This window comes from Entelurus aequoreus, linkage group LG05, assembly GCF_033978785.1.
Source record: "Entelurus aequoreus isolate RoL-2023_Sb linkage group LG05, RoL_Eaeq_v1.1, whole genome shotgun sequence".
Lineage (NCBI taxonomy): Eukaryota > Metazoa > Chordata > Actinopteri > Syngnathiformes > Syngnathidae > Entelurus > Entelurus aequoreus.
This window is the reverse complement of record NC_084735.1, coordinates 85,542,118-85,668,786: the sequence shown is the minus strand read 5'-3', so window position 1 is coordinate 85,668,786 and position 126,669 is coordinate 85,542,118. Positions and strand designations below refer to the sequence as shown.

At 39.0% G+C, this 126,669-nt stretch overlaps 4 protein-coding genes across 10 annotated transcripts in view; all 4 read left to right on the top strand.

Moving 5' to 3' along the window:
• Positions 1–22,336: 22,336 nt before the first annotated feature.
• On the top strand, positions 22,337–44,858 carry LOC133651185 (clathrin interactor 1-like). The gene is made up of 12 exons (XM_062049184.1): positions 22,337–22,469; positions 23,089–23,193; positions 30,113–30,209; positions 30,295–30,403; positions 30,474–30,647; positions 32,483–32,651; positions 32,723–32,939; positions 33,017–33,098; positions 33,159–33,218; positions 33,294–33,589; positions 41,715–41,901; positions 41,997–44,858. The coding sequence occupies exons 1-12, from the start codon at positions 22,429–22,431 to the stop codon at positions 42,278–42,280; spliced, it is 1,821 nt and encodes a 606-aa protein (XP_061905168.1). The 5' UTR covers positions 22,337–22,428; the 3' UTR covers positions 42,281–44,858.
• Positions 42,323–83,740, top strand: LOC133651183 (transcription elongation regulator 1-like). 6 transcript variants are annotated; one of them, XM_062049182.1, is made up of 21 exons: positions 48,399–48,510; positions 59,453–59,705; positions 59,795–59,947; positions 60,036–60,327; positions 60,400–60,642; positions 63,911–63,970; positions 64,447–64,647; positions 66,601–66,707; positions 66,779–66,867; positions 66,954–67,114; positions 67,193–67,274; positions 70,641–70,776; positions 70,869–70,958; positions 71,033–71,151; positions 75,772–75,922; positions 75,980–76,144; positions 77,527–77,709; positions 77,770–77,949; positions 78,011–78,094; positions 82,976–83,076; positions 83,145–83,740. In XM_062049182.1, the coding sequence occupies exons 1-21, from the start codon at positions 48,464–48,466 to the stop codon at positions 83,344–83,346; spliced, it is 3,099 nt and encodes a 1,032-aa protein (XP_061905166.1). In that variant the 5' UTR covers positions 48,399–48,463; the 3' UTR covers positions 83,347–83,740. The 6 variants fall into 6 exon arrangements, with proteins under 6 accessions (XP_061905162.1, XP_061905166.1, XP_061905167.1 ...); XM_062049178.1 differs by lacking the exon at positions 48,399–48,510 and adding an exon at positions 42,323–42,455 and having other exon boundaries at positions 66,954–67,274; XM_062049183.1 differs by lacking the exon at positions 63,911–63,970.
• A 2,487-nt stretch (positions 83,741–86,227) lies between these two features.
• On the top strand, positions 86,228–98,621 carry LOC133651182 (prenylcysteine oxidase-like). Of its 2 annotated transcripts, none has more exons than XM_062049176.1 (7): positions 86,228–86,485; positions 93,751–93,957; positions 94,047–94,221; positions 94,284–94,495; positions 94,566–94,706; positions 96,034–96,445; positions 96,515–98,621. In XM_062049176.1, exons 1-7 carry the CDS (start codon positions 86,389–86,391, stop codon positions 96,762–96,764), a joined length of 1,494 nt encoding a protein of 497 aa, XP_061905160.1. In that variant the 5' UTR covers positions 86,228–86,388; the 3' UTR covers positions 96,765–98,621. The 2 variants fall into 2 exon arrangements, with proteins under 2 accessions (XP_061905160.1, XP_061905159.1); XM_062049175.1 differs by having other exon boundaries at positions 96,031–96,445.
• An 11,754-nt stretch (positions 98,622–110,375) lies between these two features.
• The window catches only part of LOC133649892 (CREB3 regulatory factor-like), a 36,654-nt gene continuing 20,360 nt past the window's right edge, over positions 110,376–126,669 (top strand). Inside the window, exon 1 of the mRNA XM_062046580.1 lies at positions 110,376–110,568. The gene's annotated coding sequence lies outside the window, so the exon portion shown is untranslated. The remainder of the gene's footprint in view (positions 110,569–126,669) is intronic.

The window sequence follows — 126,669 nt, the reverse complement described above, 5'->3', positions numbered from 1 at the left end:
GGGAATTTTTTTTTTTTTGAATTATTGAAGTAGAGCACACAATTCCTGAACAGGCTGAACATTTTGAAGTTGGAAGAGTTTGAATCAGATGACAAATGTGGGAATTGTGGAACTTTGAAGAATGTCCCATTCATTTCAATGGGAATTTCATGAAAATTTGGGAATTCTGGGAAAAGAGGGATTTTTTTAGAAAATGGTATAAAAAAAAAACTCGAATGTTGTGAATGAGTTGAAATGGTTGGTGTTGGAATTTTTCAAAACGGTCGAGAAATGTTGAAGTAGTAACAATTTTTAATTGAGAATTTCCTGGAATTTCGGGAAAACCGGGAATTTTTTTAGTTCCTTAACCAACTTGTTTTTTGTCCTGAATATGAGGAGTGTTTTGACGGTGGAACGGTTGAAATGGGTTGAAAAATGTGAAAGGAGTAGTGAAACTTAAGAAGGGTGGAAAATAGTTTACCAAAAAACGTGAATTCCTGGAAATTTTTTGAATGTGGAAAAATGGTAGTTTGAATGTCCAGGATGAGTTGAATGTGTTGAAGGTGGAATTGTTTGAATGGGTTGAAGAATGTGGGAATTGTGGAAGTTTGAAAAAGGGGCAATTGATTTTGAACGGGAAAATGCAAAAAAAAAAAAAAAGGAATTATGGGAAATCCGGGAATTTTTTTTATTTATTATTGAAGTAGAGCACACAATTCCTGAACAGGCTGAACATTTTGAAGTTGTAAGGGTTTGAATCAGATGAAAAATGTGGGAATTGTGGAACTTTGAAGAATGTCCCATTCATTTCAATGGGAATTTAGAAAAAATTGGGAAAGCGGGAATTTTTTTGAAAACGGTAAAAACAACTTGAATGTTCTGAAGGAGTTGAAATGGTTGGTGTTGGAATTTTTCAAAACGGTCGAGAAATGTTGAAGTAATAACATTTTTAATTGAGAAATGGTGTTACAGAATTCCTGGAATCTCAGGAAAACCGGGAATTTTTCCAGTTCAAAAAACAACTTCGTTTTTTGTCCTGATTAAGAGGAATGTTTTGACGGTGGAACGGTTGAAGTGTGTTGAAAAATGTGGGAGGAGTAGTCGACAGAAAAAAGGGTGAAAATAGGATTTGGAATTCTAGGAATTACTAGAATTTTTTTTAACTTGGAATTAGTTTGAATTTCCAGGATGAGTGGAATGTGTTGAAGGTGGAATGGTTTGAATCGGTTGAAAAATGTGGAAATGGTGAAAGTTTGAAAATTGTCCTGGAAAACCTGGAATTCCGAGAAAGCTGGGAATTTTTGGAATTTCTCCCGAATAGGCTGAACTTTGAAGTTAGAACGGTTTGAATTGGGTGAAAAATGTGGAAGGTAGAGCGCGCCAAAATCTAGAGAAGAAGAAGAAGATGCTGAAGTTGAACTGAAATCCTGGAATTTGTTTTATAATTGTTGAAGTAGAGCACACCATTCCCAAACACGCTGAACATTTTGAAGTTGGAACAGTTTGAATCAGATGAAAAATGTGGGAGTTGTGGAACTTTGAAGAATGTTCCCAAAAATTTGGGAATTTTGGGAAAAGCGGGAATTTTTTTTTAAATGGTAAAAGACTTGAATGGTCTGAATGAGTTTTTTGTCCTGATTAAGAGGAATGTTTTGACGGTGGAATGATTGAAATGCGTTGAAAAAGGTGAAAGGAGTAGTCGCCAGAAAAAAGGGTGGAAATAGGGCTTTGGAAAACAAGGAATCCTGGAATTTTTTTGAACTTGGAAAAAAGGTAGTGGATCAGGGGTCAGCAACCTTTTTGAAAGCAAGAGCTACTTCTTGGGTAGTGATTAATGCGAAGGGCTACCAGTTTGATACACACTTCAATAAATTGCCAGAAATAGCCAATTTGCTCCATTTACCTTTAACTCTATGTTATTATTAATAATTAATGATATTTACACTTAATTGAACGGTTTAAAAGAGGAGAAAACACGAAAAAAAATGACAATTAAATTTTGAAACATAGTTTATCTTCAATTTCGACTCTTTAAAATTCAAAATTCAACCTAAAAAAAGAAGAGAAAAACTAGCTAATTCGAATCTTTTTGAAAAAATTTAAAAAATAATTTATTGAACATCATTAGTCATTTTTCCTGATTAAGATTAATTTTAGAATTTTGATGACATGTTTTAAATAGGTTAAAATCCAATCTACACTTTGTTAGAATATATAACAAATTGTACCAAGCTATATTTATAACAAAGACAAATCATTATTTCTTCTAGATTTTCCAGAACAAAAATTTTAAAAGAAATTCAAAAGACTTTGGAATAAGATTTAAATTGGATTCTACAGATTTTCTAGATTTGCCAGAATAATTTTTTTGAATTTTAATCATAATAAGTTCGAAGAAATATTTCACAAATATTATTGTCGAAAAAACAAATTAAAATGTATTTATTATTCTTTACAATAAAAAAAATAAATGTACTTGAACATTGATTTAAATTGTCAGGAAAGAAGAGGAAGGAATTTAAAAGGTAAAAAGGTATATGTGTTTAAAAATCTTAAAATCATTTTTAAGGTTGTATTTTTTCTCTAAAATTGTCTTTCTGAAAGTTATAAGAAGCAAAGTAAAAAAAAAAAAAGAATTTATTTAAACAAGTGAAGACCAAGTCTTTAAAATATTTTCTTGGATTTTCAAATTCTATTTGAGTTTTGTCTCTCTTAGAATTAAAAATGTCGGGCAAAGCGAGACCAGCTTGCTAGTAAATAAATACAATTTAAAAAATAGAGGCAGCTCACTGGTAAGTGCTGCTATTTGAGCTATTTTTAGAACAGGCCAGCGGGCTACTCATCTGGTCCTTACGGGCTACCTGGTGCCCGCGGACACCGCGTTGGTGACCCCTGCTTTGGAGCATTCACACAATAAACATTTTCAAAACAGGTTACAAGTTTTAAAAAAACTCACCCTGGTTGCAAGAAAATGGCCGAAAAACGTATTTTTTAAAAAATTGATTCTTATTTTTAAAAAAATTAAAACACTTTTTTTTTTGGTGGTGATTCCATTTAGAATCGATTTGCATTTCAACACGATTCTCGATTCTAACCGATTCTCGCAATGTGTTACTCACAGCCTTAATCTCCATGCAGCCAGAGAGCTTTTAGAACATGTTCAGAAAAAGTTTAATTATAATTATTACACCATATAATACATCACCAGAATTGTGTTTGACTTTTTCTTCTACTGTTACCAAATAGCATTATTTTAGTTTGACTGAGATTCAAAGATAGTCTGTTTCTGTCAAACCATCTTTCTAATTTGTTCATTTTTTCTGTGAATATTTGTATTAGCTTTTGTGTGTTTTCTCCTGAACAAAACGCAGTGTTTCATCTCCAAATAATACTAACTTTAAGTCCTTTGTAACTTTACAAATGTCGTTTATATAGAAATTGAACAATTTTAGTCAATGGAAACTCCGTGACCTCAATCCCTGCTCTGCCTCTGCTCTGCTCGGTCCTGCCTTGCCTTGCCTCGTTTAGTACATTTATGTTAGCTTTCTTTTTTGTTTAGGATACTTTCTTTCGGTTAACCTCACTTTTGTGCACTTTTATCTTCAGTTTCCACTCCCTTTTGACATTGCGGCCCTGAGCCAGCCGTAACAAGTGGGGGCTTGTCCGGGATTGGAATCAACATAGGCAGGATCGGAAACTCTGGGACACTGTCGGGTGAAGTATTTGTTAACGGGAGGAAACTAGCGAGAGAGGAGTACCAGGATTGTTTCTCTTACGTGCTGCAGGTAATGCATAATCGGTTTGAATCGAGATTCCTGACGAATTGATTCGGAGTCGAATCGTCAGCCCAGGAATCTGAATCAGATCGAATCGTTAATTGTCCAAAGATTCACACACCCTGATATGTTTGTGAGCGCAACATCCGGGTACTGACAGAACCGCCATTCTTATTCATTCCGATTCTAAATCGATTCCTAATTTTTGGAAAATCCATGATTCGAATCGGATGAAATAGTTCGACTCCCAAAGAACAGCCACGCACTCAGATGCCTCCTCTAAGCGGGGCGTATGCGGGCGTGCGGTCACATTGCGACCATGTGAATAAACGTGGACGTATGGCGCGTGAAGGCGTGTGCACGGCTGGCGTGCACGGAGCATGAGAATGTGCAGCGAGGAGGGGGCGGGGTTGGGTGGTGGTGGGGGGGCGGGGTTGGGTGGGGGGGGTGGGGTTCGATGTCAAGGCCGCACAGGAAATGCCTGTACTGATGGAACGCTAATGTGCACACACTAACAACTGTACACAGGAAACGGCCTACACTGCAGCTGTGCGTGTGTGTGTGTGTGTGTGTGTGTGTGTGTGTGTGTGTGTGTGTGTGTGTGTGTGTGTGTGTGTGTGTGTGTGTGTGTGTGTGTGTGTGTGTGTGTGTGTGTGTGTGTGTGTGTGTGTGTGTGTGTGTGTGTGTGTGTGTGTGTGTGTTGTCCATCCGCAGCAGTGTGTGAGTTTGTTTTTATACCCTAGTGGGGTCCAGGACCTGAGACAGCACTCACTCCGTGGGGTCCAATCTTCCCCGTGGGGACTGAAGCGGGCAATCAATGAAGGAGGACTTCCTGATGGGTGTGGTAAAGTTATTTTTTAATTTTTAATTTAAGTTTTTTTTTTAAGTTTTTTTGTTTTGTTTTTTTGTTTTTCGGGTCAATGCGCTGTGTGAAAACAACCTAGTGAAGACCTTTTCCTGACAAATCAATGAAGGAGGACTTCCTGATGGGCGTGGTAAAGTTTTTAATTTATTTTTTATTTTATTTTTTTTAAATGTATTTATTTTTTTATTTTTTTTTGGGTCAATGCGCTGTGTGAAAACAACCTAGTGAAGACCTTTTCCTGACAAAGTGTGTGTGTGTGTGTGTGTGTGTGTGTGTGTGTGTGTGTGTGTGTGTGTGTGTGTGTGTTGTCCATCCGCAGCAGAGACACACTACTGACACAATTATAGTTAATAAAAATGACATCACACACACACCTGATCAGCCTCAATCAATGCTTTGACCTGTGTGTGTGTGTGTGTGTGTGTGTGTGTGTGTGCGAGTTTGTTTTATGTCCTAGTGGGGTCCAGGACCTGAGACAGCACTCACTCCGTGGGGTCCAATCTTGAATCTGAAGCGGGCAATCAATAAAGGAGGACTTCCTGATGGGCGTGTTAAAGTTATTTTATTTGTATTTTTTTTATTTTTTGGGGGGGGGTCATTGAAAACTACCTAGTGAAGACCTTTCCCTGACAAAGTGTGTGTGTGTGTGTGTGTGTGTGTGTGTGTGTGTGTGTGTGTGTGTGTGTGTGTGTGTGTGTGTGTGTGTGTGTGTGTCTGCGCCTCCTGCACTACGTCATTGACACAATTATAGTCAATAAAAATGACATCACACACACACCGGACGAGCCTCCATCAATGCTTTGACCTGTGTGTGTGTATGTGTGTGTGTGTGTGTGTGTGTGTGTGTGTGTGTGTGTGTGTGTGTGTGTGTGTGTGTGTGTGTGTGTGTGTGTGTGTGTGTGTGTGTGTGTGTGTGTGTGTGTGTGTGTGTGTGTGTGTGTGTGTGTGTGTGTGTGTGTGTGTGTGAGTTTGTTTTTATACCCTAGTGCAGTGTTTTTCAACCACTGTGCCGCGGCACACTAGTGTGCCGTGAGATATTGTCTGGTGTGCCGTGGGAAATGACGAAACTTCACTAATTGGTCCAAAAAGTATTTTTTGCAAATGAATAATTCTAATCTGCAAGTAATGTGCCGCTGCTTAGTGTCTGTGCTGTGTAGAACTCAGCAGGGTAACCGCGTAATACTCCATGTCAGAAGGTGACAGCAGGTAGTTAATTGCTTTGTAAAAGTCGAAATGTGCGGGGTGAGACGAGGATGGTTTGTTGTGATCCCAATATGTAGACCACGGCGTGCAGGTAAAAAGGTATGTAACGCTTAAACCAAAAATGAACAAAAGGGAAAGGAAAAGGTATGTAAAACGAAAGTAAAACTGAACAGGCTACAAAGTAAACAGAAACAGAATGCTGGACGACAGCAAAAACTTACGGCGTCCGCAAAGTGACATGACGTGACAATCAACAATGTCCACACAAAGAAGGGTAGCAACAACTTCAATAGCCTTGCTTGCTAGCACAGAGCAGGTGCGGGGGAATACCGCTCAAAGGAAGACATGAAACTGCTACAGGAAATCACCAACAAAACAGGAAGGGCCACCAAAATAACAGCGCAAGACAAGAACTAAAGCACAGGAAAACACCAACAAACTCAAAAGGGAAAGGAAAAGGTATGCAAAACGAAAGTAAAACTGAACAGGCCACAAAGTAAACAGAAACAGAATGCTGGACGACAGCAAAAACTTACGGCGTCCGCAAAGTACATCCGCACATGACGTGACAATCAACAATGTCCACACAAAGAAGGGTAGCAACAACTTCAATAGCCTTGCTTGCTAACACTCTTGCTAGCGCTCAAAGGAAGACATGAAACTGCTACAGGAAATCACCAACAAAACAAGAAGGGCCACCAAAATAACAGCGCAAGACAAGAACTAAAGCACAGGAAAACACCAACAAACTCAAAATAAGGCACGACGACCTGGTGGAGTATCATTTTTTTAACTTTTCTGCTGGTGGTGTGCCTCCGTATTCTTAAATGACAAAAAACGTGCCTTGCCTCAAAAAAGGTTGAAAAACACTGGTCTAGAGCTCGGCAGAGTAACCGTGTAATACTCTTCCATATCAGTAGGTGGCAGCCGGTAGCTAATTGCTTTGTAGATGTGGGGAACAGCGGGAGGCATTGTACAGGTAAAAAGGTGTCTAATGCTTAAACCAAAAAGTGAGTGCCCCCTAAGAAAAGGCATTGAAGCTTAGGGAAGGCTATGCAGAACGAGACTAAAACTGAACTGGCTACAAAGTAAACAAAAACAGAATGCTGGACGACAGCAAAGACTTACTGCGGAGCAAAGACAATGTACATCCGAACATGACGTGACAATCAACAATGTCCCCGCAAAGAAGGATAAAAACAATGGAAATATTCTTGATTGCTGAAACAAAGTAGATGCGGGAAATATCGCTCAAAGGAAGACATGAAACCGCTACAGGAAAATACCCCCCAAAAAAGAAAAGCCACCAAAATAGGAGCGCAAGACAAGAACTAAAACACCAGGGGCCGTACTTATCAAGCTTCTTAGAATGACTCCTAAGAAGTCTGCTAAGAGTTGACTTAAGAGTAAATAAATTCTTCGCTGAAAGCTGCACTTAAAAGTTAGTTACCAAGCGTCTTACTCACACTTTCAGCGAAGTGTAGGACTGAATCTTAAGTGTCACACTCAGAGCTGAATTACGACATTACTATGTGCCGTAAACGCAATTTTAGGTGACGTCATTTCTGTGTCCATAGAAATGACCAATCACGGAAGGGAATCCGTTGTCTAAGAATAAAGAAATATCTTGGAAATATTTAAGTGGACAATGGGAGTGTATATTTTGACAATAAACTACAAAATAATACAAAACAAACTAGTCCCCGCCGGCACTCACGCTACCGCTCCCTCTCTTCTCTCGCCCACACACTCACTGACGTCACTCACCTCACGGCCACACACATACGCTACTGTCATAACATTTTCTTTCCAATTCATTAATTAGGCAACTAATTTGAAACTGGTGTGGGTGGCTCTATATATACTAGCCCACTGCAGCCACATGCAGAAATCAACAAGGAATCGAAAAGTATTAAATCTGTGACAAAAATAATATCCGCTCTGTCTAAACGATACCGTTTGATCAGCTGCTCGTCATCAAAAAAAACCAAACATTGTTCCGTTCCCTGAACGTTGGCGCACGTCTCTCTCGCCTCAGTGCCATCCCCTGCTGGCTACTCCTAACCACTTAAGACACCTCAGAAGGTCTCTTAAATATCGTGGAGAGTAGGAGTGATTCTTAGACTTAAGAACGTTGATAAAAAGCTTTTATTCTTAAGTTTGAGAGTAGGACTAAATTTCGCAAATTCTCAGGACTTAAGTGTAAAATGGCACTCTAAGAAGCTTGATAAGTACGGCCCCTGAGCTATAGTGATGCATGCTTGGTTATGCTTTAAAGCGGTGGACCCCAACCACCGGGCCGCACAAGAAATTATTATTATTTTTTTTTTTTTTATTTATTTTTTTTTTTTTTTTAATGAAATCAACATAAAAAACACAATATATACATTATATATCAATATAGATCAATACAGTCTGCAGGGATACAGTCCGTAAGCACACATGATTGTATTTATTTATGTAAAAAAAATAAAAATAAAAAAATAATAATAATAATTAAATACCCCCCCCCCACTCACCGGTCCGTGGGACAAATTTTCAAGCGTTGACCGGTCCGCAGCTACAAAAAGGTTGGGGACCACTGCTTTAAAGTCATATCCAACAGTTGCGACGACGACTTTTTACTGAGTTTCGTTTTTTTTAATGATTTCTGCTGGTGGTGTGCCTCCGCATTTTTTCAATGCAAAAAATGTGCCTTGGCTCAAAAAAGGTTGAAAAACACTGCCCTAGTGGGGTCCAGGACCTGAGACAGCACTCATCCCGTGGGGTCCAATCTTCCCTGAAGTGGGCACAAGCATTGCAATCAATAGAGGAGGACTTCCTGATCGGCTTGGTACAGTTTTTTATTTTTATTTATCACTTTTTTTGGGTCAATGACGCTATTGCAGTGTGTGAAAACAACCTGGTGGGTACCTTTTTCCTGACAAAGTGTGTGAGCGTGTGTGTGTGTGTGTGTGTGTTCATCACTATTCATGATGTCATCTGCATATTTCTCCAACAGGGATGTACATTAGCATGAGACACAAAGAATCACTTGAATTTTTAACAAGATGATAAGAAGGCGACACAGAGACGCTCCTGCTGAATCAGCGAGAAGTGTGTGTGCGTGTGTGTGTGTGTGTGTGTGTGTGTGTGTGTGTGTGGTGTGCGTGTGTGTGGTGGGTGTGTGTGTGTGTGTGTGTGGTGGGTAGGGATGATACTCGAAACCGGTTTTCCCGGTTGTTTGATAAGAAAAGAACCGAGTCCTCGGACTCGAATCCCTTTTTGAGAACCGGTACCCGTTATCGAGACCACTATAGTAAAGGAAAAGAGTTGATTCTTTATTCCAGGGGTCACCAACGCGGTGCCCGCGGGCACCAGGTAGCCCGTAAGGACCAGATGAGTAGCCCGCTGGCCTGTTCTAAAAATAGCTCAAATAGCAGCACTTACCAGTGAGCTGCCTCTATTTTTTAAATTGTATTTATTTACTAGCAAGCTGGTCTCGCTTTGCCCGACATTTTTAATTCTAAGAGAGACAAAATTCAAATAGAATTTGAAAATCCAAGAAAATATTTGAAAGACTTGGTCTTCACTTGTTTAAATAAATTCATTAATTTTTTTACTTTGCTTCTCATAACTTTCAGAAAGACAATTTTAGAGAAAAAATACAAACACATATACCTTTTTACTTTTTAAATTCCTTCCTCTTCTTTCCTGACAATTTAAATCAATGTTCAAGTAAAAAAAATGTCTTTATTGTAAAGAATAATAAATACATTTTAATTTAATTTTTCATTTTAGCTTCTGTTTTTTCGACGAAGAATATTTGTGAAATATTTCTTCAAACTTATTATGATTAAAATTCAAAACAATTATTCTGGCAAATCTAGAAAATCTGTAGAATCAAATTTAAATCTTAGTTCAAAGTCTTTTGAATTTCTTTTAAAATTTTTGTTCTGGAAAATCTAGAAGAAATAATGATTTGTCTTTGTTAGAAATATAGCTTGGTCCAATTTGTTATATATTCTAACAAAGTGCAGATTGGATTTTAACCTATTTAAAACATGTCATCAAAATTCTAAAATTAATCTTAATCAGGAAAAATGACTAATGATGTTCCATAAAACGATTCGAATTAGCTAGATTTTCTCCTTTTTTTCGGTTGAATTTTGAATTTTAAAGAGTCGAAATTGAAAATAAACTGTTTAAAAATTTAATTGTCATTTTTTTTCGTGTTTTCTCCTCTTTTAAACCGTTCAATTAAGTGTAAATATCATTCATTATTAATAATAACAGAGTTAAAGGTGAATTGAGCAAATTGGCTATTTGTGGCAATTTATGTATCAACTGGTAGCCCTTCGCATTAATCACTACCCAAGAAGTAGCTCTTGCTTTCAAAAAGGTTGGTGACCCCTGCTCTAGCTCATAACATTTTTCCCCTATAAAGAAATAATGTTAACTCAATAAAGTGTATTTCTTTTTTTAGCTTTAACTTTTCATTTATTAGCATTGTAACCACATTTGCAAACAACTTTTCTCTTCATAGAATGTTCTTTCAATAAAGAAATAAAGTGCAAAAATGTCAAAGCATCATAACAAACAGTTATGTTCCAATAGCAGCAGAAGTGCACTTTTTGGAGAGCTGTATTATTTTCAGTTTTGTGCCCAAGGGACTGATTTTATTTAACACTATATTATTATTTATACACCTATAGTGATCACAGAGACAGGTTGTTTTTGTGTTACTGTATATATTTGTTTCTTTGAAAAATCCCACTTAATATACTTTGGGTAACAACAGTCAATATTTATTTATTTTATTTTATTTTTTTAGGTGGGTAACAGTCAATATTTATTTATTTATTAGATTTTATTTTTTTACTATATAATAAAAGTGAGCTTTTGTTAAACGAAATATTGTGTGTTTTTTTCCACATACAACAACCTATCTGGACTCCATAAGAGAATCGATAAGGAATCGGTTCGATAAGAGGATTCCATAATAGGCTCCAACTCGATAATTCCTTATCAAACATCATCCCTAGTGGTGGGTGGCAGCATACTCCACACTGACAGGTAAACACAAACAATGGAGGAGGGCATCGACATTATGCTCTCCATCTTCAATCAGGCTTTAAGGACGTCCCTGATGGTCCGGGGGGGTCTTTTGTCTCTTCCCGCCTGTCCCTCGGGGCTCCTCGGTGTGGGCCTCTCGGGGGCCCCCGTGTAGTACCACTCCTAAAGTGTCAAGGCCGGGGTCTGGATGGCGTCCCTCTGGGGCGGAAGGGTGTGGGTTCCGGTGTTAAGTGCTCGATTAACGACCATTTGTGTGGATGCGCCATTAAGGCGAGTGCCGCCGGGGGAGGGGCGCATGGGTCGGGGTGGATGGGTCGGGGCGGATGGGTCGGGGTGGATGGGAGGGGTGGATGGGTCGGGGTGGATGGGTCGGGGTGTGAGCACGCGCACGTGTGAGTTTGACAGAGAAGTGAAAGCGTTGGAAATAGCGCTCAACTGTTGTGTCTTTTTATAAACTGCGGCTGGTGTTTGTGCGCCTGACAACGTCTCTCTACTTTTAGAATGGAACAACAACACACACACACACACACACACACACACACACACCTCCGCTAGGCCACAAGCGGTCTTTCCATTGTTGCGCAATAGCTATGGCAACAACAACAACAACTGTTAGCATGATGAGAATAGACCAGTGGCATGAGGATGAAGAGGGTATTCAGGCTAGGGCACAGGTGTCAAACTCAAGGCCCGGGGGCCAAACGTGGCCCGCCACTTCATTTTATTTGGCCTTCGAAAGCCTGGGAAAAAAATATGTATCAATAAAGTACTGTAACTTTTCTTATTAAATGTATTATTTCTTTCTATTTTGGGAGAAGAAGAAAAAAAAAAACGCACTCCATGTAATCGCAAATTGTGTTAACTTAAATATTGTCTAATAGAGATGCCGATATATGCGTTAAAATGTAATATCGGAAATTATCGGTATCGTTTTTTTTATTATCGGTATGGTTTTTTTTTGTTTTTTTTTGTTTTTTTTGTTTTTTTAATTAAATCAACATCAAAAACACAAGAAACACTTACAATTAGTGCACCAACCCAAAAAACCTCCCTCCCCCATTTACACTCATTCACACAAAAGGGTTGTTTCTTTCTGTTATTAATATTCTGGTTCCTACATTATATATCAATATATATCAATACAGTCTGCAAGGGATACAGTCCGTAAGCACACATGATTGTGCGTGCTGCTGGTCCAGTAATAGTACTAACCTTTAACAGTTAATTTTACTCATTTTCATTAATTACTAGTTTCTATGTAACTGTTTTTATATTGTTTTACTTTCTTTTTTATTCAAGAAAATGTTTTTAATTTATTTATCTTATTTTACTAATTTTTTTAAAAAGTACCTTATCTTCACCATACCTGGTTGTCCAAATTAGGCATAATAATGTGTTAATTCCACGACTGCATATATCGGTTGATATCGGTATCGGTTGATATCGGTATCTGTAATTAAAGAGTTGGACAATATCGGATATCGGCAAAAAGCCATTATCGGACATCCCTATTGTCTAATTATGCAAAAATGCATTATCGAACATTCAAACCATTTTTTAAATAGAAATAAATACCAATAATAAGGATTTCAAAGCAAGTTATCCATCAAATTGTGCAATGTAAAAGTAGCAATAGATTTCATGGTGAAATTGTGAAATTTACTGTGGTTTTTACAGCATTTTTCTCGAAATGAAAATGTCCGATAATGGCTTTTTTGCCGGTATTCCGATATTGTCCAACTCTTAATTACGATACCGATATCAACTGATACCGATATATACAGTCGTGGAATTAACACATTATTATGCCTAATTTGGACAACCAGGTATGGTGAAGATAAGGTCCTTTTTTTTTTTTTTAATTATAAAATAAGATAAATAAATTAAAAACATTTTCTTGAATAAAAAAGAAAGTAAAACAATATAAAAACAGTTACATAGAAACTAGTAATTAATGAAAATCAGTAAAATTAGTTTTTTTTGGGTTGGTGCACTAATTGTAAGTGTATTTTGTGTTTTTTATGTTGATTTAATAAAAAAAATAAAAAAAATAAAAACAACGATACCGATAATAAAAAAAACGATACCAATAATTTCCGATATTATATTTTAAAGCAGTGGTCCCCAACCTTTTTGTAGCTGCGGACCGGTCATCGCTTGAAAATTTGTCCCACGGACCGGGGGGGGATGTATTTTAAAAAAAAAAAAAGTTTTTTTAGTTTTTTTATTTTTATTTTTTAAATTTCTTGTGCGGCCTGGTACCAATCGGTCCGCGGACCGGTACCGGGCCGCGGCCCGGTGGTTGGGGACCACTGTTTTAAAGCATTTATCGGCCGATAACATCTTTAAAAAACTGTGCTTTTTTTTTTTACTGTAATAAACTGTCATTTGTAAAAAAATAAATAAAAAAAAAACGGTAAAGACAAACAAACAAACTGACAGCGCAGGTGCCGTAAATTTTACTGTAATTTTTTTTAATTTACAGTAAAAGAACAAATGTAAATTTTGTAGTAAAATTCTGGCAACTGAGCTGCCTTTATTTTTTTTTTATACCATAAAAACAGCAGTACTGTTTTTCCATTTACAGTAATATACACTCAATTTTAAGGTGAAATTATTGCAACTTACTGTCATGTCTGTGTGATCATGTTTTGTTTTAGTCATGTTCGGTTTTGTTTTTGGACTCCTTGTGCACTTTTGTTTGTGTTGTCACCATAGTAACCCAGTGGTCCCCAACCACCGGGCCGCACAAGAAATTTAAAAATATATATATATATATATATATATATATATATATATATATATATATATATATATATATATATATATATATATATATATTATTTTTTTTTTTTTTTTTTAATGAAATCAACATAAAAAACACAATATATACATTATATATCAATATAGATCAATACAGTCTGCAGGGATACAGTCCGTAAGCACACATGATTGTATTTATTTATGTTTTGAATACACCCACCCCCCCACCGGTCCGTGGGACAAATTTTCAAGCGTTGACCGGTCCGCAGCTACAAAAAGGTTGGGGACCACTGTAGTAACCCATTAGTTTTCACCTGTCATGTCACGCACCTGTTTTCACTGATCATGTCACTATTTAAGCCTGTCTGTTTCTGTTGTTCGTCCTGGTGACATCCGCTATCATTTCATACCATGCTTCATCTAGCCATCCATGCTACTGCTACCCACGAGATTAATGTTTATTATAGTTTATTCTTCATGCCATGCCAAGTAAGTTTTTGTTATTGTTCATAGTTTTTTGCCTTTGTGCATGTCTTTTGTTTTCATAGTCAAGTTTTGTACTTCCGCCATTGTGCATGCCTTTTGTTTATTCTTTTTTTGAGTGTTAATATTAAATCATGTATCTAAATTCACGTCTTGCCCGCGCCAACTTTCCGTTGCCTTCTGGAAAAACAAATCCCAAGGACCAAGTCCTGACACTTACCATATTTTTTTTACATTTTAGTTTTTAAAATGTCCCCTGAGGGACAGAATTTTTGTCACGCCCTCCCCCCTCCGAAAATGTATTTTTTTTTATTTTTTTTTTACCATAAAAACAGCAGTACTGTTATTCTATTTACAGTAATGTACACTCAATTTTAAGGTGAAATTATTGCAACTTACCACATTTTTTTTACATTTCAGTTTTTAAAATGTCCCCTGAGGGGACAATTTTTCCACGCCCTCCCCCCTCGGAAAATTAATTTTAGTTATTTTTATTATTTTTTGTACCATAAAAAGAGCAGTATTGTTTTTCCATTTACTGTAATATACACACAATTTTAAGGTGAAACTATTGCAACTTACCATATTTTTCTTACATTTTAGTTTTTAAAATGTCCCTTGAGGGGACAGAATTTTTGTCACGCCCTCCCCCCTCCGAAAATAAATTTTATTTTTTTTGTTTTTTTTTAAAAAAGTGCTATATAAATATAATTCACTTCACAATTTTATTTTGTTTGTTTTAATCTGCCCCTTAAATCATCCAGCTGCTATAAAATTACAAAATATTTTTGCTAAATAGACCCACCTGCTCCTAGTGCCACCCACACTGGTTTAAACTAGGGATGTCCGATAATGGCTTTTTGCCGACATCCGATATTCCGATATTGTCCAACTCTTTAATTACCGATACCGATATCAACCGATACCGATATCAACCGATATATGCAGTCGTGGAATTAACACATTATTATGCCTAATTTGGACAACCAGGTATGGTGAAGATAAGGTACTTTTTAAAAAAAATAATAAAATAAGATAAATAAATTAAAAACATTTTCTTGAATAAAAAAGAAAGTAAAACAATATAAAAACAGTTACATAGAAACTAGTAATTAATGAAAATGAGTAAAATTAACTGTTAAAGGTTAGTACTATTAGTGGAGCAGCAGCACGCACAATCATGTGTGCTTACGGACTGTATTCCTTGCAGACTGTATTGATATATATTGATATATAATGTAGGAACCAGAATATTGATAACAGAAAGAAATGGGGGGAGGGAGGTTTTTTGGGTTGGTGCACTAATTGTAAGTGTATCTTGTGTTTTTTATGTGGATTTAATAAATAAAAAAATAAATAAAAATATTTTTTTAAAAACGATACAGATAATAAAAAAAACCGATACCGATAATTTCCGATATTACATTTTAACGCATTTATCATCCGATAATATCGGCAGGCCGATATTATCGGACATCCCTAGTTTAAACAAACCTTAAAAATGTATATAATGGGTTTCACTACGTAAAGTGCGCTAAGTCTCTATAGAAAAGCGCTATATAAAAATAATTCACTTCAAATTTTTCTTTTATTTGTTTTAATCTGCCCCTTAGGTCATCCAGCTGATATAAAAGTATAAAATATTTTTGCTAAATAGACCCACCTGCTCCCGGTGCCACCCACACTGGTTTAAACATAGCTTAAAAATGTAGATAATGGGTTTCACTACATAAAGTGCGCTAAGTCTCTATAGAAAAGTGCTGTATAAATATAATTAACTTCACATTTTTATTTTATTTGTTTTAATCTGCCCATTAAGTCATCCAGTTGCTATACAATTATAAAATAATATTGCTGAATAGACCCACCTGCTCCCAGTGCCACCCACACTGGTTTAAAGGCCGCTTAAAAATGTAAATAATGGGTTTCACAATGTAAAGTGCGCTAAGTCTCTATAGAAAAGCGCTATATAAAAATAATTCACTTCAAATTTTTCTTTTATTTGTTTTAATCTGCCCCTTAAATCATCCAGCTGCTATAAAATTATAAAATAATATTGCTGAATAGGCCAACCTGCTCCCGGTGCCACCCACACTGGTTTAAACGTCGCTTAAAAATGTAAATAATGGGTTTCACTACATAAAGTGCGCTAAGTCTCTATAGAAAAGCGCTATATAAAAATAATTCACTTCACATTTTTCTTTTATTTGTTTTAATCTGCCCCTTAAATCATCCAGCTGCTATAAAATGATAAATGATATAAATGATATGCTGAATAGACCAACCTGCTCCCAGTGCCACCCACACTGGTTTAAACGTCGCTTAAAAATCTAAATAATGGGTTTCACAACATAAAGTGTGTTAAGTCTCTATAGAAAAGTGCTATATAAATATAATTCAAGTCACATTTTTAATTCGGACGGTCCATATATGTTGACAAGCACACGCAGGACGGCGCACGATCCCCCGACTTTGCACATGTTTCCGGCGTGCTAAATGAGGCCCGCAGAACAGTTTGTGTATTGGTAGATCACACTCCGCTCGCTGACTAATCATATTTGCGTCTTCTCCTCCCAGTATCGCGGGCGTTCTGATGATGTGTTCACATGGATCGCAACCCTCCGCTCACAAGTTTAGCGGATCAAGTTTGCTCGTTTTTTCCAGGTGCGCAACATGGCGGCCCGACAAAAGCACGTCGGACTTGGATTGCGGGTGAAAAGTCAGCGCTTGGTGGTTACAGGAAGTGACCCCAGCACCGAAGGTCACGACACAGCTTGGCGGAGGTAATAAACGCAGTTTTGTGATTTAGTTTTTTTTCCCCATCGGAGTGGAGCATCTGCATGTCATCAGCCTCTCCCCTCCTTCACCTCCTTCACCTCCTTCCCTTCCGTCTCCCACTCACTCACTTCCTGTCTTCGCTGCCCTGCTGTTCTTGACGCGCACAAACACGCGCGCACCGCACAGGTGTGCGCCGCTGTCAGTCACGTGATGAAGCCACGCAAATGTTGACGGGGCTGGGGCCTTGTCTGTCCATGGACCTTCTCTTCCCAGGCCTCGCCGCCCTGCATCATCGTCATGGTCACGCCGCCCACGTCCACGGGGCGAGATGACAAACACAAAACCAAGACACTCCCGCCATTGTTCCCTGTCAACATGTGCTTCCAATCATCGCCGTGTGAATGTTTTTATTTGCCCCTCATAGTCTTTGTGTCCGTGTCTTAGGCCCCGCCCCCCTCCCATGTCCGCGCCATGTCCCGTCCTGCACTATATCAGTCTTGCTGTTCTTGGCGGGAAGTCAGACCTCAGGCGGGTCCAGAGGTCTCTTTCCCAAGACATGTGCACCATGAACACACACGCACACACACACGCGCGCGCATATGATCTCTAAGCCCCGCCCACCTCTACACGCTCCGCCCCCGTTGCTGAAGAAACGTCCCAATGGGTCCAGCAGAGCTATGGCGTCATCTAGTGGCCAGTTGGCGATCACTGCAAATAATACCGTGTGGTCGGCAACCCAAAATGTTGAAAGAGCCATATTGGACCACACATACAAAAAAGTACCGGTAATCGGTCTGGAGCCACAAAAAATCAAAAGTCTTATATAAGTGTTATAATGAAGACAACACATGATGTAAGTGTCTATATTAGCTATGTTAGCCTACTATCAAAATGACTTTAAAAGTCTTACATAAGTGATGAAGACAACACGTGATGTAAGTGTCTATATTAGCTATATTAGCCTACTATCAAAATGACTTTAAAAGTCTTATATAAGTGTTATAATGAAGACAACACATGATGTAAGTGTCTATATTAGCTATGTTAGCCTACTATCAAAATGACTTTAAAAGTCTTATATAAGTGTTATAATAAAGACAACACATGATGTGTCTATATTAGCTATGTTAGCCTACTATCAAAATGACTTTAAAAGTCTTATATAAGTGTTATAATGAAGACAACACATGATGTAAGTGGCTATATTAGCTATATTAGCCTACTATCAAAATGACTTTAAAAGTCTTATATAAGTGTTATAATGAAGGCAACACATGATGTAAGTGTCTATATTAGCTATATTAGCCTACTATCAAAATGACTTTAAAAGTCTTATATAAGTGTTATAATGAAGACAACACATGATGTAAGTGTCTATATTAGCTATATTAGCCTACTATCAAAATGACTTTAAAAGTCTTATATAAGTGTTATAATGAAGGCAACACATGATGTAAGTGTCTATATTAGCTATATTAGCCTACTATCAAAATGACTTTAAAAGTCTTATATAAGTGTTATAATGAAGACAACACATGATGTAAGTGTCTATATTAGCTATATTAGCCTACTATCAAAATGACTTTAAAAGTCTTATATAAGTGTTATAATGAAGGCAACACATGATGTAAGTGTCTATTACGGGTGTGGGGAAAAATAGATTCGAATTCGAATCGCGATTCTCACATTGTGCGATTCAGAATCGATTCTCATTTTTAAAAAATCTATATTGTCTGTCAGGTGCCCAGGGAAGAAAAAAGAGAAAAGAAGAGGAGAAACGAGAAAAAGACAGAGGTAGCAGGTAGGTAACGTTAGCCTACATGAAATTATTTGTCTGTTACAGAATGTGATAGTAACCTGGCTTTTTAGCATTAAGCTAATGTTACATGATTCGGCAATTGCTAATCAATAAATAGCTAGTTCTGTTTTAACGTCGGGTTAATATTGTGGAGGGGGCTAAATTGTTATGGAAAATAATAATGTAACGTTAGGTAATTACAGTACTCCCACCTTACATTCCTCAGGGACATTTGTATTCGATCTTTTATGCAGGTGTTTTTTGTTGACATTGTTATTGCCTTCTGGTTAGCTAATGTTTGCCCTGCAGGTAATAGTCACTTTTCCACCCCTTTATATATTAGGTATAGTTGTAAGCCTAGTTGTTAAAGTGCACATCATTAATGTTAATTAAGCAATATCACATGAGAGGGAATGCTGTTTTTTAATTTGAGCACTGCTGTGATTCGGTTAAAGATAATCATAACATAACATTCTCATTGGACTTTCACAATGTTATGTCAGACCCACTCGACATCCATTGCTTTCGGTCTCCCCTAGAGGGGGGGGGGGGGTGTTACCCACATATGCGGTCCTCTCCAAGGTTTCTCATAGTCATTCACATTGACGTCCCACTGGGGTGAGTTTTCCTTGCCCGTATGTGGGCTCTGTACCGAGGATGTCGTTGTGGCTTGTACAGCCCTTTGAGACACTTGTGATTTAGGGCTATATAAATAAACATTGATTGATTGATTGATTGATATAATATGTTAATTTGCTTTCTTTAAGTAAAAAAAAAGGTCAAAGACAAAGCTATTCGGTTTCTTGTGAGTATATACACTTCACTGCCGATGTGGGGGGGGCGCCACCTAAAATCTTGCCTAGGGTGCCAGATTGGTTAGGGCCAGGCCTGATACAACAACACCTCATTTACATCATCACACAAAGACAATACATGCTCTTTTTCACATCTGTCATCATTTGTAAAAACAACCATGATTTTAACACACACACCTCACAATTTACAACTAAAATGCTCTCATGGATAAATATAATACACATTAAGTTGACATGTCAATCATAGTGGCCACCTTAGTGACCGTGTGAGCAGCTTTGATTGCTCCAAAGCCACTTTTTAACTTCAATTGTGAATGAAGAGTCATCTGTTAGACTTTTCAAGTTTGTTGTGAGGTCTTTCCATTTCTTTATGGCTTTACATGAAAAGGCTGATCGTGCAAAAGATGTTTTGCATCTGGGTACGCTACACCGCCCCCTGGTGGAGGCTCGTGTGTTTCTAGTTGTCACAGCAGATGTAAACTGGACAAAGTGCTTAAGTGGCGCTGGTGCAGTGTTATTTAGGATTCGATGGGCCATTCGTATTGATGCTAATCTTTGAATGTTAGCTACATTTAACAATCTTTATTTTCGGAGAACTAAACAGTGATGGTGGTGTTGTGGTTTTCGGTCAAGGATTTTGAGCGATTGTTTGTGCAAAGTTTCCAATGGCCTCAGTTCAAGTTCATATGTGAGTTAAAGGCCTACTGAAAGCCACTACTACCGACCACGCAGTCTGATAGTTTATATATCAATGATGAAATCTTAACATTGCAACACATGCCAATACGGCCGGGTTAACTTATAAAGTGACATTTTAAATTTCCCGCGAAACTTCCGGTTGAAAACGTCTATGTATGATGACGTATGCGCGTGATGTCAATGGTTGAAACGGAAGTATTGGGACACATTGTATCCAATACAAAAAGCTCTGTTTTCATCGCAAAATTCCACAGTATTCTGGACATCTGTGTTGGTGAATCTTTTGCAATTTGTTTAATGAACAATGAAGACTGCAAAGAAGAAAGCTTTAGGTGGGATCGGTGTATTAGCGGCCGGCTGCAGCAACACAACCAGGAGGACTTTGACTTGGATAGCAGACGCGCTATCCGACGCTAGCCGCCGACCGCATCGATGATCGGGTGAAGTCCTTCGTCGCTCTGTCAATCGCTGGAATGCAGGTGAGCACGGGTGTTGACGAGCAGATGAGGGCTGGCTGGCGTAGGTGGATAGCTAATGTTTTTAGCATAGCTCTGTGAGGTCCCGTAGCTAAGTTAGCTTCAATGGCATCGTTAGCAACAGCATTGTTAAGCTTCGCCAGGCTGGAAAGCATTAACCGTGTATTTACAGGTCCATGGTTTAATAGTATTGTTGATTTTCTGTCTATCCTTCCAGTCAGGGGTTTATTTATTTTGTTTCTATCTGCATTCAAGCACGATGCTATTGTAGTGGAAAGTCCAGGTTGTCAATGAGAACCAAAGTAGATTTAACACAAGAGTTTTATTTTACTCATAATCAAATGGTACAATGGTTGGGTTGAGTTGTCTAGCACACAGAAAGTTCCCCCCCCCGGGCGCGCCCGTCACCATGACAAAGAAAATGGTGCTCAAAACATTCTCTTCGTTTGGCTTTATCCCTTTCTTATCTCTCTTGTTAGTGCGTCAATGTCTTATTTTGTTTTCCCTATCTGTTCCATAGCAACTCGAATCTTTTAGACAGTCAACACATTTACTAGACAGGTTGGCACGACTTAAAGTTCACTTTTGTCCCACAGAAGAGGAAGAGAAATCAAAATGAGCATACATTTTTGACAGACATGAATTATAGGTCAAAGGTCAGAAATTCTACTACACTATCACGTTAGCTCCGAAGCTAAAGTGCTTCGCCGATGTATTGTCGTGGTGATAAAAGTCACTGTGAATGTCCATTTCGCGTTCTCGACTCTCATTTTCAAGAGGATATAGTATCCGAGGTGGTTTAAAATACAAATCCGTGATCCACAATAGAAAAAGGAGAAAGTGTGGAATCCAATGAGCCCTTTTACCTAAGTTACGGTCAGAGGGAAAAAAGATACGTCCTGCACTGCACTCTAGTCCTTCACTCTCAAGTTCCTCATCCACAAATCTTTCATCCTCGCTCAAATTAATGGGGTAATCGTCGCTTTCTTGGTCTGAATCGCTCTCGCTGCTGGTGTAAACAATGGGGAGATGTGAGGAGCCTTTCAACCTGCGACGTCACGCTACTTCCGGTACAGGCAAGGCTTTTTTTTATCAGCGACCAAAAGTTGCGAACTTTATCGTCGATGTTCTCTACTAAATCCTTTCAGCAAAAATATGGCAATATCACGAAATGATCAAGTATGACACATAGAATGGATCTGCAATCCCCGTTTAAATAAATACAATTCATTTCAGTAGGCCTCTAAGGCAGGTGGCCAAATACTTTTGAAAGTGGTAAAAATGCCCCTGTGACAACTGTTTTGTAATGTGTTGCTGCCATTAAATTCTAAGTTAATGATTATTTGCAAAAAAAAAAAAAAGTTTCTCAGTTGGAACATTAAGTCTCTTGTCTTTGCAGTCTATTTAATATTGAATATAAGTTGAAAAAGATTTGCAAATCATTGTATGCAGCTGTGAGATAGGCTCCAGCACCCCCCGCGACCCCAAAAAGGACAAGCGGTAGAAAATGGATGGATTGTATTCTGTTTTTATTTACGAATTGCACAACGTGCAAACTTCACTGGTTTGGGGTTTCGTACAACGCGGGAGGCATACGTCGCGGTGACGTCACGTTGACGTTCCCGTAGCAACTGGGCCGTGGTGGAGGTGGGGGGGAGAAAAAAAAGCTGGGCGAGCGTGTGTGCGTGTGCGTGTGCGTGTGCGGGCGGACGCGTCGTGGAGCTTCCATGAGGAGAAGATGCTGAACATGTGGAAAGTTCGAGAGCTGGTGGACAAGGCGTGAGTAGTCGAGGCGGAGCTATGCTAAGCTAACCGGCTAGGTTGCTGCGTGACGTCATAGCCGCCGTTAGCTTTTAAAAAAAATTATTATTATAACCTTGCTGTAAAACGTGCCACTTTTTAGTGAACAGCGCGTCTTTAAATGATTCAAATGTCACAATGTCGCATACTAGTGCCATATAATGTGGCTTAGCTGGCTTGAAATGCTTTTTGTCCTTTTTAGTCACAGCTAGCCAGGTAGCTAACGGTGCTAGCATAGCTTAGCATAGCATAGCATAAACCGTTATCTGCAGCATCACGCCCATGTTTGCACCCGCAGGGCATGCATGGAAATATGTTTGTGGAAACATGCGAACATTCACAAAGTGTGCATTTTTGCGTGTTCTCCATAACGTCCTCACTAATCCTTGACGCTCCAAACAAGGCCCTCTCTTCCCCCCATCACACAAAAGAGCTTATAGTTAGCAAACAAAACCAACAGGACTTTAGCAGGCTCACATTCCTTGCAGAGAACACTAATATAACAATGTGGATGAAGTGTGTGTGCAGGCATACGCTTTTAAATGGTTTCCCTTGCAGACATTTAATTGTGTTTATGTGTGTGTGTGTGCACCACCAGCACCAATGTGGTGATGAACTACTCTGATATCGAGTCCAAGGTGAGAGAGGCCACCAATGACGACCCTTGGGGACCTTCTGGTCAGCTGATGGGAGACATAGCCAGGTGCGTGCGGTCCATTTACGAACTTTGTTGGCTCTTGAACGTGTTTCTTAAATCGAAAAGTTTCGTACAGAGTAGCAAATCTCTCAATCGAAACAATGTACATATGTAGGGCTGCAACTAACAATTAATTTGGTAATCGATTAATCTGTTGATTATTACTTCGATTAATCGATTAATAATCGGATAAAAGAGACAAACTACATTTCTATCCTTTCCAGTATTTTATTGGAAAAAAACAGCATACTGGCACCATGTTGTGGACATTGGGGGTGCAGCATACACCAATAATAACACAGAAATGTAACTCATCAGATCAGAACTGAATCAGATATTGTACACGTTTCTGTTGTGAATAATAAAGGATTCATATTTTAGGCTGCCTCTGAATAATAGCATGAAATATTCCAGCACCTTCATAACGTTTAGTTATACTAAAGCGTCACTCAAATCTAAATATATTTATATAGCTTTATCGGGCCCGGCTACATTGATCCATTATGAAACCAACCCGAGATATTTCTGTCCGTTACGTTTATTTCGAAATTGGTAACCGTGCGTTTTCTCTCTCAAAACGGAGTCAAATGTGCCGGAGACACATTATCAGCCCCGCGTTGCAACAAAGGCATAACGTTAACGTTACTCACAAAAAAGCTGAACTCGTGAATAGGGATGATGTTTGATAAGGAATTATCGAGTTGGAGCCTATTATAGAATCCTCTTATCGAACCGATTCCTTATCGATTCTCTTATCGAGTCCAGATAGGTTGTTGTATATGGAAAAAAACACACAATATTTGGTTGAACAAAAGCTCACTTTTATTATATAATAAAAAAATAAAATCTAATAAATAAATAAATATTGACTGTTACCCACCTAAAAAAATACAATAAAATAAATAAATATTGACTGTTGTTACCCAAAGTATATTAAGTGGGATTTTTCAGAGAAACAAATATATACAGGAACACAAAAACAAGCTGTCTCTGTGATCACTATAGGTGTATAAATAATAATATAGTGTTAAATAAAATCAGTCCCTTGTGCACAAAACTGGAAATAATACAGCTCTCCAAAAAGTGCACTTCTGCTGCTATTTGACATAACTGTTATGATGCTTTGACATTTTTGCACTTTATTTCTTTATTGAAAGAAAATTATATGAATAGAAAAGTTGTTTGCAAATGTGGTTACAATGCTAATAAATGAAAAGTTAAAGCTAAAAAAAGAAATACACTTTATTGAGTTAACATTATTTCTTTATGGGGGAAACATGTTATGAGCGAGAGAATATAACAACTACACTACCCAGCATGCAACGGGAGTTACGAGCATGCGCGGTAGCCCCGAAAAGTGTTGCATGTTGCCACGCTGTGAAAGTAAACGTGAAGAACTCAGCCAACACGCCTCGTCTGCATTATTTATAATTAGACAAACAACACATATACAGTGTGATTTTGTAACGTTTACAAGGAAAGAAAAACAAAAGTTAAAAAAGGGAGATATGTTGTATATATATGTATGTGCTGCGGTTGTTTTAAGAACGTTGCGACAGCTGCCGTAAAGGAGGTGCGTTGCTATGTTTCCGGTTGGTAGTAAAAGTGTTGGTCATGTGTTTTACCCTGCTCAAATCTCTCAGTAAAGTTATTCGATGGATTATAGCTTTTGTTTTGAACTTTATTACACCTTGGAGCGCTTTTTCCCGTCCATTGTTTTCCTGCTTTCGCTATCTGCGCCTAATGACTGAGCTACGTGACGTCATTTATTGTGATGTCCCACGGAGCATTTCTGGTCGGGACGGGATTCGAATAACGAATCAACTCTTTTCCTTTACTATAGTGGTCTCGATAACGGGTACCGGTTCTCAAAAAGGGATTCGAGTCCGAGGACTCGGTTCTTTTCTTATCAAACAACCGGGAAAACCGGTTTCGAGTATCATCCCTACTCATGAATGCATGTTGCCACTATGGACTTAAAAAGTTACGTAGCGTGAGTTGTTCCCTTCATCCATGGCTCCAACATGTTTCCTTTTCAGGTGCTCCTGAAGCAATGTTGTACTTCCGTGCCATTTTGCAGGAAACGGTCTTCTTTGAAGTCTTTAAAGTAAAGTGTTCCCACACTTTTGACGACTTAGGTCGTACACTTTTCTCCATTGAAGCAATAACCTCGAGATATTTCTCCGCTAAACTATCCGTACTGTTTTCCTGCGCCATTTTTTGAATGTTTCCAGCAAAGGAGGCGGCGTCGTCACGTGAGCTGCACATGACACATTATTGGCTAGCTTACGCCACCTCATGAGACGTAGCCTCAGCGCCGCCCTCGCGCTGTTTTGTACTGTTTTTTGTACTTATTTTGATTATTGTTTCTCAGCTGTTTGTAAATGTTGCAGTTTATAAATAAAGGTTTATAAAACAAAAAAACCCAACAACAAAAAAATAACAAAACAAAAAAAAGCCTACGCGCATAGCATAGTTCCAACGAATCGATGACTAAATTAATCGCCAACTATTTTGATAATCGATTTTAATCGATTAGTTGTTGCAGTCCTATACATATGATTATCGGGTTCCAACTAGGGTTGGGCGATATGGCCTTTTATTAACATTACAATATTTTTAGGCCATGTCACGATACACGATATATAGGGATGATGTTTGATAAGAAATTATCGAGTTCGAGCCCATTATCGAATCCTCTTATCGAACCGATTCCTTATCGATTCTCTTATCGAATCCAGATAGGTTGTTGTATATGGAAACAAAACACAATATTTGGTTTAACAAAAGCTCACTTTTATTTTATAAGAAAAAAAAATAAAAGTAAATAAATATTGACTGTTGTTACACCCCTAAAAAAATAAAATAAAATAAATAAATATTGACTGTTGTTACCCATGGTATGGTATTTTTATTTTTTTTTGTCATACAAAAATACAATCATGTGTGCTTACGGACTGTATCCCTTGCAGACTGTATTGATAGATATTGATATATAATGTAGGAACCAGAAATATTAATAACAGAAAGAAACAACACTTTTGTGCGAATGAGTGTGAATGAGTATAAATGGGGGAGGGAAGTTTTGTGGGTTGGTGCACTAATTGTAAGTGTATCTTGTGTTTATTATGTTGACTTAATTAAAAAAAAAAATAATAATAATAATTTTTTCTTGTGCGCCCGGTACCAATCGATCCACGGACCGGTACCGGGCCGCGGACCTGTGGTTGGGGACCACTGGTGTAGGCTACAAGATAACGTTAACGTTATCAGACACATACAAAAAGGCTAATGTTACCGTTAGCTACTGGCTATGCTTAGGTAACGTTAGTCTAGCTAACATTACTGCAATCCTGGATTGACATACGAGGTAGCGTTATTTTAGCCTAAAGGCTACGAGTGAGCAGATATGGAAATTAACCGGCAACAGTTAACGTTAGTTACTCACCAGCACTATCACTGGAATTGGCGCTGCAGGTTGAAGAGGGGCGTGCTTCGTCGCTGCTTCTCCACGACACCTTTCTCTAACCTTCGGGTTATGTGCAGCCTGAACATGTTTCAACATGCTTGTTTTACTTCCCCCCCTTAGATGAGAGCGAAGCCTGGCAATAATTGCAGATAGCCGTTTCCTCGTCGTATTTTTTTGTAAAATGAAGCCATGCCTTGAGGCGTTTTTTTCCGGTCCATTGTTGCTGCTTTCTGTATCTGCCGCCTAATGACTGAGCTACGTCTATTCCTGGGACGTGCCACAGGGCATTTCCTAGTATAAAAAAAGGGATTCATTCCCAGGGATTCGAATAAAGAACAAACTCTTTTTCTTTACTATAGTGGCCTCGATAACGGGACCCAGTTCTCAAAAAGGGATTTGAGTCAATGGAATCGGTTCTTTTCTTATCGAACAACCGGGAGAACTGGTTTCGAACATCATCCCTAACGATATATTAGGGGTGTAACGGTACACAAAAATTTCGGTTCGGTACGTACCTCGGTTTAGAGGTCACGGTTCGGTTCATTTTCGGTACAGTAAGAAAACAACAAAATATAAATTTTTTGGTTATTTATTTATCAAATTTGTAAACAATGGCATAACATACATATACACACAGGGTCCATTGCCAGGGTTAATGTGGTCAACATATATAAAATCAAATCTAAATAAGATAAGGCTCAGAATGGTTTCTTAACAAAACCTTTCTACATATAAAGTGCTTTTTTTGATTGATTGATTGAGACTTTTATTAGTAGATTGCACAGTACAGTACATATTCCGTGCAATTGACCACTAAATGGTAACACCCCAATAAGTTTTTCAACTTTTCTAAGTCGGGGTCCACGTTAATCGACATAAAACTGCCTCAAGTTGTTGCTCAGATTGAATAAAATCACAAAAGTTGTCTTCTACATATAAAAAGTGCAACATTAAACAGTTTCAAGTCAACTCAGCCTCAGATTAACTTTTATTCCCCCCCCCCCCAGCCTGGCTAACTTGGCAGCAAGAGGATATATGGGCTCATTTTTCTTCCACCATAGAAGTGGCTCAAAATCTAGTTTTTAAAACAACACGGTCTTAAATCTGCTGCTATAAAATTTTTTTTTATTGCTTTAGCCCTGCCTGACTCGCCGAGGAGAGGCTGCTTGAATGCGGTGGGAGCTGTTTGCTCGTCTTTATCTTCGTTAAAGCGACGTTCACTTGGGGGTGGTGACGCTTCAAATGGGTTAGCATGTTTGACGTGTTGGCAGAAGCATGCCTTACCGCTGCTGAACTATGTCGGCAAACCTCCGTCCTCCATTGTTGTATCGCACCGCGCAGCCAAAGTGTTCCCAAACGGGAGATCTTAACGAGGCAGGAGGGTCTTCCAGCTCTGGCTTCTATATGTTGTCGTAGCCCGGTCGTTGCTAACATGCCGTGTGTTGTGCCTCGGTATGCATTGTTTACACAACGTGCGGTGTGCTACTTAATATGTCCGTGTGGAAACTCGTTCGGTACACCTCCGAACCGAACCGAAAACCCCGTACCGAAACGGTTCAATACAAATACACGTACTGTTGCATCCCTACGATATATATCTCGATATTTTGCCTTAGCCTTGAATGAACACTTGATGCATATAATCACAGCAGTATGAGGATTCTATGTGTCTACATTAAAACATTCTTCTTCATACTGCATTAATATATGCTCATTATAAACATTCATGCAGAGAGGGAAATCACAACTAAGTCAATTTAAACAAAAGTGTATTTATTAAACAGTTATTAAGCAGTGGCACAAACATTCATGTCATTTCCAAAACAGAAAGTGCAAGATTGTCAGAGACATTTTAAAACAAGCTATAAGTGCACTTTTGTGAATGATGTCACCAAGATGACGTATCAAAACAACCCTAAATTAAAGTGCACTTTTTGTACAGAACGCCACTACAATAGTTTAAAACATATAAAGGGCACTTTTGTGCATGATGTCACTAAGATGACGTATCAAAACAACCCTAAATTAAAGTGCACTTTTTGTACAGAACGCCACTACAATAGTTTAAAACATATAAAGTGCACTTTTGTGCATGATGTCACTAAGATGACGTATCAAAACAACACTAAATTAAAGTGCACTTTTTGTACAGAACGCCACTACAATAGTTTAAAACATATAAAGTGCACTTTTGTGCATGATGTCATTAAGATGACGTATCAAAACAACCCTAAATTAAAGTGCACTTTTTGTACAGAACGCCACTACAATAGTTTAAAACATATAAAGTGCACTTTTGTGCATGATGTCACTAAGATGACGTATCAAAACAACCCTAAATTAAAGTGCACTTTTTGTACAGAACGCCACTACAATAGTTTAAAACATATAAAGTGCACTTTTGTGCATGATGTATTTCAATAACTGTTAAATAAAAATGAGCTGCATAATAGGAAATCAAATAGTGTTCGTCCTTCGCTATGTGGTAGGTTCCTGCGGACGTTATCTCCTTCTGTTGACTATTTTTTTCATACGGTGCTGATGTGGAAATGGTTGCCTCGGCATTTTGTTGGTGTGGCACCAAACGGAGATGTTGACATGCAGAGTTTCAAGCACTCTTCATTCTCTAGCAGGCGACTTTTCAAATGATGCTACATAAGTAGAGCTGCTACTTTTTGTACGCTTTTGCCGCATACTTGACATATTACGGTTGTCTGTTCGACGTCTTCCCGCTTGAAGCCAAACCACCGCCAGACGATGTTTTTCTTGGGAATTAATTCTTCCTTCATTTGTTACTAGATTCGCACCTTCTTTCTCTCGTATTACCACTCGCACCGCAGCTAACGTTACTCATGCCGCTACCTCTCTGCTCCTGTGGGCGTATATGACGTTCTATGTGACGTATGTAAGAAGGCGCGCTTGTTTTACGTCTCTGTGAGAAGGAGAGACAAGAAAGAGTGAGAAGAGCCTGCAGTGTAATGCCCGCAGCTAAAAGCAACTGCGTGAGAACGTATACTCGAATATCACGATATAGTCATTTTCTATATCGCACAGAGACAAACCCGCAATATATCGAGTATATCGACATATCGCCCAGCCCTATCCCAAACCATAGACATGGTGTCGTTATTCAGTCACCGAGGGAGCTCGCTTGTTAGCCACGGCTACAGCACCGGCAACAACACACTCTTGTTGTTGTTATGCTGCGCTCGCGGCGGTTTGATGAGGTCATCAAGAGTCGCCAGTAAACCTCTCATGCTGCAGTTGTGCTGCAACTCCTGTGTTGTGTGTGGGAGAGGGGAGAGGGGAGACGCAACGTCCGCGTTTTACCGGACATCTCTAGTTTTGGGACAACCCTCGTGAAAACACACACAGACACTAACACACTTTCACTGCAACTTCACAAATGATGATACGTTTAAAAAAAAAGTGTCCATGTCACCTGAATGTGAGCAGATCCACCTTCATGTACGAGCAGTTCCCCGAGGTGATGAACATGCTGTGGACGAGGATGCTGAAAGACAACAAGAAGAACTGGAGGCGCGTCTACAAGGTGCGGCCATTTCATTAGGAACGCCGCCCGATGAGATCCGGTAGCTGGATGACGGGGACCGTTTTGCTCTGTTGTGACGTGCCAGGCGTTGCTGCTGCTGGCCTACCTGATCAGGAACGGGTCCGAGAGAGTGGTGACCAGCGCGAGAGAACACATCTACGACCTGAGGTCTTTGGAGAACTACCACTTCCTCGGTGAGTCTCGGCCAGATTCTCGTCGGGAGGGAACACTGGCAGGAAACCGCTCACTCCAAGCTGTGCACAGACGAGAACGGTAAAGACCAAGGCGTCAACGTGCGGCAGAAGGTGAAGGAGATGGTGGAGTTCGTCCAGGACGACGACCGACTCCGGGAGGAGCGGAAGAAGGCCAAGAAGAACAAGGACAAATACATCGGCGTGTCCTCCAACAGCATGGGAGGAGGAGGAAGCTTCAAGAACTGTGAGTATGCAGGGTTTCCCACACATTCATTTATTTGTGGCGGCCCGCCACGAAAGAATTACGTCCGCCACAAATAAAAATAAATAAATAAATAATAATTTATTTTATTTATTTTTTGTCCTGTCCAGCTTCTCAGGCAAATCATATAGTTGATGTAGATGCCCATATAGGCTGTTCAGATTTACTTTACAAAAGAGAAGTGTAGGATACTTCTCTTGTTGCCTTATTTGTATTTGACTTTATTAAATGTATTTATATTAGAAACACAACATGTGTATATAACAAAGGGTGCAAAGTCTGCAGGCAGTAGGAAACACATGGTTAAGTGTAGGGAGTAAAACTGATGGCAGTCTAAAGTTCAAGATTTTTGGAGCTCTTTGTTCAGTGGATCAGGGGCCGTACTTATCAAGCTTCTCAGAATTACTCCTAAGAAGTCTGCTAAGAGTTGACTTAAGAGTAAATAAATTCTTCGCTGAAAGCTGCACTTAAAAGTTGGTTACCAAGCGTCTTACTCACACTTTCAGCGAAGTGTAGGACTGAAACTTAAGTGTCACACTCAGAGCTGAATTACGACATTACTATGTGCCGTAAACGGAATTTTAGGTGACGTCATTTCTGTGTCCATAGAAATGACCAATCACGGAAGGGAATCCGTTGTCTAAGAATAAAGAAATATCTTGGAAATATTTAAGTGGACAATGGGAGTGTATATTTTGACAATAAACTACAAAATAATACAAAACAAACTAGTCCCCGCCGGCACTCACGCTACCGCTCCCTCTCTTCTCTTCTCTCGCCCACACACTCACTGACGTCACTCACCTCACGGCCACACACATACGCTACTGTCATAACATTTTCTTTCCAATTCATTAATTAGGCAACTAATTTGAAACTGGTGTGGGTGGCTCTATATATACTAGTCCACTGCAGCCACATGCAGAAATCAACATGGAATCGAAAAGTATTAAATCTGTGACAAAAATAATACCCGCTCTGTCTAAACGATACCGTTTGATCAGCTGCTCGTCATCAAACAAATCCAGGACATCGTTCCGCTCCCTGAACGTTGGCGCACGTCTCTCTCGCCTCAGTGCCATCCCCTGCTGGCAACTCCTAACCACTTAAGACACCTCTGAAGGTCTCTTAAATATCGTGGAGAGTAGGAGTGATTCTTAGACTTAAGAACGTTGATAAAAAGCTTTTATTCTTAAGTTTGAGAGTAGGACTAAATTTCGCAAATTCTCAGGACTTAAGTGTAAAATGGCACTCTAAGAAGCTTGATAAGTACGGCCCCAGATGTTTGATGAAGCTTTGTGTCTATCTACCACCACTACTGTTTTCTGTTTATTTGTTACTGACTGTGGCAGGACACCTCTGCCTCTGTTTCACTTTATGTTGCTGGTAAATAATATGGTTGTAGTAGTAGGCTAAAGTTAAATTATTTAGTATGCACTAATTAAAGGGGCAGAGCTTTGAGACATTTTAGCATTTATATTTTATAAGATATCATTTTTGTAAGAACCACAATTAATAAATATATTTCAGTGAATAACTTATTGTGTTGTAATTATATTGTAAAATGGATGGATGGATGGACGTTTAAAACAAAACTGTTATTATTAATTAGTAAGTATACATTTTTTTAGCCTTTTTAGAGAAAATCAAATCATTGTAGTAAATTATGCAAATTACTCGATGTCACGGTGACCACGCCCATAGCCACGCCCCCACCGCCACAGGTATCTTGGCAGTTTATGGGAAACACTGGTGTGCGTCTCCTCCATCGCCCATCGCCGCCTCATCACGTCTCCTCGCGTGTCCCCTCCCCACAGCCACCGAGCTGGAGCGCAGCAAGTGGGACGAGGACTGGGACAAGAGCCGGGCGGCGTTCCCCTTCAGCGAGAAGCTGGGTGAGATCAGCGAGAAGATCGGCAGCACCATCGACGACACGCTCAGCAAGTTCCGCAAGAAGGAGCGAGACGAGTCCCCCGACAGGATCAGGTAAGCGCATTCCTCCCGCGCGGCTCCTTCCGGCGCCGAGTCCTACGTGTCGCTTCCTGTGGTTGCCGTAGCGACAACGAGGAGGACAGGGCGTCCAGAAACGGTCGCCAGGACGCCCTGGAGTTTAAAGACGAGGAGGAGACGGTGACGACCAAGAGCATCCAGATCACGCAGGCCACGGAGACCACCACAACTACCACACGCAAGCGCAGCGGCGGCACCGGCACCAAGACTTTGGACCTTGGCGCGGCCGCCCACTACACCGGAGACAGGAGCGCTGAGGAAGAGGTGCTCGCCGCACGCTCGCTCTTTTCCCTTCCCCTCAATCGCCTTTAACCCCGCCCTCTCTCTGGTCCTTCCTCAAGTCATCCGCGAGGAAGTCGCCCGGCGGCGGTCTGGCCGACCTGCTGGTCATCGATCCGTCGTCCAATCAGGGCTCTGCAGCAGGTAACAACACAAAGAGAGTGTCTTCCGGCGAAGTGTGTGACCGTGTGCACGCGTCGCCAGGTGGAAGCTCCGACCTCATCGACGCCTTCGCCGACTTCTCCTCGCCAGCGGCGTCGGCCAGTAAAGACTTTTCTTGACTCGTATGATTCTTTAACGTAACTTTTCACCAACTCCTGACGTCTGTCACGTGACTAGCTGCGGCGCCGGCCAATGGCAACGCTGAATTTGGAGACTGGAGCACCTTCTCCAACCCCCCGCCTTCATCAAGCTCCGCCTCCTCCCAGCCGGTCGCCAACCTGTTTGGCAGCATCCAGTCGGCACCTGGCTCCAACCCTGCCCCTGTCCCTCCCTCGGCTGAGCTCTTTGACCTGATGGGCGGAGTCAACCCGCCGCTGAGCAACGCCGCGCTGAGCGCCTCTCAGAGTTTGACCTTCTCTGTGGGCGGGGCATCTGTTGCTATGTCGACCATGCCGCTCTCTCGTTCCCAGCAGGTGAGTCCTCTCGTGTTTCAACTTCTATGCCAGTGGTGTCCATTTGACTATGTAAGGAAAAAGATTTAAAAAATAGGAATATAACGACAAAAAGCTAACATTTTCAAAGTAATAATATTATTATACTTGGTTACTTACAACACAAAGTTGTCTTTAAATATTTACATCTGTTTTTAGCTTCTTCTTTTTATCAAAATGGCCCCCTTGGAAAAAAAAAAAGCCAAAATTGAAAATGTAGGTAAAGTAAATTTTATTTATATTGCTCTTCTCACAGAGCGAGCTCGCAAAGTGCTTCACAACAGAGACATTGCAAATAAAATTATAAAAATATTTATATGAACTAAAAGGAAAATGGAATATTACAGGAATGAGAAAACGCTCAAACGTTCAAATTAATATTATACTAATATTAGTATATTTTTTATATATATATATACATATATATATATATATTTTATATATATATATCTATATATATATATCTATAACACAGAGTTGATGCTCAGTTTTGTCTTTAAATATATACTGTATATATAACTTTTTTTTCTTTTATTTTTTTTACAAAATAAAAAATATCAAAATGGTCCCAACATACTTCGACTTTTCGACTTGGTAGAAATAGGTTCAGACGCCTCTAATCTAAAATATTAGAAGCTTTCAAAATTAACATTAAATTGATTAAAAATATAACAAAGTTTAGTTAATTAAAAAATATAAATAATACTGTTACCGTATTTCCTTGAATTGGCGCAGGGAATATAGTATTCGCACGTCTAGAATTACTGCCGGGTCAAACTCGTTTCTCAAAATAATTAACGCATGCTTGGCCTTATCGCCGGTTTATTATTGAAGCCGGATCAAATTCGTTTCGCAAAATATTAATTTTATTATCGCATGTCTATAATTTTCACCGGGTCAAACTCGTTTCGCAAAATATTTAGCATATGGCTAGAACTTCCACCGGGTCAAATTCGTTACGTCACGAGTGACGCATCTGTCCTCATTTTCAAAATGGAGGAAGCTGCTTTCAGTAGTTTACAATCGCACAAAGGAAAAAAGATAAAGAGCTTTTCAGTAGGATTTAAGGTCCAAGCTATTGAATACCGGTACAGTATGCTAAAGAGAACAGTAAGCAGCTATGTTTTATTAATATACCGTAGCTGCGTGTGTGAAATACTGTATAAGTCATTAAATGACTCCCGCCTCCTGGTGGTAGAGGGCGCTGCCGCGCTAGTGATCCTTCTTGCGACTTCCGGTACTGCAGAAGAAGTGAACACACGCAGCAAGAGATTTTTTTTCTTCCTTCTAACATGGAGGATTACATACCAGTATCTAAAATAAAACAGTTTTCTAAACTGGACTTTCAATGGAAGCAGGAGGTAATAATTAAAGGAATATCTCCATCGAGACAGAGACTTTTAAAACGGAAAAAAGAAAATAATGAAGACTTCTATAAACAAGTTATCGATGCTTTTGGTCAGAAGGAGCTGCAAATGGACTCCATTTATAAGTACAGGTAAGACCATAATAACGTTTTTTTTAATTAAATGTGCTTTTCATGATGGTATGCTTACATCACACTCAAAGCGCATGTCTAAATTTTATGGATTCTTCTTGGTAAACGCCGGAGTGAGAAGAGGTTTTAAAATAATTACCGCATGCACGGCCATCCCGCCGGTTTCCGGTAAACGCAGGTGTGACAGGAGGTTTTAAATTAATTAACGCCCCTGCGGCTATTCAACGAAATACGGTATGTTAACAGTATGTTAATTAGTTTGAAAAATTACAACAAAAATAAACACTGTTAAATGTGTAACTGAACTAGGGCTGCAACTAACGATTCATTTGATTGTCGATTATTACTTCGATTAATCGATTAATAATCAGATAAAAGAGGCAAACTACATTTCTATCCTTTCCAGTATTTTATTGGGAAAAAAAACCAGCATACTGGCACCATACTTATTTTGATTATTGTTTCTCAGCTGTTTGTACATGTTGCAGCTTATAAATAAAGGTTTATTAAAAAAACATAAAAAATAAAAATGGCCCATGCGCATAGCATAGATCCAACGAATCGATGACTAGATTAATCGCCAACTATTTTTATAATCGATTTAATCGATTAGTTGTTGCAGCCCTAAAGGCAAGGCAAGGCAAGGCAACTTTATTTGTATAGCGCTTTTCATACACAAGGCAGACTCAAAGTGCTTCACAGACAACAAAGTGAAATGAAAGAAAATAAAAGCAAAATTAAAATGCAGACAATAAAAATAAAAACAGTGCAGACGTTAAAAGTTAAAAGATTAAAAGATTTAGCTGAAAGCTAAGGTGAACATAAAAGTCTTCAGTCTAGTTTTAAAAGTAGTGAGAGTTGGGGAGAGTCTGACATCTTCAGGAAGTTTATTCCAGCTATGTGTTGCATAGTGACTGAATGATGATCTCCCTTGATTTGAGTTTACTCTTGGAACCGCTAACAGATTGGTCTCAGAAGATCTTAGTGATCTAGAGGGCGTATATAGTGGGAGCATATCAGTGATATACTTGGGCCCTAGACCATGTAGTGATTTATATGTGAGCAGGAGGATTTTGAAATCTATTCTCTGATGTACAGGGAGCCAATGTAAGGATTTAAGAATTGGTGTAATGTGCTCACATTTTTTGGTCTTTGTTAGAACTCTAGCAGCAGCGTTCTGAACAAGCTGTAGCTGCCTGACAGTTTTTTTGGGAAGACCTGCAAGGAGACCATTACAATAGTCTAGCCTACTGGTAATAAAGGCATGTACAAGTTTTTCTAAGTCTTGAGCTGACATGAGCCCTCTAAGTCTTTTTACATTTTTGAGGTGATAGTAGGCCGATTTTGTTACTGATTTGATGTGACTGTTGAAATGTAAATCAGAATCTAAAATAACCCCAAGATTTCTGGCTTTATTTGAGGTTTTCAGGGACAGTGATTTAAGGTGTTGGATGACTTTAAACCTTTCTTTTTTAGCACCAAAAACAATTATCTCAGTTTTATCTTCATTTAGTTGTAGGAAATTTTGGCACATCCAGTGTTTGACTTGCTCAATGCACTGGCACAGAAGATCTATGGGGCGATAGTCATTTGGTGATAGCGCTACATAGATTTGGGTGTCATCGGCATAGCAATGATGGTCAATGTTATTATTTTGCATGATTTGTCCTAGTGGGAGCATATAGATGTTAAATAAAGTCGGCCCCAAGATTGAACCTTGGGGGACTCCACACGTTACGTTGGTTGGTTCTGATACAAAGTCACCAATGGAAACAAAATAGTTCCTATCTTGTAGATATGACTTGAACCAGCTTAAAACTGTGCCTGAGATCCCCACCCAGTTTTCCAACCTGTCCAAAAGTATTGAGTGGTCGACAGTGTCAAATGCAGCACTGAGGTCCAAAAGCATTAATACTGAAGTTTTGCCAGAGTCTGTGTTTAGACGGATGTCATTTATAACTTTAAGAAGGGCCGTCTCTGTGCTATGAAGAGGTCGAAATCCTGACTGGAAGTTGTTGTGGCAGCCAGTAGAAGCCAAGAAGTGATTTAGTTGTTGGAGGACAACTTTCTCAATTATTTTACTTATGAATGGTAGATTTGAAATTGGTCTGTAGTTGTTGATAACAGAGGCATCTAGGCTCTGCTTTTTTAGAAGAGGTTTAATGACTGCAGTTTTGAAAGCCTTCGGGAAATTGCCCGATTTAATAGAATTATTAATTATTTGCAAGATGTCTGTTGATAGGCAGTCAAAAACATTCTTAAAGAAGTTGGTAGGTAAAACATCAAGGCAGCAGGTGGATGACTTTAGAGCTGTCACCGTTTCCACTAGAGTTTTAGAGTCTATGGCATTAAAGCTTGCCATCATTGCTGTGTTACTTTTGCCTAAATGGGGTGGTGATCCAACTTTTTTACTTGAGATATTGATGGTGCGTCTGATGCCTTCAATTTTATCAGTATAAAAGAATGCAAAGTCATTGCATTTCTGCGTGGAATGGAGTTCGGCTGGTATTTGTGTTGGGGGTTTAGTCAGTCTGTCAACGATTGTGAATAGGGTTTTGGCCTTATTTGTGTTGCTGTTTATGATATTGGAGAAGAATGTTTCTCTAGCACTTTTTAAGACTAAATTGTAGGCCTGGAGGCTCTCTTTATAGATGTCATGGTGAATATGAAGTTTTGTATTCCGCCAGATTCGTTCAGCCTTCCTGCACTCTCTTCTCTGGGCTGTTACAGCAGCAGATTTTCTCCAGGGTGCCTTTTGCTTGCCAGAAATCGTTTTAACTGTAACAGGTGCAATGATATCTATGATATTCACAATTTTGGAATTAAAGTTGCTTACAAGATCATCAGCATGACATGGGTTTAGAGGTGGTAGTGAGGAGATGGCGTTTTTAAAGAGGACATTAGCATGTTCATTTATGTACCGCTTTTTGACATTCTTTGATTCTGTTTGTGTGTCCGGAATTACAGAAATATTAAAGAAAACACAGAAATGATCAGACAATGAAGGATCAATCACAAGAACATCAGAAACATTGAGACCTTTTGTGATAATCAGGTCCAGGGTGTGTCCCTTATAATGTGTAGCCTCTTTCACATGTTGAGACAGTTCAAATGTGTCTAAAATAGTAAAAAGTTCTTTTGCGCCCTTGTCATTTAAATCGTCAATATGAAAATTAAAATCACCAGTTATAACCAGGCAGTCAAAGTCAGTGGAGATGCTAGACAATAGTTCAGTAAAATCATCAAAAAAATTTGCAGAATATTTAGGTGGCCTGTAGATAATTAACAAGAGAATTTTGGGAGAGCATTTCAACACAGCACACAGGTATTCAAATGATGTAAACTCACCGAGTGACATCTGTTTCCCCTGAAACATGTTTTTAAATATAGCAGCAACCCCTCCACCTCTTTTCCCCGATCTACATATATCAATGAAGTTATAGTTGGGGGGTGCTGTCTCGATCAGAATGCTTGCACTGTTATTTTGTTCCAGCCATGTTTCAGTTAAAAACATAAAGTCAAGTTTAGAAGTGCTAATAAAATCATTGACTAAAAATGATTTGCTATTCAGAGACCTGACATTGAGCAGACCCATCCTGATGGTGTTATTGACAGGCTTCGATGTTGGCTTTGATTTGGAGATAATAGGAATGAGATTGTTTAGGTTAGCAGGGTGGCTAAGTTTCCCAATGTTTACTCTCTTGGTAGTCACAACAGGGATGTAGAAGGTGCCATGATTTGATGTAGGCAACCTTGGGCCCAGCTGATAATGTGGTCTACTGCTGAACCCTTTTCTGTATCAGAAATATTCAGGACTGCTGTCAGGGCGAGGCGGGGTTTGCCGTAAGGGGGAGGGGGAGTGAGCAGCGTCAGAGCTGGGACGAACTACTGAAGGTGGACGTTGAGGGCGTGTAAGGGGTTGGCGTGAGAAAGGTGAAGTATGGCTGGGGGGTTGTGGAGCACGCCTTCGTGGAGGGGGTGGTGGAGGTGAGCGATGATCTAGGGGGGTAAAAATCTGAGTAGGGTGGGGCGTGAGTGGGGGTAGCTCCCGGAACTCCAAGGGGGAGAAGGGGGGAGAAAGGTCTACTTGAGGGAGGGAGAAAGATGGAGACGTGGATGGCTTGGGGGATGTGGGGGAGGGATCTTCACATGCATTCAGAATGGAGGGAGGGGCGGTAGAGGAGGATAGACACCTCTCCTCTTTGCTCTGGTGTATCTCATGGTCGACGTTCTCCTTTTGCGGTGGCGGTCCTCCTTCGACGTTCCTGATAGGCTGTGTTGTGTCTTCCTTCCTCGGTGGCTCCTCTTGTCTCTTGTCCTTGGCAGTGATGATAGATGCAAGATGCAGGAAGTGAAACATGTTGTTCATGAATAGCTTTACTCCCATCTTATTCAGGCAAAGTCCGTCTGCCTTAAAAAGATGCCTGCGGTCCCAGAAAAAGCTAAAATTGTCAATAAAATGCATTGAACGAGCAAGAAGTGCACTTGATAGCCACTCATTCAGCGAGTAAAGTCTACTGAATCTCTCAGCTCCTCTCCTGATTGGGGGTAGAGGACCACTGATAAAAACGTCAGCATTCACAGCGCTGACTGTTTCAAAGAGTTTATTGAAGTGCTCTTTCAGCTCTCTTGATTGTTGTTTTACAATGTCATTAAAACCAATGTGCAGGATGATATTTTTCACATTTGGGTGTGCAGCGACAATTTCCAGGATTCTTTTTTCCATGTCAGATACCATATCCTTCGGAAAGCAGAGTACTTTGGTGTTATTATTGCTTTTCATATCTTTTACAGAAAAGTCCCCCACAATCAGATTTTCAGGAGCTCTCGTTAGCTTTCTCTGTGGTGTAAAGTTAGCAGGTCTTACCCTTCTGCGTGGTGATGGTGGGTTATTCAGGCAATCAGAGGGGGATCCATTGTCCATCAACAGTGGGGCAAACCTGTTCTTTAGTTGGACACTTGCTTGCTGGGGAGGTTTATTGGTAGTTCTCCTCTTCTCAGCTGTCCGCTGCTGTGTCCTACGTGGCAGTGGAGTTGATGACGCAGTATGCCTGGCTGAAGATGGTAGCGCAGGCCAGCCGGTCAGATCAGAGATATCGGGGCGCTGGGTCCTGCCAGATATCCATTCTCCCTTGTCGCAGGGAGGTGGTCTTCTCTTTGGCTTTGCACCAAGTGTGTTCCAGGGAGGATTTTCACTGGTAGATTTATTACCCTCTACAGGGACCTCCCGTTTCTTCGTAGCTTCATTGTTGCTAGTTAGCTGGGTTGTAGCATGGTGCTGTCCAGTGTTTTCAGTCGACAGGAGTGCTAGAGTGGTGTTGTAGCCACATTGTCCATTCACTTCTAAATTCACTTCCAACCGATTCATTTTTATTTCCAACAGTAAAATCTTCTTTAGCAGTTTGTGGTAATCTTCCGTAGAGAAAGGAGGCATCTTATGCTGATTACCTTTAGCACTGTAGCACAGGCTCGGGCTCAGGCTTATCTTGAATGGTAGGCCTCCTCGCGTAGTGTTGAGGACGTCGTAAACTGAACTGAACATTAATATTTTTGGACAGACAAAATTGTACTATTATTTTTATTGCTATTATTATTTTGACAGTAGGGGCCCGCAGCATATTTTAGGGAACAAATAACAGTAAAAATGTAAAAAATAAAAATTAAAAAAAAAGAGCAAAAGATCTGACTGTAAATCAAGTAAATTTGTATTCGTATTATACTTCTCACAGAGAGAGTGCTTCACATGGTTAAAATATAAACGCCACAATTAAAACGAGCATACAGCATGATGCAACAAGAGCGAAAATGATAAATATGATGAAAATATTTATATGAAATAAAAGGAAAGTGGAATATTACAGGAATGAGAAAAAGCTGAAATGTTCCAATTAATAATAATATACTTGGTCACCTACAACAGTGGTCCCCAACCTTTTTGTAGCTGGGGACCGGTCAACGCTTGAAAATTTGTCCCACGGACCGGGGGGGGGGTATTAATTTTTTTTATTAATTTTTTTTTCATAAAGAAATACAATCATGTGTTCTTACGGACTGTATCCTTGCAGACTGTATTGATCTATATTGATATATAATGTATATATTGTGTTTTTTATGTTGATTTAATTTTTTTAAAAAAAATTATTATTATTTTTTTTCTTTTTTTAATTAAATTTCTTGCGAGGCCCGGTACCAATCGGTACCGGGCCACGGCCCGGTGGTTGGGGACCACTGGCATATAGCACTCGACATCCATTGCTTTCGGTCTCCCCTAGAGGGGGGGGGGGGGGGGGGTTACCCACATATGCGGTCCTCTCCAAGGTTTCTCATAGTCATTCACATTGACGTCCCACTGGGGTGAGTTTTCCTTGCCCGTATGTGGGCTCTGTACCGAGGATGTCGTTGTGGCTTGTGCAGCCCTTTGAGACACTTGTGATTTAGGGCTATATAAATAAACATTGATTGATTGATTGATTTATGTATTTTTCTTACAAAATTGAAAAATATCGAAATGGCCCCTGCATACTTTGACTTTTCAAAATGCGGCCATTGGTGGAAAAAGTTTGGACACCCCTGTTCTATGCTGTAAAACTTCAACGTGTTTCCCCTCAGAGTTTGGGAGGTCTCGTGTGTCAGCAGCTGCCCGCCGGGCTTAAGCAACAGGTCGGGATGGCGGGTCCGGGGTCTTTGGGGTCCACCTGGTCCGACCCGTCGGTCAACATCAGCCTGGACTTCTTATCATCCAGCCACCTTCCCACAAAGTCCCAGGCCACGCTCAACAACATCCTCCAGCCACAAGGTAACGTGTCCCGGGTGTTGCTAGGCAACCAGCTGCTAGCTTCTAGGCCTCCAGCAGAGTGGCGACTCCTCCCATCCCGTTGTGCGTCTTTGCAGGAGCGCCTCCCGTCGCCCTGATGGCCCAGAACTTTGGGGGACTCAACCTCAGCTCGCCGCCGCCGCACGCCACCCCCGTCGGACCTCTGGCCGGTCACGTGACCTCGGGTCCCGTCGGAATGGGCACGTTTCCGGTTAACGCCGGCATGATGGGAATGAACATGAGCATGAATATGGGCGTGTCTGCTCCCGCCATGATGGGCGGGATGAACGGCGTGGGAACGCCGGGCGTTGTTCCAGCCAAACAAGATGCCTTTTCTAGCTTTGGCAATTTCGGAAAATGAACAAGTGTGTGTGTGTGCAGTCAGGACTTGCATGTATCTCTGGTGGGGGTCCCGGGGCGTCCAGCGGACCAGAATGGTGGGTACCGGTCCGTGTTCCAGAACCACATTTGACTCCACACCGCTCAGGAGGACTTCACCAACATGAACTTCAAATGCCGCTCCATCATGAACACGTGTGAGTATTTTCCCACTCGGACGTGTTCAGACTTTGCTACAAACACTTTGCCGGTTTCCCTCCTCACTGTGGACTCGGCAGAACCACACAGACAAGGAAAGACCGTGGACATCATGATGTGGATCAGCGACTAGGGGTGGGAATCTTTGGGCCACTAACGAGTCGATCCGATTCCTGGAGTAATGTTCCAATTCAGATTCGGGTCTCAATTTAACGCATATTTGGATTATTTTCTTTATTTGAATTTAGGGCTGCAACAACTAATCGATTATAAAAATAGTTGGCGATTAATTTAGTCATCGATTCGTTGGATCTAGCAGAGGCTTTTTTTTTTTTTTTTTTTTTTTAAATAAATAAACCTTTATTTATAAACTGCAACATGTACAAACAGCTGAGAAACAATAATCAAAATAAGTATGGTGCCAGTATGCTGGGTTTTTTTCAATAAAATACTGGAAAGGATAGAAATGTAGTTTGTCTCTTTTATCCGATTATTAATCGAAGTAATAATTGACAGATTAATCGATTATCAAATTAGTTGTTAGTTGCAGCCCTATTTGAATTAGATTTTGGATTATTTTCTTTATTTGAATTTAGGGCTGCAACAACTAATCGATTATAAAAATAGTTGGCGATTAATTTAGTCATCGATTCGTTGGATCTATGCTATGCGCATGCGCAGAGGCTCTTTTTTTTTTATTTCTTTTTTTAAATAAACCTTTATTTATAAACTGCAACATTTACAAACAGCTGAGAAACAATAATCAAAATAAGTATGGTGCCAGTATGCTGTGTTTTTTTCAATAAAATACTGGAAAGGATAGAAATGTAGTTTGTCTCTTTTATCCGATTATTAATCGAAGTAATAATTGACAGATTAATCGATTATCAAATTAGTTGTTAGTTGCAGCCCTATTTGAATGAGATTTTTGAAAATATTAAATGGATTTAGGATCGAGATGAATAAGAATCGCGATTCGGATGGGAATTATTTTTTTTTGTGTGCACAAGATGTTGCACTCAAAAACATCGACATTAAGGGTGTGGATCTTTGGGCACCTAACAAGCGGGTGATGATTTGATTCCGAGTCGATTCTCGATTCAACATGATTTTCAATTTAATGGAAAAAAAACAAAACTTCTTTATTTGGATTTGATTTTTGAAAATAACATTGATTTAGGATCGCGATGCCTAAGAATCGCGATTCGTACGGGAATTGATTATTTAATTTTTTTTGTGCGCCTCCTACTGTCAGTACCCGGATGTTGCACTGAAAAACATAGACATTAAGGGTGTGAATCTGTGGGCACCCAACAAGTCGGTCCGTTTTTTCGGAGGTGATGATTTGATCCAGAGTCGATTCTCCATTTAATCCGATTTTCAATTGAATAAAAAAAAAGTGTTTCTTTGTTGGAATTCGATTTTTCTAAATAATAAATTGATTTAGAATCGTGATGAATAAGAATTGCGATTTGGATGGGAGTCAATTTTTGATTTTGATTTTTTTTTTGTGCCCCCCTACTGTCAGTACCCGGATGTTGCACTCAAAAACATAGACTTTAGGCCTGGGAATCTTTAGGCACCTAACGTTACGATTCCATTCCTGGGGTTCCGATTTGATTCAGAATCGATTTCAATTTAACATGGTTTTCAATATATATTTTTGTATTTTTCAAAATGATTTCTTATTAATTTAATTAGATTTTTAAAAGTAGTACATTTATTTAGAATCAGGATAAATAACAATCGTGATTTTTTTTTGTGCACCCCTATTGTCATTGCACTCAAAAACAGACAATAGGGGTGTGACTCTTTTGGGCATCTAACGATTCGATCCGATTCCCATTTCTGGGGTGACTATTTGATTGAGAATTGATTCGCAATTCAACACGATTCTCGATTTAAATAGATTTTTGCAATGTATTATTTAATATAATTAGGAGGAAACTTTTTCAAAACGGGCTAAAAATGCTCCTTCCGGTTGCATAGAGATGGCCTTTTTTAATCGATTTTTGAAAATGACAAATGGATTTAGAATCGGGATGAATTAAGAATCGTGATTCGGATGTAAATCGATTTTTTGGAGAGATGGACCCAAAGGAGATTGGTGTGTGCTGTAAGAGTGCAAGAGTGTGTGTATTAAAGTGTATGTGTGTAGTCACAACTAAGCAGAGCTTGTTGTCACTCTTGAGACAATGTGCTCCAAAATGACCAAATCTTTATTTTGTTACTCTCAAAAAAAAATTACTCCATAGATTTTAGTTTCGTATTAATTTACTTCTCTTCATACAGGAGCGCTACCGATTACATTGTTCAGTTGACGCAAATCATGTTTTTGTTTTTCTTTATTGTATATTTTCTGTAGTTTGTCCCTCCGTTGTATTAAATTATAACAATAAGAAGTCAGTATTGTTTATTGGTGGATCATGAATGAAAAGAGAGAAAAAAGGTAAACAGTGACTAAACCAGGGGTCGGCAACCCAAAATGTTGAAAGAGCCATATTGGACCACAAATACAAAAAAGTTAATCAGTCTGGAGCTGCAAAAAATTAAAAGACTTATATAAGTGTTATAATGATAGCAACAAGTGGCTAATTAGCTATATTAGCCTACTATCAAAATCACTATGTGTCGCAGGCTGACACAAATCTTCGTTGACAGAAATGTTGAAATTTAATATTTATTCTACACATTTTTACAACATTGGAAAACATTAGTAAAACTTCTCAGAGGCTGAGATAACTCCTGGAAATCACTGTCTTAAAATGGCCAAAGGTATAGATGTTTTTGTCCAAGTTAAAGGAAACGACAGGCCGTCTTCTTCTAATGGATTTATTACAATCTTTGCAAGATGGGTAAAGTTTGCTGTGGTCTGGAACAACATCAGTGTTTCCCACACATTCATTTATTTGTTGCGGCCCGCCACGAAAGAATTAAGGCCGCCACAAAATTTTTTTTTTTTTTTCAAATTTTTTTTATTTATTTATTTATTTATTTTTGTCCTGTCCAGCTTCTCAGGCAAATCATATAGTTGATGTAGACGCCCATATCGGCTGTTCAGATTTACTTTACAAAAGAGAAGAGTAGGATAGAGATTTTTGGAGCTCTTTGTTCAGTGGATCAGATGTTGGATGAAGCTTTGTGTCTATCTACCACCACTACTGTTTTCTGTTTATTTGTTACTGACTGTGGCAGGACACCTCTGCCTCTGTTTCACTTTATGTTGCTGGTAAATAATATGCTTGTAGTAGTAGGCTAAAGTTACATTATTTAGTATGCACTAATTAAAGGGGCAGAGCTTTAAGAGACATTTTAGCTTTTATATTTTATAATATATATTTTTTGTAAGAACCACAATTAATATATTTCAGTGAATAACTTATTGTTCAAATCTGTACATAAATATGTACATAAAGTGTTATAATTATATTGTAAAATGGATGGATGGATGTTTAAAACAAAACTGTTATTATTAATTAGTAAGTATACATTTTTTTAGCCTTTTTAGAGAAAATCATATCATTGTAGTAAATTATGCAAATTACTCGATGATGTCATGGTGACCACGCCCATAGCCACGCCCCCACCGCCACAGGTATCTTGGCAGTTTATGGGAAACACTGAACATGGCACACAAACAGAAATGCAGCCAATATTACATACATATACAGTAATGTGTCATGAAACATGGAAAAATAAATGAAATACACAGAGGACATAAATAAAGGAAATTAAATGAGCTCAAATATACCTACAAACGAGGCATAATGATGCAAAATGTACATACAGCTTGCCTAAATAGCATGTTAGCATCTGTTAGCTTGCATTCATGCCTGATTAGCACTCCCAACAAGTCAATAACGTCAACAAAGCTCCCCTTTGTGCATTCACGCACAGCATAAAACGTTTGATGGACAAAATGAGACCAAGAAGGAGTGGCATAAAACACGTCTTTCTGTGGCAGCATCGGAGAAAGTTATACACATAAAACTGTTGAGTCACAGTCCACACATCGGTGAGTTCAAGGGCTGCTGAAATTAGTAAGACAAAACAGCGCTCGCCAAATACTCTCATCTGTGAAGCATGAACACAAAACATACAAACCCCGTTTCCATATGAGTTGGGAAATTGTGTTAGATGTAAATATAAACGGAATACAATGATTTGCAAATCATTTTCAACCCATATTCAGTTGAATATGCTACAAAGACAACATATTTGATGTTCAAACTGATAAACTTTATTTTTTTTGCAAATAATCATTAACTTTAGAATTTGATGCCAGCAACACGTGAAAAAGAAGTTGGGAAAGGTGGCAATAAATACTGATAAAGTTGAGGAATGCTCATCAAACACTTATTTGGAACATCCCACAGGTGAACGGGCTAATTGGGAACAGGTGGGTGCCATGATTGGGTATAAAAGTCATTCACAAACAAGGATGGGGCGAGGGTCACCACTTTGTCAACAAATGCGTGAGCAAATTGTTGAACAGTTTAAGAAAAAACTTTCTCAAGCAGCTATTGCAAGGAATTTAGGGATTTCACCATCTACGCTCCGTAATATCATCAAAGGGTTCAGAGAATCTGGAGAAATCACTGCACGTAAGCAGCTAAGCCCGTGAACTTCCATCCCTCAGGCTGTACTGCATCAACAAGCAACATCAGTGTGTAAAGGATATCACCACATGGGCTCAAGAACACTTCAGAAACCCACTGTCAGTAACTACAGTTGGTCGCTACATCTGTAAGTGCAAGTTAAAACTCTCCTATGCAAGGCGAAAACTGTTTATCAACAACACCCAGAAACGCAGTCGGCTTCGCTGGGCCTGAGCTCATCTAAGATGGACTGATACAAAGTGGAAAAGTGTTCTATGGTTTGACGAGTCCACATTTCAAATTGTTTTTGGAAACTGTGGACGTCGTGTCCTCCGGACAAAAGAGGAAAAGAACCATCCGGATTGTTCTAGGCACAAAGTGGAAAAGCCAGCATGTGTGATGGTATGGGGGTGTATTAGTGGCCAAGACATGGGTAACTAACACATCTGTGAAGGCACCGTTAATGCTGAAAGGTACATACAGGTTTTGGAGCAACATATGTTGCCATCCAAGCAACGTTACCATGGACGCCCCTGCTTATTTCAGCAAGACAATGCCAAGCCACGTGTTACATCAACGTGGCTTCATAGTAAAAGAGTGCGGGTACTAGACTGGCCTGCCTGTAGTCCAGGACTGTCTCCCATTGAAAATGTGTGGCGCATTATGAAGCCTAAAATAGTACAAGGGAGACCCCCGGACTGTTGAACAACTTAAGCTGTACACCAAGCAAGAATGGGAAAGAATTCCACCTGAGAAGCTTCAAAAATGTGTCTCTTCAGTTCCTAAACGTTTACTGAGTGTTGTTAAAAGGAAAGGCCATGTAACACAGTGGTGAACATGCCCTTTCCCAACTACTTTGGCACGTGTTGCAGCCATGAAATTCTAAGTTAATTATTATTTGCAAAAAAAAAATAAAGCTAATGAGTTTGAACTTCATATATGTTGTCTTTGTAGTGCATTCAACTGAATATGGCTTGAAAAGGATTTGCAAATCATTGTATTCTGTTTATATTTACATCTAACACAATTTCCCAACTCATATGGAAACGGGGTTCGTATTAAACAGTGGGCTTTCTAACAATTAGGAAGGTGTGTGTCGTTTTTGTCCTTCTACAGAAACCATATTGCAACAAAAAACATTTGTCACCCCATTTTTTTTGTCCAATTCCATTCATTTTTGAAAAAGCTCCATGGAGCCACTAGGGCGGCGCTAAAGAGCCGCGGGTTGGTGACCCCTGGACTAAACAAAGACGCCGTGACACGTTTGAGCCAATGTTCAACCGCATAGGACTCCGCCGACCAATCAGCGCTCCCACTGCACGTGATTGACAGTGTGTTCACCCAATAGAAAAACTTGACAACCATTTAGGGGCGTTTCCAGGAAGAGACGCCTTTTACATGATCTTGTAATGGCGGACCAGGCGGAGACTGAAGGAATCGGCTTCAGCGATAACAGGTCAGAAAATGATGAATTAAGTGGTTTTAGGAAAACTAGCTCATTGTTATACATGGGAAACGCCGGCGTCCCGGAAACTTACCCACCAGACGGCGCTTGGAGCGAGAGTTTAATAAACAAAGGCACTATTTATGTTTTGTAGCCACGGAAGCTAGTGTGCTTTTAGCTCGCTAGCTAGTATCGGCTAGCAGCCCTCGTCACACGCGGTAAACATCAATAGTCAAATTATTGCCTCTAAATTAAGGAAATGTTAACATTATTAGAGCCTCCGTGACCTTATTTTGTGTCCATCCAGGCTGGACTGCCTCCGTTTTTAAGCCCACTAGCTTCAGTATGCTACTCACGTTTGTTAGCAGAGGCAATGTTTTGAATGGGAAGACCTGCTAAGTGTTAGCCTGCTTGAAATCGGTCCAATTATGCTGCTAAATCACGGATTTACTAACAAATAAACCCGCCCGTAACTAGTAAAGGCTTGCAGCTAAATTGTGACGATTCCTAGAATTTTAAAAAAATAAGTTTATTGTCAAGAACCTCACGGTACGATGTGTACCACGATACAACGCGGTAATGCGATATTGGGATAATTTACGATTAGGCCTGAGCGATAAGGCTGAAAACTGGGTCGATATTGGTGATTATTGATGTTTTTTTATGACCAGGAGAAACATATTAAATGTAAAACACTTTAGTTTCAAATGTAACCTTCCTCTGATTATGATCCCCTCTGCTATCAAGGCAGGAAAGAAAGGAAATGTTAACACAACAATGGAAAAACACACAATATGAACAAAGTTTTACAATCACAACAAACACTTAACAATAACCTCTTAAAATGAAGGTGCAAAATAGAGTACCGTATTTTTCGGATTATAAGTCGCAGTTTTTTTCATAGTTTGGCCGTGGGTGCGACATATACTCCGGAGCGACATATGTGTGAAATTATTAACACATTACCGTAAAATATCAAATAATATTATTTAGCTCATTCACGGAAGAGACGAAGCAAATGTCACACACACGTCAACCAATAACAATTCGGTGAGGGAGGGTCATTGTGGGTCATGGGATGCTAACTGCTATATGCTACTGCCGAAGCTATTAAAATTGATTATTTCATCATTGGCGGTAACTTATAAAAACTGAGAAGGGCTGAACAAAAATGGCACCAAAAAATAAATCATATACTGCAGATTACAAGCTGGACGTAGTGAAATATGCTGCAGAGAACAGCAATCGAGCAGCAGAAAGAAAGGACGCTAGCGGGGCGCATACCAGAGGCGACACAGAGGAAGAAGATTTCATCGGATTTAGCGATCGGGAGTGACAGGTTGTTTGGTAAATGTATAGCATGTTCTATATGTTATAGTTATTTGAATGACTCTTACCATAATATGTTACATTTTGATTGATTGATTGATTGAGACTTTTATTAGTAGGTTGCACAGTGAAGTACATATTCCGTACAATTGACCACTAAATGGTAACACCCGAATAAGTTTTTCAACTTGTTTAAGTCGGGGTCCACTTAAATTGATTCATGATACAGATATATACTATCATATATACTATCATCATAATACAGTCATCACACAAGATAATCACATTGAATTATTTACATTATTTACAATCAGGGGTGTGGAGGGGGAGGGGGGGGCGTAGGATATGGACAGCAAGTAGTGGACATATATAGAGAGAGAGAGAGAAAGAGAGCGAGAGAGAGAGAGAGAGATCAGAAGGCATAAGAAAAAGTATCTGCATTTGATTGTTTACATTTGATGATTAGCAATCCGGGGAGGGTGTTAGTTTAGGGTTGTAGCTGCCTGGGGGTGAACTTTTAGTGCGGTTTTGAAGGAGGATAGAGATGCCCTTTCTTTTATACCTGTTGGGAGCGCATTCCACATTGATGTGGCATAGAAAGAGAATGAGTTAAGACCTTTGTTAGTTCGGAATCTGGGTTTAACGTGGTTAGTGGAGCTCCCCCTGGTGTTGTGGTTATGGCGGTCATTTACGTTAAGGAAGTAGTTTGACATGTACTTCGGTATCAGGGAGGTGTAGCGGATTTTATAGACTAGGCTCAGTGCAAGTTGTTTTACTCTGTCCTCCACCCTTAGCCAGCCCACTTTGAAGAAGTGGGTAGGAGTGAGGTGTGATCTGGGGTTGAGGTCTAGAAGTAATCTGACTAGATTTGAGGGTTTTGGAGGTGCTAGGGTACCAGGAGGTGCATGCGTAATCGAAAAAGGGTTGAACGAGAGTTCCCGCCAGAATCCTCAAGGTGCTTTTGTTGACCAGAGAGGAGATTCTATAGAGAAATCTCGTTCGTTGGTTGACCTTTTTGATTACCTTCGTTGCCATTTTTCACAGGAAAGATTAGCCTCTAGTATGGAACCTAGGTAGGTGACCTCATCTTTCCTGGTGATAACAATGTCACCCACTTTTATAGTGAAGTCGTTGATGTGGATACAACGCGGTAATGCGATATTGGGATATTTTACGATTAGGCCTGAGCGATAAGGCTGAAAACTGGGTCGATATTGATCATTATTGATATTTTTTATGACCAGGAGAAACATATTAAATGTAAACACTTTAGTTTCAAATGTAACCTTCCTCTGATTGTAATCCCCTCTGCTATCAAGGCAGGAAAGAAAGGAAATGTTAACACAACCGTGGAAAAACACACAATATGAACAAAGTTTTACAATCACAACAAACACTTAACAATAACCTCTTAAAATTAAAGTGCAAAATAGAGTATGTAAAAAAAACAACCTTAAAGTGCAACAAAATATTGCAAAGTTTGAAAATGTCACTATTTTTTGCAGGTTTAGTGTCAGAAAGTTACAGTGTTGTAACTTTTAATTTGGTCTGTTATTATTTAAGTATGTAAATGAATATATTTATTACAGTAATTATTATTTAACCCTTGTGTGGTGTTCGGGTCTGTGGGACCCGTTTTCGATTTTTATTAAAAGAAAAATTATACAATTAATTAATTTTTCAAACTGAGACTCACTGGCTTTGGCTTATTTTCTGTAAAGAACATATATAAGAATACATATTTAATGAACACACTCCATACACCCCCCCTACACATTTCTATTACATATAAGATGTCCGGGGTCCACTGGACCCGAGGCTAATAGAAGTGTGGAAATTGATTTTTTGTGTACCACACGCCACACACACACACACACACACACACACACACACACACACACACACACACACACACACACACACACACACACACACACACACACACACAGAAGGCCTAGACGGGGAGGACAGAGTGTAGCTACACAGAACATCAGAGGGATAAATGTGCGACAAAATGAGCGCAGACAGTGTTGACAAACAATGTTGCAACCTTGTGTGAGAACCGCAGGTGCAGAAACACAAAAGAAAAATCCCTGTGGGATGCAGAAACTGGCAGAGAAATTTCCATGCAACGTTCATATTGTTGTTACTCAGCCAGTGTTTGTGGGTCTTAGACTTAGACTTACTTTTTATTGTCGTTCAAATTTGAACTTTACAGTACAGATAAAAACGAAATTTCGTTGCATTAGCTGGTTGGCAGTGCAGGATAAAAAAGCAATAAGGTGTAGATATAAATAAATAGATAACTGTAAAAATAAATATATTGCACTTTTGCATATGCATCTACGTTTATGGATGAATGTTATATTGTCTTTATATTCCCGCGAGTTCATCCATTTTTGGGGGGAATTGAGGGGATTATTATAATGCGTTCAGGAGTCTTACGGCCTGAGGGAAGAAGCTGTTACAGAACCTGGAGGTTCTGCTACGGAGGCTGCGGACCTCTTTCTAGAGTCCAGCAGTGAAAACAGTCCTTGGTGGGGTTGGGAGGAGTCTCTGCAGATTTTCTGAGCCCTGGTCAGGCAGCGGATTTTTGCGATCTTCTGGATAGGAGGAAGAGGAGTCCTGATGATCTTTTCCGCCGTCCTCACCACTCTCTGCAGAGACTTCCAGTCTGAGGCACTGCAGGCTCCAGTCCAGACAGAGATGCAATTGGTCAGTAGGCTCTCTATAGTGCCTCTGTAGAATGGGGGGAGGGAGCTGTGCTCTTTTCATCCCACGCAAAAAGTGCATGCTCTGCTGAGCTCTTTTTACAATAGCTCCGGTGTGTAGGGACCAGGTCATATTGTCAGTTACCTGCACCCCCAGGAACTTGGTGCTGCTTACCATCTCCACCGCTGTGCCGTTGATGAAGAGTGGAGCGTGGCTGGACTGGTGCTTCCTGAAGTCGACAATGATCTCCTTGGTCTTGTCGACGTTCAGGACCAGGTTGTTGGTTCTGCACCAGTCAACCAGATGTTTCACCTCCTCCCTGTAGTCCATTTCGTTGTTGTCACGGATGAGGCCCACTACTGTCGTGTACTTCACAATGTGGTTAGTAGTGGACCTGGCGCAGCAGTCACGAGTCATCAACGTGAACAGCAGTGGACTCAGGATGCCGCCCTGGGGGGAGCCGGTGCTCAGGGAGATGGCACTGGAGGTGTTGTTGCCCACTCTCACAGACTGGGGTCTGTCTGTGAAGAAGTCAGGCAGCCAGTTGCATAGGGGGGTACTGAATCCAAGGGGGGCCAGTTTGCTCACCAAGTGCTGCGGGACGATGGTGTTGAATGCCGAGTTGAAGTCCAGAAACAACATCCGCACGTGTGTGTCCTTTCCTTCCAGATGTGCTAAGCTCAGGTGGAGTGCAGAGGAGATGGCGTCCTCTGTGGAGCGGTTAGGGCGACAAGCAAACTGGTATGGGTCGAATGTGGGGGGAAGTCTGGAGACAATGTATTCCTTTACCAGCCTCTCGAAGCACTTCATTACAAATGTTTTTTGGGATAAGTCAGTATTTTAACATAAAAGTGTTTGATTGTGAGGCATTAGAAGCCACAAAATGCAACGGGTCCATCAGACCCACAAACACTGGCTGAGTAACAACAATATGAACACCACACAGGGGTATAATAACCTAGTCTGTGAGTGTGAATGCTTGTCTGTCTGCGTTGGCCCTGAGATGAGGTGGCGACTTGCCCAGCGTGTACCCTGCCTTCCGCCCGAGTGCAGCTGGGATAGGCTCCAGCACAATATGAACAAAGTTTTACAATCACAACAAACACTTAACAATAACCTCTTAAAATTAAGGTGCTAAATAGAGTATGTAAAAAAACAACCTTAAAGTGCAACAAAATATTGCACAGTTTGAAAATTTAACTATTTTTTTGCAGGTTTAGTGTCAGAAAGTTAGTGTTGTAACTTTTAATTTGGTCTGTTATTATTTAAAGGCCTACTGAAAGCCACTACTAGCGACCACGCAGTCTGATAGTTTATATATAAATGATGAAATCTTAACATTGCAACACATGCCAATACGGCCGGGTTAACTTATAAAGTGACATTTTAAATTTCCCGGCAAACTTCCGGCTGAAAACGTTTCGATATGATGACGTTTGCGCCTGACGTCAACAATTGAAGCGGAAGTATTCGGAGCCCATTGAATACAATACAAAAAGCTCTGTTTTCATCTCAAAATTCCACAGTATTCTGGACGTCTGTGTTGGTGAATCTTTTGCAATTTGTTTAATGAACAATGGAGACTGCAAAGAAGAAAGTTGTAGGTGGGATCGGTGTATTAGCGGCTGGCTGTAGCAACACAACCAGGAGGACTTACTTGGATAGCAGACACGCTAGCCGCCGACCTCACGGATGATCGGGTGAAGTCCTTCGTCCTTCCGTCGATTGCTGGAACGCAGGTGAGCACGGGTGTTGATGAGCAGATGAGGGCTGGCTGGCGTAGGTGGAGCGCTAATGTTTTTATCATAGTTTTGTGAGGTCCCGTTGCTAAGTTAGCTTCAATGGCGTCGTTAGCAACAGCATTGTTAATCTTCGCCAAGCTGGAAAGCATTAACCGTGTATTTACATGTCCATGGTTTAATAGTATTGTTGATCTTCTGTCTATCGTTCCAGTCAGGGATTTATTTATTTATTCCAGCCTACCCGCAACACCGGTAGGGACAAGTTAAAAAAATGGATGGGTGGAAATTACTATTATTTTTGTAGCACCTTTGTTATGTATTTTAATTCATTTTATTCATACAGTCCTTCACATTAGTTCCTGCCTGGTTTTGTGTACCCGATTAGATAACGAACAAAGTTAGAAAATTAATTAGGTGAGTGCGGTACCCACAGTCCATTTTAAACAAAAAAACAACTGGCATATTGTCAAAGTGTCTTTTCCTGTTTTATTGACAAGTTCTTCACTCTCTGCAGCACTCGTTTTAGTTTCTCTTCTTACTCCATGCAAAGAATCAACAGCAATATGGCGCCACCAAACATGATACTGTTACGTGATTGGCTGTTAGCTTGTCCCTCCCATTGCTCAGTGATCACTTCCTGTTTTGCTAGGTTACCAGAGCGCGAGTTTCTTTGTTCATGCAACCAACCTTGCTTCTATAATAAAAAATAACAAGTTTATTGGCAAGAACCTCACGGTACGATATGTATCACAATACAACACAGTAATGCGATATTGGGATGTATTGCGATTAGGCCTGAGCGATAAGGCTGAAAACTGTATCACGATATAAGCGTTTAATATAGGGCGATATTGATAATTATGGATATTTTTTATGACAGATTGTTAATAAGGACAAGGAGAAACATATTAAATGTAAACATTTATGTTTCAAATGTAACCTTCCTTTGATTGTAATCCCCTCTGCTATCAAGGCAGAAAAAAAAGGAAATGTCAACAGAACCGTGGAAAAAACACAATATGAACAACATTTTACACTCACATCCAACACTTAAAAATAACCTCTTGAAATTACGGTGCAAAATAGAGTACCGTATTTTTCGGAGTATAAGTCGCTCCGGAGTATAACTCACATTTTTTGGGGAAATTTATTTGATAAAACCCAACACCAAGAATAGACATTTTAAAGGCAATTTAAAATAAATTAAAGCTGCAAGCAGCGTTGGTCGGGTCCGCATTTTGGTTGGTGCTAGTCCTAGGTGTCCCAATACTTTTGTCCAGTGGTAGTCCTGTGTGAGACCTACATAGAGGTTTTTGTTTCGTGTCTCTACGATATTCGTACTGGGAGTTAGAGGAAGTTGTGTCTGTGTTTTTTTCCTAGGTGTTGCGGCACAGTGGTTGTTTTCTTTGAAGGCGCGTGAAATCACAGCAGCGGAGCAGCTTTAGTGCTGCGGGTCTTTGAAGGCTCGTAAAATCAAAACGCCGTCGTCAACTTTTAATCAGAAGGGTTCAATCTCTCTCCTGTAGTAGTTTGAAGCCGAAACGACAAACGCGCTCAGAGGAGATAACGTTTGATGTTTGGTGACCGGTTGTAACAAAAATTTAGTTTTGAAGGAGGAATAGCAAACTTCCTGTTGATTTTTGCTGAAGGATGTCAATCTATGAAATGTAGGTCTAGGTGAGACCTACGTAGAGGTTTTTGTTTCATGTCTCTAAGACGTTCCTACCGGAAGTTACAAGCAGTTTTGTCTGTGTTTTCCTCTGAGGAGCAGTTGTGTCTCTGTTATAATCAAAAATTGCGCTAGAGCGCAATTTTGAGTTTTGGGGTTCGTTTTTTTTTTTAGATGGCAATTTCCACCAGTCCCGATGTGTGTGAGAATTTTGGTGAGTTTTGAAGTATTTTAAGGGGGTCAAATTACAGCTCAAATAGGCAAAAATGAGTGTTTTTAGTAATTTTTTGTCTTGAAGGGGAAATTGCCAACTTCCTGTTGATTTATGCCCGAAGAAATTAATTAATAAAAAGTAGGTCTAAGTGAGACCTACATAGAGGTTTTTGTTTCATGTCTCTACGACTATCCTAGTGGGAGTTACAGGCAGTTTTCTTCCTACGGGGCGCTAGAGCGCAATTTTGATTTTTGAGGTTAGGTTTTTTTACTAAAGTTTTTGGGTCACTTTTTTCTATTTGTGTGTCAAATTTGGTGAGTTTTGAAGCATGTTAAGGGGGGCAAAGTAGTGCGCAAAGCTGCGGAATAATAATAATTAAAGCTGCAAGCAGCGTTGGTCGGGTCCGCATTTTGGCTGGTGCTAGTCCTAGGTGTCCCAATACTTTTGTCCAGTGGTAGTCCTGAGTGAGACCTACATAGAGGTTTTTGTTTCCTGTCTCTACGATATTCATACTGGGAGTTAGAGGAAGTTGTGTCTGTGTTTTTTTCCTAGGTGCTGCGGCACAGTGGTTCTTTTCTTTGAAGGCTCGTAAAATCAAAACCGTAGCACTTATTAAAACGCTTTCGCCAACTTTTAATCAGAAGAGTTCAATCTCTCTCCTGTAGTAGTTTGAAGCCAAAACGACAAACGCGCTCAGAGGAGATAATGTTTGATGTTTGGTGACCGCTTTTAAAAAAAAAATTGTTTTGAAGTGGGGATATCAAACTTCATGTTGATTTTTGCTGAAGGATTTCAATCTATGAAATGTAGGTATAAGTGAGACCTACGTAGAGGTTTTTGTTTCATGTCTCTAAAACGTTCCTACCGGAAGTTACAAGCAGTTTTGTCTGTGTTTTCCTCTGAGAAGCAGTTTTGTCTCTGTTGTATTCAAAAATTGCGCTACAGCGCAATTTTGAGTTTTGGGGTTTGGTTTTTTTTTTAGATCGCAATGTCCACCAGTCCCAATGTGTGTAAACATTTTGGTGAGTTTTGAAGTATTTTAAGGGGGTCAAATTACAACTCAAAGAGGCAAAAATGAGTGTTTTTAGTAATTTTTTGTGTTGAAGGGGAAATTGCCAACTTCCTGTTGGTTTTTGCCCGAGGATGTGAAATTATGAATTGTAGGTCTAAGTGAGACCTACATACAGGTTTTTGTTTCATGTCTCTACGACCTTCCTAGTGGGAGTTACAGGCAGTTTGTTTTTGTTTTTTTCCTATGGGGCGCTGGAGCGCAATTTTGATTTTTGGGGTTTGGTTTTTTTACAAAAGTGTGCTGTCCCAGTTTTTCTATGTGTGTATAAAATTTGGTGAGTTTTGAAGCATGTTAAGGGGGGCAAAGTAGTGCGCAAAGCTGCGGAATAATAATTAGGGTTCGCATGTACCCTGTGTTACAATTTCAATAGGTTCCTTTGTACCTGTACAAAGGACTCCCTGTGGGAGTCCTTTATACAGGGTACATGCGAACCCTAATAAAACCTTACAAATTCAATAGTGTCCTTTCGTCCCTTTGCAAAAGGACTCCCTTTGGGATTCCTTTGACAATGGTCCTGTGCGGACCCTAATAAAGAATAGGGAACAACAGGCTGAATAAGTGTACATTATATGACGCATAAATAAACAACTGAGAACGTGCCTGGTATGTTAACGTAACATATTATGGTAAGAGTCATTCAAATAACTATAACATATAGAACATGCTATACGTTTACCAAACAATCTGTCACTCCTAATCGCTAAATCCCATGAAATCTTATACGTCTAGTCTCTAACGTGAATGAGCTAAATAATATTTGATATTTTACGGTAATGTGTTAATAATTTCACACATAAGTCGCTCCTGAATATAAGTCGCACCCCCGGCCAAACTATGAAAAAAAACTGCGACTTATAGTCTGAAAAATACGGTATGTAAAAAAAAAAAAAAAGAAGAAGCTTAAAGTGTAACAAAATATTGCAAAGTTTGAAAATGTAAACTTGGAGAACCCCGAGAACTATTTTTTGCAGGTTTAGTGCCAGAAAGTGATTGCATTAGGGTTGTCTCGATTCCAATATTTTGGTACCGGTACCAAAATGTATTTCGATACTTTTCTAAATAAAGGGGACCACAAAAAATGGCAATATTGGCTTTATTTTAACACAAAATCTTAGAGTACATTAAACATATGTTTCTTATTGCAATCGAAGAACAATTTTGTCCTTAAATAAAATAGTGAACATACTAGACAACTTGTCTTTTAGTAGTAAGTAAACAAACAAAGGCTCCTAATTAGTCTGCTGACGTATGCAGTAACATATTGTGTCATTTCTCATTCTATTATTTTGTCTAAATTATGAAGAACAAGGCTGGATGGATGGATGGACGTTTAAAACAAAACTGTTATTATTAATGAGTAAGTATACATTTTTTGAGCCTTTTTAGAGAAAATCATATTGTAGTAAATTATGCAAATTGCTCGATGATGTCATGGTGACCACGCCCATGGCCACGCCCATAGTCACGCCCCCACCGCCACAGGTATCTTGGCAGTTTATGGGAAACACTGAATGCAATATTTTTTGTGATTAATCACATGAGTTAACTTGTTAATTTTGGCAGCCCCAATTGTGATGTATTGTCGTATCGATATTTTTTTTCACACGCAGTTTCTTTTATCGTTAGCCCTATTATTTTTAAGGTTATTAAAAAAAATCGAGTTATTCGCTGTTATTATGTGACGATTTTTGATCAAAAAAAAATAATTATAACTCGATGTATTTTTTTTGTATTTTTATTTTTTTTCACTAAGGCAATTAATATTGTTGACAAAGATGCCCATATCTGCTGTACAGATTTAATTTAAGAAAGAGAAGTGTGGGATACTTCTCTTGTTGGCTTATTTGTTTTTGAGTTTATTAAATGTTTTTGGGTTTTTTTTTTAAACACAACCAGTTTTATTTTAAGTAATATAGAAATGTATTAGAGCTGTTTGTCTATTTTATGGAGGAGTGCAGTTAATCATACAACTGGCACCCAATGTTATTAAAAAAATATTGATTTTAAATCGAGAATGGTTTTGAATCAAGACTTGATTCTGAATCAAATCGTGTGGTGCCCAAAGATTCACGGCCATAAATATTTGCGTTGTTTAATGGTTTGTTACTGCACATTTCTTGCATATCAATACTTAAAAAGACGCACTTGACCATTTGATTGTTGATGTTGGGCCGTTCACATTTATGAATGATACCGGTTTGATTCCTGTGTTGCAGAATGGCACAGCAGGCCGTGCGCTTTCGCGGCCCTGCGCCTGCCCCCGCGCCCTCTGTAGTGCCTGCTCCTGCTCAGACTCCCGTGTTACGCGGCCCGCCGCCTCTACTTAGGCCGCCGCCGCCGCCTTTTGGTATGATGAGGGGGCCCCCGCCGCCTCGTCCCCCATTTGCACGTCCACCCTTTGACCCCAACATGCCACCCATCCCACCGCCAGGAGGCATGCCACCCCCTATTGGACCTCCCCACCTGCAGGTGACCCCTTCATTCATCAAAGTCAAATTAGGGGATTTTTTTTTTTAGATTCACTTATTAAATTAAAGCCTCTGTTCTCTTTATTGCAGAGACCTCCATTTCTTCCCCCTCCTATCGGCAACCTCCCGCCCCCTCCAGGGATGCTCTTTCCCCCTGGTATGCCCCCAGTTTCTGCAGCTAGTAGCCCCGCCATCAACCCTGCTGAGGAGATCTGGGTGGAGAACAAGACACCTGAGGGCAAGGTAATATTCTAATGCACTTGGTGCTTCCATGCTTCCTCTCGTACAACATTACCGCACAATTGTAAGTTGCTACATCCCTGCTCCCCAGGCGTATTACTACAACGCTCGCACCAGACAGTCGGCGTGGACCAAACCAGAAAACGTCAAAATCATCCAGCAGGCTGAGCTCAACCCTCTACTTGTGGCGGGGGCCGCCACTGCAGCAGCGAGCACCGGTGTGGGCGTGGTGGCGGCGGCTGTCACCTCAAGCGGCATCAACACGACAGCTAGCACAGCGGTTGATGCCATGCCCACTCCTGCCCCCAGCAGCACGCTGTCGTGCACGCTCACCTCCAGCCCTGCCACCATCACTACAATGTCCCCCTCCGTGACCAATGCAGGTGTGAACACACACACACACACACACAGTAAATACTCACACTAAACACAAATATCTCCCTGTGTCCCAAAAGCCAATGTTGTAGCAGACCTCTCCCCCGTTGTCACGGTGACATCATCGGTTGCCGTGTCTCCAGTCACCGTGGTGACGGTGTCCACGATGCCATCACAGGTCACAGCGGTGCAGACCGTCCCGCTCTTGCCCGCCGCCCTGCCTCACAGTGTGGCCCAGCCCACCGCAACCATCTCTGCCTTCCCCCCTGTCATGGTACCGCCTTTCAGGGTGCCCTTACCGGGCATGCACATCCCCCTGCCAGGTGAGACCATCGTCCAAAGCGCTACGAATGGCCAAGTATGCACACACATTTACTCGCAAATACAAACCCCGTTTCCATACGAGTTGGGAAATTGTGTTAGATGTAAATATAAACGGAATACAATGATTTGCAAATCCTTTTCAAGCCATATTCAGTTGAATATCCTACAAAGACAACATATTTGATGTTCAATTTGATAAACATTCATTTTTTTGCAAATAATCATTAACTTTAGAATTTGATGGCAGCAACACGTGACAACGAAGTTGGGAAAGGTGGCAATAAATACTGATCAAGTTGAGGAATGCTCATCAAACACTTATTTGGAACATCCCACGGGTGAACAGGCAAATTGGGAACAGGTGGGTGCCATGATTGGGTATAAAAGTAGATCCCATGAAGTGCTCAGTCATTCACAAACAAGGACGGGGCGAGGGTCACCACTTTGTCAACAAATGCGTGAGCAAATTGTTGAACAGTTTAAGAACAACATTTCTCAACCAGCTATTGCAAGGAATTTAGGGATTTCACCATCTACGGTCTGTAATATCATCAAAGGTTTCAGAGAAATCCCTGCACGTAAGCAGCTGAGCCCGTGACCTTCGATCCCTCAGGCTGTACTGCATCAACAAGCAACATCAGTGTGTAAAGGATATCACCACATGGGCTCAGGAACACTTCAGAAACCCACTGTCAGTAACTACAGTTGGTCGCTACATCTGTAAGTGCAAGTTAAAACTCTCCTATGCAAGGCGAAAACCCTTTATCAACAACACCCAGAAACGCCTTCAGCTTTGCTGGGCCTGAGCTCATCTAAGAGGGACTGATACAAAGTGGAAAAGTGTTCTGTGGTCTGACGAGTCCACATTTCAAATTGTTTTTGGAAACTGTGGACGTCGTGTCCTCCGGACGAAAGAGGAAAAGAACCATCCGGATTGTTATAGGCGCAAAGTTGAAAAGCCAGCATGTGTGATAGTATGGGGGTGTATTAGTGCCCAAGACATGGGTAACTTACACATCTGTGAAGGCACCATTAATGCTGAAAGGTACATACAGCTTTTGGAGCAACATATGTTGCCATCCAAGCAACGTTACCATGGACGCCCCTGCTTATGTTAGCAAGACAATGCCAAGCCACGTGTTACATCAACGTGGCTTCGTAGTAAAAGAGTGCGGGTACTAGACTGGCCTGCCTGTAGTCCAGAACTGTCTCCCATTGGAAATGTGTGGCGCATTATGAAGCCTAAAATAGCACAAGGTAGACCCCCGGACTGTTGAACAACTTAAGCTGTACATCAAGCAAGAATGGGAAAGAATTCCACCTGAGAAGCTTCAAAAATGTGTCTCCTCAGTTCCCAAACGTTTACGGAGTGTTGTTAAAAGGAAAGGCCATGTAACACAGTGGTGAACATGCCCTTTCCCAACTACTTTGGCACGCGTTGCAGCCATGAAATTCTAAGTTAATTATTATTTGCAATAAAAAAATAAAGTTTATGAGTTTGAACATCAAATATCTTGTCTTTGTAGTGCATTCAACTGAATATGGGTTGAAAAGGATTTGCAAATCATTGTATTCCGTTTATATTTACATCTAACACCATTTCCCAACTCATATGGAAACGGGGTTTGTAGATACAAGTTGGAGTCCATAAATACTGATGTCTTGCATTTAAAAACAACGTATCTTGGAACCCACTTAAGTAGTTTCCATAAAGGCTGATAACCCATCTATGTCCACCAACATTGCCTTATTACTAAAAAGTGCCCACTTTAAGGGGAACTGCAGTTTTTTTTAAAATTTTGTCTATCATTCACAATCCTTATGTAACACAAGAAAAAATATGTTTTTCTTTTGTTTATGCATTTTAACTAGGGATGTCCGATAATATCGGGCTGCCGATATTATCGTCCGATAAATGCTTTAAAATGTAATATCGGAAATTATCAGTATTGGTTTCATAATTATCGGTATCGGTTTCAAAAAGTAAAATGTATGACTTTTTAAAACGCCGCTGTGTACACGGACGTAGGGAGAAGTACAGAGCGCCAATAAACCTTAAAGGCACTTCCTTTGCGTGCTGGCCCAGTCACACAAAATCTATGGCTTTTCACACACACACAACTGAATGCAAGGCATACTTGGTCAACAGCCATACAGGTCACACTGAGGGTGGCCGTATTAACAACTTTAACACTGTTACAAATATGCGCCACACTGTGAACCCACACCAAACAAGAATGACAAACACATTTTGGGAGAACATCCGCACCGTAACACAACATAAACACAACAGTACAAATACCCAGAACCCCTTGCAGCACTAACTCTTCCGGACGGTACAATATACACCCCCCGCTACCCAACAAGCTGTGATCTCTTTTGACAGAGGGATTTGTACTCAAGAATACGAGAGGGAGGTGTTTTTAAGGTGCGTTCAAGGACCGCTGAACAGATTAGGTCGCCACAACGCCCAACAGAAATAATAATAATAATAAATAATAACAATTAATGTTTTTTTGTTGCACACTTTTAATTCAAATATATTTAATAGTGCATGCATGCAATGCAAAATCAATATTTAGCCTATAAAAAATATAAAACATTAAGACTAAAACACTATCAGTGAAGCATAAGAAACACAAAACAGTGGCTTTTCTTACCGAGTTTCTATTTTAGTTATTTAAAAAAAAAAAAAGTACTTAGTCAAAAGATTTCAGTGTGTACTCGTACTTTTTGAGCACATTCAACAATACCACAATAATAATGATAACCGTCATCATTTTTGTCACGATAACTGTGATATGAAATTGTCATATCGTTACGTCTCAGGCGCAAGTAAATGTGCAAGCGATGGCTATTTACAGATTCGGTTACACTCTCGTGTGTCAGTCAGTCTTAGGGGCGTCAAGCTGTCAACATTAACAGGTTCCACTGTTGCATCAGAATAAATCTGAAGGTGTGTACTGTGTAGATGAAATACATCACACAGTGATAGCATAGGTACACAGCAGAAGGACCCATTTAGTGTACTTTGTGGTACTTTTAATTTGCTATCACTGCTTTTGGCAAACGGTAAATTGTGTTGCTTTGCTGCTCTTATTTCTGTCTCACTCTTCTCTGAGGACAATGTGTGAAGTCCATATCCTGACCTCCGATGCCCAGTCTGTCAGAGTGGGACTGAAACACACACACGCACACAGAGGTAGCAGATGTATCCAGTGTCCTGCTGTGTCCAACCACATGCTTGCTTGTATGTTGTTCTTGCAGGTGTAGCAATGATGCAGATAGTAGGCGCACCCTGTGTAAAGGCGGGCCCCGGCGCCAACGGTAAACACACCCGGCCGCTCGCCTCTCAGTCGCCCACTAGATGGCATGTTAGTGTCTGATGTCCACAGCAGTCTTTTGGTGCTGAATGATCCATCCGCTGTCTCCCTTCAGCACACACAGTCTGCATCGACACACAAGCCACGACATTTAGTGTTTACTGACGTTCTCTAGGCGGTTTCTACGTACCGGCCGCCCTGCAGAGCAGCAGCGGTGTGTGTGCGTGAAGAGCGGCACAAAAAAGACATTTCGGCCACCTGTTAAAAGGCGTGTCGCTCTACACTCGCTGATCTGTTGTTGAAGCATGGATGTGCAATGTGTGTGTCTCTTCACTGCTTTGTATGTTTCTTTCGGATTTCTTTGTGTTTTTGCCAGGCAATATACGATCATCATTGGATGTGACTGGACATGTCTGTTGTTGTGGGGGAAAAAATACAAAAAAAACCCCATCAACTTTGTGTTTCGTCTCCTCTGCACAGGAATGCTGCCCGGCATGGGCCCGCCTTTGGTCTCAATGATGCACCCTCAGCTGGCGCTCTCGGCCGCTTCCGCCTCCATGGCCGGAGCTCTACAGCTCCCCGAGTGGACCGAGTACAAGACGGCCGACGGGAAGACGTACTACTACAACAATCGCACGCTGGCGTCCACCTGGGAGAAGCCCATGTCACTGCTGGAGAGAGGTGGGTACAAGTACACACTTCATGTTTTCATTAGAGATAAATGCTTTAAAATGTAATATCGGAAATTAGCGGTATCGGTTTCAACCTCCCAATATTCCCGGGAGACTCCCGAATTTCAGTGCCCCTCCCGAAAGTCTCCCGGGGCAACCATTCTCCCGAATTTCTCCCGATTTCCACCCGGACAACATTATAGGGGGCGTGCCTTAAAGGCACTGCCTTTAGCGTTCTCTACAACCTGTCGTCACAAACAGCGTGCCAGCCCAGTCACATAATATATGCGGCTTCTACACACACACACACGAGTGAATGCAAGGCCTACTTGATCAACAGCCATACAGGTCACACTGAGGGTTGTGTATAAACAACTTTAACACTGTTACAAATATGCGCCACACTGTGAACCCACACCAAACAAGAATGGCAAACACATTTCGGGAGAACATCCGCACCGTAACACAACATAAACACAACAGAACAAATACCCAGAAACCCTTGCAGCACTAACTCTTCCGGGACTCATTCGCACAAAAGGGTTTTTTCTTTCTGTTATTAATATTTCTGGTTCCTACATTATATATCAATATAGATCAGGGGTCAGCAACCTTTTTGAAAGCAAGAGCTACTTCTTGGGTACTGATTAATGCGAAGGGCTACCAGTTTGATACACACTTAAATAAATTGACAGAAATAGCCAATTTGCTCAATTTACCTTTAACTCTCTGTTATTATTAATAATTAATGATATTTACACTTAATTGAACGGTTTAAAAGAGGAGAAAACACAAAAAAAAATGACAATTAAATTTTGAGACATAGTTTATCTTCAACTTCGACTCTTTAAAATTCAAAATTCAACCGAAAAAAAGAAGAGAAAAACTAGCTAATTCGAATCTTTTTGAAAAAATTTAAAAAATAATTTATGGAACATCATTAGTAATTTTTCCTGATTAAGATTAATTTTAGAATTTTGATGACATGTTTTAAATAGGTTAAAATCCGATCTGCACTTTGTTAGAATATATAACAAATTGGACCAAGCTATATTTCTCACAAAGACAAATCATTATTTCTTCTATATTTTCCAGAATAACATTTTTAAAAGAAATTCAAAACACTTTGAAATAAGATTTAAATTTGATTCTACAGATTTTCTAGATTTGCCAGAATAATTGTTTTGAATTTTAATCATAATAAGTTTGAAGAAATATTTCACAAATATTCTTCGTCAAAAAAACAGAAACTAAAATGAAGAATTAAATTAAAATGTATTTATTATTCTTTACAATAAAAAAAATAAATTTACCTGAACATTGATTTAAATTGTCAGGAAAGAAGAGGAAGGAATTTAAAAGGTAAAAAGGTATATGTGTTTAAAAAAGGTTGTGTCTTTTCTCTAAAATTATCTTTCTGAAAGTTATAAGAAGCAAAGTAAAAAAAATGTATGAATTTATTTAAACAAGTGAAGACCAAGTCTTTAAAATATTTTCTTGGATTTTCAAATTCTATTTGAGTTTTGTCTCTCTTAGAATTAAAAATGTCGGGCAAAGCGAGACCAGCTTGCTAGTAAATAAATACAATTTGAAAAATAGAGGCAGCTCACTGGTAAGTGCTGCTATTTGAGCTATTTTTAGAACAGGCCAGCGGGCTACTCATCTGGTCCTTACGGGCTACCTGGTGCCCGCGGGCACCGCGTTGGTGACCCCTGATATAGATCAATACAGTCTGCAGGGATACAGTCCGTAAGCACACATGATTGTATTTTTTTATGACGAAAAAAATATAGTACCGAATATGATTCATTAGTATCGCGGTACTATACCAATACCGGTATACCGTACAACCCTAGCGCAGTCCAAAAGTTAGTAAACCGAAAATTTTGCAAATAGAGGGGTTCGTAAATCGAGCTTCCACTGTATACTAATTATTATTGTTGTATTGTGTGTGTTTGTGCAGAAAAAGAAGCAGAGAGGGTAAAAGAGCGTCTTGCACAGGAGGAAGCTGAAGCCATGGAGATGGAGGATGAAGACTTAAAGATCATAAACATGAACAACGACAAACAGGTAGGAGGCATCACATTTGCTGCCTTGTCGCAACATTTCTACAACATTCAACGCTTGTGTTGTTCACGAAGGAGCGCAAAGAAGAAGAAATGACAGAGGAAGAGAAGGCGGCACAGAAAGCCAGACCTGTGGCCACCAACCCCATCCCGGGAACGCCATGGTGCGCTTGCTCGCAAACTGCTGAGCCGACCTCCCGTCCGCGCAAAGCTCATTACTCCTCTTTTCTGTGTGCGCGCGTCGCTGCAGGTGCGTGGTGTGGACAGGTGACGACCGCGTCTTCTTCTACAACCCCACCACGCGACTCTCCATGTGGGACCGGCCCGAGGAGCTGGTGGGCCGCACCGACGTGGACAAGCACATCCAGGAGCCGCCGCATAAGAGAGGCCTGGACGACGGCAAGAAGACAGGTGACGCCGCCGCCGCGTCACTACTTTGTCACTTTGATGGACACGTGATTAAAAGAGTGTGTGTGTGTATGTGTACAGGTTTCCACAAGGAGGACCATGAGCTCGCCATTGGTGCTGACGACATGCACGACGAGGAACATAGCAAAGCCAAAAAGAGAAAGTGAGTCGTGTGTAGGGATGATGTTTGATAAGGAATTATCGAGTTCGAGCCTATTATCGAATCCTCTTATCGAACCGATTCCTTATCGATTCTCTTATGGAGTCCAGATAGGTTGTTGCATATGGAAAAAAACACAATATTTGGTTTAACAAAAGCTCACTTTTATTATATAATAAAAAAATAAAATCTAATGAATAAATATTGACTGTTACCCACCTAATAAAATAAAATAAATAAATATTGACTGTTGTTACCCAAAGTATATTAAGTGGGATTTTTCAGAGAAACAAATATATACAGTAACACAAAAACACCCTGTCTCTGTGATCACTATAGGTGTATAAATAATAATATAGTGTTAAATAAAATCAGTCCTTTGGGCACAAAACTGAAAATAATACAGCTCTCCAAAAACTGCACTTCTGCTGCTATTGGAACATAACTGTTTGTTATGATGCTTTGACATTTTTGCACTTTATTTCTTTATTGAAAGAACATTCTATGAAGAGAAAAGTTGTTTGCAAATGTGGTTACAATGCTAAAAAATGAAAAGTTAAAGCTAAAAAAGAAATACACTTTATTGAGTTAACATTATTTCTTTATGGGGGAAAAATGTTATGAGCTAGAGAATACAACAACTACACTACCCAGCATGCAACGGGAGTTACGAGCATGCGCGGTAGCCCCGAAAAGTGTTGCATGTTGCCACGCTGTGAAAGTAAACGTCAAGAACTCAGCCAACACGCCTCGTCTGCATTATTTATAATTAGACAAACAACACATCTACAGTGTGATTTTGTAACGTTTACAAGGAAAGAAAAACAAAAGTTAAAAAAGGGAGATATGTTGTATATATATGTATGTGCTGCGGTTGTTTTAAGAACGTTGCGACAGCTGCCGTAAAGGAGGTGCGTTGCTAGCCTGGTTGCTATGTTTCCGGTTGGTCGTAAAAGTGTTCGTCATGTGTTTTACCCTGCTCAAATCTCTCAGTAAAGTTATTTGATGGATGATAGCTTTTGTTTTGAACTTTATTACACCTTGGAGCGCTTTTTCCCGTCCATTGTTTTCCTGCTTTCGCTATCTGCGCCTAATGACTGAGCTACGTGACGTCATTTATTGTGATGTCCCACGGAGCATTTCTGGTCGGGACGGGATTCGAATAAAGAATCAACTCTTTTCCTTTACTATAGTGGTCTCGATAACGGGTACCGGTTCTCAAAAAGGGATTTGAGTCCGAGGACTCGGTTCTTTTCTTATCAAAAAACCGGGAAAACCGGTTTCGAGTATCATCCCTAGTCGTGTGTGTGACAATTGACTAGACATTTAACTATGTAAAGCACTTTGAGCTGCATTTTAAATGTATGAAAAGTGCTTTATAAATAAAAATGTATTATTATTATTTTTAGTAATAGTACCCTTACAATCACTCCAAACCAGTTCAATAACTTACCTCTTTTTCAGCCAACATTTTTTTATCCACTTCTTCCTCCGTAAATTAAGATTAAGATTATTCTTGATACATATTGACGATGACCCGCCCTGCTATACTTCTGATTGCTCAAAGCCAATCAGAAAGAAGGGGCGGTCTAAGCATGCCCGCCCCCAAAGTACCAAAATGAAACATGACAGCGCACAGACCGAGACAGCGCGCACGCAAGAAGGCGCCGCGCGCGCGCGCACAAAGGCACCACGCGCACGCAAAAGGGTGTTGCGCGCGCGCACGAAGTGGAGAATCAGCGCGCGATAACAGTTTTTACGCGCTTGGATTTTTGGTACTAATGTGACGCCATAGGAGACACAAACACGACACAGAACAAACCAAAAGTAGTAAAACAAAAATGAATATTATCAACAACAGTATCAATATTAGTTAAAATTTCAACATAGCAGTGATTAAAAATCCCTCATTGACATTATCATTAGACATTTATAAAAATAAAAAAATGAACAATAGTGTCACAGTGGCTTACACTTGCATCGCATCTCATAAGCTTGACAACACACTGTGTCCAATATTTTCACAAAGATAAAATAAGTCATATTTTTGGTTCATTTACTAGTTCAAACAAATTTACATTATTGCAATCAGTTGATAAAACATTGTCCTTTACAATTATAAAAGCTTTTTACAAAAATCTACTACTCTGCTTGCATGTCAGCAGACTGGGGTAGATCTTGCTGAAATCCTATGTATTGAAAGAATAGATAATCCTTTTGAATCGGGAAAAAATCGTTTTTGAATCGAGAATCGTGTTGAATTGAAAAAAAAAAAATCGATTTTAAATCGTATCGTGACCCCAAGAATCGATATTGAATCGAATCGTGGGACACCCAAAGATTCACATCCCGAGCGCACACTGTACCTTTTCACAGAAAACGCTTCCTTGGCTAATCTAAAAAATGGCTGATGTGATGTTTGATTTAAAAAATTCAAATAGTTTAAAATAGAGACGCTTCTTGGTATATTTAGTTAGTTTAATGGGAAACTGCACTTTTGGGGGAATTTTGCCTATCGTTCACAATCATTATAAAAAGACATGGATTTTTTTAATGCATTCTAAATATTAAATAAATGCAATCAAAAGTCCGCTTACAATGGAGCCTATGGGTGCTGTTCAATTCTGCCCATAAAGCCCCTAAAAAAACATCCAAACAACTCCATTGAGGTTTTATATGCCGTATATTTCGGACTATAAGTCGCAGTTTTTTTCATAGTTTGGCCGGGGGTGCGACTTATACTCAGGAGCGACTTATGTGTGAAATTATTAACACATTAGCGTAAAATATCAAATAATATTATTGATCTCATTCACGTAAGAGACTAGACGTATAAGATTTCATGGGATTTAGCGATTAGGAGTGACAGATTGTTTGGTAAACGTATAGCATGTTCTATATGTTATAGTTATTTGAATGACTCTTACCATAATATGTTACGTTAACATACCAGTTGGTTATTTATGCCTCATATAACGTACACTTATTCAGCCTGTTGTTCACTATTATTTATTTATTTTAAATTGCCTTTCAAATGTCTTTTCTTGGTGTTGGGTTTTATCAAATACATTTCCCCGAAAAATGCGACTTATACTCCAGTGCGACTTATATATGTTTTTTTTCCTTCTTTATTATGCATTTTCGGCCGGTGCGACTTGTACTTATACTTATACTTATAGTCCGAAAAAAATGGTACTTCACTAGTTTTGGGTTTTTTTAATAAAAAGTTTTGGTATCGTGAGTACATATTGGATCTGTTCATGTCGTTCTGTTGTAGTTGGGGAAAAAATAAACGACTGATTAAAAAAAAAAAAATGCTGATATCGGTGTCAATCTTTACATTTTGACACGTGTCTGTTTGCTACACAGGAAGGACGACGGGAAGGAAGCAGACTCTGAGAAGGAAGCCGTGATGGAGGCGGAGCTAAGAGCCGCCAAAGAGCGAGCAGTGGTGCCGCTTGAGGCCCGCATGACCCAATTCAAGGACATGCTGCTGGAGCGAGGGGTATTCCTTTATTTCATTTCACTTCTTTTTTTCTTGTCCCTTTCGAAAATGTTTCGTGCCAGCATGTAATTATTGCACGTCTGTGTGTGCAGGTGTCCGCTTTCTCCACGTGGGACAAGGAGCTTCATAAGATCGTGTTTGACCCTCGTTACCTTCTGCTCAACCCCAAGGAGCGCAAACAGGTCCTCCTCTCGTGCTTTTTGCGCGCCCACGCAAAACGCGGGCGTGGCTCTAAAGCGGTTCTGTGGGCTTGTAGGTGTACGACCAGTACGTGAAGACGCGGGCGGAGGAGGAGAGGAAGGAGAAGAAGAGCAAGCTGATGCAGGCCAAAGACGAGTTCAGGAGGATGATGGAGGAGGCCAGGCTGACGGCCAGGTGATGCTCTTGTCTCTCACACACACACACCTTCTTGTATTTGTCACTTTCTTAAGACCTCCGAAAAAATGCCTACCTCTTTAGGACCACCCTTTCTAGATATATAAAGATTTGTATTTACAACATTAATAATATATACATACTATGCAAATATTAAAAAAAGCTAAGCTTTTAGTTAATCTTTGTTTGTAATTGGTTTTTAATCTTCATTACGAATCAAGCTGAGACAAGCTCCAGCCCCCCTGTGACCCCGAAAGGGACAAACGGTAGAAAATGGATGGATGGATCAATATTTACTTCGTTATTACAGTATGTCTCAATATACATATTTATTTTTATTTTTTAAAATACATTTTGGTCAAAGGGGGCGCATTTCAATTTCTTACACACACTTATTACATATGTTAGGCAGAGGGGGAGCACTTCACACTTTTACGCACACTTGTTATTTCATATGTTGACCAGAGGCGGAACACTTCAAATTTTTACACACACTTGTTATTTCATATGTTGACCAGAGGGGGAGCACTTTTAAAACCGACACACAGTCAATTTGAAAAATTCCTATTTTTAGGGACCACCATAATTTTGATAGATTTCACCAACTAGGTGTGCAAATGAGACATTCTCTATTAGATGCAATGGTTTTTCGTCTTGGGACCATGATTTGGGTCCTAACTTGTTCACCGGTCCTCATATGGAAGGTACTTTTCCTTGTTGATGTCTCAAGAAGGGTAGAAATACAAGAACACACTCACACACATGTATTAATTACCTTCTTGAGACCTCCAAAAAAATGCCCGCCTCTTTAGGACCACCCTTTCTAGATATATAAAGATTTGTATTTACAACAAGAATAATATATACATACTATGTAAATATAAAAAAGGTAAGCTTTTAGTAATTTTTTATTATTATTTTTTTTTGTGATTGGTTTTTAATCTTCATTATTCACGTTAAGTTATTACAGTATGTCTCTATATACATATTTTTTAATTAATTTTGGCCAAAGGGGGCACATTTCAATTTCAATTCCCCCCTCTTGACCAGAGGGGGGAGCACTTCAAATTTTTACACACCCTTATTATTTTATACGTTGGCCAGAGGGGGAGCACTTTTAAAACCGACACAGTCAATTTGAAAAATCCCTCCTTTTTGGGACCACCATCATTTTTGATAGATTTCACCACCAGGGGTGCTAATGAGACATTATCTATTCTATGCAATGGTTTTCTGTATTGGGACCATGATTTTTGTCCTAACTTGTTCACCGGTCCTCATATGGAAGGTACTTTTCCTTGATGTTTCAAGAAGGGTAGAAATACAAGAACACACACGCACACATTATTGTATTTGTTTCCTTCTTGAGACCTCTGAAAAATGCCAACCTCTTTAGGACCACCCTTTCTAGATATATAAAGATTTGTATTTACAACATTAATATTATATACATACTATGCAAATATGAAAAATGTAAGTATTATTAAAAAAAAATTGGGGTGGGGAATTTTTGTTTGTAATTGGTTTTTAATCTTCATTTTGTACTTAGTTATTACAGTGTGTCTCTATATACATATTTATTAATATTTTTGAATTTTGGCCAAAGGGGGCGCATTTCAATTTCTTACACACACTTGTTATTACATATGTTGACCAGAGGGGGAGCACTTCAAATTTTTACACACCCTTATTATTTTATACGTTGGCCACAGGGGGAGCACTTTTAAAACCGACACAGTCAATTTGAAAAATCCCTCCTTTTTGGGACCACCATCATTTTTGATAGATTTCACCACCAGGGGTGCTAATGAGACATTCTCTATTCTATGCAATGGTTTTCTGTATTGGGACCATGATTTATGTCCTAACTTGTTCACCGGTCCTCATATGGAAGGTACTTTTCCTTGTTGATGTCTCAAGAAGGGTAGAAATACAAGAACACACACACACACATTATTGTATTTGTTTCCTTCTTGAGACCTCCGAAAAATGCCAACCTCTTTAGGACCACCCTTTCTAGATATATAAAGATTTGTATTTACAACATTAATATTATATACATACCAGAGGTGGGACCAAGTCATTGCTTTGCAAGTCACAAGTAAGTCTCAAGTCTTTGCCCTCAAGTCTCGAGTCAAGTCCCGAGTCAAGACAGGCAAGTCCCGAGTCAAGTCCAAAGTCAAGACTAGAAAGTCTCAAGTCAAGTCCCAAGTCCTGCATTTTGAGTTTCGAGTCCTTTCAAGTCCTTTTAACCACAGACTAATATTTTTACACAGATTGTGTATGCTTTTAAAACGCTGTATTTATTTATTAAAACAAGTGCATTTGAAATTGCAGGAAAAAAAATGGTGCTGACATTGCAATTCATAATAGCACTATTAACCAGTCATTTTAATAGTTTAAACAATTTTAAACATTTAACTCATTCCTTTACAGGATAAACACATTTGCAAAAACAAACATTAACATACTATTGGTTGTATTTTATGAAAATAACATTACCACAAAGTTGAGAAGGAGCAAAGATCTTCAATGTTTGTATGTGAGAATCACAAAGAAATCTTCTGGGGGAGGATGACACCCCTACAGGGGTTTGGTTTACAAACTTTCAGCCCCACCTAAAACAAAATTCACCAGCCGCCACTGATTATGATGCATTCTCATTTTAGGCAAAGTATAAGACAATACTTTCTTAACAGTATAATTGTAACCAGGAATAAGTCTTCAAGTAACAATATTCAAATAGTAACATTGTTGGGTAAAACAGCATTTGGTTTTATTCTGAATCCAGTGAAACAGATTGGTGGTTTTAGCTGATATAAAGACTTTCAGGTGTTTATATATGTTTAAGTATTTGGCAGACGCTTTTATCCAAAGCGACATACATAAAAAATAGATATAAAACAATCACTGTAAACATTATCATTTAAGGGAAGAATGTAATACAAAATATCAATACAAAGTGTCAAGACAGAATAAACTCTCTGCTGCTGCAGCAACAGAGTTACAGTCTATAGGTCCCTAAAATATATAGATATCTAATGTATTCATACATTGTTTATGTAGGATATACGCATGTATATATAATCTAATCATATTGTTTCTTTAACTTAAAAATAGCTGACCGTTTTTTTCCCCCTTCTCTGGGATTATATTCCCAGTTTTGATCTCGGACGTCTGGTCATTTAAAGCGTATAAGAATATTATATTACTGTTAAGCAAACTATGAATAATTAAAAACGCCAAAACATGTGTCCGTTATCATAGCTACACGTATGACAAAAAAAACGCGTGAAAATCAGTGGTATTCAGTGAGGTAAGATGAATTAAATTTGCTGACAGTTCATTGCTCCTGCCAAATGAATTGCACTGAGTGGAGCGGATCACCACTCCAAGATGGCGGCTCCGCGTCTCGTCTGCGCCAGTAGGCAGTAGCGCTCAATGCTGCGTACCCTTATAAGATGTCTATGGTTATAACGTTAGCAGTGAGTTTACAGCCTCACTGATTTAACTACACAGCAAATAAAAGTCACGTTACTTAGCCAATAAACGTTATCTTACATTCAAAACTTACCCTTCTTTGTGCAACTTCAAATGTCGAACGAAGTTGGAAGTTGTTGCGTCTCCGTCTGTAATATTCGAACTGCGTGATTTGCATACGGCAATTTGTTTTTTGTTGACCAAGTCGTAGTTTTTATACCCGAACGAAACCAACTTTGGCATAATTGTTTCTCACTGCCGCATTGTTTGACAACTCATGTTCGGTGGTTGTCCTGCAATTGGATTGGATGAGAGCTGTGTGATGAAAACAACGTAGATTTAATTTGATTGGCTGTTGTACTGACAGCACACTAGCTGACAAGCAGCACACACCCTTATAGACACAGACGTATAAAATGAAAGATACGGAGCGCTCCCAAATAACTTTTTAAGGTTTGGGTTTTGGGGAAAGTAGCAAGTCATGTCAAGTCAAAAGCCTCAAGTCCAAGTGAAGTCACAAGTCATTGATGTTAAAGTCTAAGTCGAGTTGCAAGTCTCTTTACATTTTGTCAAGTCGAGTCTAAAGTCATCAAATTCATGACTCGAGTCTGACTCGAGTCCAAGTCATGTGACTCGAGTCCACACCTCTGATACATACTATGCAAATATAAAAAATGTAAGTATTATTTAAAAAAATTTGGGGTGGGGAATTTTTGTCTGTAATTGGTTTTTAATCTTCATTTTGTACTTAGTTATTACAGTGTGTCTCTATGTACATATTTATTAATATTTTTGAATTTTGGCCAAAGGGGGCGCATTTCAATTTCTTACACACACTTTTTATTACATATGTTGGCCAAAGGGGGAGCACTTTTAAAACCGACATAGTCAATTTGAAAAATCCCTCCTTTTTGGGACCACCATCATTTTGATAGATTTCACCACCAGGGGTGCAAATGAGACATTCTACATTCTATGCAATGGTTTTTCGTATTGAGACCATTTTTTATGTCCTAACTTGTTCACACCTCCTCATATGGAAGCTACTTTTCCTTGTTGATGTCTCAAGAAGGGTAGAAATACAAGAACACACGCGCACACACACACACGTGTCAAGTATGTTGCCCCATGTCTGAACAGGACCACCTTCAGCGAGTTTGCCGTCAAACACAGCCGAGACCCCCGGTTCAAGAGCATCGACAAGATGAAGGACAGGGAAGCCATCTTTGTGGAGTTCATGAGCGCCTTAAAGAAGCGGGACAAGGAGGACTCCAAGTCCAGAGGAGAGAAGGTCAGGTGGACAACACCCCCCCGCGCCCACCGTCCAGCTGACGTTCTCCTCTTGCAGGTGAGGCTGGACTTCTTTGAGCTCCTCAGCGACCAGCACGTGGAAGGAGGCCAGCGCTGGAGCAAAGTGAAGGAGAGGATGGAGACGGACCCGCGGTACAAGGCCGTGGAGAGCTCCGCCCTCCGAGGGGAACTCTTCAAGCAATACCTGGAGAAGCAGGCTAAGGTCACTCGCCGGCATGTGTACCCACTAAGGATGATGTTTGATAAGAAATTATCGAGTTCGAGCCCATTATCGAATCCTCTTATCGAACCGATTCCTTATCGATTGTATATGGGAAAAAAAACACAATATTTGGTTTAACAAAAGCTCACTTTTATTTTATAAGAAAAAAATCAAATCAAATAAATAAATAAATATGGACTGTTACCCCCCTAAAAAAATAAAATAAATAAATATTGAATGTTGTTACCCAAAGTATATTAAGTGGGATTTTTCAGAAAAACAAATATATACAGTAACACAAAAACAACCTGAGTCTGTGATCACTATAGGTGTATAAATAATAATATAGTGTTAAATAAAATCAGTCCCTTGGGCAGAAAATTGAAAATAGCACAGCTCTCCAAAAAGTGCACTTCTGCTGCTATTGGAACATACTAACTACACACACTATGACACACAGTCATCAATCAACAATTCTTCCCCCCTTACATGAGAGCGAAGCCTGGCAATAATTGCATATTGCCTGTTCTGCCCTCACTATACGTGTTGAGTTTATACAGCTTGGCAGACAGCTAACAAACAATCCAAAGCAGATGAATCCATTTAGGCTCTTTATTGTTGTTGATCTTGCTTTGTCTTTTCCTATCTTTACTTTTGTCTTGCACTGGACTGTTTTTTATTTTATTTTTTAAACTGAAATACACACAATGACAAATGTATAAGCTTTGTGATTCAATTAACATACTGAAACGTAATACACAATATGTAAATATTAGCTTCACACAAATATACAGTACTATCATCAAACAAATACTTCTGTGTTGAAATTATTTCGATGGTGGAAATATACGACTGGCAGCCATTTTAAGTCCTCAAAACAGCCATTGAAACAGTGCACAAAAATCGTTTTTCAATAAACATCTTAGTATAAAACTTAAACACTTTCCACCTTAATATTGAGTTACATAAACAAGTTAATCAGTGTACTTACAGACTTATCTTTTCCAAGGCTTGCAAGAGCTAACACAACTTGTCTACTTCTCAATTGTCTCAACCCGGAAGTGCCCAAACTAGTATTTTCATATCGCCACAAGGTGTCAGTAAGAGTCTACAATCAAGTGGGCAACACATTGCAGGTACCACAGGGCATTTCCTGTACGTGGGAAGGGATTCGAATAAAGAACCAACTCCTTTTCTTAACTATAGTGGCCTCGATAACGGAAACCGGTTCTCAAAAAGGGATTCGAGTCCATTGAATCGGTTCTTTTCTTATCGAACAACCGGGAGAACCGATTTCGAACATCATCCCTAGTTCCCACTGCAGCTGTGTCCTACTAATAACTGCATCTTTGTCCTACTAATAATGGCCTGATCTCCTGCAGAATCTGGACCTGGACAAGGAGCGCGAGCTGGAGCGCCAGGCTCGTATCGAGGCCAGCCTGAGGGAGCGCGAGCGCGAGGTCCAGAAGGCCCGATCGGAGCAGACCAAGGAGATCGACCGAGAGAGAGAGCAGCACAAGCGAGAAGAAGCCATCCAGCACTTCAAAGCTCTCATGTCGGACATGGTGAGGACCTTCTCGGTGGCCGCCCAGCGCCCGCCACGCTCACACGTCCTGCTCCCTCAGGTGCGCTCCTCGGACGTCATGTGGTCGGACACGCGGAGGAACCTGCGCAAGGACCACCGCTGGGAGTCGGCCTCGTTGTTGGAGCGGGAGGAGAAGGAGAAGCTGTTCAACGAGCACGTGGAGGCGCTGACCAAGAAGAAGAAGGAACACTTCAGGCAGCTGCTGGACGAGACCACCATGGTGAGTTTGGAACGAGCACTAAAACACAGCAGGGTGCCATCGTGGTATGTCTGTCTTCTAGATCACGCTCACCACCACCTGGAAGGAAGTCAAGAAGGTCATCAAGGAGGACCCTCGATGTATCAAGTTCTCCTCCAGCGACAGAGTAAGACCACCCTCACTCGTCACTCCACCATGACAGCATCATCATGTTCTCCTCATCTTCCCTTTGTATTCTCCTCATGTTCTCTTCTTTTTCTCTTCATGTTCTCCTCATCTTCCCTTTGTATTCTCCTCATCTTATCTTTGTGTGCTCCTCCTGTTCTTCACATGTTTCTTTGTATTCTCATGTTCTCTTCTTTTTCTCTTCATGTTCTCCTCATCTTCCCTTTGTATTCTCCTCATCTTATCTTTGTGTGCTCCTCCTGTTCTTCACATGTTTCTTTGTATCTTCCTCATGTTCTCTTCTTTTTCTCTTCATGTTCTCCTCATCTTCCCTTTGTATTCTCCTCATCTTATCTTTGTGTGCTCCTCCTGTTCTTCACATGTTTCTTTGTATCTTCCTCATGTTCTCTTCTTTTTCTCTTCATGTTCTCCTCATCTTCCCTTTGTATTCTCCTCATCTTATCTTTGTGCGCTCCTCCTGTTCTTCACATGTTTCTTTGTATCTTCCTCATGTTCTCTTCTTTTTCTCTTCATGTTCTCCTCATCTTCCCTTTGTATTCTCCTCATCTTATCTTTGTGTGCTCCTCCTGTTCTTCACATGTTTCTTTGTATTCTCATGTTCTCTTCTTTTTCTCTTCATGTTCTCCTCATCTTCCCTTTGTATTCTCCTCATCTTATCTTTGTGTGCTCCTCCTGTTCTTCACATGTTTCTTTGTATTCTCCTCATGTTCTCTTCTTTTTCTCTTCATGTTCTCCTAGTCTTCCCTTTGTATTCTCCTCATCTTATCTTTGTGTGCTCCTCCTGTTCTTCACATGTTTCTTTGTATTCTCATGTTCTCTTCTTTTTCTCTTCATGTTCTCCTCATCTTCCCTTTGTATTCTCCTCATCTTATCTTTGTGTGCTCCTCCTGTTCTTCACATGTTTCTTTGTATTCTCCTCATGTTCTCTTCTTTTTCTCTTCATGTTCTCCTAGTCTTCCCTTTGTATTCTCCTCATCTTATCTTTGTGTGCTCCTCCTGTTCTTCACATGTTTCTTTGTATTCTCCTCATGTTCTCTTCTTTTTCTCTTCATGTTCTCCTAGTCTTCCCTTTGTATTCTCCTCATCTTATCTTTGTGTGCTCCTCCTGTTCTTCACATGTTTCTTTGTATTCTCATGTTCTCTTCTTTTTCTTTTCATGTTCTCCTCATCTTCCCTTTGTATTCTCCTCATCTTATCTTTGTGTGCTCCTCCTGTTCTTCACATGTTTCTTTGTATTCTCATGTTCTCTTCTTTTTCTCTTCATGTTCTCCTAGTCTTCCCTTTGTATTCTCCTCATCTTATCTTTGTGTGCTCCTCCTGTTCTTCACATGTTTCTTTGTATTCTCATGTTCTCTTCTTTTTCTCTTCATGTTCTCCTCATCTTCCCTTTGTATTCTCCTCATCTTATCTTTGTGTGCTCCTCCTGTTCTTCACATGTTTCTTTGTATTCTCATGTTCTCTTCTTTTTCTCTTCATGTTCTCCTTGATTTCTCCATGTTCCCTTTTTGTTCTCCTCATATTCTTTGTTTTCCTCATGTTGTTCTCATGTTCCCTTTGTGTTCTCCTCATGTTCTCTTCATTGTTTGCTTATTTTCTGTTCATGTTCTTCAAATGTTCTCTTCGTGTTCTTTGTTCTTTACATGTTCTCTTTATGTTCTCCTCATTTTGTTTTTATGTTCTTCTCATTTTATCTTCATCTTCTCTTTGTGTTCTTTTCATGTTCTTGTGTGGTCTTCATGTTCTACTTGTTTTCCTCGTGTTATCCTCGCGTTTTCCTCATGTTATCCTCGTGTTTTCCTCATGTTCTCCTTGTGTTCTTTGTGTTATCCTCGTGTTTTCTTTGTTCCCTTCATATCCTCCTTGTGTTGTCTTTTTGTTCTCCTGTTGTCTTCATGTGCTCCTCATGTTCCCTTCATGTTCTCATGTGCTCTTGCTGTCTTCATGTTCTTTGTTTTGCCTTAATGTTGTCTTGTCTTCATATTCTCTTGTTGTCTTCATGTGGTCTTCATGTTCTCTTGCCTTCCTTGTTTTCTTTTCATGTTCTCCACATGTTTTCTTATCTTCATATTCTCTTGTTGTCTTTGTGTGGTCTTCATGTTCTCTTGCCTTCTTTGTTTTCTCTTCATGTTCTCTTGTCTTCATGTAGTCTTCATGTTTTCTTGTTGTCTTTGTGTTCTCCTCATGTTTTTGCCCTCTTTGTTTTCTCTTCATGTTCTCCACATGTTATCTTTTCTACATATTCTCTTGTTGTCTTCGAGTTCTCCTTATGTTTTGGTCTTCTTCGTTCTCTCTTCATGTTCTCCACATCTTCTCTTGTTATCTTCATGTTCTCATGTTTTCTTGTTGTCTTTGTTTTCCTCATGTTTTGTTCTCTTTATGTTCTCTTGTCTTCATATACTCTTGTTGTCTTCGTGTTCTCATGTTTTTGCCTTCTTCGTTTTCTCTTCATGTTCTCGTCATGTTCTCATGTTTTCTTGTTTTTAATCTCACGTTTTTGCCTTCTTGGTTTTCTCTTCATGTTCTCTTGTTGTCTTCATGTGGTCTTCATATTCTCTTGTTGTCTTTGTGTTCTCCTCATGTTTTTGCCGTCTGTTTTCTCTTCATGTTCTCCACATCTTCTCTTTTCTTCATATGCTCTTGTTGTCTTCGTGTTCTCCTTATGTTTTGGCCTTTGTTTTCTCTTCATGTTCTCCACATCTTCTCTTGTTATGTTCATGTTCTCATGTTTTCTTGTTGTCTTTATGTTTTCCTCATGTTTTTGGCTTCTTCGTTTTCTCTTCTTGTTCTCGTCATGTTCTCTTGTTCTCTTCATGTTCTCATATTTTCTTGTTTTTATTCTCATGTTTTTGCCTTCTTGGTTTTCTCTTCATGTTCTCTTGTCTTCATATTCTCTTGTTGTCTTCATGTGGTCTTCGTGTTCTCTTGTTGTCTTTGTGTTCTCATGTTTTTGCCTTCTTTGTTTTCTCTTCATGTTCTTCACATCTTCTCTTGTTATCTTCATGTTTTCTTGTTGTCTTTATGTTTTTCCTAATGTTTTTGTCCTCTTTGTTTTCTCTTCATGTTCTCTTTATGAGAACATGTTCTTCATATTCTCTTGTTATCTTCGTGTTCTCCTCATGTTTTTGCCTTCTTTGTTTTCTCCTCGTGTTCTCCACATGTTCTCTTGTCTTTATATTATCCTGTTGTCTTTATGTTCTCATGTTTGTGCCTTCTTTGTTTTCTCTTCATGTTCTCCACATGTTCTCTTGTCTTTATTATCCTGTTGTCTTTATGTTCTCCTCATGTTTTGCCTTCTTTGTTTTCTCTTCATGTTCTCCACATGTTCTCTTTTCTTTATATTATCCTGTTGTCTTTATGTTCTCATATTTTTGCCTTCTTTGTTTTCTCTTCATGTTCTCCACATGTTCTCTTGTCTTTATTATCCTGTTGTCTTTATGTTCTCCTCATGTTTTTGCCTTCTTTGTTTTCTCGTCATGTTCTCCACATGTTCTCTTTTCTTTATATTATCCTGTTGTCTTTATGTTCTCCTCATGTTTTTGCCTTCTTTGTTTTCTCGTCACGATCTTGTCATGTTCTCTTTTCTTTATATTATCCTGTTGTCTTTATGTTCTCATGTTTTTGCCTTCTTTGTTTTCTCGTCATGTTCTTGTCATGTTCTCTTTTCTTTATATTATCCTGTTGTCTTTATGTTCTCATGTTTTTGCCTTCTTTGTTTTCTCTTCATGTTCTCCACATGTTCTCTTTTCTTTATATTATCCTGTTGTCTTTATGTTCTCCTCATGTTTGTGCCTTTTTTGTTTTCTCTTCATATTCTCCACATGTTCTCTTGTCTTTATTATCCTGTTGACTTTATGTTCTCCTCATGTTTTTGCCTTCTTTGTTTTCTCGTCATGTTCTTGTCATGTTCTGTTGTCTTCATGTTTTCTTGTTGTCTTTGTTCTCCTCATGTTTTTGTCTTCTTTGTTTTCTCTTCATGTTCTCTTGTCTTCATATTCTCTTGTTGTCTTCGTGTTCTCATGTTTTTGCCTTCTTCGTTTTCTCTTCATGTTCTCTTGTTCTCTTCATGTTCTCATGTTTTCTTGTTGTCTTTATGTTCTCCTCATGTTTTTGCCTTCTTCGTTTTCTCTTCATGTTCTCTTGTTCTCTTCATGTTCTCATGTTTTCTTGTTGTCTTTATGTTCTCCTCATGTTTTTGCTTTCTTTGTTTTCTCGTCATGTTCTTGTCATGTTCTTTTGTCTTTATTATCCTGTTGTCTTTATGTTCTCCTCATGTTTTTGCCTTCTTTGTTTTCTCTTCATGTTCTCTTCATGTTTTCTTGTCTTCATATTCTCTTGTTGTCTTCGTGTTCTCATGTTTTGGCCTTCTTCGTTTTCTCTTCATGTTCTCATGTTTTCTTGTTGTCTTTTTGTTCTCCTCATGTTTTAGCTTTCTTTGTTTTCTCTTCATGTTCTCTTGTGTTAATTTTCTCTTGTTGTCTTTGTGTTCCCATGTTTTTGCCTTCTTTGTTTGCCTTAATGTTCTCTTATCTTCATATTCTCTTGTTGTCTTCATGTTCTCTTATCTTCATATTCTCTTGTTGTCTTTGTGTGGTCTTAATGTTCTCTTGCCTTCTTTGTTTTCTCTTCATGTTCTCCTCCACATGTTCTCTTGTCTTTATATTTTCCTGTTGTCTTTATATTTTCTCCTCGTGTTTTTGCCTTCTTTGTTTTCTCGTTATGTTCTTGTCATGTTCTCTTGTCTTCATATTCTCATGTGTTCTTGTCTTTATGTTCTCCCTGTGTTCTCTTGTTTTCTCTTCATGTTCTCCTCATCCGCTCCATGCTTTGCTGATGTTCTCCTCGTGTGGTCCTCATGTCACAGAAGAGACAGCGTGAGTTTGAGGACTACATCAAAGACAAGTTCATCACTGCCAAAGCAGACTTCAGAACGCTCCTGAAGGAGACCAAGTTCATCACGTACAGGTGAGAACCACACTTCACCTTGTAGGAGGTTCCCGGTGAGAAGATGAAGGTAACACATTCTCCTTCAGGTCCAGAAAGCTGATCCACGAGTCGGATCAGCACCTGAACGATGTGGAGAAGATCCTGCAGAACGACAAGCGCTACCTGGTTCTGGACTGCGTCCCCGACGAGCGCAGGAAGCTCATCATGTTCTACATCGAAGACCTGGACCGCCGCGGACCGCCCCCTCCACCCACGGCATCGGAGCCCACGCGCCGCTCCACCAAGTGACCTCCTCAGCGGGCCAAGAGCATGACGACGCCCCCCTGTCCCCCGGCTCCCCCAAGCGAGTCTCTTTTTCGCCATTGCCAAGCGCTTTGTGGCACACGCGGGGGAACCAGGTCACTGTGCCGCGGGGTGACCTTTGACCCATCGCCTCTGCCTAGCAGAGGGATGATGATGATGATGATGAAGGCTGCCTCCCAAGCAGCCGCACGTGTAACATAGACCATGTAAATCAACTGTAGTGTGTGAGTGCGTGCGTGTGAGTTGCGTGCACGTGTGTGAGGCGTGCTGAAGCCTTACAGATCCAAGGTGCCGCTCAAAGTCTGGAATGTTCCTCGCTGCTCCACTAAAGCAGCCATTTGTCTCCACGTCCAAATAAACAAGTTCCAATGTTTTCTCAGCCGCTTGTCACCTTCTTGTCTTTCTCGCGGCATGCATCTCTCTATGTATGTACAGCATATATAATATATGTATGTACACATATATATGTATGTATGTACACATATATAATGTGTGTATATTTGTATGTATGTACACCATATATAATATATGTATGTGTATATATGTATGTATGTACAGCATATATAATATATGTATGTACACATATATATGTGTGTATATTTGTATGTATGTACACCATATAAAATATATATATGTGTGTATATATGTATGTATGTACACATATATAATGTGTGTATATTTGTATGTATGTACACCATATATAATATATGTATGTGTATATATGTATGTATGTACAGCATATATAATATATGTATGTACACATATATATGTGTGTATATTTGTATGTATGTACACCATATAAAATATATGTATGTGTGTATATATGTATGTATGTACACATATATAATGTGTGTGTATATTTGTATGTATGTACACCATATATATATGTATGTATGTACAGCATATATAATATATGTATGTACACATATATATGTGTGTATATTTGTATGTATGTACACCATATAAAATATATGTATGTGTATATATGTATGTATGTACACATATATAATGTGTGTGTATATTTGTATGTATGTACACCATATATAATATATGTATGTGTGTATATATGTATGTATGTACACATATATAATATGTGTATATATTTATGTATGTACACCATATATAATATATGTATGTGTGTATATATGTATGTATGTACACATATAATATGGATGGATATTTGTATGTATGTACACCATATATATGTATGTGTGTATATATGTATGTATGTACACATATATAAAATGTGTATATATTTGTATGTATGTACACCATATATAATATATGTATGTGTCTATATATGTATGTATGTACACATATATAAAATGTGTATATATTTGTATGTATGTACACCATATATAAATATGTATGTGTGTATATATGTATGTATGTACACATATAATATGGATGGATATTTGTATGTATGTACACCATATATAATATATGTATGTGTGTATATATGTATGTGTATATATATATACAGTATATGTATGTATGTACACATACATGTGTGTATATATATATATATATACAGTATATGTATGTTTGTATGTACACATATATATACGTATGTGTGTGTGTATATATATATATGTATGTGTGTCTGTAAGTACACCATAAATATGTGTGTGTGTATATATGTGTGTGTGTGTGTGTATATGTATATATATATATATCTGTATGTAAGTACACCATAAATATATGTATGTGTGCGTGTATATATATATATATATATATATATATATATATATATATATATATATATATGTATGTATGTACACCATATATATGTATGTGTGTATATGTAGATATGTGTCTGTGTGTGTGTGTACTGTATGTACAGTATGATTAGGGACGGCGTGGCGAAGTTGGTAGAGTGGCCGTGCCAGCAATCGTAGTGTTGCTGTTTACTGGGGTTCAATCCCCACCTTCTACCATCCTAGTCACGTCCGTTGTGTCCTTGGGCAAGACACTTCACCCTTGCTCCTGATGGCTGCTGGTTAGCGGCAGCTCCCGCCATCAGTGTGTGAATGTGTGTGTGAATGGGTGAATGTGGAAATACTGTCAAAGTGCTTTGAGTACCTTGAAGGTAGAAAAGCGCTATACAAGTATAACCCATTTATCATTTATTATATATATATATACACAGCGTGTATGTAAAGGATAGACAAATCCCACAATGGGGAAATGATGTGGTTGCAGTGTGTATTTGTACATACAGTAACAAAAGTCACATGTAAATATTGTGCAAAGTGTTGTTTATTCCAGCAATTAGATTTACGAAGTGAAACAAAGCTCATTTTGATGATTATGCTTTTCATCCAAATTACAACAAATGTCACTTTGCATGTAATGAGGTCACATCACAGTTTCGCATTTTTAAGTAAAATTGCTGACTAGCATGAACTTTTGCACCATATTCTATTTTTTGGAGTTTCACCTGTATATAAATATGAACAATGTGTGTGTATATATATATATACATCATATATGTGTGTGTGTGTATATACAGTATGTAGATGTAGTTTGTTGTGCACTACATACAGTATGTACAGTATGTATGCATTCAGGCGACAAGAACCACATTGTGGATGGCATCAAAAACACGTGTATTTAGTGACAGTCCCTCATATTGTGACGTCATACAACATTACAATCATATCCTATGTTTTGTAGCTAAAAAAATAATAATTTACTTCTCGTATCAAATTGCATGTTTAGTCATGGCAAGCAAATTCCAAACACCAGAAAACACATTTTCATTTTAAACACTTGTGACGTCATTCTCTTGGCGGACTGCAATTGGGCAGAATGAGTCAGATTTCCGGGTCACGTGATATTGCCGGATGTTGCCGCTGCGCAAGTCCACAATGCTAGGCGCACGGAGACCAAACACGGTGGACGGGCCTCGCGAATCCGTTTAAATGCTCCGTTTACCGCGCAGCTAGCGGCGAATGAGCGCCGTTGTCTTTTTTTTTTTGGTTCTGTAAGCCCGGTGAAGAAAGTTCCCGCTGCTCTCCCGGCGTCATGGGCGGTCCTCCCAGGCTGCTGCTGGCCGGCCTCATGGCGCTCTGCTCCGCCGCGGCGTCGGCTCAGGTGGATGGAGCTCCGCCCTCTAAAATAGGCAAGACAAAATATATATATTTTCAAATCTTTATTGGGGGTATTTTGTGTCTTGTAACGCAGTCCTTTTTGCGCCACGGACCGGTTTAATGTAGGCATTATTTTCAGGGAGCTGGCTTTCCACTTGTGAATGGGTGAGGGCGGACCTACGTCACTTCCGCCTACCAATCCCCTAGCAACCGGGAATTCGTTGAAAACAAAGCAGCTCACAGCGAACACAGCATTGACAGAAAAAGCATTTAACGAGCGTTGTGGCTTGGAAGTCGGCGTTAAATCCTTCATTTACGCATTTTTACTTATTCGCATATCGTGTGAAAAAACGAAAATGTATTATTTGCGTCAGACTCGTCTCAGTGAACTTAAAAGCTTCTCAGGCTTAGCTTAGCTTGCTAGTTAGCTTAGCCTGCGCGCTACTAAGAAAGAGACGCGGAAGTTATCAACAACAAGATCAAGTGTTAGTGTATAAAATATTGAGAGATTTGAGGGCTACATGTATTGAATGGCAACATGAAAATTATAGGGTTTATTGGTTTTTAAAAACCCAACTGTTAAGTGCAAATTTAAACGAAACCGGTTTTCGAAAATAGCTAGCTAGGCTATAGACTATATAGTATATACCGCATGTTATTTTTGTACAACAACTTCAGCTGTCGAACGTTATAAGGTACAAATTCAACAAGTACAACATTAGCACGGACGTATAGCCAAGTTGTGGTTAAGAAGGTGGATTTTTGTTCCTTATATTTACCAGAAACGAAGTGATCCGAACACACGACCCGGGACTTTGGGGGACTCCAGTGAGAACCGTCCTCGTTTTCCCGGTGTAAAGCTGCGAGCCATTTGTCTCGTCTCTGTGGGCTTTTATCACGCTTTGGCAGAACAAAATACAACCTTTGTTTTCCCTATTTCCAGTTGTGGTTAGCACGACCAAAAACAACACAGTTTTTCAGGCATTTTGGAGGCAGAATGACGGGTTTAACCAGCGTAGGTCGACAGGTTAAAGAGTAATGGCAACGGTTTGTTTTCAACGCCAGTCTGGTTGCTATGGCTCGAAGAACCCGTATGTAGCTCAGTTGCCCGGATGTCGGCCCTCACCCATAAGTGCATGAAAATTGCAAGTCACTATAAAGCTGAATTAGTGTTTCTTTGCAATAAGATGCAGATGGAAATCAGCCTTTGGCTACAATCTGTCACTTTTCTGTCTGATATGTTCATTAGTGTGCATTGTATCATGTCACATCCACTGTAATGATACCAAGTACAGGAGCGTTTCTAGTTGATACTACGATGATTACGTTGATTTTTTTTTTTTTTTTACCATGAATTGATTAACGTGGACCCCCGACTTAAACAAGTTGAAAAACTTATTCGGGTGTTACCATTTAGTGGGGGCGTAACAGCACACCATACTTGCCAACCTTGAGACCTCCGATATCGGGAGGTGGGAGGTAGGGGGGTTGGGGGCGTGGTTATTTACCGCTAGAATTCACCAACTCGAGTATTTCATATATATTTCATATATATATGAGTATATATATGTATATATATATATATATATATATATATATATATATATATATATATATATATATATATATATATATATATATATATATATATACATGTATGTATGAAATACTTGACTTTCAGTGAATTCTAGCTATATATATATACATATTTATTTTATTTACATAAAAGAAATACTTGAATCATCTATCCATTAGATGGCAGTATTGTCCTGTTTAACTTCTCTGTTCATGACTGAGAAATCATTTCGGCCACTGTGTTCAATGGAGAAGTCTGGGGCCGTACTTATCAAGCTTCTTAGAATTACTCCTAAGAAGTCTGCTAAGAGTTGACTTAAGAGTAAATAAATTCTTGGCTGAAAGCTGCACTTAAAAGTTAGTTATCAAGCGTCTTACTCCCACTTTCAGCGAAGTGTAGGACTGAATCTTAAGTGTCACACTCAGAGCTGAATTACGACATTACTATGTGCCGTAAACGGAATTTTAGGTGACGTCATTTCTGTGTCCATAGAAATGACCAATCACGGAAGGGAATCCGTTGTCTAAGAATAAAGAAATATCTTGGAAATATTTAAGTGGACAATGGGAGTGTATATTTTGACAATGAACTACAAAATAATACAAAACAAACTAGTCCCCGCCGGCACTCACGCTACCGCTCCCTCTCTTCTCTCGCCCACACACTCACTGACGTCACTCACCTCACGGCCACACACATACGCTACTGTCATAACATTTTATTTCCAATTCATTAATTAGGCAACTAATTTGAAACTGGTGTGGGTGGCTCTGTATATACTAGCCCACTGCAGACACATGCAGAAATCAACAAGGAATCGAAAAGTATTAAATCTGTGACAAAAATAATATCCGCTCTGTCTGAACGATACCGTTTGATCAGCTGCTCGTCATAAAAAAAAACCCAACATTGTTCCGTTCCCTGAACGTTGGCGCACGTCTCTCTCGCCTCAGTGCCATCCCCTGCTGGCAACTCCTAACCACTTAAGACACCTCTGAAGGTCTCTTAAATATCGTGGAGAGTAGGAGTGATTCTTAGACTTAAGAACGTTGATAAAAAGCTTTTATTCTTAAGTTTGAGAGTAGGACTAAATTTCGCAAATTCTCAGGACTTAAGTGTAAAATGGCACTCTAAGAAGCTTGATAAGTACGGCCCCTGTTCTACATATTTACAGGCAACATACACCTTCCCCTTCCAACTGTCCTGGATGAACTGAAATTCTTGTTTCCATTCGTTTTGGAACTTGCAAGCGTATTTATGTTGTGGGAAAGTGGACGTGAGAATAGGCTGTCCCCACTCAGTCTCAGGTCCGCATTGAGCTGGAGGGGGCGTGGCCTCCAGCTCCGGCTGAATACCGGGAGTTTGTCGGGAGAAGGGAGGTTGTCGGGAAAGGCGCTGAATAACGGGATTCTCCCGCTAAAAACGGGAGGGTTGGCAAGTATGGCGTAACGGTACACCATACTTGCCAACCTTGAGACCTCCGATATCGGGAGGTAGGGGGGCGTGGTTAAGAAGAGAGTATATTTACAGCTAGAATTCACCAAATCAAGTATTTCATATATATATATATATAATATATATGTATGAAATATTTGACTTTAAGTGAATTCTGGCTATATATATATATATATATTTTATTTTTTTATTTTTTATTTTATTTTATTATACATATAAATAAAATACTTGAATTTCAGTGTTCTGCAGGCTATCCAATAGATGGCAGTATTGTCCTGTTTAAGAGTGTCACAACATTGCTGTTTACTGCAGACGAACTGCTTTACGGTAGACTAAACGTGACGTGTGTTGTTGCGTGTTGTTACCGCGCTGGGAGGACGTCAATGAAACTGCCTAACAATAAACCCACATAAGAAAGCAAGAACTCTCTCTCCTTGTTGTGCACTCTACTCTCTAAAAGCCGTAGATGTTATGACGTCATTGGGCAGGCAAGCTGTTTATATTGTGGGAAAGCGGACGTGAGAACGGCTGTCGCCACTCAGGTCCGCATTGAGCTGGAGGGGGCGTGGCCTCCAGCTCCGGCTGAATACCGGGAGTTTGTCGGGAGAAGGGAGGTTGTCGGGAGAGGCGCTGAATACCGGGATTCTCCCGCTAAAAACGGGAGGGTTGGCAAGTATGCGGTACACAAAAATTCCGGTTCGGTACGTACCTCGGTTTGGAGGTCACGGTTCGGTTCATTTTCGGTACAGTAAGAAAACAACAAAATATCATTTTTGGGGGTATTTGTTTACCAAATTTGCAAAATCTTCCACCAAAAATATTTTTCTTAGTGGAATATTTGATGTGAAGTAATGGGAACCTTGGATAGGTCAATAATTCATAATAACATTGATTTTGATTCCAGTGTTTCACACACATTCATTTATTTGTGGCGGCCCGCCACGAAAGAATTACGTCCGCCACAAATTTAAAAAAAATAAAATATATATATATTTTTTTGTCCTCTCCAGCTTCTCAGGCAAATCATATAGTTGATGTAGATGCCCATATAGGCTGTTCAGATTTACTTTACAAAAGAGAAGTGTAGGATACTTCTCTTGTTGCCTTATTTGTATTTGACTTTATTAAATGTATTTATATTAGAAACACAACATGTGTATATAACAAAGGGTGCAAAGTCTGCAGGCAGTAGGAAACACATGGTTAAGTGGAGGGAGTAAAACTGATGGCAGTCTAAAGTTCAAGATTTTTGGAGCTCTTTGTTCAGTGGATCAGATGTTTGATGAAGCTCTGTGTCTATCTACCACCACTACTGTTTTCTGTTTATTTGTTACTGACTGCCTCTGTTTCACTTTATGTTGCTGGTAAATAATATGGTTGTAGTAGTAGGCTAAAGTTAAATTAGTTAGTATGCACTAATTAAAGGGGCAGAGCTTTATGAGACATTTTAGCTTTTATATTTTATAAGATGTATTTTTTGTAAGAACCACAATTAATAAATATATTTCAGTGAATAACTTATTGTTCAAATCTGTATATAAGTATGTACATAAAGTGTTGTAATTATATTGTAAAATGGATGGATGGATGGACGTTTAAAATAAAACTGTTAGTATTAATTAGTAAGTATACATTTTTTGAGCTTTTAGAGTAAATTATACAAATTACTCGACGACGTCATGGTGACCACGCCCATAGCCACGCCAATATTTTACTGGCAACTAAGCTGCCGGTTTTTTTTCTGTAAAAAACTGTGGTAAAATCGGCAGATTTTTTTTACTCTTTACTGAAAAAAAAAAAGTAAAATATTTTAATTCATAGGCAAATTCGTTAATTATTTACTGTTACAAGCGGCCCTCTAAAGGCAGCCATGACTGCGGTGTGGCCCTCAATGAAAAGAAGTTTGACACACCTGGTCTGGTGGGACAGGCCAAAGTTAAGTTAGGGTTAGGGTTATGGTTAGGGTCATTTTATATGGCCCGCAAAAGCCTGGAAATAATATGTTTCAATAAAATACCTTATATTTTCTGTGTCTACTTTCTTATTTTCTTACTAAAGGTATTAGGTTTTTTTCCTAGTTTGACAGGGGAAAAAAATAGTGTCCAATATTGCAAGAAATATTATATTATCTAACTTTGTTGGTCAAAATCCAAATAAATACTTAAATATCTGCTTAACTTATGATTTCGAAGCACGTTATCCATCAAATTGTACACTATTAAAATGACAAATAGATTTTACTGTAAAATGTAGGGAGTTTTTTTTACAGCATATTACTGTAAGTTGGGGGAAAAAAACGACCAATGTTTGTTTTTTTACAGTAAAATTCTGTCGACTGAGCTGTCAGTTTAAAAAACATTTTTTATGTAAAATCCACGGTTGATGGTTTTATGGTACCACATTTTATTATGGTAAAAAACTGGCATCTGAATTGCCAAAATACATTTAAAGAGTGGTACTGTATTTCTATTTACGGTCATATGTTGTAAAAAAAAAAAAAAATCACCATATATTTTACAGTATAATATTTTACTGGCAACTAAGCTTCCGTTTTTTTTTCTGTAAAAAACTGTGGTAAAATCGGCAGATTTTTTTTACTCTTTACTGGGAAAAAAAAGTAAAATATTTTAATTCATAGGCAAATTCGTTAATTATTTACTGTTACAAGCGGCCCTCTAAAGGCAGCCATGACTGCGGTGTGGCCCTCAATGAAAACAAGTTTGACACACCTGGTCTGGTGGGACAGGCCAAAGTTAAGTTAGGGTTAGGTTTAGGTTTAGGGTTAGGGTTATGGTTAGGGTCATCTTATATGGCCCGCAAAAGCCTGGAAATAATATGTTTCAATAAAATACCTTATATTTTCTGTGTCTACTTTCTTATTTTCTTAGTAAAGGTATTAGGGTTTTTTTCGTAGTTTGACAGGGGAAAAAATAGTGTCCAATATTGCAAGAAATATTATATTATCTAACTTTGTTGGTCAAAATCCAAATAAATACTTAAATATCTGCTTAACTTACGATTTCGAAGCACGTTATCCATCAAATTGTACACTATTAAAATGACAAATAGATTTTACTGTAAAATTTAGGGAGTTTTTTTTACAGCATATTACTGTAAATTGGGGGAAAAAAACGACCAATGTTTGTTTTTTACAGTAAAATTCTGTCGACTGAGCTGTCAGTTTAAAAAAAAAAAATGTATGTAAAATCCACGGTTGATGGTTTTATGGTACCACATTTTATTATGGTAAAAAACTGGCATCTGAATTGCCAAAATACATTTAAAGAGTGGTACTGTATTTCTATTTACGGTAATATGTTGTAAAAAATTAAAAAAAATCACCATATATTTTACAGTACAATATTTTACTAGCAACTAAGCTGCCGGTTTTTTTTCTGTAAAAAACTGTGGTAAAATCGGCAGATTTTTTTTTACTCTTTACTGAAAAAAAAAAAAGTAAAATATTTTAATTCATAGGCAAATTCGTTAATTATTTACTGTTACAAGCGGCCCTCTAAAGGCAGCCATGACTGCGGTGTGGCCCTCAATGAAAACAAGTTTGACACACCTGGTCTGGTGGGACAGGCTAAAGTTAAGTCGGAGAAAATGCAGTCCTTTTATAAATGATTTAATGTTTCTCTCCGGCCCGGTAGAAATGCGTCACGGACCGTTACTGGTCCCCAGACCGGTGGTTGGGGACCACTGCTAACTAATGGAAAGAAACCAGAATTAGAAATGAATGACATAAGTATTTTACGCTATACAACAGGGGTGGGCAATTAATTTTCACCAGGGGCCGCATAAGCAACCCGAGCACTGGAGGGCCACACGACAATATTTCAATCAAATTTTGCTCAATATTATTTTTGATATACCGTAAGTCGTAAGATATAATAATGATGATAATAATAATAATAATAATAATTTAATTTATTATTATTATTATTATTATTATTATTATTTTTTTTTTTTTCATAAAGAAATACAATCATGTGTGCTTACGGACTGTATACCTGCAGACTGTATTGATCTATATTGACATACACATACACAATATGTATATATAGTGTTTTTATGTTGATTCAATTTAAAAAAAAAAAAAAAAATTTAATTTTTTTTTTTTTTTTTTTTTTTTTTTTTAATTTCTTGCGCGGCCCGGTACCAATCGGTCCGCGGACCGGTACCAGGCCGCAGCCCGGTGGTTGGGGACCACTGTGCTATACAACGTACATTAATGTGTTCGTTGATGATTCCATTTGGCTCCAGCGGTGGTGGGGGCCGGCATCGGGGGCAGCGCCACCGCCCATTTCCTGCGTCAGCACTTTGGCCCCGAGGTGCAAGTGGACGTGTACGAGAAGGGCGAGGTCGGAGGTCGCCTGGCCACGGTCACGGTCAACCACAACGACTACGAGTCGGGAGGTTCCATCATTCACTCGCTCAACCTCCACATGCAGGACTTTGTCAAGCAGCTGGGTGAGCTCACGTGCACGTGCACGTGCGCACACACACACACAGGTGGTGACACGCACGCGTGCACGTTTCTCGTCTTTGCTCCCCTCCAGGCCTGAAGTACCGCCGCAGCGTGGCGGGGAAGACGGCGGTGTTCAACAGCGAGGAGGTGATCCTGGAGGAGACCGACTGGTACCTGCTGGACCTCTCCCGCTTGTGGTGGCGCTACGGCATCAGCTTCATCCGCCTGCAGATGTGGGTGGAGGAGATCATGGAGAAGTTCATGAGGTGCGTCCGCGCACGTGGCGCCCCTCGCCAGAACGATGGTGCTGAGCGTGTGCGCCTTGCAGGATCTACAAGTACCAGGCCCACGGCTACGCCTTCAGCTCTGTGGAGGAGCTCCTGGACTCTCTGGGGGGGAGTGGCTTCATCAACATGACGCGCAAGCCGCTCTCCGATTCGCTGCTGGAGCTGGGCGTGTCTCAGCGCTTCATCGACGAGGTCATCGCGCCCATCATGAGGGTCAACTATTGCCAGAATGTCAGCATTCCCGCCTTCGTAGGTCAGAGGAGCGTTTTCCGATTGGTCCGGCGTGCTCGGCGCTGCGTAACGAGCGCTCGTGTTTGCTGCAGGCGCCGTGTCCTTGGCGAGCGCTCAGAACAACCTGTGGGCGGTGGAGGGCGGGAACAAGCTGGTGTGTTCGGGCCTTCTGAGGATGGCCAACGCCAACCTGCTGTCAGCGCACGTCACGTCTGTGGAGCCGCTGCACTCTGGTACGAACTTTGACCTTGCTCAGCTTCCTTTGTCCATTTCAACTTCCTGTCATTGTGTTATTGTGATGTCATTGTGACATTAACTTCCTGTCACTGGGAAGTCAACTTTGTCTTACTGTGACGTTAACTTTCTGTTATTGTGACGTCAACTTCCTGTTATTGTGACGTCAACTTCCTGTTATTGTGGCATCAACTACCTGTCACTGTAGCGTCAACTTCCTGTCATTGTGACATCAACTATCTAACTTTCTGTGCCTGTGAAGTCACCTTCCTGTGCCTGTGAAGTCAACTTCCTGTGCCTGTGAAGTCAACTTCCTGTGCCTGTGAAGTCACCTTCCTGTGCCTGTGAAGCTAACTTCCTGTGCCTGTGAAGTCACCTTCCTGTGCCTGTGAAGCTAACTTCCTGTGCCTGTGAAGTCAACTTCCTGTGCCTGTGAAGTCACCTTCCTGTGCCTGTGAAGCTAACTTCCTGTGCCTGTGAAGTCAACTTCCTGTGCCTGTGAAGCTAACTTCCTGTGCCTGTGTAGCTAACTTCCTGTGCCTGTGTAGCTAACTTCCTGTGCCTGTGAAGTCAACTTCCTGTGCCTGTGAAGCTAACTTCCTGTGCCTGTGAAGCTAACTTCCTGTGCCTGTGAAGCTAACTTCCTGTGCCTGTGAAGCTAACTTCCTGTGCCTGTGAAGTCAACTTCCTGTGCCTGTGAAGTCAACTTCCTGTGCCTGTGAAGTCACCTTCCTGTGCCTGTGAAGTCAACTTCCTGTGCCTGTGAAGTCAACCTCCTGTGCCTGTGAAGCTAACCTCCTGTGCCTGTGAAGTCAACTTCCTGTGAAGCTAACTTCCTGTGCCTGTGAAGTCAACTTCCTGTGCCTTTGAAGTCAACTGCCTGTGAAGTCAGCTTCCTGTCCCTGTGCAGTCAACTTCCTGTGTGCCAATGACATTAACTTCCTGTCATTGCGTTGTCAACATCCTGTCCCTGTGAAGTCAACTTCCTGTGCCTGTAAGGTCAACTTCCTTTGCCTGTGAAGTCAACTTCCTGTGCCTCTGAAGTCAACTTCCTGTGTGCTAATGACATTAACTTCCTGTCCCTGTGACATTAACTTCCTGTCATTGCGTTGTCAACATCCTGTCCCTGTGAAGTCAACTTCCTGTGCCTGTAAGGTCAACTTCCTCTCATTGCGTTGTCAACTTAATTTGCCTGTGAAGTCAACTTCCTGTCATTGCGTTGTCAACTTCCTGTCATTGCATTGTCAACTTCCTGTCCCTGTGAAGTCACCTCCCTCGTGGCCATCAGCGCTCACATCAGCTGTAATGTCCACCTTTGCCCAGCAGGGGACACCCTTCAGTACCGACTGAGCTTCACAGGGGCGGGGGAGACCAGGTCGGAGTTGTACGACATCGTTGTCCTGGCGACGCCGCTCCAGGACAGCGTGGGCTCGGGGATTTCTTTCCGAGGCTTCGCGCAACCGATGGATCAGCCGGCGGGCGACTATCACAGCACGGTGGCCACCGTCGTCCACGGTTACCTCAACACTTCACTCTTTGGCTTCCCGGACCCCCGCCTCTTCCCCTACGCCTGCGTCCTGACCACGGAGGCACCCGGCCTGTTCTTCAACAGCGTGGCCAGCGTCTGTCCCGTCAACATCTCGCTGGGCTTCAGGCGGAAACAAGCGCAAGAGGCGGGCGTCTATAAAGTCTTTTCCCTGCAGCCGCTGACCAAAGCTCAGCTGAAGACGCTCTTCAGGTGAGTGTCCTCCACGCTGGTGGCAGCACGCCGTGCTAACGCCGTGCTAACGCCGCCGCTGGTCCTCAGGTCCTACTACTCGGTGCAGGTGACGGAGTGGCAGGCGTACCCTCGCTACGGCAGCAGCCCCTCCCTGCCCCCCGTGGAACTGCAGCCCAACCTCTACTACCTCAATGGCATCGAGTGGGTCGGCAGCGCCATGGAGATGAGCTCGGTGGCGGCCAAGAACATCGCTCTGCTGGCGTACCACCGCTGGAACCGACAAGCCGACATGGTGGACCAGAAGGACCTCATGCACAGCGTCAAGACTGAACTTTGACCTCCAGCAGGACACTTTGCAAAACTCCATCAAGGAGGTACAGAAGTGATATTCCAGTAATCCAATACTCCAGTAATCTATTACTCCAGTAGTCCATTACTTGAGTGGTTTATTGCCCCAGTAATCTCTTACTCCAGTAGTCCAATACTCCAGTAATCCATTACTTGAGTGGTTTATTGCCCCAGTAATCTATTACTCCAGTAGTCCAATTACTTGAGTGGTTTATTGCCTCAGTAATCTATTACTCCAGTAGTCAAAAACTCCAGTGATCCATTTTTCTACTGGTCCATTACTCGAGTAGTTTATTATTTCAGTATTCCATTACACGAGTGGTCCATTACTTCAGTACTCTAGTAGTTTATTATTTCAGTATTCCATTACACGAGTGGTCCATTACTTCAGTAGTCTATTACTCTAGTAGTTTATTATTTCAGTATTCCATTACACGAGTGGTCCATTACTTCAGTAGTCTATTACTCTAGTAGTTTATTATTTCAGTATTCCATTACACGAGTGGTCCATTACTTCAGTAGTCTATTACTCTTATAGATTATTATTTCAGTATTCCATTACACGAGTGGTCCATTACTTCAGTAGTCTATTACTCTAGTAGTTTATTATATCAGTATTCCATTACACGAGTGGTCCATTACTTCAGTACTCTAGTAGTTTATTATTTCAGTATTCCATTACATGAGTGGTCCATTACTACAGTAGTCTATTACTCTAGTAGATTATTATTTCAGTATTCCATTACACGAGTGGTCCATTACTATAGTAGTCTATTACTCTAGTAGTTTATTATTTCAGTATTCCATTACATGAGTGGTCCATTACTTCAGTAGTCCGTTACTGCAGTGCTCCAGTATGTCAATAGTTCATTACTCAAGTAATCCATTACTCCTTAATGGTTCATTACTCCAAAATTACATTACTATAGTAGTCCATTACTCCAGTGCTCTGTTAGTCTATAACTTTAGTATTCTATTACTCCAGTGATCCCCTGTACCAGTAGTTCAATACTCCAGTAATCCATTACTATAGTAGTCCATTACGCCTGTCCTCACGTCCGCTTTTCATCCATACCAACAGCCATACAAGTCACACTGAGGATGGTCGCATAAACAACTTTAACACTGTTACAAATATGCGCCACACTGTGAATCCACACCAAACAAGAATGACCAACACATTTCGGGAGAACATCCGCACCGTAACACAACATAAACACAACACAACAAATACCCAGAAACCCCTTGCAGCACTAACTCTTCCGGGACGCTACAATATACACCCCCCCCCGCTACCACCAAACCCCGCCCACCTGAGCCCCGACATTAACGATCTAGCATCCCAGAAAAGATGGCAGGTATCTGGTTTGGGCACATCAGATTAGATTAGATTAGATTAGATTTAAAGTCCTGAATGGTTGGTTTATTCATTGTTATTTTATTTTCAAATGTATTAGCCTGTGGAAAAAGTTAATGTTGATATTTACCTCAGAAGGCTGCAAATAGAAAAGAGGCATTCCATTTTTTTATTAAAATGTTATTTAATAGACCATTGATGTTTTTTCGTTTGTTTTTTGAAAGTTGATTTTGCACTATTAAGTTATATAAGCGTTGCTTGTTCCATATTCAGTGTTAAAGCAAATCAGTGTAGCAAACTGACAGTGTTTCCCACACATTCATTTATTTGTGGCGGCCCGCCACGAAAGAATTACGTCCAACACAAATAAAAAAAATAAAAAAAATTTTTTATTTTATTTTATTTTTATTTTTTTTGGGTCCTGTCCAGCTTCTCAGGCAAATCATATAGTTCAGTGGTCCCCAACCACCGGGCCGCGGACCGATTGGTACCGGGCCGCGCAATAAATTTTATTTAAAAAAAAACAAAACTTTTTTTTATTTTTTTATTTATTTTTTTAATTAAATCAACATAAAAAACACAATATATACATTATATATCAATATAGAGCAATACAGTCTGCAGGGATACAGTCCGTAAGCACACATGATTGTATTTCTTTATGAAAAAAATAAAATAAAAAAAATAAATCCCCCCCCCCCCCCCGGTCCGTGGGACAAATTTTCAAGCGTTGACCGGTCCCCAGCTACAAAAAGGTTGGGGACCACTGATATAGTTGATGTAGATGCCCGTATCGGCTGTTCAGATTTACTTTACAAAAGAGAAGTGTAGGATACTTCTCTTGTTGCCTTATTTGTATTTGACCACTACTGTTTTCTGTTTATTTGTTACTGACTGTGGCAGGACACCTCTGCCTCTGTTTCACTTTATGTTGCTGGTAAATAATATGGTTGTAGTAGTAGGCTAAAGTTAAATTATTTAGTATGCACTAATTAAAGGGGCAGAGCTTTAAGAGACATTTTAGCTTTTATATTTTATAAGATATATTTTTTGTAAGAACCACAATTAATAAATATGTTTCAGTGAATAACTTATTGTTCAAATCTGTATATAAATATGTACATAAAGTGTTGTAATTATATTGTAAAATGGATGGATGGATGGACGTTTAAAACAAAACTGTTATTATTAATTAGTAAGTATACATTTTTTTAGCCTTTTTTAGAGAAAATCATATCATTGTAGTAAATTACTACATTATTACTCGATGACGTCATGGTGACCACGCCCATAGCCACGCCCCCACCGCCACAGGTATCTTGGCAGTTTATGGGAAACACTGACTGAGCAATAATGAACGTTTTATTCATGCACTTTCTCTTGCTACTTCGAGGCTCGAATGTTTGATTCATTCATTATTGTTATTTTATTTTCAAATTTATTATTAGCCTGTGGAAAAAGTTTATGTTGATATTTACCTCAGAAGGCTGCAAATAGAAAAGAGGCATTCCATTTTTATTTAAATTTGATTTGATATGCCATTGATGTTTTTTAATTATTATTAGGGCCCGCACGGCCCATTGTCAAAGGAATCCCAAAGGGAGTCCTTTTGCAATGGGACAAAAGGACCTATTGAATTTGTAAGGTTTTATTAGGGTCCGCATGTACCCTGTATAATTAGGGTCCGCATGTACACTGTATAATTATTATTATTCTTTCTTTCTTTCTTATTATTCTTCCGCAGCTTTGCACACTACTTTGCCCCCCTTAACACGCTTCAAAACTCACCAAATTTTACACACACATCAAAAAACGCGAACAAAACTCTTTAGTGGAAAAACCAAACCCCAAAACTCAAAATTGCGCTCTAGCGCCCCCTAGGAAAAAAACACAGACACAACTTCCTCTAACTCCCAGTACGAATATCGTAGAGACATGCAACAAAAACCTCTATGTAGGTCTGACTTAGAGCTCGATTTCATACACTCACATCCTTCAGCAAAAATCAACAGGAAGTTGGCAATCACCCCTTCAAAACAAAAGTTTCATAAAAACACTCATTTTTGCCTCTTTGAGCTGTAATTTGACCCCCTTAAAATACTTCAAAACTCACCAAACTTTTTACACACATCAGGACTGGCGCAAATTGCGATCTAATAAAAAAAAACGAACCCCAAAACTCAAAATTGCGCTCTAGCGCCCCCTAGGAATAAAACACAGACAAAACTGCTCTTCGGAGGAAAACACAGACAAAACTGCTTGTAACTTCCGGTAGGAACGTCTTAGAGACATGAAACAAAAAAAAACATTTTTTTTTTTCTTTTTTCCCCATAAATAAATACAATCATGTGTGCTTACGGACTGTATCCCTGCAGACTGTATTGATCTATATTGATATATAATGTATATATTGTGTTTTTAATGCTGATTTCATAATTTAAAAAAAAAATTTTTTTTTAATTTCTTGTGCGGCCCGGTACCAATCGGTCCGCGGACCGGTACCACTGGTTTAATACACCAGTAATCCATTATTTTGGCAGTCCATTACTCCATTTCCCCAGTGGTTTATTACACCAGTAACCCATTACTATAGTAGTCCAGTGGTCCATTTCGGCATTACTCCAGTGGTCTATTACTCCAGTAGTCCATTACCCCAGTGGTCCATTACGTTAGTATTCTATTACTCCAGAGGTCCACTCTACTAGTAGTTCATTACTCCAGTAATCTATTACCTCAGTAGTCCATAACTCCAGTGTTTAATTTCTGCAGTAGGTCATTACTCTCTAATCCCATTGATGCAGTGGTCCATTACTTGAGTATTCCATTACTATAGTAGTCCATTACTCACGTGTTGAGAAGTGAGGACAGAGCTGAAGTCATATTAAGTTAAAAAAAAAAAAAAAAAAAAGTATATAATATATTTAAATGTAAATTGACAACAATATTCGAACAGAAAGCATGAATGTTCTGTAGTTTTGGCTTGCTTGCTAAAGTTACACCTCTGTAATAGATTACTTTGAACGACTGCAACATGGACTAGTAATAGATTACAGATGTGCAATGAAGGTCTTAATTGTTTAATTTTGTCATGTTTTTCCGTCGCCATGTGTGTTTATTTATGCAAATGAGGCCAAGTGGAGTGGATGACATTTTGTAAGTGACGCAATGATCCATGTGATGATTGATGCACATCATGTTTGCAAATGTAACTGATTATCTTCGCGCAACAATGAAAAATGATTCCTGAATTTGGTTTTACTTCCTGTTTGTGTTTCCTAGGCACACTCTCCGGGAGATAGTAAAAATAAAAAATAAAAAGATTAGTGCCGGAGGACATTAAAACCTTGAAAATGTTACATTATGGGGAGCCTTTAATGCTAGCGTGGCTAAAGCAGGGATGCCCGTAGCTAGTTTTTTAACACAGTCATTAGCATTCTAATATTAGCATGCTAGCTTTTTTGTTAATTTTGCAGGTACATTCCTCAGTGTCAAATTTATTGTTACTCGACAAATGAAACCTGTTAGCATGTTAACGTTAGTATGCTAGCTTTTTTTTTTGTAGGTATACACTTCAGTCATGTTTTGGTACTTGATGCATGCTAACAGTAGCAGGCTAACATTTTAAACGAATTACACACATTAGAGTAATATATGTTGGTACTTGACGCAGGTTACAGTTAAAAAAAGATAACTTTAGCATGTTAGCTTTTTTTGGGCCAATTTAGCAGTGTCCTATATTTTTGTATTTCACTAATGCTAATTGTAAGCTTGTTATTGATAGCATGTTAGCATAATACTGTTAGCGTGTTAGCTTTTTTGTTAATTTTGCAGGTTCATTCCTCAGTGTCAAATATTTTGTTACTCGACAAATGAAACCTGTTAGCATGTTAACGTTCGTATGCTAGCTTTTTTTGTAGCTAATTTTGTAGGTATACACTTAAGTCCTGTTTTGGTATTTGATGCATGCTAACGTTAGCAGGCTAACATTTTAAACGTGTTACACACCTTGGAGTAATATATGTTGTACTTGACGCAGGTTAGGTTAGCATTTAAGCATGCTAACATTAGCATGTTAGCTTTTTTTTAAGCCAATTTAGCAGGTAGACACCTCGGTGTCATATATTTGTGTATTTCACTAATGCTAACTGTAAGCTTGATGTTGCTATCGTGTTAGCATGGTAGCTTTTTTTCCAGGTCATTTTGTTTATATTTTTTTATTCTTGAAGCGATCTGGCCAGATCAATAATTAATAAAAAAACATTGATTTTGATTCTTTCTTTTTTTTTTAACAGTTACAGTTAACAAGGTCCCACAAAATATCATGGGGTGTTAAACATAAGTTACTTTTTTTTTTTTTACTTTCAACACTTAAGTCTCTGTGTAGATCAACTTCAAATGTATCCGTCAATTTTAAATGTTTATAGTTGTTCTTTTGATTTGTTTGTTTTATGCCTTTTTTGTCATGGAAAACTTCGTTTTTTTTATGGCAAACGCACAAAACGTGTAATATTTTCCCCAAAAATATTTCAAAATTGAATATTTGATGTAAAGTAATTAGAGCTTTGAATAGGTCAATAATTCATAACAACTTTGATTTGGAATTACTACGATTTTTTTTCAACAATAACAGTTTTAAAGAAAAATTGTTTTATTATTTTTTTAATTTAAAAAAAAAAAAATTGTTTTATTAGTGATCTTTTCTTGCAATTATTATTATTATTTTTTAAATAGTATGTGTTAAAAAATTGGCTGTGGGCCGTTAAATTTCTACTCACAGCCAACGATTTGCAAGTAAAAAAAACCTTTGTTTTAATTTTTAATTTTTTAATTTTTTTTTATTGACTTCCAGCATCAGACATTCCTATCCATTACATCATATTCACACACATCATCTGTTGTCTGCCCTAAATGTCCAAATATTTTTTGTTTATATCCCAACCATACCACCTACCCCACCCTCCCCCAAAAAAGACAGAAACAGCAAAAAAAAACAACAAAGAAGTATCTACAAATACATCAATTAAATAAACAAAAAAAAGAAATAATACATTAATAATAATAATAATCAGAAATAAAATAGAAATATATAAACAGATATATATATATATATATATATATATATATATATATATATATATATATATATATATATATATATATATATATATATATATAAATATTTATATATATATACATACATACATAAATATACACATATATAGGGAGTAATCTTTATTTTTTTATTTTTTTAAGCAGTACAATCACTAATTTGAAAAATTAATTTAAAAAAAAAATGTTTAAATAAAAAAAAATGTATTTGAAAAGCAGTAGAAAATTGATGGATGAATGGAAAAATTTTCTTTAATTAAAAAAATTAATAAAAAAAACCTAAAACGTTTATCTGCGCATTGTGCCGTCCGCCAAAAATAGCAATGAAGAAAAAGCAGGGTGGGTGGGGAGTAAAATGGCGGACAGAAGAGAGGGGAAACGTACAGGTTAAGCTTCTTACCCCTCTCTCCATTTTCCTCCCCACTCTGCTTCTTCTTCTTTGTTATTTTCGGCGGACGGCACAATGCGCAAATAGCAGTAGCTCATTTTATTAACTGAAGACAATTGTTTGTTTTTTCCACTTGCGAATAAATGTTTTACTTGCAAAAAATTGTTTTATACCTGTAAATTGTTTCTTTATTTGCAGGAAATTGCTTCTCTTACTTGTGAATCGTTGTTTAATTGAGTACAATTTTTGTTATACTTGTGAATGTTTTTATGGGTTATACTTGTGTAGTGCTTTTCTACCTTCAAAGTACTCAAAGCGCTTTAAGTTCAAGTTAAAGTACCAATAATAGTCACACACACACTAGGTGTGGCGAAATTATTCTCTGCATTTGACCCATCACCCTTGATCACACCCTGGGAGGTGAGGGGAGCAGCGAGCAGCAGCGGTGCCGCGCCCGGGAATCATTTTTGGTGATTTAACCCCCAATTCCAACCCTTGATGCTGAGTGCCAAGCAGGGAGGTAATGGCTCCCATTTTTATAGTCTTTGGTATGACTCGGCCGGGGTTTGAACTCACAACCTATTTCCACATTCACACACTGATGGCGGGAGCTGCCATGCAAGGCGCTAACCACGACCCATCAGGAGCAAGGGTGAAGTGTTTTGCTCAAGGAAACAACGGACGTGACAAGGTTGGTAGAAGGTGGGGATTGAACCAGGAACCCTCAGGTTGCTGGCACGGCCACTCTCCCAACCGCCCCATCACTTTATTGCAGAAAATGTTTTTTATACTTGCAAATTGTTTTCCTGATTACAGAAATTGTTTTTTTTGTTTTACTTGCGAATCGTTTTCTTAATTGAAGAAAACTGTTTGCATACTTGCAAATTTATTTTTGTACTTGTAAAAAATGGTTTTATACCTGCGAATTGTTTTCTTAATTTAATAAAATAGTTGTTTCTTTTTACTTGCAAATCGTTTTTAATTGAAGAAAATTGTTTTTCTTTTTGTTTTGTTTTTTACTTGCGAATCGTTTTCCTGATTAAAGAAAATTGTTTTTTTTTGTTTTACTTGCGAATCGTTTTCTTAATTGAAGAAAACTGTTTGCGTACTTGCATTTTTTTTACTTGTAAAAAATTGTTTTATACCTGCGAATTGTTTTCTTAATTTAATAAAATAGTTGTTTCTTTTTACTTGCGAATCGTTTTTATTAGAAGAAAATGTATTTTTTTTAACTTGCGAATTGTTTTCTTAATTGAACAAAATAGTTTTGTTTTTTTTACTTGCGAATTTATTTTAATTGAAATTTTTTTTTTTTTTTTTTTTTTTACTTGCGAATCGTTTTCTTAATTAAAGAAAATTGTTTGCATAATTGCAAATGTTTTTTTTACTTGCATAAATTTGTTTTTATACTTGCAAATCATTTTCTTGACGGAAGAAAATTGTTATAATACTTGTACATTGTTTTTTTTAAATTGATTTTCTTACTTGTGAATCGTTTTTTAATTGCATACAATTATTGTCGTACTTGTAAATTGTTTTATTTAACTGCAGAAAATTGTTTTTATACTTGCGAATTTTTTTCTGATTAAAGAAAAAAATTTTTTTTTTTTTACTTGCGAATCGTTTTCTTAATTGAAGAATTTTTTTTTTTACTTGCGAATTGATTTTAATTGAACACAATTTTTTTTTTTTTTTCTTGCGAATCGTTTTCTTAATTAAAGAAAATTGTTCGCATACTTGCAAATTATAATTTTTTTACTTTCAGAATTTTACTGTGAATTGTTTTCTTAATTTAATAATTCTTTTTACTTGCGAATCGTTTTTAATTGAAGAAAATGTTGTTGTTTTTTTACTTGCGAATTGATTTTAATTGAACACAATTTGCTTTTTTTTACTTGCGAATCGTCTTTTTAATTAAAGAAAATTGTTTGCATACTTGCCAATGTTTTTTTTTACTCTCAGAATATTTTTTTTATGCTTGCGAATTATTTTCTTGACGGAAGAAAATTGTTATTATACTTGTACGTTGTTTTTTTTTTTAAATTGATTTTCTTCCTTGTGAATCGTTTTGTAATTGCATACAATTATTATTATACTTGTGAATTGTTTTATTTAATTGCAGAAAATTGTTTTTATACTTGCGAATCGTTTTCCTGATTAAAGAAAACTGTTTGCATACTTGCACATTTTTTTTTGTACTTGTAAAAAAATGTTTTGTATCTGCGAATTGTTTTCTTGATTTAAGAAAATAGTTGTTTCTTTTTACTTGTGAATCGTTTTTAATTGAAGAAAATGTTTTTTTGTTGTTGTTTATTTACTGCGAATCGTTTTTTTAATTGAAGAAAATTGTTTGTTTTTTACTTGCGAATTGATTTTATTGAACAAAATTGTAGTTGTTTTTTTACTTGCGAATCGTTTTCTTCATTAAAGAAAATTGTTTGCGTACTTGCAAATGTTTTTATTTACTTGCAGAAAATTGTTTTTATACTTGTACATTGTTTTTTTTTTAATTGATTTTCTTACTTGTGAATAACTTTTTAATTTAATACAATTATTGTTATACTTGTGGATTTTTTTTAATTTAATTGCATAACATTTTCTTTATACTTGTGAGTCGTTTTCCTAATTAAAGAAAATAGTTGTTGTTTTTTACTTGCGAATCGTTTTCTTAATTAAAGAAAATTGTTTGCATACTTGCAAATTATTATTTTTTACTTGTAAAAAAAAAAGTTTTATACCTGTGAATTGTTTTCTACGGAGCCCCTAAAGCAGGGGTGCTCACACTTTTTCTGCAGGCAAGCTACTTTTCAATTGATCAAGTCGCAGGGTTCTACCTCATTCATATATATAATTTATATTTACTTATTTATGAAATATATGTTTTTGTTAACAAGTTAAAGGTGTTTAATGATAATGCAAGCATGTTTAACACATATAGTTAATATTGTTAATAAATTAAAGGTTTTTAATGATAATACAAGCATGTTTAATACATATAGTTAATATTGTTAACAAGTTAAAGGTGTTTAAAGATAATGCAAGCATGTTTAACACATATAGTAAATATTGTTAACATGTTAAATGTGTTTAAAAATAATACAAGCATGTTTAACACATATAGTTAATATTGTTAACAAGTTGAAGGTGTTTTAAGATAATGCAAGCATGTTTAACACATATAGTTAATATTGTTAACAAGTTAAAGGTGTTTAAAAATAATACAAGCATGTTTAACACATATAGTTAATATTGTTAACAAGTTAAAGGTTTTTAAAGATAATGCAAGCATGTTTAACACATATAGTTAATATTGTTAACAAGTTAAAGATGTTTAAAGATAATGCAAGCATGTTTAACACATATAGTTAATATTGTTAACAAGTTGAAGGTGTTTAAAGATAATGCAAGCATGTTTAACACATATAGTTAATATTGTTAACAAATTAAAGGTGTTTAAAGATAATGCAAGCATGTTTAACACATATAGTTAATATTGTTAACAAATTAAAGGTGTTTAAAGATAATGCAAGCATGTTTAACACATATAGTTAATATTGTTAACAAATTAAAGGTGTTTAAAGATAATGCAAGCATGTTTAACACATATAGTTAATATTGTTAACAAATTAAAGGTGTTTAAAGATAATGCAAGCATGTTTAACACATATAGTTAATATTGTTAACAAGTTGAAGGTGTTTAAAGATAATGCAAGCATGTTTAACACATATAGTTAATATTGTTAACAAGTTAAAGGTGTTTAAAGATAATGCAAGCATGTTTAACACATATAGTTAATATTGTTAACAAGTTAAAGGTGTTTAAAGATAATACAAGCATGTTTAACACATATAGTTAATATTGTTAACAAGTTAAAGGTGTTTAAAGATAATGCAAGCATGTTTAACACATATAGTTAATATTGTTAACAAGTTAAAGGTGTTTAAAGATAATGCAAGCATGTTTAACACATATAGTTAATATTGTTAACAAGTTAAAGGTGTTTAAAGATAATACAAGCATGTTTAACACATATAGTTAATATTGTTAACAAGTTAAAGGTGTTTAAAGATAATGCAAGCATTTTTAACACATATGGATTCCTTTCTTTCATGAAGACAAGAATATAAGTTGGTGTATTACCTGATTCTGATGACTTGCATTGATAGGAATCAGACAGCAGTGCTGATAACGTCCACATTTTCAAATGGAGGAGAAAAAAAAGTCCTCCTTTCTGTCTAATACCACATGAAAGTGGTTGGTTTTTGGCATCTTATTTGTCCAGCTTCCGTACTCCTTTCTATACACTTTACAAGAAATACATTGGCGGCAAACTCCGTAGCTTGCTAGCTTGTGCACGCCAGCTTTCTGAGACTCTTACGTTGTTAGCGCAGGCAGGATGAAGCAGCGCTTTTATTGTGCAACTGTGTACTCGGTCTTTGGAGTTTTGACGACAGGTACGGCGCGAGAGTCTGTTGAAATAAAAAGAGTTTCTCGCCTTCCTGTCGGTCATTTTTTCTTAATAATGAGCTGGCAGCAGCCAGCGTCATCTCAGAAGACCCTTCGAGGTGCCGTGAATGTCAATCAAGTGACGGAAGTGACGTCATAGTGAAGATTTATGATCGCTCGTTTTTAGGACTATTTTTTTAATGCCTGGCTGGCGATCGACTGACACACCCTCCGTGATCGACCGGTAGATCGCGATGGACGTAATGAGCACCCCTGCCCTAAATGGACAGGGGGGAAAGTTTCTCGTGATACATGTCTAAAAAAACAAACAAAACAAAAAATTATAAAAAATATGTTTTTTTTATAACTTTATAAAAAGTTTATTGTGCGCACGAGATACATGTCTAAAATAAAAAAATAAAAAAATTATTGACATTTTTCCCCCCCCATGTCCCTTTAGGGCAGGGGTGTCCAAAGTGCGGACACCCCGCCACACATTCTGGAAATACTATTGCAAAAATAAAAAAGAACATTAAAAAAAGTGGAATGAGGTGAAATATAACGAGAAAAAGTTGCAATGTTGACACAAAAGCTGCCATGCAGGCTGTTTTTTTTTTCTTTTGTCTTTTTTTCTTTTTCTTTTTTTGCCATTGCTCAAAAAAAAAAAAGACAAAAAAATCCATGTTACAATGAAGTATTTTCAAAAGCTCCAATTAGTTCAAATATTTCACTTTAAAATGTTTTATGTGGTAATTATTGCATATATTGTGTAGTTGCCTTATAAAAAACATTGTTTTCTTTGACAAAAGAGCATAAAACAAACAAAATAATAGTTCAAACGTAAAATGGACAGATATATCTGAAGTTGATCTCGTAACTTAAGACATACTTGCCAACCCTCCCGTCTTTAGCGGGAGAATCCCGGTATTCAGCGCCTCTCCCGACAACCTCCCGGTATTCAGCCGGAGCAGCCACGCCCCCTCCAGCTTAATGCGGACCTGAGACTGAGTGGGGACAGCCTGTTCTCACGTCCGCTTTCCCACAATATAAACAGCTTGCCTGCCCAATGACGTCATAACATCTAGGGCTTTTATAGAGTGCACAACTGCGCACACAACAAGGAGACAAAGCAGAAGAACGAGGAAATTACAGACATGGCGGCCGAAATGATAGACTCATCATGAAGGAGAAGTTAAACAGGACAATACTGCCATCTAATGGATAGCCACCGGAACACTGAAATTCAAGTATATATTTTTTTTCTATGTAAATAAAAAAAAAAAAATATATATATATAGCTAGAATTCACTGAAAGTCAAGTATTTCATATATATATATATATATATATATATATATATATATATATATATATATATATATATATATATATATATATATATATATATAGCTAGAATTCACTGAAAGTCAAGTATTTCATATATATATATATATATATATATATATATACATATATATATATATATATATATATATATATATATATATATATATATATATATATATATATATATATATGAAATATATATGAAATACTCGAGTTGGTGAATTCTAGCTGTAAATAACCACTTTACTTACTTTCAGAATTTTACTGCGAATTGTTTTCTTAATTTTATAAAATAGTTGTTTCTTTTTACTTGCGAATCGTTTTTAATTGAGAAAAAATGTATTTTTTGGTGTTTTTTTTTACTTGCAAATCGTTTTCTTAATTGAAGAAATGTTTATTTATTTTTTTACTTGCGCATCAATTTTAATTGAACACAATTATTATTTTTATTTTTTCACTTGCGAATTGTTCTCTTAATTTAATAAAATAGTTGTTTCTTTTTACTTGCGAATCGTTTTCTTAATTGAAGAAAATTCTTTGCATACTTGCAAATGTTTTTTTTACTTTCAGGAAAAAAAATGTATGCTTGCGAATCATTTTCTTGACGGAAGAAAATTGTTATTATACTTGTACGTTGTTTTTTTAAAAATTGATTTTCTTCCTTGTGAATCTTTTTTTAATTGCATACAATTATTGTCATGCTTGTGGATTTTTTTAAATTTAATTGCAGAAAAAAAAATTATACTTGCGATCCGTTTTTTTTTTTTAATTGACATTTTTAATTTTTTTGTAACATTTTTGTGTGTTTGTGGAATTAGGGCAGTGATTTCCCTCCACGCACACGCACACACCCCCTCCGTGTTGTATCATGCGGTGATGTTCGCTGTTGCAATGTTACAGTGGTCGCCGAGGCTGCCTCGCTCCCATTGGCCGAGCCGCGTACCACGTGGTGGGGGCAGTCACGCGCTTTCCAGGAAGTGTGGAAGGAAGAAGGAAAAACAAAACAAAGCCCTGCGAGCAGTGACAGCGTGAGGACTAAAACCCTGGAAGCTGCGGTACCAAAAAAAAACAAGACTTTTTTTTTTGTTTCTTTTTTTAAAAGAGCTTTTCTTGCACGCTGAGAGACGCCGACGGCGCCCGCCTGGAGGTGAGTGCTCGCTCTGGGACAACTTTGGTCCACGGCGTGTTAATGAAAGTGGGTTAGCTGGCGAGGTAGCGCGGCTCGGACGAGGAAGAGGCTTGACGGAGGCCATTCCGAGCCGAGCCGAGCTCCTCTATTTCCGCATTAAAAAACCTCCACCGTGGAGACAACAACACAACAGCGTGTTGCGTGTCCGTTGTTGTTGTTTTTTTTGTGGCGTGTTATCTTTACTTACGCGCTCCAAATAAGCACATTTTTGTTCTTTTTTTTTTTAAATAGTGCTTAATCATCATTGCTGCCATTAGCACTTTCGCGCCGTCTTTAATTCCCGCGTTCAAAATAGCGCTTATGTAAGAAGCGACTTGGCCACTTTAAACTATCCACAATGAGCGTTCCCACGGCACATAAACACCCGTGTAGTCACCACGTGTGCGTGAAAGTGGGTTGCTGTCGTTTAAAAGTGAAGTAAAAACGTTGACTTTTTTTTTTCTTCCTCTCCCAGCAGGTACACGCCCCCCCCAACACACACACTGCTAGAACATTCCTTCGGGTATTTCCCCCCTCGTTGTTGTTGTTAAATAAATAAAAGAAGCACAAAAACATCATGAAAGACATGTTTTAAAGTTTTACTTTCGTTTTACGTCAAACGACTAGCTAGCGAGGCTAGCCATGAGCTAGTTGAAAGTGTGTCATCGTTGGTGCAAACATCTAACAGCTAGCGCGGAGGTGGCTGCGGGCGCACGTTAAGTGGATGTTTGGTGGATCGTGGACGTTGTTTTTGAGTCGCTAAAACGCTTTTCAATGTTTGTATTTAGGCCACCGCCGTGGAGGCCTCCAACTTGTTTATCTTCAACCTCAACCGAGCTTGAACACGGGCTCTTTATTTTGTAGCAGCGAGTAGCCTTGACGGCAGCGGCGGCCAATCGAACAGGCTTGGAGGCGGGCCCCGCAGCGCCTGTCAGCCAATGGGGAAGCAGGATTACGTGGGTGTTGGCGCCGTTAAGTTAGGTTGAGGCTCTGTTTTGCTTGTCTGACCCACTATATTTCCCTTTTTTAATATGACACTAACTCAGTGGTTCTTAACCTTGTTTGAGGTACTGAACCCCAGCAGTTTCATATGCGCATTCACCCAACCCTTCTTTAGTGCAAAATAAAATGTTTTTTTTTTCAAATTCAAGACAAAGTTATATGTTTTTGGTAACACTTTAGTATGGGGAACATATTCTAAGTAATAAAGACTTAATTTAGAGTTATTTGGTTAGGTTTTGAGGGTAGGGTTAGAGCAGGGGTGTCAAACTCAAATACAGAGTGGGCCAAAATGTAAAACTGAACAAAGCCGCGGGCCAAGGTTGAACAAATTAACCTTTTAATAGGGACCCAAACACGTTTTGCATTGAATATTGAACAAGCAAGGCTTATATAACTTTATAGTGACATGCAAAATCGAGTTTCAAATAATAATAATAATAATTAAAAAATATCAGTGGCATATCAAATACAATTTAAATAAAAATGTAGTGCCTCTTTTCTATTTGCAGCCTTCAGCCCTGTACAGGTTACACTGAGGGTGTTGGCATAAACAACTTTAACACTGTTAGAAATATACGCCACACTGTGAATCCACACCAAACAAGAATGACAAACACATTTCGGGAGAACATCCGCACAGTAACACAACATAAACACAACAGAACAAATACCCAGAACCCTTTGCAGCACTAACTCTTCCGGGACGCTACAAAATACACCCCCGCTACCTCCAAACGCCCCCCCCCCCCCCCCCCCCCCCCCCCCCCCAACTCACACACCTTGGAGCGGTGAATGCGGCGGCACCGCGGCTGTATATAATAGGCGGGCCAGCTCTAGTGTTAATTTGATATCGCCTCAAGGGCCAAGTGAAATTACACGGCGGGCCAAGTTTGACACCCATGGGTTACAGCAGGGGTGTCAAACTCAAATACAGAGTGGGCCAAAATTTAAAACTGAACAAAGCCACGGGCCAAGGTTGAACAAATTAACCTTTTAATGGGGACCCAAACAAGTTTTGCATTGAATATTGAACAAGCAAGGCTCAAATAACTTTATAGTGACATGCAAAATCGAGTTTCAAATAATAATAATAATAATAAAAAAATATCAGTGGCATATCAAATACAATTTAAATAAAAATGTAATGCCTCTTTTCTATTTGCAGCCTTCTGAGGTAAATATCAACATTAACTTTTTCCACAGGCTAATACATTTGAAAATAAAATAACAATGAATAAACCAACCATTCAGGACTTTAAACTGCTCAGTTTGCAACACACTGATCTAATCTGATGTGCCCAAGCCAGATAACTGGCATCTTTTCTTGGATGCTAGATCATTAATGTCGGGGCTCAGGTTTTGAGCTGAGGCAAACTTCATTATCGAACGAAGGTGTTCATCAGCCATTATATCTCGTAGTCCACCCGGACCACAGTCTTGGGGGCGTGCCTTAAAGGCACTGCCTTTAACGTCCTCTACAAGCTGTCTTCACGTCCGCTTCTCATCCATTCTAACAACGTGCCGGCCCAGTCACAAGATATGTGCGGCTTCTGTACGCACACACACGTGAATGCAACACATACTTGATCAACAGCGATACAGGTTACACTGAGGGTGGGGGCATAAACAACTTTAACACGGGGCGGCGTGGCGAAGTTGGTAGAGTGGCTGTGCCAGCAATCGGAGGGTTGCTGGTTACTGGGGTTCAATCCCCACCTTCTACCATCCTAGTCACGTCCGTTGTGTCCTTGGCCAAGACACTTCACCCTTTTTCCTGATGGCTGCTGGTTAGCGCCTTGCATGGCAGCTCCCGCCATCAGTGTGTGAATGTGTGTGTGAATGTGGAAATACTGTCAAAGCGCTTTGAGTACCTTGAAGGTAGAAAAGCGCTATACAAGTATAACCCATTTATCATTTATTATTATAACACTGTTAGAAATATACGCCACACTGTGAATCCACACCAAACAAGAATGACAAACACATTTCGGGAGAACATCCGCACCGTAACACAACAGAACAAATACCCAGAACCCTTTGCAGCACTAACTCTTCCGGGACGCTACAAAAACGGTGAATGCGGCGTTACCGTGGCTGTATATAATAGGCGGGCCAGCTCTAGTGTTGATTTGATATCGCCTCAAGGGCCAAGTGAAATTACACGGCGGGCCAGAGTTTCACACCCATGGGTTAGAGGGTTAGGGTTATAATAAGGCCATGCCGAATAAGGCATTAATAAGTACTTAATAATGACTAGTTAAGAGCCAATATGTTACTAATTTGCATGTTAATAAGCAACTAATTAATGGTGAATATGTTCCCCATACTAAAGTGTTACCATGTTTTTTTTCTGGTGCCCAAAATGAACCGTGCATGAACATCACCTTGTTCAAACAACAAAACCAACACAGTGCATAAACTCTGCATAAACTCTCAGCTGTTGCCGTATCCATAATACGCCGATAGGGAGAAGTTTGTATTTACACGATGAGTCGGGTGTGTTTTGACCTCCACCGAACCCCTGAGGCCGACTCACCGAACCCAGGTTAAGAACCACTGCACTAACTCAAGGCAATCACTGTTCTTTAGGAAATGATGATACATAGGGATTGTTGTAGGATGCAAAAGTTTGTGCTTTAAGCCTACAACAACAACAAGGAAATAATCATATTCGATACTAATTACAAAACCCAAAGCCAGTGAAGTTGGCGCGTTGTGTAAGTCGTAAATAAAAACAGAATACACTCATTTGCAAATCCTTTACAAATGATATTGAATTGAATAGACTGCAAAAACAAGATATTTAATGTTCCAACTGAGAAACATAATTTTGTTGTTGTTGCAAATAATCATTAACTTAGACTTTAATGGCAGCAACAAAGTTGGCAAAGGGGCATTTTTACCACTGTGTTACATGGCCTTTCCTTTTAACAACACTCAGTAAACATTTGGGAACTGAGGAGAGCAATGTTTCAAGCTTCTCAGGTGGAATTCTTTCCCATTCTTGCTTGATGTACACTACCGTTCAAAAGTTTGGGGTCACATTGAAATGTCCTTATTTTTGAAGGAAAAGCACTGTACTTTTCAATGAAGATAACTTTAAACTAGTCTTAACTTTAAAGAAATACCCTCTATACATTGCTAATGTGGTAAATGACTATTCTAGCTGCAAATGTCTGCTTTTTGGTGCAATATCTACATAGGTGTATAGAGGCCCATTTCCAGCAACTATCACTCCAGTGTTCTAATGGTACAATGTGTTTGCTCATTGGCTCAGAAGGCTAATTGATGATTAGAAAACCCTTGTGCAATCATGTTCACACATCTGAAAACACTTTAGCTCGTTACAGAAGCTACAAAACTGACCTTCCTTTGAGCAGATTGAGTTTCTGGAGCATCACATTTGTGGGGTCAATTAAACGCTCGAAATGGCCAGAAAAAGAGGACTTTCATCTGAAACTCGACAGTCTATTCTTGTTCTTAGAAATGAAGGCTATTCCACAAAATTGTTTGGGTGACCCCAAACTTTTGAACGGTAGTGTACAGCTTAAGTTGTTCAACAGTCCGGGGGTCTCCGTTGTGGTATTTTAGGCTTCATAATACACCACACATTTTCAATGAGAGACAGGTCTGGACTACAGGCAGGCCAGCCTAGAACACTCTTTTACTACGAAGCCACGCTGTTGTAACACGTGGCTTGGCATTGTCTTGCTGAAATGAGCAGGGGCGTCCGTGATAACGTTGCTTGGATGGCAACATATGTTGCTCCAAAAGCTGTATGTACCTTTCAGCATTAATGGTGCCTTCACAGATGTGTAAGTTACCCATGTCTTGGGCACTAATACACCCCCATACCATCACACATGCTGGCTTTTACACTTTGCGCCTAGAACAATCTGGATGGTTCTTTTCCTCTTTAGTCCGGAAGACATGGCGTCCACAGTTTCCAAAAACTATTTGAAATTTGGACTCGTCAGACCACAGAACACTTTTCCACTTTGCATCTGTCCATCTTAGATGAGCTCGGGCCCAGCGAAGCCGGCAGCGTTTCTGGGTGTTGTTGATAAATGGCTTTCACTTTGCATAGTAGAGTTTTAACTTGCACTTACAGATGTAGCGACAAACTGTAGTTACTGACAGTGGTTTTCTGAAGTGTTCCCGAGCCCATCTGGTGATATCCTTTACACACTGATGTCGCTTTTGATGCAGTACCGCCCGAGGGATAAAAGGTCCATAATATCATCACTTATGAGCAGTGAATTCTCCCGATTCTCTGAACCTTTTGATGATATTACGGAGCGTAGATGGTGAAATCCCTAAATTCCTTGCAATAGCTGGTTGAGAAATGTTCTTAAACTGTTCGACAATTTGCTCACGCATTTGTTCACAAAGCGGTGGCCCTCGCCCCATCCTTGTTTGTGAATGACTGAGCACTTCATGGAAGCCGCTTTTATACCCAATCATGGCGCCCACCTGTTCCCAATTAGCCTGTTCACCTGTGGGAATGTTCCAAATAAGTGTTTGATGAGCATTCCCCAACGTACTCAGTCTTTTTTGCCACTTGTGCCAGCTTTTTTGAAACATGTCGCAGGCATCAAATTCCAAATGAGCTAATATTTGCAAAAAAATAACAAAGTTTTCCAGTTGGAACGTTAAGTATCTTGTCTTTGCAGTCTATTCAATTGAATATAAGTTGAAAGGGTATACATGTATATATATACATGTATATATATACATGTATATATATACATGTATATATATATATATATATATATATATATATATATATACATGTATATATACATGTGTATATATACATGTATATATATATTTGCAAATCATTGTATTCTGTTTTATTTACCATTTACCCAACGTGCCAACTTCACTGGTTTTGGGTAACACTGGTGACGGTATCACCAACCAATAATAACGAGTAAATAAGCACCCAAATAATAAGAATAATAATTGTTAAAAGCCCATTGGACATTCTTTAACTCCGCTTTCAAGCTGTTCCATAGTCTAACCCCACATGTTGAAGCTTCTTCGTGTTATGCGTACTGTACATTCCCATTTTTCCTTTCAGGCAGTGCAGGCTTTTTAGCTCTAAATGTCATTTGTGCAGTTTGTAGTTCCAGTGTAAATATTGAAAAAAGAGGTGCTTGCGATTCTAAACACTGTGGCTTTGTTTCATAGTTTCAGTGTCTGGGGATGCGAGTGTGCGTCGCTGTGCTTTCACACCTTTTTCACGCTTTTGTTTTCATTTGTCCTGATTTTGTCCACTTGACAAAGCAAAACGAGCTCGATGTTTCCAGCCGATGTTTATGCATTTCGTCGGTACGTTTATTTTCCACGGTGGCCGGCAAGGAACACTTGCGGCAACGTCCAAACACAGAAGTTATCCGGAACCAAAAACGCCGTAAAACAAACGCTCCAAAATTAAAAGTTCTGCAATCACAGGGAGAAAAAAACAAACACATGTAAAATGCACACACACACACGCACAAAAATCTTCCACAACCACAACATCAATCTGCCAATTGACGTCAGACTGGATGGACGTCCCTCTTTAAAGGCAGCGTTGAACAAAGACATAAATAAAATGTACATTTTCATTCTGCCTCTCTCATGTCTTTAAAGACGGACGCTCATGTCAGCCTCACCTTGTAGTCTTGACTCCTTGTAGCATGCAGCGTTTTTCTTTCGCACACTGGTTTTTGTTTTAAAAATGTGTGATATCATGTGCGATACACGCGGTCCTGCAGCTTTGTTTACGTGTTCAAAAGCTGGACTGACAGTTCACATCTAAATGTCCTCCAATAAGCACACAAGGTCAGTCTTTTCTGCTATTTTAGTCGAGTCGTTTGCAAAAGGTAAACATGCTAGACTGTAGACTGCTAGGAGCTAGCAGCTACACGACAGCTAAGCACACAATGGCATACAAGCTAGACATATGTCTAAAACAGCACAATATAATAAAGAATCAAATAATTATAGTTGCATATTATTTACACATACAAAGTCTACAAGGAGGAAGTATATTACAAAGTATCCAGCAACAAACGTGTCCGCACCATTCACCTATACATTTTTCATTTCTAAATTTATAGTACGTCGCAGTACAGTTTCCTATCTTCAACATTCACATGTTTCCTACAATCACAGTAGTTCTACATTCAAACCAGTTCACATTTAAACCGTTTCCACCTTTCCTTACGCATTTAAACGAGCATTCTTCGGCATTCGTGTAGCTAGCAGCTACACGACAGCTAAGCACACAATAGCATACAAGCTAGACATATGTATAAAACAGCACAATATAAACACGTATCAAATAATTATAGTTGCACATTTACACATACAAAGTTTACAAGGAGGAAGCATTTTACATAGTATCCAGCAACAAACGTGTCCGCACCATTCACCTATACATTTTTCATTTCTAAATGTATAGTACGTTGCAGTACAGTTTCCTATCTTCAACATTCACGTTTCCAACAATCCCAGTAGTTCTACATTCAAACCAGTTCACATTTAAACCGTTTCCACCTTTCCTTACACGTTCCACTCGCATTTAAACGAGCATTCTTCGGCATTCGTGTAGCTAGCAGCTACACGACAGCTAAGCACACAATAGCGTACAAGCTAGACATATGTCTAAAACAGCACAATATAAACACATATCAAATAATTAGAGTTGCGTATTATTTACACATACAAAGTCTACAAGGAGGAAGTATATTACAAAGTATCCCGCAACAAACGTGTCCGCACCATTCACCTATACATTTTTCATTTCTAAATTTATAGTACGTCGCAGTACAGTTTGCTATCTTCAACATTCACATGTTTCCTACAATCACAGTAGTTCTACATTCAAACCAGTTCACATTTAAACCGTTTCCACCTTTCCTTACACGTTCCACTCGCATTTAAACGAGCATTCTTCGGCATTCGTGTAGCTAGGAGCTACACGACAGCTAAGCACACAATAGCATACAAGCTAGACATATGTCTAAAACAGCACAATATAACCAAGTATCAAATAATTATAGTTGCACATTTACACATACAAAGTTTACAAGGAGGAAGCATATTACAAAGTATCCAGCAACAAACGTGTCCGCACCATTCACCTATACATTTTTCATTTCTAAATTTATAGTACGTCGCAGTACAGTTTCCTATCTTCAAAATTCAAATTGTTCCCACAATCACAGTATTTCCACATTCAAACCAGTTCACATTTAAACCGTTTCCACCTTTCCTTACACGTTCCACTCGCATTTAAACGAGCATTCTTCTGCATTCGTGTAGCTAGCAGCTACACGACAGCTAAGCACACAATATCATACAAGCTAGACATATGTCTAAAACAGCGCAATATAAACAAGTATCAAATAATTATAGTTGCACATTTACACAGACAAAGTATACAAGGAGGAAGTATATTACAAAGTATCCCGCAACAAACGTGTCCGCACCATTCACCTATACATTTTTCATTTCTAAATTTATAGTATGTCGCAGTACAGTTTGCTATCTTCAACATTCACGTTTCCAACAATCCCAGTAGTTGTAACTTCAAACCAGTTCACATTTAAACCGTTTTCACCTTTCCTTACACGTTCCACTCGCATTTAAACGAGCATTCTTCGGCATTCGTGTAGCTAGCAGCTACACGACAGCTAAGCACACAATAGCACACAAGCTAGACATATGTCTAAAACAGCACAATATAAACAAGTATCAAATAATTATAGTTGCACATTTACACATACAAAGTCTACAAGGAGGAAGTATATTACAAAGTATCCAGCAACAAACGTGTCCGCACCGTTCACCTATACATTTTTCATTTCTAAATTTATAGTACGTTGCCGTACAGTTTCCTATCTTCAACATTCACATGTTTCCTACAATCACAGTAGTTCTACATTCAAACCAGTTCACATTTAAACCGTTTCCACCTTTCCTTACACGTTCCACTCGCATTTAAACGAGCATTCTTCCACATTCAAACAATTCCTACTGTACATTCAAGCATGTTATTACTAGAGATGTCCGATTATGGCTTTTTTGGCGATATTCCGATATTGTCCAACTCTTAATTAGCGATTCCGATATCAACCGATACCGATATGTACCATAGTGAAATTTTAAAAAATTATTATGCCTAATTTTGTTGTGATGCCCCGCTGGATGCATTAAACAATGTAACAAGGTTTTCCAAAATAAATCAACACAAGTTATGGAAAAAAGTGCCAACATGGCACTGCCATATTTATTATTGAAGTCACAAAGTGCATTATTTTTTGGAACATGCCTCAAAACAGCAGTTTGGAATTTGGGACATGCTCTAACTGAGAGAGCATGAGGAGGTTGAGGTGGGGGGGGGGGGGGAGTAGGGGGTAGCGAGGGTGTATATTGTAGCGTCCAGGAAGAGTTAGTGCTGCAAGGGGTTCTGGGTATTTGTTCTGTTGTGTTTATGTTGTGTTACGGTGCGGATGTTCTCCCGAAATGTGTTTGTCGTTCTTGTTTGGTGTGGGTTCACAGTGTGGCGCATATTTGTAACAGTGTTAAAGTTGTTTATACGGTCACCTTCAGTGTGACCTGTATGGCTGTTGACCAAGTATGCCTTGCATTCACTTGTGTGTGTGAAAAGCCGTAGATATCATGTGATTGGGCCGGCACGCAAAGGCAGTGCCTTTAAGGTTTATTGGCGCTCTGTACTTCTCCCTACGGCCGTGTGCACAGCGGCGTCTTAAAAAGTCATGCAATTTACTTTTTGAAACCGATACAGATAATTTCCGATAATACATTTTAAAGCATTTATCGGCCGATATTATCGTCAGTCCGATATTATCGGACATCTCTAATTATTACAATACTCTACATTTCTTCTGCATTTCAGTTCAGCTCCAGCAGTGGGCAGTCACACACAATTCCTGCCGGAATTGTATTTTCTCGTTGAAACAGTCAAGAATCGATTCTGAATCGAATCGTTATCCCCAAGAATCGAATCAAATCGTGTGGGTTAGGGCGAACATTTTTTCTTCTTTCTAGGGGGCGGGGTGTAGCAGAAAATAATTAATTGGCTTAACTTAATGAATTATTGTGACCACCAGGTGCCGCCAACAAACAATTACCACTCCACTTCAACTTAAAGACCACATTAGTCCACTCCATCCATTTTCTATCGCTTGTCCCTTTCATTCCAGGCGGTTAATAATGAATAAGTTAGTGTTTTATATAGCTACTATTGTTTTCTGTTTCTAACATCCCACACTCCGAAGCTAGAGATGTCCGATAATATCGGACTGCCGATATTATCGGCCGATAAATGCTTTAAAATGTAATATCGGAAATTATCGGTATCGGTTTCAAAAAGTAAAATGTATGACTTTTTAAAAGGGTGCTAGGGAGACGTACAGAACGCCAATAAACCTTAAAGGCACTGCCTTTGCGTGCCGGTCCAATCACGTAATATCTACACACACAAGTGAATGCAATGCATACTTGGTCAACAGCCATACAGGTCACACTGAGGGCGCCCGTATAAACAACTTTACCACTGTTACAAATATGCGCCACACTGTGAACCCACACCAAACAAGAACGACAAACACATTTCGGAAGAACATCCGCACCGTAACACAACATAAACACAACAGAACAAATGCCCAGAACCCCTTGCAGCACTAACTCTTCCGAGACGCTACAATATTGAGGTGAAGGCTAATTCGCTTTTAGTGTGACGTTAGCTCATTTTTCCGTGTGTGTGTGTGTGTGTGTGTGTGTGTGTGTGTGTGTGTGTGTGTGTGTGTGTGTGTGTGTGTGTGTGTGTTACGGACAGCAAAGCCCTGTCTGTCTGTTATTTCACTTTACCTTTTTCTGTGTTGATTGAGCTGTGTTGAAGCAGCAAAAAAGGACATTATGTTAAATGAAGAGTTTCTGTCTCTGATAGTTGATATAATAATGTAATTGCATCATTAAGCCTACATGAACTCCATGGTGTTCAGGGATGAATAGTCTCTCCTATTGCTATTGTACCATTTTTTTCAGCTATAGTTACATGAATCATTAGTAATGCAGCAGCCTAGTTTTGAATGGCAGGGTCCCTGCTATCACATGTTGATAAAAATACAACATTTACATAATAAAAATCAACTACAGGCTTCCCAAATGCTGTAATAAATTAAGCATGATAAGTTGACTTGAAACTGTTTAAATGTTGCACTTTTTATATGTAGAAGAAAAGTTTTGTCATTTTATTTAATCTGAGCAACAACTTGAGGCAGTTTAATGTTGATTAACGTGGGCAGAATTATTATAGTGTTCCTAATGTTAAAAGGATAAAGCCATTGTTTACAAATTTGGTAAATAAATAACCAAAAAATGTATGTTTTGTTGTTTTCTTACTGTACCGAAAATGAACCGAACCGCGACCTCTAAACCGAGGTACGTACCGAACCGAAATTTTTGTGTACCGTTACACCCCTAATAATGTGTTAATTCCACGACTGTATATATCGGTATCGGTTGATATCGGAATCGGTAATTAAGAGTTGGACAATATCGGAATATCGGCAAAAAAGCCATTATCGGACATCTTTTTCCAAAACAATATAAGTATGTATAATAATTTTGTAATCGGATCGATATCGGCCAATACTGGCGTCTCCAGTATCGGTATTGTAATGGAAGGGAAACAGTTGTATTGGGACACCACTAGTCAGTGTGTTTGTGGTTTTGGGTCACTTTTAGGTCAATTTCTGCTTTCTGCTGAGTCACGTCGAGTGTGCAGAAAAAAAAAGAAAAAAAAAGGAGCCAAATGAAAAGTGGTGTGTTGTGCAAATATTGTCGTATATTTATCAGTATTGATGCCAGCTGAAGATAACAATGCCTGAGTCGTGCACCCTGCCGTCAATTACCTCATTAATCATGACATGTCTGCTTCCTCTCACGAGACTAGCAGTGAGCTCACGTCTGCACGCTTTTATATTTCACATATTTTGCGTTTCTAATACGTCCGTGTACACAGCGGCGTCTTAAAAAGTCATAAATTGTACTTTTTGAAACCGATACCGATAATTTACGATATTACATTTTAAAGCATTTATCGGCCGATATTATCGGCAGTCCGATATTATCGGACACCTCTAATTATTACAATAGTCTACATTTCTTCTGCATTTCAGTTCAGCTCCAGCAGTGGGCAGTCACACACAACTCCTACCGGAATTGTATTTTCTCGTTAAAAAAGTCAAGAATCGATTCTGAATCGAATCGCTATCCCCAAGAATCGAATCAAATCGTGTGGGTTAGGGCGAACATTTTTTCTTCTTTCTAGGGGACGGGGTGTAGGCAAGGCAAGGCAAGGCAAGGCAACTTTATTTGTATAGCGCTTTTCATACACAAGGCAGACTCAAAGTGCTTCACAGACAACAAAGTGAAATGAAAGAAAATAAAAGCAAAATTAAAATGCAGACAATAAAAATAAAAACAGTGCAGACGTTAAAAGTTAAAAGATTAAAAGATTTAGCTGAAAGCTAAGGTGAACATAAAAGTCTTCAGTCTAGTTTTAAAAGTAGTGAGAGTTGGGGAGAGTCTGACATCTTCAGGAAAATAATTAATTGGCTTAACTTAATGAATTATTGTGACCACCAGGTGCCGCCAACAAACAATTACCACTCCACTTCAACTTAAAGACCGCATTAGTCCACTCCATCCATTTTCTATCGCTTGTCCCTTTCATTCCAGGCGGTTAACAATGAATAAGTTAGTGTTTTTTATAGCTACTATTGTTTTCTGTTTCTAACATCCCACACTCCGAAGCTAGAGATGTCCGATAATATCGGACTGCCGATATTATCGGCCGATAAATGCTTTAAAATGTAATATCGGAAATTATCGGTATCAGTTTCAAAAAGTAAAATTTATTACTTTTTAAAAGGGTGCTAGGGAGACGTACAGAGCGCCAATAAACCTTAAAGGCACTGCCTTTGCGTGCCGGTCCAATCACGTAATATCTACACACACAAGTGAATGCAACGCATACTTGGTCAACAGCCATACAGGTCACACTGAGGGCGACCGTGTAAACAACTTTACCACTGTTACAAATATGCGCCACACTGTGAACCCACACCAAACAAGAACGACAAACACATTTCGGGAGAACATCCGCACCGTAACACAACATAAACACAACAGAACAAATACCCAGAACCCCTTGCAGCACTGACTCTTCCGAGACGCTACAATATTGAGGTGAAGGCTAATTCGCTTTTAGTGTGACGTTAGCTCATTTTGCCGTGTGTGTGTGTGTGTGTGTGTGTGTTACGGACAGCAAAGCGCTGTCTGTCTGTTATTTCACTTGACCTTTTTCTGTGTTGATTGAGCTGTGTTGAAGCAGCAAAAAAGGACATTATGTTAAATGAAGAGTTTCTGTCTCTGATAGTTGATATAATAATGTAATTGCATCATTAAGCCTACATGAACTCCATGGTGTTCAGGGATGAATAGTCTCTCCTATTGCTATTGTACCATTTTTTTCAGCTATAGTTACATGAGTCATTAGTAATGCAGCAGCCTAGTTTTGAATGGCAGGGTCCCTGCTATCACATGTTGATAAAAATACAACATTTACATAATAAAAATCAACTACAGGCTTCCCAAATGCTGTAATAAATTAAGCATGATAAGTTGACTTGAAACAGTTTAAATGTTGCACTTTTTATATGTAGAAGAAAAGTTTTGTCATTTTATTTAATCTGAGCAACAACTTGAGGCAGTTTAATGTTGATTAACGTGGGCAGAATTATTATAGTGTTCCCAATGTTAAAAGGATAAAGCCATTATTTACAAATTTGGTAAATAAATAACCAAAAAATGTATGTTTTGTTGTTTTCTTACTGTACCGAAAATGAACCGAACCGCGACCTCTAAACCGAGGTACGTACCGAACCGAAATTTTTGTGTACCGTTACACCCCTAATAATGTGTTAATTCCACGACTGTATATATCGTATCGGTTGGTATCGGAATCGGTAATTAAGAGTTGGACAATATCGGAATATCGGCAAAAAAGCCATTATCGGACATCTTTTTCCAAAACAATATAAGTATGTATAATAATTTTGTAATCGGATCGATATCGGCCAATACTGGCGTCTCCAGTATCGGTATTGTAATGGAAGGGAAACAGTTGTATTGGGACACCACTAGTCAGTGTGTTTGTGGTTTTGGGTCACTTTTAGGTCAATTTCTGCTTTCTGCTGAGTCACATTGAGTGTGCAGAAAAAAAGAAAAAAAAAAGGAGCCAAATGAAAAGTGGTGTGTTGTGCAAATATTGTCGTATATTTATCAGTATTGATGCCAGCTGAAGATAACAATGCCTGAGTCGTGCACCCTGCCGTCAATTACCTCATTAATCATGACATGTCTGCTTCCTCTCACGAGACTAGCAGTGAGCTCACGTCTGCACACTTTCATATTTCACATATTTTGCGTTTCCGTCGATGAATGGCTGAGCGCGACTGAAGAAAGTCGCCATCTCCCGCTCGTTATCCGCGTAGGGAACAGGATCAGTCGGCAGAACATTCCAAACATGGCTCGGCTGATTGCCCTACTTGGACGCCATCCAGCGGTTGGAGGCGGGTCTGTTGTTGTTGTGTGAGCTGCTTGCATGATAGTTTGCTTTGGAATCACACACACACACACACACACACACACACACACACACACACACACACACACACACACACACACACACACACACACACACACACACAGACTGCATGTGTTGTTACGCTATTATTTACTTGACCTACCTTTTTTATGATTATAAACACACATCTAGTCCTGAAGGCTTGACCAAAATGAGCCACATTGAAGCACACTTGTTTTAACCTTTAAGCGTGGACACAGCTAGCAACAATGTATCCCCATGGGCATCATTTGCCTCCGTCTAATAAATACTGGAAGTGTTTCAAAGCACAGTTGAACCTTGGGAAGACGGTGGAAATGACCCTTTAAAGAGGCCGTATCCTGCTTTATATGTATTTATATATGTATATGTACTTAGACATACCATTTTGTATGTACACAGTGTTTCCCACACATTCATTTATTTGTGGCGGCCCGCCACGAAAGAATTACGTCCGCCACAAATGAAAAAAAATAAAAAAAAATTTTTTTTGTCCTGTCCAGCTTCTCAGGTAAATCATATAGTTGATGTAGATGCCCATATAGGCTGTTCACATTTACTTTACAAAAGAGAAGTGTAGGATACTTCTCTTGTTGCCTTATTTGTATTTGACCACGAGTGTTTTCTGTTTATTTGTTACTGACTGTGGCAGGACACCTCTGCCTCTGTTTCACTTTATGTTGCTGGTAAATAATATGGTTGTAGTAGTAGGCTAAAGTTAAATTATTTAGTATGCACTAATTAAAGGGGCAGAGCTTTAAGAGACATTTTAGCTTTTATATTTTATAAGATATATTTTTTGTAAGAACCACAATTAATCAATATATTTCAGTGAATAACTTATTGTTCAAATCTGTATATAAATATGTACATAAAGTGTTGTAATTATATTGTAAAATGGATGGATGGATGGACTTTTAAAACAAAACTGTTATTATTAATTAGTTAGTATACATTTTTTGAGCCTTTTTAGAGAAAATCATGTCATTGTAGTAAATTATGCAAATTACTCGATGATGTCATGTGACCACGCCCATAGTCACGCCCCCCACCGCCACAGGTATCTTGGCAGTTTATGGGAAACACTGGTACATGTATACATAGACATATGCATGTCGATGTATATACAGTATATGTATGTGTATGTGGATATACACATACAGTATATGTGTGTATGTATATATATGTACAGTATAAGTCTATATGTGTATGTTTACATACAGTATATGTACAAAACCCAAAACCAGTGAAGTTGGCACGTTGTGTAAATAAAGACAGAATACAATGATTTGCAAATCCTTTTCAACTTATATTCAATTGAATAGACTGCAAAGACAAGATACTTAATGTTCCAACTGAGGAACAAATTG

Coding starts and splice junctions, on each gene's coding strand:
- LOC133651185 (XM_062049184.1), top strand. CDS start 22,429: ATGCTGAACATGTGGAAAGTTCGAGAGCTGGTGGACAAGGC. Junction 32,652..32,722: donor GAGTCCCCCGACAGGATCAG/GTAAGCGCATTC, acceptor TGGTTGCCGTAG/CGACAACGAGGAGGACAGGG. Junction 32,940..33,016: donor ACAGGAGCGCTGAGGAAGAG/GTGCTCGCCGCA, acceptor TCCTTCCTCAAG/TCATCCGCGAGGAAGTCGCC.
- LOC133651183 (XM_062049177.1), top strand. CDS start 48,464: ATGGCGGACCAGGCGGAGACTGAAGGAATCGGCTTCAGCGATAACAG. Junction 67,275..70,640: donor AGCAAAGCCAAAAAGAGAAA/GTGAGTCGTGTG, acceptor TTTGCTACACAG/GAAGGACGACGGGAAGGAAG. Junction 83,077..83,144: donor ACCAAGTTCATCACGTACAG/GTGAGAACCACA, acceptor ATTCTCCTTCAG/GTCCAGAAAGCTGATCCACG.
- LOC133651182 (XM_062049175.1), top strand. CDS start 86,389: ATGGGCGGTCCTCCCAGGCTGCTGCTGGCCGGCCTCATGGCGCTCTGC. Junction 93,958..94,046: donor GGACTTTGTCAAGCAGCTGG/GTGAGCTCACGT, acceptor GCTCCCCTCCAG/GCCTGAAGTACCGCCGCAGC. Junction 94,222..94,283: donor ATCATGGAGAAGTTCATGAG/GTGCGTCCGCGC, acceptor TGCGCCTTGCAG/GATCTACAAGTACCAGGCCC.